Source organism: Helobdella robusta, assembly GCF_000326865.2.
Source record: "Helobdella robusta unplaced genomic scaffold HELROscaffold_55, whole genome shotgun sequence".
In the NCBI taxonomy this organism is placed as follows: domain Eukaryota; kingdom Metazoa; phylum Annelida; class Clitellata; order Rhynchobdellida; family Glossiphoniidae; genus Helobdella; species Helobdella robusta.
The window spans coordinates 127913-258029 of record NW_008705295.1 but is presented as its reverse complement, the minus strand read 5'-3'; the positions used below and the strand labels follow the sequence as shown (position 1 = coordinate 258029).

The window sequence follows — 130117 nt, the reverse complement described above, 5'->3', positions numbered from 1 at the left end:
AAAACAGTATTAATAACGTTATCACTACAGAAAAGCTCTTTTCGGCCATCAACTGTGTAGTTATATAGTATTGTTCTACACTTTTACATTTTATTTAACTTTTATAAACTTCATTAAGATGATAAAAGTCTCGTTAGAAAAATTGAGAAACTCAACTACAAGTTGAATAATGCCGAAAACGCAGTGATCTTTATAAATAATTGTGTTTATGATAGTCTAAACCCAAAATAAATAAATTTATATAAATATACATTCAGTAGTAAAAACACAAAATTAAAAATCGAATTGATCATTGTGAGATATTTGAAGCTATGAAGCAATAACTGCCACTAGAAATTTTTCTCATTTCTCTAAACAAACTCTTTTACTGAAATTCTATAACGACGACTCAATTTTTGGGCATGTTGAAATTTTTTTAATTTTTTGTATCGTTATGTTTCGCGATTAGCTAACGTAACTACGTAGCACCTTATTTCCTAATTAACCTAGTGTTTGTAAATATACTTCGCTTTGCTTGTTGTACAGTTTTTTTTATTTGAAAAAATATTGTTTAAAAGATGAATTGCATGTTTTTGAGATGTTTTGTTTTCATTGCTCACTTCGTTGCCACAACATTTCAATTATTGAATTTGTTAAGCTTAAATCAAAGTGTGACAAATATCTTTAAAAAAAAATCAAATTTCGAATCAAAAACAGCCGTGCACATTGTAGAAATCATTCCTATGTTGTTTTTCAGTTGAAACGTTTAAAACTATTTTTTATTATGACGATTTTCATAGTTTTACACATCTTTAAACATTTTTAATAATCCTTTTGTGTAGAAGAAGTGATATTGAGTGAAGAGAAGACAACAGATGAAGAGAGGCTAAAAATTATACAAGGTTTTTAGTTCAACATAGTCTTAAAATTTTGTATATAATATGTTGATAAATTTTGCTCTAATAAATTATTATAATTTGGTAGCCCGCCAAAAAATAGCAGCCACAAAGATGAAACAGATGCAGCAGTTGGGTAGTAAGGACGAGACTGACCTTGACGACAACCTGGAGCTCTTCACAGCAATGGGTCGGTAACATCCATTAATAAACCGCGAATATTTTCAATCATTCTTTTAAAAAAAATATACTCAAACAGTTTTATCACGTAATTGCAAGTGAAAAATATTGTACAAAACAGATTAAAACAAATTTTGTAAAAATTAAAGTGATTCAATTATTATTTTTGTAATGGATTCTTCTTACTGACTCTATCAAAAACTTGACTGTTTGATTTTTTAAAGGAGTAAAATAACTCACAAAGATCATTAATTATATGAATTAAATTAAATTGAACATAGAAAAAATAACATTATTTTTTACATGTTAATTTTTTCTTATCAAAACAAGACATTTAATTTTCTTTGCAGGATTCCTTAAAAATCAGAAAAAGCCATCTTACAGCCGGTTTTCAGGCTTGTGGAGAATAGAAAAACAAATCAAGTATTTCTTTCCACTTAATAAAATAGATATATTTAAAAGTACACTGGTAAAGTTTGAGGGTATTCATGTTGCGTTTTTACGCTTCATGAAATAAACTTGTTAAAAAAAATAGGTGTAACTTTTTGATATGAAGCACGAAATATATCGCTACCTAACTATACAACTAGATAAATATGTTAATAAAATAATAAAAATAATATTTAAATTTTGCGTTGTCAGGTTCAAAGTTCGCCACATAGTCAAATCTCAGGGATTTTATTGGTTGATAATTGTCCTCGTCTTCCTCAACACAGTCTTCGTGGCAGTTGAGCACTACGATCAGGCTGCTTTTCTTACTGACTTTTTATGCAAGTTCTTTTGAAGGGTTTAATTAGTTTGTTTAGCACTTCAGATGTTATCTTGTTCAATCACTGTAGCCGTTTAATGGAAAATTTAAAAAAAACCGGAAAGTATTTTAAATTTGCTCTTTTGTAGATTGACAAAAACATTCACATTTTTAAGAGTTGTATCAACTTTTTCATCACTGAACAAATTACTAACAATGTAACCTAAATGTAGAAAAAATATTTCAACGCTCAGACTATGCAGAATTTGTATTCCTTGGTTTGTTCATGTTTGAAATGCTCTTCAAGATGTACGGTCTGGGCATACAAATTTACTTCCAGTCTTCATTCAACATATTCGACTGCGTGGTCAGTCTTCTCTTTTATTCAATTTCCCAATAGATACATCGTTTCAATATTACATTACTATTTTTTACATATTTTTGCCGTAAATAATTTCTTAAAAAGTTGGCATTCAAATATCAGACATTGATTTTCAAACTTTTTCACGTTAACTTTTGGTTCTTTAATTGATGTATGTGCCTTTTCCGTGCAACTAAATCTTTCAGAATGATAGAAGCAGCTAAACGAAAGAAACAACAAACAGGAAATTTATTTTGATACAATAATCTCAGATTTAATCGCCTGCTGGTACATTTACCAGCAATATGTGTGTTATTAAAATGACGGTTCTATCATTTTCATTCATTGATAATAAGATTACTACAATTTTGCCTTTTTAAACTCTTGATGTTCTTTCTATAAATTGGATTGTGCATTTAATTTGCAGCAACATTATTCTGTTGAAAAAATGTTTGGCAAACGATCGAACAAATAACTACTGAAGAAGTAACGATGGAGAATTTATCAAGTTTGTTAGAATTAATCTTGTGTGAAAAAAGGGCAGAGTTTAGTCGCCAGTGAGAGAGGGCTTAAAGAGTCTGTGTGATTGAAAACCAAATAATGTTTACTGCTAGTGTAAGAAGATGTTGAAACGATGGAACGACTTAAAAAGATGTTTGAAAGTTGGAACAGCTTTAGAAGATGTTGGAAAAAGAACACAAGAAGGTGTTGGAAAATGTAGAACATCATAAAAAATGTTGGGAGGGGGATAATGAATAATCGTAGCAAAAAAAGTCATGAAAAATTGAGTCCGGCAAGTTTTAAAGAACAAAAGGGCTTGGACAAAACATGGTTGGAAAAGTGCAAAACGGTTAGGGTTAGGGTTATATTTTATTATTTACAGTTGGAAAACTGATTAGGAAAATAGGAAAATCGAAGAATGAGTAAAATTTTGTAATACATTTTTTTAAATTCTAATTTTATTAGGCAAATAATTGCATAGCATAAGTTTTGTACAGCCCATCAACACAGTTATATTTTTTTAAATTTCATAATTTTACCGTTCTTTACTTGTTAAATGATACATTTTTGTCATTTTTGAATTTTACATAAAAAAAATTCGCATTTGCCAAAATGTTATTATTTAGAATTATTTTAAAATCTGCTGTTGGTTTATATTACAATAAGCCAAGTCAAAGCCTCGAACAATTCAGAGCTCAACATTATTATTAATATGCATTCATTGGTTACATTTAATCGAATTTATCTTTTACTGAACAGTAAAATGAAAAAAAAACATTTTATTTAAGGTGATAGCGGGAAGTTTGTTTGAGGTTGTCTGGGCTGAATTCTACAAAGATAGTTCATTCGGTATCAGCATATTGAGAGCTATGAGATTGTTGAGGATTTTCAAAGTCACCAGGTTTGGACATATAAATCATCTATTGATAACATTTGAAAGATAACATTTTTTAAATTCATTTGTTTTTCTTTAATTGTTTTGATGCATTTGTTACGTACCAACATTTGAATTGATCTCCAGCATTTCTTTATATTCAGTAGCCAACTCAATAAGATGGACTTAATAAAATCATATCAGTTAATTGCCATCCTCATCGTTCAAAACGCTTGATTGTAACTAACGAATGATGATAGCATCACCCCACAATTAATAAGAGACATGACCAACAGCAATCGCTTGATTGTTTAATTAAATTGTGAATCACCCATACACCCACCTTAGAGTTACGTTATGAAGTTGTTGGTGTAATTTTCACATTGAAAGTTTTGAATGAATTTCCAATTCGATTCGATTGCCCAACAAATTTTGAAGAACTTATTTAGAGTACTTGCAACTTAGCGAGTACATGTACAAATGTAGCACTACATTGAAGAGCAAATGTGAGTACAAATACTTAAGTACCTAGTACATGTGCGAGTACCATTTGTTTTCGATTTGCCTCCAAGTACAAATAGCAATTACTACACGATTGAAAAATTTTGTACGTCTATTTCAAGTTAGGTATTTTGAAACAAACAGGTACTGGTCATCCCTGAGGAACTTGGTGATATCGTTGCTAAACAGCATGAGATCGATCATCTCTCTGTTGTTTCTGCTCTTCCTTTTCATACTCATATTTGCTCTGCTTGGAATGCAACTATTCGGAGGAGAGTTAGTTGCTTTCCGTCACCTAAAAGTCATTTCAATCAATTTCTTACGTAAAAGTATTTTATTGTAAAAATACTAGTTTCAAATTTAAAAATCCCTGAACTCATCGCACACGTTGCGTGCGGATATCTCTGCATTTGAACCATTTACTGCCACTATTCATCGCCCATACTGCCCAGTTGCAGCTGATGAGTTCATTAAAAAGTTCACTTCTATTCTTAAATTTTTTTTCGTTAATTTGAAGGGTTAAAAGTGTCATTGTCAAACTTGGCCAGAGTTTTGATGATATATCTATATATATATATATATATATATATATATATATATATATATATATATACATATGCAAAAAACTTTAGTAGTAATTATAATAAAAATATTGAACGCAAGATTCAACTTCTCCACCGGACGACCGCCGTGCCACTTCGACACATTCACTCAAGCCTTATTAACCGTGTTTCAAGTTAGATCAATATTTGGTTTATTATTGGAGAAATTAAACAAAATCATATCAAACAAATTTGAAATAAATCTTTAGTAAAAGAACACAAAGTTTTAATAATTAAATCTGAAAACTATGACGCAATTGTTAAGAGTGTTCCAAGAATTGTTGAAAGTTTTAGAACGAAATTGCTATAAAGTTAGCAAAAAAACACAGTTTAAAATTATTGCAAAATATTTGACAATAAAAAAATTAAAAATCATTCAACTGTGTTTTCCAGAAAGTAATTTTGTTCATTTTAAAATTTTCCAGATCCTAACAGGGGAGGATTGGAATGAGGTGATGTTTTTCGCCATACAGTCACGCGGAGGCATTCAAAAAGGCGGCATGTTGTACTCCGTATACTTTATCATTCTAGTGCTCTTTGGCAATTGTTAGTTTTGTTTTTGAAATAAGATTCAATTAACTTTAAACGAACAAGCAATGTCGAATTATCGAAATGTGTAAAAATTGATCTTTTTTTTCAAGCAATGAAAATAATTTCGCGGCATACAAACAAATATAACTTATTTTTTATAGTGAAATTTTTAAAAATTGATAGTTCCTTGGCTCCTTAATTTCATTTTTTGGAGATATTTGAAAAAAATTTTGGCATTTTTCTATCTAAATAAAAATCTCGCAGATACGTTGCTGAATGTCTTTCTTGCTATCGCCGTCGACAACCTTGCCAACGCTCAAGAACTGACTGCCGCTGAGGAGGAACAGGACGAACAAGTACCTACCAAATTGAAGTTCTTCAAAATAATTCCATCACTGAGTTACCTAATGGCAGTTTTTTAATGATCGGTTGAAGACAGAACCATTTTACCATAAACCATTAGCTTAATTTTTTTTGTATTCGTGTTTAGTGATGCGCTGAATCGAATATACACGCAGCAAATATTGTCTTCTAAAAAGTAAAGTTAACAGCAATTGTTTTAATATTTTAAAAAATAATTATTGATTTATTCAACTGCAATACTCAGATTGTAATTTTTCCAGCAATATATGACGTAACGTTAGTGAATACGCACAAATCAACTCAGCGTTGTACACTTTAACGTGTGGTAGGTTAGGTAGAAATCTCTTTGCATTCCTAAATCAGTGCTAACGCCAACCCACGTTGATTGAACCATTTGTAAGCCTTGAATGTAAAAAAAAATCTACTAGATGATTTCGTGTTGGGTTTAATGTGAAATTTTTAAAAATTGATAGTTCCTTGGCTCCTTAGTTTCCTTGGCTAATATTCGATGAAATTTGACCTCAGAAACGTCTGAAAGAACTGGAGAAAGATGGCCTCTGTCTGGCCAACATACCTGACACCTTGCCAGGAAGCATTGATCCGCCCCACGTTAACATCTGCCCACCGAGTCCGCAGAACAATGTCGATCCAAAAACTATCAACTTCAACGTGTTAGCAGTCGAAATGTTTTTGTTATTGAGTTATGCCGCAGAATAATGGGCTACGGAGAAAATGTAACTTCTTTACTACTTTGTTAGAGTTATAAAATGGAAATTATTATATAATTCCTGTAACCGTTTTGTGGCTTACGATTTTGTCATTCTTTTAAATTTTTTAAAAATTTAACATGTTTTTGAGCTAGTGTTATCATAAAGTAAAAAAATAGAAGAATTAAAGCAGACATAATTTCAGACAAAAGAGTCAATCTTTATTTTTTAATGTGTTTCAGATTTTTTTTTAGGAAAATTACTCTTAAAAAGAGGGCTTGGCTCATCTTATTAAAGTGGTGGCCAATTTAGTTGACAGTTTTACTCAACAATCAATTCTTAAAACGTTCAATTTTTGCGAAATATGCATTCCATTTTATAATTCAGGATACAGTTTGGCAGTTCGTACAACAAAAACAACATAGAGGCCTCCTTAAGACGTCTGGATGCACTGAGAATCATCAACAACAACGACGTGGGTGCAAGTCAACAAAGTTTCGACTCCCATTCGGCGAGCTCGGAAGGTAGGGAGTGAAAAAAATTAATTATGAAAAAATATGATTGATATATTGTTCTTTGAAAAAATCAGAATTTGACAGACTGCTATAACATGTAGACAATATTATACAACTTCATTCACATTTACACGTACCTATTTTTCGAGTGTTTTTGTTTCAAAATTTTATAAACTAATCCATGTGATGTAATGAAGTTATAGTGATGTAAAAGACAGCTTTCAATGCTCTCATTACACTTTAATATTTACTTTTCACAAAATGTACACATTAGTTAACGTACTTATTTCATCTTTCTTGGGTTTAAATTGTTTAATTTTCAAAATTTAGTCTGGAACGAAATTTGATCCGTCATGAACTTTAAAAATAATTTCAGTTTTTAAAAGACCAGTTTCAACTTTCAATGATTACTTATAGAAAAAACAATACAAATGATTAGAATGGAATATTGAAACGCAGGAGAGAGTGATGATGATCAGAGTGCGTTTGACGGGCCCAAACCCATGTTACCATACAGCTCCATGTTCATTCTAGGCTCAACTAACCCGTTTGTACATTGAAACTTTGAAAATATTTCGCTACTGAATAAAGAAATAATTCAACTAAATAAACTACATAAATGCCGCCTGTTTAAAACTTAAAAACTATCGTACAGTTTGTGACTTATGTTTTCGATATTTCTAATTTCATATGATTTATAAGATATACGCGATTTATAATTATAAAATATTCATTAATATGTTTACTAGATTTATATGTAACCTGAAACCGCAATTGATATTCCGAAAAAATCTTAAATTTTTTAAATTAGAAAAATAACTGATTATTTAGAATTCGACGATTCTGTCACTTTGTGGTCAACTTGCGATATTTTGACCTGTTCATAATGATCGTCATATGCGCGTCAAGTATTGCACTGGCGGCAGAGGACCCAGTTCACGAACATTCAACCAGGAATGAGATCCTCAACTATTTTGATTTTGTTTTCACAGGCGTGTTTACCGTGGAGATGACGTTGAAAGTATGCGCTATAAAAATTGAAATTTTTATAAAGTAGAAAAATATATGTAACTCATCCTCCAGGTAATCAACCAAGGAATTATTTTCCATCCCGGATCGTACTGTAGAGATCTGTGGAATATTCTAGATGCAACGGTTGTCATCTGCGCTTTGGTTGCATTTGCTTTTTCGTTAGTGGCTTACTTTATGAAATAATTTATGGAGATAAGAGTATGAAAAATTAAATTTTAATTGAATATTTCAGTGGTGATACAAATTCCGCCAGCAAGAATTTAAATACAATCAAATCTCTGAGAGTATTGAGGGTTCTAAGGCCACTCAAAACTATAAATCGTGTCCCAAAGTTGAAAGTATTTCTTAGTAAACTTTATTGACATCGTCTTTGCTATTTACAAACCAACTTTTAAATTAAAAGGCAGTATTTGAATGTGTGGTGAATTCGTTGAAGAACGTGTTCAATATAATGATCGTCTACATGCTCTTTCAGTTTATTTTTGCTGTAATAGCCGTTCAACTCTTTAAAGGAAAATTTTTCTATTGTACGGACGAATCAAAAACTATCAAAGCGGAATGCAGGTTAAGATTGTGTTTATATTTTCAGTTAAAACAAATTTGAAGAATTATTTTCAACTCATGCCAATTTCAGAGGTGATTATTTTGAATACCAATTGGTGCGAGGGGCATACGTGCCTGAGGTCAAAGTCAGAAAGTGGGATAAAAGAGAGTTCAATTACGACAATGTCCCGAAAGCCATGTTGACGCTCTTTGCCGTGCAGACTGGCGAAGGCTGGCCACTGTGAGATGAGAACTTTCTTTTTCTTTTAAATATTTGAATGCGTATGTTTGTTTTGTCTCATGAGGCAAACATGAATCAGTTTTTGTTGTGATAATAAATTCAAAGTAAATGTAGATTCAAAAGTTAGAATGTAAATGCAGAGTTGCGATTTTTTTTAATCCTTCATTATACAGCTCTTATTTAAAGCTTGTTTGTTCTTATTTACCTAGGATCATGCTTTTTTTGTGGCGCAAAAACCGCATGCAGTTCGGCGCTGTTCGTTGTTGCTCAGCGACACTCAGTTTGAAACTTTATCGTCTGAGTTAACTTGCCAATCAGAATGGACTATCTATCTTGTCCATTTTTTTTATTAAATATTGACTTGCAGAAATGAAATTATTCATTGCGAAACGAATAGTTTTTAATCTTCGTAACTGAACCAGAGTCTATGCGACTCAGCTGTTCATCTTTTCAAATGAAAATCTCTTCATGATATATGCTATTTCCTTGTGTTAAACATATGATGTCGTGTACCACCGTGGCAGCTTGCAATATGTCTAGAGAAAAAAGATTTAATGCAATATTGTAACTCTAGACATTTCTAAAGATCTATCAATTTAGCCTGCTATGTGTACCTTTTTGTAAAGATATGGGGACTGTTGATGAGCAGTTATTGATGAACACATTTAATTTTAAACTTTAAATTTTTACTAATTTATTTTCTGTCAGCTACACAACAAATTGTGACATTTTAGTTTTTACTGCACAATAAATTAACTATGTTGATAGTATAAATAAGTCACAAAAGCTATCGAATTCAAATGAATATTTTACATGCAAATAAAAAATATTTTGGAAATTAGTAATTTTTGAAACGGTACTTGCAGTGTCCTGAGAAATTCAATAGATGCAACGCATAAAGACGAGGGGCCACAACCAGGTTGAAATTATTTTTTAAATCTTTTTTTTTGAATCACCTGATAACAGCGGGAGACCAAAATATTAATATTATTAATTATACAAAAATGCTTAGGTGTTGCACTGCAACAGAACTTTGAGCTTAAATTAAATGGATTTTAATTCAGTTTTTCAAAATAATACAATTTGTTAATTAGAGCTTTACCATATAAAAAGTTAAATTTTGACGGCAACTACGTAAGTAAGAGAACTAAAAACCGAAAACTAGTAGCGAAAATGATGACGGATGACCCGAAAACATGTTTAATTGTTTCATTCTTATCAGGTGCACTTATAACTTTAGAATTTAAAATGTTGGAAAAAACTTAATTCAATTTATAATCATTGAAAATATGCTTCATGTATCTTTGATAAATAAAAGTTATGGTTCAAAGAAAGCAGAAAAATAGAGAATTAGCAATCTAAACATTAAAATAAAAAAAGTTACAGAAAATGAGAGATTTTATGCTAAAAAGAATGAGAAAACTATTTTTAAATCGCCGCTCGATCCTCAGGTAGCATATAACATTGAATGGATCTCATTTTTTTCACACAAGGTCCTAGCCAATACGCTATTTGGGTCATGTCATATTGGCTCAATATTTAAAAGTTACCAACAATTTGTAACTGCTAATCTGTGGGATATGCTGACAAAACTCTGTTAATCTATTTAAAATTAATTTAACTGCAACAATGGGCTGTGTATTTAGACGTTTGATATTTAAAAAAACTAGACAGAAACCTCGTCAGAAATTTTGGATAAAATAATTAAAAAATTCTTGTATTTATTGCTCGTTAGTTGCTAATAGTTTAAAAAACACCTCAAACTTTTAGACGTCAATTATATGTACGTATATAGAAAATTTTTTTAATTGAGTCAAGGTATTGATTGTGATTTATAATTTTGTTAGCCCAAATAATTTTGGGCTCCCTAACTTATAAACTTATAGGATCAATTCATTCACTAAAATGTACGTCGTTGATGAACGTGAAAATTATTCGAAGGTTACCGCATGCAGATGGCCATATTTTACATAATCTATTTCATCGTTTTCCCGTTTTTCTTCATCAACATTTTCGTTGCCCTCATCATCATCACGTTCCAAGAGCAAGGAGAACATGAGTTGGAAGACCAAGAAATGGACAAGAATCAGGTTGGGTCTTACTAATGAATCAATACAATCATTTCGTGATCGATGGTTAATTACCTTCATGCGGAAACATTACGTGTAGGCTCTTCGTTTTATGAAACATGATTAAAATTTCAAATTATTAAATTAAATTTTTTTAATTTAAGTATTTTTAACTGACCAACGTTTTTTGTTCAATAACGTTTCCCGACCGATTAACCGACCAATTGACCGGTTTAACTCATCGTCTGACTAACCGTAGATTGACTTGAGTATTGTTTTTAAATATATTAAACCCTGTGGTTGCCGCGCCCACACCTATAGGCACACACACACGCACACACATAGGCACACACACACACGCACACACATAGGCATACACACACGCACACACATAGGCACACACACGCACACACATAGGCACACATAACTTATATGTATATTATACGACGTTCATTTTAGATGAGATCATCTGCAGCTAAATGTGCTTATACGAAACACTACGTAAAGACATTATTGTTTAAAATCTGTGTGTAAATTTTAATATTGTCTTTAATTTCATTAAGTTTACTTTGAATTTTTTTATTCAGAAACAGTGTATTGATTTTGTGATAAACGCACGGCCTATGTGCCGTTTTGTTCCAAAAAATAAAAACTCTCTGAGGTATTATATATGGAAAGTCATCGTGTCTCCGATTTTTGAATACACTGTCATGGCGATGATCGTCTGTAACACTCTCCTACTCATGATGAAGGTTTCGTGTTTTACTATTTTTCTTTTTTGTTCATAAATGAAATTGAATTAAAAACATCCAATTTTGTCTATGCTTGAAATGTTTTTTTTTATCTGAACAGTTTTACCAATATCCGAAAGTGCTGAAACCCGATTCAGACAACCAATACTCAAATTATCTCTCAGTCCTGGGGTATCTCAACATGTTTTTTACGTTTGCCTTCTTGTTTGAAGCTATTCTTAAAATTGCAGCCCTTGGTCCCAAAGTAAGTTGTAAAATATTTTAGCAGCACTGACATTAACATCATCATCATCATCATTATTATATTATCATTATTATTATTTTTTAGATATTCCTCAGAGGTTATTACAACAAAGACACGGTGCATATAAATACACGTAAATCAACGCATCACACACTTTTGTATGTGATAGGCGTGAATAATTTTGCATTAGAACCCGGACACTGCGTCAACAATGCCAGGCACCTTAACCATTACGCCATTGTTTTTGTATGACGGATGAACTTTTTATAAGATGATTTAACTTAAATTTTCCAGCTGTACGCGAAGGATAACTGGAACAAATTTGATTTCGTAACGGTGATGGGCAGCTGTGCTGAAGTTCTCATATCTCACTTCTTCAAGGATGTTCAAGAAGTTCGTTTTTGCGAATGCACCGGTTTTCAATGCATATCAATGACTGTTTGTGTATAGTATACCGAAACTTTGCCATTATTGGTCACTAATTAAAACTAACCCATTCGACTATCCATTTTGGACGTTTGCATATAAAGACATGGTTTAAAATGTGTATATTAAAAATCGTTTAAAAATAATATTTTCAGTCGATGATAAACATCGGGTTTTTAAGACTGTTTCGGGCAGCTCGCCTGATCAAACTGTTAAGACAGGGCTACACAATAAGGATACTTCTATGGACATTCGTTCAATCATTTAAAGTTATTTCGATTCGTTATTCTTCATTTATTTATATTAATTTCATTTAACTTTTTTTATATAAACTAATTTTATTTTTGAATATTTTTTCATGAAGGCTTTGCCCTATGTCATCCTTCTCATAGCTATGCTCTTCTTTATATACGCCATCATTGGAATGCAAGTTAGGGTTCATTCATAATTTATTCTCTAAATTAAACGGCTCATTTCTTTTTTAATTTTAAACTCTGCACAAATCGTTTGAAAAAATGTGGCAATAATTCAAAAGGCATTTTTGATTTTGACAAATGAACTTTAAAACGTATGGTCCAAGGTTCTAATAACTTTTTTATATATTTTTCTTATTGCAATTTGGCGTAACTTTTGAAAGTACAAAATGCTTCATTCTTATGGTTATTTTATATTTAAATTTTGTTTCGTGCTTCCTACACGTTCTATAAAACAACGTCCTTCGTGTTCGATGTTCCAAGCCTGATTTTCTACCACTTTTTAAGAAACTTTCACAGATTAACATTAACATATTGTTCTTTTGATTAATCAATTGGTCAGAAAATAATAAGACAGCAATGTCACAAAATAACGAGATTAAAATTCAAATGAATAATTCTACAATTTAATCTGAAAAAAATTGTTTGAAATTTTTCGCAGATATTTGGCAACATAGCATTAAAATCAAGCAGCGATATAAACAGACACAACAACTTTCGAACGTTTTTTAACGGAGTATTGTTGTTATTCAGGTTCGTAGCAGATATATAACTCAAGAATAATATTTATGACGGTTGATGCTATTACATCGAACATTTTTAAACAGATAACCTTTCAAGAAAACACACATAAAAATCAAAAATACACTTCAATTTTTTCTAAAATTGAAAATCCCAAATTTGAATGACGAAATTGTTAGGTGTGCAACAGGCGAAAGCTGGCAGCAGATAATGTTGTCCTGCATGGCTGGCAAACCTTGCGACCCTGAGGCTTCTGTCACTAAGCAGAACTCGTGCGGGTTGGACATCGCCGTTCCATATTTTGTCTCCTTCATATTTTTCTGCTCTTTTCTTGTAAGTTAATTAAATTTCTTTCAGTATTCATTTTTCTCAATTTTGTTAGAGATGAATTAATAAAAGAATGGATAACTTACACTTTAACATTTTAAAGATATTTTTTGGCAGTGGAAAATTAAAAAGAATATAAAAAGGACTCAAAGATTAAACAAAATTTTGAACAAATGCTGCTATTTACTTGAAAATTTTTTCAAAAATTGTTTTTCGTTGTAATGAATTTAAAAAATTGAATTCATGTCAGATGCTGAATCTGTTCGTCGCCGTCATTATGGATAACTTTGACTATCTTACGAGGTTTTTTGATACTTTAACCTTTTCAGAAACAAATTTTATTACTCAATAAAGTTGCGTTGATTCATTTTATAACTTGTGCTTTCTTTAATTCAACACATACAAAATTTATTCATGTTTTATAATTTTGAAAACAAAATTTATTTTGAGATGAAACCAAGAAACTCTTATATTGATAGTTTCGCCATTGAAATGATTTTTAAAAAATAAGTTTAGTTTACGAGTTTACGGTTGTTTATGTTTTATATTGCCGATAGAATCTTACAGCTTGCAAAAAATAAAAAAATTAAACACAGAGACTCGTCGATTTTACGAGTTTACGGTTTACTCGTCGATTTTAGTTTACGAGTTTACGGTTGCTTATGTTTTATATTGCCGATAGAATCTTACAGCTTGCAAAAAATAAAAAAATTAAACACAGAGACTCGTCGATTCTCGGTCCTCACCATTTAGACGAATTCATCAGAGTCTGGGCTGACTATGACCCTGGAGCGACGTTAGTGAACTTGGTGACGTGCATTCATTACTGCGACATTAATTAGTCAATTCAGCATTTTATTATAGAATAATAGTTTAGTAAAAGTCTTCATGTGAACAAATTTGATTTGAAGAATGTTCATTCAAATTTTCAAAGTACGAAACGCGCTCTTTTTTAATTATATTTCTTTGTAAAGTTAAATTTCCTTTATAGGCGTGACCAGGAAGGAGTCTTGAGTCCACAGCCTCCACGATAATTTATATTAATTTATGTAAATTTACGGAAATGTATGCAAATTTAGACCCTACATGGATAAACGTTACAAATTTATTAATAAAAACTTTTAGGATAGATTTCCAAACTTCTCGCCGAACAATTTTCTTGACGATTGCGTCATTGGTTTCATCTGAAATCGGATAAATTTAATTAATAACTAACAAACTTTGCCTTTTCCATCTTTGTGTGAGGCAATAACTGTAAAAAACTAACTATTTATGAAATCCTTGTTCCATCTGACCAAATTTTACAATGTGCAGAACAAATTTACATCTTCGTTTCTTTATAACGCCACTTTGACAAAAATTTTGCGTAGTAGCTTCAGTTTTGTTTCTATGTTGATATTACTAACTAAAGGGCAAATCCTCGCATACATACAGCAATCGCATCTCCGTCACAAACATGTACGAGATGATGAGGACCATGGAGCCGCCAGTGGGTTTCGGGAAAAAATGTCCTTACAGGCTTGCTTACAGAGTTAGATTCAGTTTTATTTATTGCTTTTTAAAATTACTTATTTAAAGTCAAACGTCTTGCAATGCATTAAAGTTTAATGAAGCTAAACCACGGCTGATTTTTCTGTAACACTATAACACTGAGCCTGCTCATTATTTATTCAACGAACAACATCTAGCCAACCCCCTAATCAATCAGTCAATCAATCATTCAAATAATCAATCAATCTATCTATCAATAAATTTATCAATCTATCAACTAATTAATCAACTAATCAATCAACAAATCAATCGATTGATCGCTCAATCAATTAATCACTTTAATTAGTGAGTTTGTGCGAAATTACGCATCATAAATAAACTTAAGTGTTTCTTGTGTGCGAAACTCCAAATTATAAATACTTTAAGTACTGTTTAACTTACAGTTATAAATTTTTGAAACATACATAGAGGACGAAATTTTTAAACTCACAACATATTGTACAAGTTCACGTTTAAATAAGCGGCACTATCATTTTTGAAAAGTTAATAAGTATAAATTTTAAAATATTTTTTTCAAAGAAACTCATCCGGATGAACATGCCAGTGGACGAAAATGGGACGGTCCACTTCTCGACGACGTTGTTTGCGCTGATCCGGGAGTCACTGGGTATCAGAATGGGTCCTGGTCAGTTTTTTGCGAAATAATAATTATATTGTTATCTAATTAATAAGATAATTAAACTAATTTAAATACTTTCGTTTAGTTTTTTATTTTCTGATTTGTTTTTACTGTGTGTTTATAAGTTTATTAGTTTTTTTTAACAAATTAATTTCATGTAACGCATTAAAAAAACGAAACATGAAAAAGGGCCCTAAAAAAGATATAAAAGTTTCATTTTTTAACAAACAGCTTTTACAATGTTTGCACGTTGTTATAAACATTGCCAAGCCAATTTTTTCTAAAAATAATATACCGTTTATTAAAGAACAAATTCGTTTAACAGATTTTTAAATTTCACCATTCAACACTAAAATTATTATTTTTAGCTTCACTGTTACTAATTTATCTCAAAAATTGTTTTAGCTGATGAGATGAATAAAAACGACGACTCGTTAAATATGAAGTGCAATTTATAAGAGCGTGATTTTTATACAGACAAATTTCAACAAAAATGTTTTCAAATTTCTTTTTCAATTAATATGTGGAGTTTTGACAAATTAAAAAATTTTCATCTTGCTTTTCTTTGTCGCAAAGTGAGGCAATTTGAAAAAAAACCTTCATTGAAAAAAAATTTTTTCAATAACAAAGTTGACGCAACATAGCAATAAGTTATTTTTTACACAATCCAAGGAATAAAATTTTCGATTTATTTATTGTTGGCAGTTCAAAATACTTGTTATGAAGTAATTCGATCAAAATATTTTATATTAGTTATTCAAAAGTTTTTTTTAGCGTCTGTTCAGTAACGTGCAATAGAATTTAGAATTTGGATAAATGTCCTGTAAAAATATTTAACACTATTGCTAGTCAAATGCATGCATTTACGCAGTTTTGTATTGCTGAATAAACACACTTCAAAGGAAGTGTTCCAGCTTAAAGAATGCCTGTTTTTGTGTGTATTTATATGCCTGATATATAAATAAATTTTCAATTATATGCTTAGTGTAATAGGGCAAGATTTTTCGTGAAAATTTTGTTTTGTGAAAAATGTTAAAAATTCAGTGAACGTGTTTAAAATATCTTTTTTTTCAAAAATCGTTTTAGCTGATGAGATGAATAAAAACGACGACGCGCTGCGAGAAACGATAAAGAAACTCTGGCCCATTGAATCGAAGAAGATCTTGAACTTTCTAGTTCCAACCAACGAAGGTTTCCTCAAATTATTTGTTTCTCATCTGATGTAAGCATTCGATTTCATCTGTTCTAAGATTTGTTTTAGTTATATTTCACTTAAGCTTGATGCTTTTTGATTGCAGTCTTAACTTGAATCATAATCAAAGTGATGTTTTGAAATTTTGAAGCAGCAAGCAAGCTAAATTAAGCTTAATAAATCGCCATCAACAACTGCAATAAATTTTGAAATTAGTCCAATATATAGTTTATAGATTTTCCTTGAAACGTGAATTTTTCTTGCAGTATGGTTTTCCGTTTTTGCTTTAAAATATAATAAATTTGCTTATAATATATTGAAATTTTTTTTGACAATTTAAGAGCTTGGCAATCATAAAATGACAGTCGGCAAAATATATGCAGGCCTCTTGATTGCAGAAAACTGGAAAGCATTCAAGTCCAACAAAACTGAGGTATTATATTATGATTGCTATGAATCGATGTTTTTTATTAAAAATTATTATCGTACAACCGATGGTTTCATAGTCCCATTTCTTTACAATTGATCTTAAAATTAAATTATTTTACAATAAATTTACATACCTTACCGACTTAATTACAGAATATTTACGGCAAAAAATGTGATTCACTGGAGGTTTGTTTATCATTTTGTCATTTACATCTTAAAAACTGTCTCTTATTTGAGCAAATATCAAATGCTTCCTCTTTGTTGTGTAATGCCAACAAATTAACAAATTAATTTCAACTTTTTAACTTTTCATTTATAATTTTTTCAAAAAAAAATATTTTTTATGTGCATTCATATGTAATCAGAAATTTCAGTATATGTGCGGTACCCTACATATATAAGAACACTACATCGGCAATAAAAAAATTAACTGAATGAAAAACCCTCAAAAACCAATGAACAAGAAACACTAACAGACACATTCACTTGCAAGCAAACAAACAAACAGACGGACAAACAAACAAATGAACACCACACACACTAATGAGAGACATGACACGTGGAGTGCGAGATATGATATGATATAAATAGATAATTTACTGGTTTACAGTAAAAATTATAACAAAACCTCGGCCTCAGCTTTGATTTTTGTCTATGCGGTGTTTACACCGTGTTATCTTTTCGGATAATTATACAATCCAAGATTGACTCCATCAAAGAAGAGCTTCACTCTAAAAAGTAATCCTCGTGATCTCTGGCGATCGCTCAACAACCTCCTTCTTTCTCGTCCGCCACAACACTATTTTGATGATGAGTGCCAAATCTTTGTCAACTCTTTCGCAAATCATTTCTTATCAAAAATAAATAATATACATCAGTCAATTAAAAACAATGTTGAAACAGATAACATAACACCTTCCAAACACAGACCACAATCAACAAATATATTCGACGCCTTTCCTGCTGTTTCGGTTTCGGAGGTGTTAAAACTCATCTACTCTCTTGCTAATAACACATCTCCACTTGACGTTTTCGCATACTGTTCTTTTCACAAAATTTTCCCAACTCCACGCTCCTGTGATCTCAAAGCTTGCTAATCTTTCTTTTAGCAAAGGTGTTTTTTCTACCATCTTCAAAACTGCCCAAGTTCTTCCATAACTTTCCAAAACCTCACTTCTTAGTTTTGACTCAATTTGGTATGGCTCTCGTTACTGTTAGTTATTCTCGAAGAATTTTTGCAGATTATATATTTCTTCAATTTAAATTATTTATAGGTGAATTGGTAAATTTTTAATAAGCTATGCAATCTGAATAAACCGGTTTAGTGCTTATTTGTTCATAATCAACACTTAATTCGTTTGTCCACATTCATTCATTTACATTTTGGGAACTTCTTTTGAAAGTTCCGGACTAAATAGTAAAATGATTTTAGACATTTATCAAAAGCTATTTAGGTTTTTAATAATTTTTAAATTTTATTAAAAGCAGAAGCCAAATTTGCTGCAAAAAATATTTGACTTGAAAGCGTACAATTCATCGGATTGTCTGAACGTTTTTGAAAACTTTGATCCACTTAAAAAGTCTTCCAACTACAAGTACGTGGTTTTATAAGGTCTTATTATTTTCATATCATCAAAGGAACTTTTTTTTATCAGCATCAGCAATTTGTACAACCAAACAACTTCTTTGGAGAACAGCGATAATGAGAAGAACAACAGCAAGTGTTTCAAGAATAACGAGCAGGTTAATCTCGTCTCTTCGTTAAATTATCCGGTAACACATTAGTCATAATTTTGTCCTAAGATATTTTCAGAACTTCAAGAAATTAATTATAATAATAATTAATAAATTAGACATTACTGTTTTACCATACTTACTAATCCAAATACATTTACGCCTAATTTGATTAATTTAATTGGTTTACGTGTAATTATATGACGTAAAACATTAGTGGCATGATGCAAAACAGATCAAACATCCACATGAAGCATGTAAGTTCGAATCTTCCACTCACATGATAATTTTTGGAGTTTTTTTATTTATGTGAAAATTATTTTTAATTAAACGAAATAAAATTTCACGGTGGTGTCTGAAGAAAAATAAAATTTATTTGCAATAAATTTCGTTTTAAAATTCCAGAATTCCTTTGGAGACGATTGCATGAATAAAGCAAACGAAGAGCATTACCTCAACTTTGACAGCCAGGCACGCGAAAATTTCAACGCTTACAATACTCACCAACAACAACTTTCCCATCAACTTTATCAACAAAATATGAGTGATAAACAACAATCCTTGTACAATCCTCTGAATGATCTTCAAGGCCATCAAATGTTCTTCAATAAAGACATCAATCGACTCCAACAATCAGATAAAAATACTTTGGAAACAATTAAAGTTGCTGATTTAGCATCATCGACAGTGTTTGCCAAATCAATAAGTACTATTTTTTCGTCGTTCAACAAATCGGTAGCAAGTGCCTTCAGCAATTTTCTATCAACAACTGCTCCCATCAAAGTGAACAGCGTTTCATCGTCGTTCACAGAAACAAATCTAAATAATTGCGCGGTAACAGCAACTCTGTCTCAGACGAACAGCTCAAATATGCAACACATGCAACAAATTCCGATTCAGCAACAATATTGTCAGCCCAGCCAGAGCAATCAGGAATATCTTGATTATTTGCAACAAAACATGCCGTGCAGTCTGATTGATAATAACAATTTCATGCTACAATCACTGAAACCTATGCTACAGCCGCAGGAGTTTCAACAGACAATTCAAAATCCGACAAATTTATTCAACAATTCTGTTTATAATGCAAACACTTTTTTTGATGAACAGTTCAACATACAAAATCAGAATAAAGAAATTGAAAACTATCAAAACTGGATTATGCAGCAGCATCAATTTCAGCAACCCTCCCAGCAACCTGATATCCAGGCAATGCAGTACCAAAACCACAGGCTGCAACATGGCCCGGATATTATGTCAACTTTTGAACAACAAGAAGGTAAATAAGTTTATTACATTCATTTTTACAAATTTAAAATAAACGAGCTGATTTTCAAATCTTTCTGAACAAAAATTTTGAAGCAATAACAAATTTAGAAGCGTCCTTACATAAACAGATTAAGATTTTTGCCAGATCTTTGTGTAAATTGTTTATTAATGTTAGTGCATAATATGAAGAAATAATTTACAATTTGAAACTAAAATAAGTTTTTCATTTGATTAAAAATTGATTTGTTCAATGATTTCAATACAGATAGCCACCAGCAAACCTTCTATACTCCACCGACAAAACCACTCCAACAAAATTTTTTTTTCAAAAACCGGCGTCTTAAACTTAACAACAAATCTATTGCAACTAATAACTCCGATGGTTTTGACAAACGAGAAAAAATATTCTCCATACCTTCAGATGACATGAACTTCAGGGACAGACAGTCGAACACTGTTTTGCACCAGCCTATGAATGATTCTTGTCAAAGGCAGTACGACAAATACGACTTCAGCAACATTCCAATGAGTCAAAACCCAAGATACACGCAAAACAAACTTAACCAAAGTACAACTGCATTCGGTTACTCACCACATCGCGCTCCAAATAATTCACCAACAAAGTTACCCTTAAACGAAGACAGACGAAAATGTTTTCAGCGCTTACGACATCGTTCCTATTGTGATAAACTACCAAAGATCCTACCCTCTCCGACCGATCTCAATAACTGCATGATGCTATCAAACTCCTCCATCAACTTCCCCAGGCTGAACAAGTCACCATCCAGGTTTGCAAACAACGAGGAAGATGATCAGTGGCAGGAAGCAGAAGATTCCTTCGACTGTTCGTTGCGCTCTTCATTTTGAATTTCATCATTTATTTATTTAGAAAATTTGCAATTGATCATTTTGCCATTAATTGTAAGTCACAATTCAAATTCACGCAAATTCATACGTAGATACTGTCATTGATATATTGAAACATTCACCTGGTTGAAAATAAAAAGGATGAGCGTACTTAAAATAATCGAATAAGCGTATCAAGTTTTTTATATTTACAAAGTTTCAAATAAAATTTCCAGCCACCTACCCACCATCCTCCTCCACCACGGTCACGATACACCCACAACAGCAGCAGCAGCAACAGCAGCAGCAACAACATTATTTTGATAAAGTGAAGACGTTGCAATCGCAGAAATTAAATGAGTTCAAGCCAGACAGCAGAAGACAACAATTCGAGAAGGGAGACGAAAGTGCAAATTTTCCTCGCCAGCAGCAGAAGTATCCATCGCGAAGTAAAAATGATTTCGAAGAAACCGACTGGTGTTAGTATTTCAAAGGATGATTCACATTTTTCATTTCATTTTTTTCTTCTCATTTGTCTTCTTCAATTTTTCCTCGTTTTCTTATCAATTATGATTAACTAAAATGATGGCAAACTTTGTATGAGGATCTTAGCGTATAAATTGTCGTTTTAATTTCAATCATGAATTTTATAAAAACTATCGACCCTAGTGTAATGAGATCAAGTGGAATAGAATAATTTGAGCAGACTTAACTTGATAAATTATCGCTCGAGTTTTGAAGTCACTCACTCCTCATGGTCATGTTTGGTTTTTAACTTCAATATCAAAACGAACTCATAAAAATAGGTAGCTACTGATCAACTTTTTTTTATGTAACAAAATGTTTGTTTTTGTTAAAGTTATAATCATTGCATCATGTGTGTTTGTGTGCATGCATATGTAATTACTAATGTTTATCATTTCATTTTCATCGCTATTAAGTTTGCAATTGAGCTTTTCTATTTTACGCATTGTAATTTCATCTTCAATATTTAACCAATCAACGTTGAGCGGGCTTAGGCATGTTAAGTAAGAGGTGGGATTATTAGCGTGGAAGTAGGAGCGTTAAGAACGCAATTTGTTGGATGGTTTTAGCAGCTTTATTTTTAAAATGTCGTGTGATTGTGAATGAAAATGAGGTCAAGAGCTGCAGGGTCGGTCTGTCCTGATGTTGCACTGACTGACTTTCAATACAAATAATTCTCACTCGCCTGTCGCAGCGTACCCAGTTGACATGCTGTGTGGTTTTGTTGTTCATACCTTTGAAAATTAATAACAATAATAATGATAATAATGTGGGCAGAATTTTAGGATAGTTGTTTCAATTTTTTAATATTTGAGTTTGGAGATTGTGCGAATCATGGTGGTGCATTTGAATGTGGAAATCATCTATTAACCGTTAATAGAAAAATTGATAAAGTGTCAAATATTTTTTTGAAGGTGTCTGAAGTAAAATTTCATGTAGATGGCAGGAGGAGTACTGCATATAAGTAGTAAGAGTTCAATAGTGTTTAGTCAGTTTGTGAATCTGAAGACTTGATTGTTGAAACCGCCGAGTTAACTATACTATGAGCTACTGCATATTTTTAAGATGGTGCTTGGAAAACAAATGGTCCTAGTACATTATAGACAAAAAATTTAAGATAATTAAGATAAAATTTAAACTTTGCCATTTTTAGCAGTGTTTTTAAGTTTTGTTTGATATTCCTTAAAATTTTTAAGTTTTTGTATACATATTGTAAACTATCTCTAATGTTAATAAAAAAATTGTAACTCTTATTAAATTTTCTATATCAACATGAATTGAGTGTTATTAATTATTACTTAATCCATCTATTTAAAGTAAATTTACTCTGAATTTACAAAAAAATGTAAATGTAAATAAACAAGTAAGTGCGTATGTGTGCGTGTGTGGTGTGTGTGTGTGGTGCTTGTGTTTGGGTGTGGTGCGTGTTTGTGTGCATTGCGAGTACTTGTGTGTGTTGATTTTTTGTAGTTGATTCAAGTCAAAGTAGAAATGTTTTGTAAATGAATGTAGCATTTGGATATCTCTTCTTTATATCTTATGTATTTAATTTTACCAAAAACTAGAAAGCGCTGCCTATATAACTTTTTTCCCCTGTCTACCAGCAAGATGATCGTTTCTTAAATAAATTGCTATATTACACGAATTTTTAAATCTAAAATGTTCACGGTAATTCTGTACTGTTATAACGCGTCGTATCATTTTTTCATTCAATAATATATATATATATATATATATATATATATATATATATATATATATCTGTGTATGTTTGTCTGTTTGTCTGTGTGTGTGTGTGCGTGCGTGTGTTTCTGAGTGTGGTCATGCAGTTATGCAGGGATGACATTATGAATTTCTAGGAAACTGTCCCATAAGGTCAACTGACTTGTAGGAAGGTTTTCTTTCTTTTAACATTGAATACACATCGTTGCCATTTTTTAATTTCATAAAATGAAAAAGATGTACAGTTATTTGGCATGAGATGTAGCATTATTTAGATTCAAAACTTTATACATGATTGTAAAAACTAACAAAATAGAAGCTATAAAATACTCTTATGATGAAATATAAGTTGAAAAAATCTTTTTAATTCGTTCAGACCGTTATTGACCATTTTTAAGACGGGTATCTTCTGCAGGATCATTCACTGTGTTGTGGTGTTTTTGCCGTTTTTAACCGGATTAACCTCCTTTGGCGCTGCACAAATGTCATTATTATTAATATTAATATTATTATTGTTGTTGTTGTTGTTGCAATTTGATAGTTTCAATTTCAACGATCCAACGGATGTCTTTCTACTAAAAAATTGGCCACATTTTTAACTTGGCAACTTGTTTTACGTTCAGATAAACCGTATTCTTTAGAGTTTTTCATTTCTGCCTTAGCAGATTGACAGAAATTGTTATAATTTTGATTTTAAACTTCATCGGTTTTTAGGTAAATTTTGTTTTTGTTATAGTTTCGGAAAAACTGCATAACTCATAATCAAAAATTTTATGAGAGAACTGTTTTTTAAATCCTTTTTTCTACGTTTCAATGATCTGAATTCTCAAATTTAACCAGTTCGACGGCTTGTTTTTCTATCTAGAGTATTATTACTTGAAGTTCTATTGATGGAACCTCACATCGGATAAGGTGGCATTGACAATATTTTGTGGAGAATAATACCTCGACAGAGATTACGGCCTGGTTTCACTATTAAACGGCTCACAAGTTATGCTGTTACCTTATTACTGAATTAGGTTAGGCCATAGTACTCCATTTTCTTTTATCAAACATTCCTCTTAAAATTTTATAGTTTTAATAAACGTTCGGGTGAACGAGCAGCAACATGGCAAACGGTTGAACGCTTCGTGTGAACCAGCAGGATGTCATCATTGGCTTGTGAATTTTCTTTTCTTATTGTCTTTTTGATTAAATTTTTAAAACATGACAATTTCAAAGTAAATAAATTCATCAGACTAGATGTAACACTTTTCAAATTGTTATATTTCATATCATTATTTATTTCACGAAACAATGAACTTATTTTTCATTTACATATAATAAGCGTTTAAGCGTTGCGTTTCACACACCACACACACACACACACACACACACACACACACACACACACACACACATAAACACGAGTTTTATAATTCAACGTTCAGAATGGGCGCGTTTACATTATTCCATATCGTAAAATGACCACGTTCCTCTCTCTTTCTAATCAGTATAACAACTATTAACTATCCCAATTTTTCATTACTTCCTAGTATCAAGTTTATATTTTTCACCAATTTTCTTTGTGACATAAACTTGTGTATTATTAATTCAACAATCAACAGAGACGAATTTAATTGTACATTTTTAAAAAATTATTTCTACTGTTTAAATAATAACATAAGTATATGCTTGGTTATTAGATTTAGGAGGTTTGTCTGTCTGTTTTAGAGGCTGTGCCTTCAACACAATTTCTTCATAACAATCTTTTTATTAATATTATTTGTGATTCATTTATTTAATGTTCCTGTTGTGGCTGCAATATTTTCCACAACTATACATTTTGATGCATACGTAAAGAATGTCATTGTTATAAAGCATTCTCCAGAATAATTTATTTAGTTGGTCGGCTTTTGAACACTCACTTCTTATCTCACAGCATGTAGTATGTAAAAAATATCAAAAGTTTATTGTATTTCTTAGTTTAAATTTTTCAAAATGGATATAAAAACTATTTCAATACAATGCACCTTAATGTAGTTTTAAATAAAATCACGACAAATGTTTAAAAGAAATGTAATAATAAAAAAATAACTTTTAAAAATACGCTCAAAATTTTTTGTATGGTACCTGAGATGGTTGTTATTGATACAAATTTTAATAAAATGCTTTTGTAATTATTTTCAAACTACTTCATTTCTGTTGAACTACAGCTGTATCACGTCCAGTTTCGTATAAACATTTTTCCATTCATTTGAAGTTTTTTCAGACAATCATTCCATGTATATCTTACCTGCATTGTTGGCTATTTATAAAAAGCAGTCTGTTCTCAGTCCGTTCTATTTAAATGGATGAAATAATTTCATAAACGTAGCATGCAAATGGATGTCCTATTTTAGAGTACCTATTATGCAAAGGCGTGTGAGAAACATTTGAACATTTTTCGATTGACGTAATTTAAATGTTTTTTGATTTGTTTGTTTAACTTTATGATTTCCCTGTTACAGCCTATTTCTTGGCCTGCTACTCATTTTTCTTTTTTGGATATGCTTTTTTTCATTTTGAAGTTTCAGACATTTTCAATTTTAATCATTTTTAACATTTATTTTTTTTCTATTTTTAACTTCATGCCAACCTATTGAAATTTTCCACCATCATTTAGCTAACGAAATACTTATTAGCTTGAGAAAAATTTTAGTTTGTACAACAAATTTTAATGACTCTTTGAAATTCTACAAATTTCGTTCAATAATCTCTGTTCATTTGATTATTTTAAAAAAATTTTGAATTTTGCTATTACTTGAAGAGAAGACTTTTTATATAATACAAACCGCCTTGCCCGCAAAAGTAAACGAGAAAAAAACTTATTAGGATCAGTTGTCAGCATCTGATCTGATCTGGATGAAACGTTATGAAGTTGAGGCCGTTTATGGAAAGACAGTTTTCATATTTATATCGGTAGGCTGTGAAATGTGAGTAAAATATCACATCACATCGAAACAACTACATGTTTTTTTTATTTGTTTATATATTTAATCGGCCAATAAGATTTTAGACATTGGATGTAAACAAAACGTCACAAAAACAAATGCAAATAAACATTTCTTTCATTTTCTCAAACTCCACAAACACGGAACAAGAATCTGAAAATTTATTACCGGTGATATACCATTTAAAAGTCTATCGGCAGTAAGAAATCATTTCATTAATAGAGTATCAGATACCATTCCGACAAGAACGTTCTCGAAGTCGATTTTGAACGAGGACTTGGAACAAATATAAACTTTTTGGAAATAAAAAAAAGTGGATTGGTATCTGAGCATTTCCGTCACAAAGTAAACGAGACGTCACAGAAAAAAAAACAAAATGTAAACAAAACAAACTAAATTGATCGTCCCCTACACTAACACTCTCCTCGTCTTCATTCTATTTTTTATTTACCCTTAACTATGCAAATTGATTTTTTTTTCATAACGAGTTTTTAGGATATTTTTCTGAAATGATAGCAACGCGTGGCAAGTAGCGAACATGATATATTCAATTGTAGTATATGTAATAGTTATTGTATTAAAAGACATTTGTGTTTATCGTAAAGTCCGACACAACCTATGGACAGGACATATTTGAATACCAAGTTCAACTGGTCACTTGGATGGGATACTTGAATAGTTAATGGAGAATTGCTTTAAATTTACATGTGAATTTGAATGGTGATATGTAGAATTTTTTGTGAAGTAATCAACCACCAACTAGTTGTTTATTATTGATAGTGTCATTAAGACATCTTTCATATAAAAATTATGTAAAGAATGTAAAGATAAATATGAATTTGTTGTTGAGAACACAGAGATTTTGCATCAAAAACAAATGCGTTAATTCATTCTGGACCATTGATATGGCGCTCAATATTCTGTGTACAGTTACACTTACGCGTTCCATAAAACAACATCCATGGATCGCGAGAAGGTAATGAAATATTTTGATTTTCAAACTGGTTTAGGGGTAATTAATTATTTCATCAGTCCTTTAATGTTAAAGCAACTAGTTGCCATTTTTGGCAGCTAGCTAGAGTGTTTAATTAAAATTTATTATTTGAAAGTATAAAAAAATGTTGCTTTAAGGTTTAAAACTTATAATTATCATCAGATAAGACAAAATTAAATTTTTTTAATCACAAACGCAATAATTTAAATCATTATAAAATTTTACTAAATTAATGCTGTATTATAGAAAAGCTGTTCTAACCAATAAATTTTATAAAATAATCAGATATTGAAAATGTTGAAGTTGACGTTTGTAGATGTCGACATGTCCAATGACACATGGAACACCGGGATCAGTTGTGAACATCTTACAAATACAACATAATCACCGGTCTTCCAAATGTAAAAGGATCTTCTCTCAATCAAATTTTTTTATTCTCTTCTTTTTTCGGTAAAAGCTGACTGGCCAACCTCCTGCCAAATTTTATAATTATGCATACGTAATTACATACACACTTCATACATGCATTCATATTGATACATACATAGTGATGGCAAATGAACTAAAATTGAACATAAAAACCCCAATGCATGTTATTAAAAACTCCTCACACACCGTCAGGCAGATGACTTCAGAAACCTGGAGACAAATTTCGCCATTGTGTCGGATTCAGGCCTCTCGGTGAAAGGAAATTTCAGATTAATACTTTTTGTAGACAATACTTTTTTCAACAACACAAACTGAGAACAATCAGACTAACAACAGCTTAGTCAGTCAAAGCTTTTATCTCCAATTCCCAATTTAATACAATACAATGTACGTACATACAAATAAGCATACATCAAGCATTTCTTGCATTTAATACGTTTCTGATGAAATTATTCAATAAGTTTACTACGATTGTTAATGTATATAATGCAGACAAGCATTTGAACGTAGAGCTAACTAAAAAATTCGATACACTTCATCCAGAAGCAAAAATGTTTCGTTGGACAACGACGTCAGATAATATTCATATAAACTTCGATGGAGCAACATAAATTTTATTCTCTCACTATTCATAAAACATCTCAATAGAGCCTTTTATATGACCATAATGTTTAAAGCATCAGGGATCAAACAGAAATATATAAGATTATGAAATGTTTTACTAACCTCAGAGCCACAAGCTATGTCCTCAAAGTTGTCGTACAACCGAAGCTTGTTCATTTTCAAATGCAGCGTTAGTTTGTTAAGTAATTATTATACTTACTGGAATAAACGTTTTCAAACTTTTTCTTGAATACATAACGTAAGGGTTAAACAAGAAATCTATATATTTTTAATATTACCAGTGTACCTTCTTAGAGTATCAGTAATTTAGAAATCGGTATAATATTCAAACAATGTATATATAAAATTTATCACCCTAAAAATCACACAAAAAATAAAAACTTAGAGTAATTTGGTGAAAAAGTAAAAAACAACTAAGCAAAAAACTTAAAAAAAGAAAATTTAAAATAGCGAAACAGGGGAATAAATAAGAAAGCATGTAGTTTACTTATTTTCAATTTTTCCAAAACTAAAATCTAATTATTTTGTCATATGAATAGTTACACTTGAGGTTTCAGCTTAAATTGAATTTTAATTAAATAAAACTAATAGTGTAATCAAATTTGCAATCATGTTTCAGCCAAAATCTATGGTTCTACAGCTCAAATATTTTGTCTTTTTTGGTATTGCATAATTTTGACAAAAATTATAAATCTTTGAGATGTTAAATAAACAATGTACACTTAACATAGCTTAATAATATTTTGGTCGTAAACTTTTTAAATTCATCGTCTTCATGGGACCGATCCTAGCGAAGGATAAAATTAAGTGGCCAAATTCAAAGGGCTCCACACACGATCCGGCTGACGTCCATGCTTGCCTGCGCAGGTCTGGCTTGTGCAGAAATGCCGGCAGAGCGCGTGTGTGCCGTTCTGTCATTCGGAAGGCCAGCGCAGTCAATCGGACCGCTGCACAGCCAAACCGCGCAGTTTTTAACAAATTTTATCGGCATATTCCTGTTGCTATTTAAGCTGTCGGCTGTACAACAAACTTACATTTTACAAATATTTTTGCAAATGTAATAAAGTGTGAAGAGAGAGCACTTTTAGCTGATTTCATTAAGCTTTAGAGTTTGAACAAAATGCGAAACTAAATAAAAAACTGAACAAAAGTTTGTAACATGTCTAAGCAAAAGTTACGTTTAGAGAAACCTGCGCGTCCTTGCTTGTGATTCCTTAAGGACGGTCAAATGATCACCATCGATAAAAATTTCCACAGCGAGTAACGTTTAACGATTTCATGGATAGACTTGCAGCTGAAAAAATTATATAAAATATAAAAAAGATTTCAAATTTTCTAATAGCTCATTGTTATAATCTGATATATCAAAAACTTCGGAATTTCCATTACCAAATTATACATTTTCTTGCTCAGGAGGTTGAGCATACATGAATCTAATAAAAAAAAACTACTTAATCAACTCTATCAGTGCCGCATCCCAAAAAATCGAAATAATTGAATTGTGGTGCGTAGTTCATAATGATAACCATTCGTGTCTAAAAAGTGAATCATACTAACTTAATAACAACACTTTTCACAATGGGGGAGAGTATAGCCCCTTCGGCACCTCCTAGATCGTCCACTGTTGGTGCCACATGCAAAATGGTGTTTTAATCATAAAAAGAAGCTTAAAATATTTATAAATAAACTACTTTGTTACGACGATGACCAAATTGATCTACAAAATGGAGTCGTGAAGTTGGTTAAAATTTAAATATAGTGGTGACGTTGTTTTAGATAAGCAAGGGGTTTATTGGCTGCAAAACGTTTTTGTTGTAGCTGAGGCAACTTTTGGCACTAGCCTTAGTCCATCGCAATAGAGAAAACAATTAAATATTTGACTAAATGATGAAAAACTTACTGCCTACAACCAAAATAAATTGTTTTTAATGCTTTCCCTATTTTGACATGATCGTTTTATTGAAACCACATTTTCAAAAAGTTAACAAAAAATGTTTGAAAAAAACAATAAATTATTATTGACGGAAAATATTAGATAGAAAAGAGAAGTCATTTGCTTTCATTAAATATTTATTTTGCAATTGAAATTTCGTAGAGTTATGTTATAATAAAAAATTTTGAATTAAAACAGATTTGAACCTAACTTGTGCTAATCATCTTTTACTATTCACTATAAATTTTAATCTACCATAAAAACTCCAGCTATATCTACAATAAATACTTTAAAGAGTCATATTAACAACAAACTTAATTCTTTTTTTTAAATAATCATTAATTTAGTCGATAGCCGATGACGTATTAACCAGTAAGCAATGAAACATTGGCCGCAGTGACCGGGTTCAAATGCGAAGAGATCTTCGACCATCACATGCGATGTGTTTATGTGATGCGTTCAGTCACGCGATTCTTAAGCGCTCGTGTCGTGTTGGTGTCTTTGAGAATTATTATTATTAGTAGTAGTAATAGTAATTAATAGTACTAGCAGTAGTAGTTGTTTTAATAGTAGTAGTAATAGTAGTAGTAGTAGTAGTTGTTGTTGTTGTAGTAGTACTTGTTGTTGTAATAGGTTGGAAGTAGTAATACTAAGAACTACTAAGTAGAAGTAGTAGTAGGAGTAGTAATAATAATATTATTAATTCGAAAAATGCATTTTTTTCTGTGACAGGAAAATTTTTTGCTTTGATAGTGCTTTTAATGAGGTATTTTGCTAAATTTAAAAAATAAATTGGTTACTATAGACAAAAATTTACCTTCCGTGCAACAGTTGTTTTGATCCATTTGTATAATGTGGCGCTATTTAAATATATGTAAGCATCAAGACAGTAATAAAAAATTATGTCATCTATTTAATGAAAATATTTAACTGCTTGTTTTGTTAACATGCCAAAATATAATTAGTTTACATTTTAATAACAAACACCACTTAACTCGTTGATAATTGATTTGAAATAATTTAAAATGAAATTTCAAATAGATGGCACGACACTCCAACGCAGCCTCTTCAGGTCTAAGCTTCAACAGTTACCATCTTTTATAGACGTGCACACCCTTCAATCAGCTATCCTCCTCAAGAACATATATTTATACAGACATTCTACACCTCACACGTGCAACATATATTTGTATGAATACACAGGTTATATGTGTGTGTGAATTGTGTATACAATTAGACCTCACCTTACGTACAAGACATATTCAGCATAATGCATACCTACATATCTGTCAACAAAAATGTGCAACCTAAATATTGACATAAACGGACGTATTTCTTTTTTTTAAAAAAATGAACTCACGAAAATTTTTTAATTTTTGCTTTATTCATGAATTTATTTTCGCCAAACTGATGTTTAGCAATAACGTTTAAAAATGAAAATAGTTTCAGACTACAATGTCTACTTCATAGTCTGGTTGGGTGAAATTTGATGAACAATAATCTTCTGGTTCCAGTTGCTTGCACGCTTGCATGTACAATTGAACGAACATACTCCTCTGAGTGTTGGATGCATTTTGTGACGATGACGACGTGCAGTTCGACCGTTGAATTTGTACGTAAAATATGTCATCGCCATCTTCGTGCCTGCGTGTCTCACAGAAAACCAGCAATGGAAACTGAGGAAGAATTTTTTGACTGATGCAGTTGGAAATGTTTAAAAATTTGTGTTTTTTATCATTTTTTTGATAATTTTATATTGATCTTACTAGAAGAATAAATAATTAGCATCATTTATTTGATTTCTTCAGATGGAATTATTTTAACAAATTGTTACTTTTTTGAGAAAGTATATTTAATGATATACTATGCTGATTTCAAATGAAAAAGCGCCATGTTAATGAACTGAATGCATCTTGAAAATAAAAACACTAAAGCATCCACTATAATATAATTTCACATATTTGCATCGGAAGGCAATGTTGGAATGAACGAGAGAGAAGTTTGATATGTCGACCAATGATTTGTCTGACTGGACACGTTGAGTATATCCGAAAATGCCGTCTTATTATTGAAGAAAGGCTCTCCAGAAAGCACGGAATGAAGTGAAAAGATAGAAACAACATGTTAGAGAATTACTAACAAAATCGTTGACCTTCTTTGTCCGAAATCAAATAGTGGTGACGAATGGTTATATATGCATAAATTATATGCAATGTAAAGTGTTTTTATATAATACTCTTACTCACACATTCACACACACACACGCAGACACAATAACTTATATTTTCATCAATTTATTTTTTTTTTAAAAACCTAAACAATACATTTTTAACATGGAATTAATTTACGCCCGTACTAATAGATCTTCTCGCATTGTACGTACAGTACACGCAACAGTGTGTGGTGCATTGATTTAAGCGTACACTCGCTCAAGTGTTTGTTGTACGTACGTTTGTCACTGTCAACCTGAATAAATCGTTTGAGAATATATAAACAGTACAATTAAAACCATAACATAAACATCTATTTCACCGTGAGCAGTAAAAATCTCTAACTGTGATAACCATAACGCCACATTAATTGCATTCATCATAGCATTAACAACAAAAATCCGTAACAACATTAGGTTGTGCATAACATTAACAATTACTAATCTAAATGAGTTATTTCACAAATAATGATTTTCCGTTGTTTTTAAATTTTTAAATTTCAGTTTAAAACAAAAAAGAAAAACAAGGCAAAATGATGGTGAAAGAAACGTTGGAACGAACACGCGCTTAACTGACTGCATCAAGGTAGCATAATATTGATCGTAAAATTTAAGCTCCGGCGCAAAAATTGGTCGCATGAAAATGCTAATGTCAGGAGAAAGATGATTTATGAATCTTAGAAAATGTTATTCATTAGGGCTTTATTTATTTGCGATCTCTTTGCAAGTGCAAGTCAAAAATTACACGAAACCGTCCTAGAATTTAAGTTTCCATTTGATTTTGGAATTTAAATTATTTTTGAAACCTGATTTCAACTTTTTTTTCTTCCTCAAGAGATCCACCACATATTTCAATCAAAACAAAGTAAATCAACGACAATAAATGCGTGTAGCAAAGCACATTGGCTCATTTTTTTAAAAACGAATCAATTGAAAATTAAACTCAAAATTGCATGAGTGAATTATTTTTATTATAATTAATTAAAAATTGATTTTGTAAAATAAAAAAATAAAATGAGATGAAATTAAATTTAAAACAAATAATAACACTAAGAATGCATTTATAATAAAATAGCATTATTTCTGTACTCAACTCTTTTTCAACTATATATATATATATATATATATATATATACTATTAATATAATAAGATACTATGTAGATACAATGCTTGTATATGTGCCAGCTAATGGACCAATCTTTGCTGGCCGAATTAAATTGAAAATAAGCAAAGAATTAAAAATGTTCCATCAACCGACATTTCATTCACAAGCATTTTAACATTCTGCCGTGTTTTGAATGTAGGTAGGGAAGATTAGAAAACAACATAACTTTTATTTGTCAACAACGTATACATTAGCAAATTAATTAATTATGTATAAACCTATGGTCAACAAGCATTGCCAGTTCACTGCTGGCAGAGGCAGTGTAGCATTAACGGTTATAACGTTCATTTCCGTATTTGACAGATTCAGATGTAAGTCCGTATTTTTTACAAATCAAAAAATGGCAAATAAAAAAGTTGAAAGTAATTAAAGAAATGTTTGACATTCACGAAATAAAGAACTTTCTTGTCAGACAACCAACGTGGGGAGTGAACAGCAGATCAAACAACTTCAAAAAGACTTTGCACTAAAGAAAAATTGGAGATATACTCCCTCCGTCGTGAGATACAAAAATGTACACAAACAGATTACAACTTAGTTTAAATTCTTACACACATTGTCTATGATTCAAAAGTTTTACCTGACGAACTTAAATTTTAAAATGTTATAGTTCAATTTCTAAACAAAATACCCCGATGTTGTGTTATTGCGTGAGAAGATTTTTTTTTGCTTGAGACAAGCAAGCAGATTTAATGTGAATGATAAATTGAAACATGTGTTGTGGAAACATATGAGCTGCAAAAAATAACAATGGTTTAAATTGCTGAAAAAAATGACGCTTCATGTCTAGGGTTAAAATTGCCACAATGAACACGTCACAAAATTTAAATAATCTATATCAGATTTACGTGCCTTAGGTTATTCGTAAAATAGTTTTTTTTTATTTATAAATAAAAATACTTTTAACTAATAGCAAATAAAATAAAATAAATAAATTTAATAATAAAAAAATTTCATGTTTTCTTCATTTAAAGTTTTCAAAAAATGTAAGCGTGGGTAGAGCTGCATAACTTTAAATAATAATTATACATGCCTGAAAGTGATAAAAATATGTGAGCCGTGTGTTATTCTTTTCAATTTACATGAATTTAGTAGATTATTAACATAATTAAACAAAATTTTATAATCATGAGTAATCAAAAATTTTGTTTTCAGATAGAAGAATGCCTTTCTGTTTCATGTCAATGCTGAATTATAAAGAAATTAAGAATTTCAAAATTTTACGTGTGGTTGATTCATTTTAGAATAAGCTTCGAATGGGGTAACGTTTCAAGTTATCAATAGTTAGCTTTACCTTCGTTTTGTTTTAAAAACTATAATAATTTGGAATATTAAAATGAAGGTTTAATTTTTATTAATTGTTAGTTAAATTTAATAAAAAAATTAATTAATAATCCCTTTACGTAAGTTTGAGATTTTTTTAAAATTAGTTTTATTTAAAAGATACTTTAGAAAAAAAGATAATTTTTTCAAAGTTTCGAATCTTTGCCGAGGTGCTGCAATGTTAGTTGGTGGGCAGAGACGTCCTGGCCCAACAGTCAAAAAATTTTATAACTTTTATATTTCTTTTATATTTCTTATTATAGTTATTTAATTGTTGAAATGAATGTTATAAAACTTCTCGAAATAAAAATCAACGGTTGGTCTGACACAGATAACATTAGCTTAACATACTTGAACCAGACTTAATCACATGTAGAAGAGTCCGACTAAAATATTTTCTTCGTCTATGTTACAAAATCTAACGATCAAAACTATCTCGAATGAGAAAAAAATAATTTGTATTTGTAACATTTTTTAAAAATATTTTATTCAAATTGATTATAGTATTTAAAAACATTCAACAAATTAATTTGCATTTTCAACTCAAACATTCTCAGAACTGCTCAAATCGCAAGAAAAAATTAAATAGCGAGTGTCTGAATTTTTGAAAGATTGTATAATAAAACATGTTATAAGTAAAACCTTCTCCTACAAATTTCCAAATTAAAAAAGAAATTTAAGGTCCCATTTTGAAACAATTTGACGGAACCGTTAACCATTAAGGATTGTATGAAGCAGGTAATCACTTAATTTTTATTTAAAAACTAAGATTTAAACTGTAAATGAACGAAAATTTGTATCATTATTTTTTTCAGTTAATTAATTTTTAAAATATCGAAAGTTTAAAATGACTAATTTAAGTGAACCGAAAATAAGCGATATTACTTCCTCATTGATTGTGTAACAATAACAGCTGTCGCAAGTTTGCTGGCGTGCCTGTTCTGCTAGTCAAATAACGTTGTATTTCATCAAATTCAACATTCAACAAATTCAACACATTTTGAAATTTATTCTAATTTTCATACGTCAGGAAGAATTCAAATCGAAGCAACATTAATATTATACAATAAATGTAGTTTGTATAATCAATTGAAAACATGATTGTTTATTTATCATTAACTGAAAACTAAAAATTGTTCACGTGTTTAAAGCTTAAAATTGTACGAAGATACGTTATTAGACAGGATTACAACATTTGAATGCGTCTCTGTTACATTGGTTATCGTGCTGTATGATGAATTATACTTGTTATATTTCATAAAGCTAGATTACCAATGTTAATATTGACGCACAAACAACATAATTTCTATCTGAAGACATGCGAAGAGGGGTTTTCAGCGCTTAAACATCGCCATGAATTTTTGAGACTGATCGGATTTCCCCTGCCAGCCAGTTGTGTAACTGTGTTGTTAGAACTACTGTTAACTAATCTGGCCTCCTGCTGGGGAGCCCTATTAACGTTCAGTCAACGTCCATTATGAGATATTATATTTTTAATATATTAAATATTTATATTGCCGCTCATGTACATTTCCCATGCAAGCTTCACAACGGTATTATTACTGAATTATCCAATTGCCCAACTCGCTCACGGCTGGGGTTTTGAATGATTTATAGATTTTATCTTGAAATAGGTTAAAATTCTAATGTATTTAAATCAACTTACATTCCTATTTTATACTGAGAACTTGAATTTAAATACTAATGAAATTTTTAAATTTTAAAATCAAATTTTTTTCACAGGGTTTTAAAAAATAAAAGCTAAAACGAACGAGTTTCAAAATGTTTTTCACAATCGAACTTTGTAGCATTTTCTAGCAAAGATGATAAAATTTACTAATCCCACGCAGTCGTGAAGTTTAATGATTTTCATAAACAAATGTGTTCTTATCGCTCAAACATCGCTTCGTTAGAATGATTGCATTCAGAAGATTCTCTTCAACGTCCTGCATTTTGTAGCTATGTTTACATATGAACGGTGTCTCACTATTTTCTAAGAAACCTTTCACCACAAACTCAATATTGTAATCAATCGTTCCTTTATTCAAAATATTTCTTCTTAATTTCCATAGAGGACTTTTTTTATTGACGTGATGGTACAAGATTGTTGGCCAGGGTAGGAAATAAAATTTGCGACAGTGTGCACCAAACGGGTCGCACGATAGATTGAGATTGCATTCAACTTTTTCGTCATCAAAACTCTTCTTATTAATGCAAACTTTCAAATCTGATTCTTCGTCAAACAGACTGACCCGACGAAGAAAACTGTTTTTCCTTCTATTGATATTATCCTCGATAACTTTTAATCGAGCCTCTATTGACACAGATGTTACTTTGCAGTGCTTAACTTTAGAACATTGAAACGTAAGAACTAATTCATTCTTTATTTTTCCGTCGCTAATATTCTTGACATTGACAGATTTACAAAATTTAATAACTTGATTTTTGAACGAGTTGTCGAGAAGCTTATGAACGAACAAACCTACAACCAGTGTCTCCACGATACATCCCACCAGCAACTGCAACATCAGAACGACCAACGTTTCGTAGCACTGGTAGTTCATAACTCTCGTCCCGTAACCAATCGTCGTTTGAGTTTCCACTGAAAATATCAAAGAATTAATGAAATTTGGAACGTTGTCGAGACATTGGGACTTATCACGTCGTGACTGATGCAACGAGTGTTGTTGACTTCTATCTTCGAATGGGAACGTCGGCTGCTTCGTGGCACTGGACTGATTATTCCTACCGTGTGATCCAAAACTTATTTTTTGCTCAGTTTCAACAGAATTACCGTGCAATTGTTTTAAAAAATTTTTATCAAGAAACTTGCTAGATGTATTGCCGTTAGAAACGGTAAATGTCCACCATAAAACAGCAAAAAATAACCATGATAAAGTTACGATGACTCCACAAGTTAGTAATTTCGCTAATGTTAATAATTTCTGTTGCTTATCGTTCCAATTTTTACAAAATAACTTTGATAAAATCATTTTTATCCGATAGGTAAATCACCAAATTTTATTTGATTTAACTAGTAAAGGTTTATAAGAAAAACTTTTTACATTATTAACACGTAGTGATCACACGACAAAATCATTTAAAGATACCCTGATCGTGTCCAATTGACAACATTTAACTAGACTCAGTATTGAAGAAAATTATACAACGGAATAATTAACATTAGAAACGCTCTGCTGTGTTCACTCCTGTATTAATGCGTCACTCCCATTAATTATGATAATCAGCTACAACACCATGCATTATCTAGCAATTGTTATTTATTAATGCAATACACACATGTGTATCATAATGGGCCACCATCCAGCAACAACTCACTTTATTAGGGAAACTGGGAAAATCAAAAAGAAAAAACCACTTGAATTCATTAAATCAAAAGATTAAGAGACATTGTTTTCGTCCAAGTTTGCTTTTCATAGTGATGCAACTTTAGTGTCATGTTGCCCAAAAATGGAATGGTTGTAACCTTGGTTAGCAATATTCATAGCCACGCTGGGGTAGACAAATAAGCCACTCATGATTTTAGACTATAATTCAATAACAGAAATAAGCTGGCAGAAAGCTTTACAACACTTAAGTTTATATTACGATGTTAGCGTTCAACTTAATACTTGCTTATGTTCACGTCAAACAGCTAGTGTTTATTTTAATACTCTCATTTCATACAATTTAATTCTTACGTTAATCAACTTGTCTTTAATTAAAACTAATTTATTACTTCTATCGCCTCGTATTATTTCTGATTCAATATACTAAAAAACATGTCCCTGACAACGGCTCAGTTATTTCTTGCATCGTTTCGTAGCAATCATACGGCTGCATTAAATTTATTCGATATGCCCTATGTTTTTATATTTATAAATTTAATATTATAAAAATAATTACAAATTATTAAAATGATCACCCCACATTAAGATCGTTTGTGTTTGCAACAAAAAAGTAATTTGTATGAATAAGTTGAAATGTTTTTTAATTGAAATCGTCTCAAACTAGAATGCGACATCAAACTAAGCTTTAAGTTTAGTAATTTTAACTAGTTTAAACTTTACGTTTAGTTAGGTTAATAAGTGAAAAAATGTTAATTTGTGGAAAAAATAACTATCAAACTAAAAGGAAATGACTGCCACGTTGGGCGTTCCGTTTGGCGTTAGACGGGACTCGGCGATCGATCGTTGCCTTGGTTGCCTGTCACCGCGTGTAAACATTTGCTGACGTGTTGCCTTCTCAAGAATTTTAAATACGATAGACTGCTTGATAATTCCGTTTTATTTTCGGGAATGCAGTTGAAATGGGTTTTCTCGAAATAAAATTTAACAAAATGAAACTGTTTATAATTTTTGTTTTGCATTTGCCGTTTATTAGCACAGGTATAATTTTGCTTTTTAAAAAAATCAAATTTAAAATTAATATTTGAAATTTTTCTGAATAATAATTCCAACCTACCAATCCAGCCTCCAGCTCGACCAACATTTGCCCGGTTGAGAACTGCCAAGGAGACCAATGTCCCGGGTTGGAATCGTTGTTTCATTAATTACATAATTGCATTTCCTCAACGAAACAGATTTGATTTCTTTGCATGTTTTGATATCTTTTAAAGGTTTATTGAAAAAAATTTCAGTAATAATTGTGTTTATTTTCCAATTTTTAACTAGTGCCTTCGCTATCGTTTTCGCCATTCCAACCTGAATTAAAATTTATTAGCTAACAAATGCAGGAAGGGTGAACAACTTTTTCAAAACGCCAGCATTTTATGTTTTGTCTCTCAGGTTCAAAACTATATAACACTTAAATGTCATGTGCTAGATTTGATAACCATAATAAGTGCTCAGCATTATAAATAAGATATATAATTCTTTCTAACACTAGACCAGGAATTTGTGATTATCTATTAAAAAACACTTTTATTTACAATTATTTTTTCAGTATTTGTTGGAGTCATCAACAAAAAGCACACAGTGTATGTAAATGCACTAGAATCAAGGCATCACCACATGAAGTGCCTGTTATAAACGTGGATCTTCTCGCATCATTCGATCCCGGCCAACGCAGCAGCACCTCAACCATTACACCATTGCGCCCTCCTTTTTTAATTAACGAAAATAAACGAAAGATGAAAGACATGTTATGTTATTCAAAAGAGTTTGAAAACAGAATTTAGTAAATGTTTGTACAAAACTAAATTGATTTAATCAACAGAATTAACTGTGGCAATGGAATATGTGCTGAAAATGGAACGTGCAAATGTATGCCGTGTTGGACTGGAACCAATTGCAACGTGTACAGTGAGTCGTCCGTCTGTTAATTGATAGATGAATAAGATTTCAATAACCTAATACTAACACAATTGGATCCAAAATTTTATTTTTTAAGCAATATTTACAATACTTTACGAAAGTTAAAATGCCATGTAACAATATTTTTATTTGGTATTCTCGAGCCGTCTGTGACACCACTGCTGACCTAGTAGGCATTTGATCGAGTTGCTTCCAACTCCAGCTCCACACACCGAACATGGCCAATGACCAGAGACCACAGGCTCAGCGGTACCACCGGTGATCATAGTTTTTGTTTTGTCAAGGTTTAACTTTAGCCCGTGTTCGGCGAGCTGGTTATTCCAGACCTCAAACTTTCTGGCTGCGTCTTGTTTCGAGGCCGCCGTCAGGACGATATCATATGCATATATCACATTCCATATGTTATCTGAGCGTATCGGTTTGGTTATTTCTTCCATCATAGTGATGAAAAGCTGGGACTGAGTATTGATCCCTGATGGACGCCGACGTTAACATCAAATTTATTCGTGTTACCGGTTGCTGTGCTGGCCAGAGTTTTCGTGTTAAAGAACGTTGCCTTAACCAGCCGAACCAGATATTTGGTAACAAGCTGTCTACATAGACTCCACCTGATTGCCTCACAAGGCACTTTGTTAAAAGCCTTTTCCAAGTCTACAAAGACATGGAACAGTCGGTTTTGCTTTGCCACGTATTATTTCTGTAGTTGACAAATGATATAGATAGCATCAATGTTGTATCTTCTTGCCATGAAGCCGTACTGGTAATCACCTATTGAAACGCACGACAACAGTCTTCTTTTAATGACTTTTTCAATTCAAATGTTTGACTGGACATTATAAACTGTTCTGAATATGAAAAAATTAACGATTTGAGTTGCAACAAAATTTTTAATTTTTTTTCATCAAAGATATGAGTGAGATATGAGAAGACAAGTTTTACGTTGATAAAAATATGAGCTTTTAGCAGCAGTATTAGTCTGAGAAAAAAAAAGACATTCTAGAATAAACCAAAATATTGACTCCGAAACTTAAAATAACCGGTAAAAAATTTCGGTAAAAATAGAAGAGGGCCAAGGATAGATCTTTGAGGCGCTCCAAAATTAAGAGCAGAAAAATTAGGAATAGAAATTTGAGGAACAACAGAAGAAAAACATTACGATGAGAAGAAATAGTCCAAAATCAGACACAATAAAAGAATAATTTACAACATTTTGAACGTTAAATAATTTTGATGCGACTATTAACTTTTCTATTATGAAAATATCTGTTAATTTATTACAATAAAATTACATTTTAGCTAATGAAAACCAACCGAAGTTACTGAACAAGTATGTGGCTGTTGAAGTTAAAAATGATGCCTTGGTTGGTACGAACGTGCATTCGGTTCAAGCAAAGGATGACGACAACATGTACACCTGCCAATCCAAGCAATGCGACTGTTCGAAGATCATCTATAAAATTGAAGATGGCAATGAAGATGATTTGTTTGATATCGATGCTGGTTTGTTTAAATTTGTTTTATTCTCAGTTCATTATATCGTGACCACTATTAATGCCGTTTACAAGCTTTAGCTCTACAAGCAAAAACTCGACAAAAAATATTTTCATTGCCGAAAACAGAATACTGCTTTAAACGATGTATATATATATTTATATAGTAATGTACGAATGTAAATGTTAATTAACTTTACTGTTTAACATTATATTATTGGAGAGTGCAATCAATTCTATGTAACTCGCAACTGCTAACATATCTTTGTGGTGTTTTGCGATACTAAACTCGCGATCGTATTTTAGTTCACATAGTTTTTTTTAGCTTCAATTTATTTTAAATTTCATTACTAGTATTAATAGACTTGTTTTAACGTTTCGAGCTAGTTTATCTGGTTACGTTTTTTACCGCTTTTTGGTTTTGAAATGATTTGCAAGATTACAATATTTTGATATCTGCGGCAATAGTCGAAATGCTGTGTTGCAAATTATGCTATATAATTAATTTCAATTAATTACTATTATTATGATTCAATAATTTTTTGTTTCCGCTACTAATTAATTTTTAGAATCAGATATCTTTGTAACGAGGGATTGTATAGTTGCCGTATATAAGCACAGCGCGATATGTAATAAAGGAGGTTGAAGTTGTTACATTATGAAGTTGCACCGTGAATTATTGGCGATCGTGCTACATCGAGCGTATTTCTGGGATTAGCGACTGATTCAGTGTCTCTGTTACTGTTGGCATTCAAGTAAACGTTCAAACATGTTTGTCCTAGAAGCAGTTGTGTTTATATCTATCAGAAATCAGTAAACCTACAGAGGACCGGATAACTTGACAATTGTGCAATATAACAACATCATTCATTCGCTGAGATGTTTTAAACGTGTTATTTTACATTTTTGGTGTAAACTTTGTTTTAAGGTTCTGCTGTTAAGTAAAGAAAGTCCTGAATATAATCGTCAGCCTAATTTAAATTTAGCTATTATTCTACTTTAAAACATATAATAATACCAATGGAGGGTAGTTTTGTGTTTGATATTAATTAAATCTTTGGGCACCTCATTCTACATTACATTAGTGGTGTTTGGTGGTTTTAAAGAGTATGCTTTGGTATTTCTGAGATGCTGATCTCTGCAAGTAAAGGTTGTGCTTCGATTTATTTCCTGAGTTCTTATTGTTTACAAAGCAAAGTTTTCCTCCAATTTACACAAATTTCATATAGAAGTCATAAAAATAGTTTATGGTTTGATGAAGATATTAAATTTGCAAGAAAACGTGTCAGAAAAGATTTACCACGTTATGGAAATTATTACTCTCAAGTTTTGAAAGATTATATTAGGGTTTTATGTTATAAAATGACAACGTTCTAACTCAATTATCTTCTAAAAATCTTAGACAAGTTGACTTTTGATTCGTTCGTGACAAATAGCAGGCTGTTGAATTTTTCCCAAATAAGATGAAAGCTATAAAACTGGCATTTCGACACGCTCCGCATTGGCATTCGTGTTGGATGTTGTAAATCTTTCAGTATTTACTAAGGCAGGCCCAAAATATAGTCAAGACCGTTTTCTGAGCGGCAATAAAATAATACGCTCGCTTGATGTTGTTCCAATCCATACTTTTGTGCAGCTTTTTTAAAATTTTCATAAAATATTGAAATATTATTTTATAAAAAATGTTTCATTTTTTAGCAGAGAACTATAAGCCGTCATCGTCCAGCCATAAAATGTGTATATGTAGATGCATATAGGCCAAAAGATAAATCGAAAAAAATGTACATAATTTTGAATGTATACAAATGTCGAAATTGTAAAAAGTTAAGTAGCAAATTTAAAAATTATTTAAATATCTTAACAATTATTCGTGTTAGAAAATACAATCTAAATAAGTAAAAAAATTTCTCTTCTCGGTTGCTCTGATGAAATGTGCGTATATTACCAAGAATAGAGTTTAGTATATTTAAACCAAATTATCACAGACACCGGTAATATAATGTTGAAAAAATCTTTGGCGCATTTGGTTAACGGAAAAGTCTACGATTTGAAAATATCAGTTGCCAATTTGAATCCTTTGAACAGCGATGGCAATATTACCATGGCTAATCCAAAAGATCTAGGATTTGTTCAAATAACCATCGCCAACGGAGTAAAGAAAAATGATTACAATTACGATCTAAGTGAAGCTGTCTTGAATAGACAAAAAAGGGTAATAATTAAAATATAAACAAAAACAAAATATTAACTTGTTGATTAATTTCCAGCAAGTTAGTGTGCCTGCTACTGTCGATAACATAACATTCACTCTGTCAAAAACTGGCGCCTATAACAACACAACGACCATGTTTGTGGGCAGCAAAGTTCACTTCCAGCTGGTGATCCAAATACCACCCAGCCAAAGTATAGATCTTTCTGTTGAGCTGTTTTCCCCAGAAAATGGAACAACAATCATGGTTCTGTGCAACCCGGTTATTACGGCCAGCGGATCAAACCTTCAGTATAATAAAACCGCCGCTGCACCCGTTCAAGACGCTAACGATGGATCAATTAATGTTATTATATTTTAACAATATCTTTTTTTAATAGATTTAAATTTTCTAAAATTTCAAACTATTTAAAAATTTTGTTTTGGTAGCAATGTTGAAATTAAGTTTTTTAGACGTGAAAAACATTTCCATAGTATGACCGGGCTGTCTTTAGCTTTGGTACGGTGGTCAACAACGCAGTGGCAACAGGACTGGCGAGTGTCATTGTAATAGAATGGGATGTCGTAATGATCGATAGTCCAAGCACCGTCAATGGCTCGTATTATTGGGTGAGTGCCGGAGCGGAGTATAATCAACAAAACGAAATCTGGATTGGACAAGCTGGTTTTGTAGCCATTATAGATAATTTTGTAAGTATTTAAATAATTTTTTTCTTAAACGCGCGGACACATATTTCAAACACACAATATTAGTCACATTTTTTCACAAAAATTTTCAAAATACATTTTTTTTCAATCGAAAAAATTCTTTACCATACCTGTTCCGTATCTTATTGTGTTGTAGCAAGAAATGAAAACATTTGGGTATCTGATTTTTGAAAGAAATTCATTAATTTTTTATTTTTTGTTAATAATTTATTAATTTAAAACATTTCCCATGCTGTTTTAAATATTTGATAATTTTTAAACAGAACGTAAGTGACTCGACGCCTCAATTCAACATGTCAGGACCATCGGAAATCCCGACAGGATCATCAGCTATCTTCCACGTCGACGCATACATTCCCTATCCGTCGATTGAAATGAACTTCGATGCATTTGCTCCGTTCAACTACACTGACGCAGCTTCAGTCTGCAGTGTGCTAATAGTGGGAGTTGGTGTTAATTATGAATGTTACCAGTACAAAAACAGGCCCGTGACTTTGTACCCCAGTGACACAGGAATCACTAACGACAGAGGAACACTTGCATTAGGCAGCGTTACTAATAAAGGTAATTACACGTATGTATTTTATGTTACTTTTTTATGAAACACATTTACAAAACATTATATAAAAAGGGTCAAGAGAGCCAAATAATAACTACACCGATAATCGAATTTCTTTGGAATTCGTCATTTCAATCCCTTACAATGAGTCCTACATAGACAATATTTTGTGGGTTGGCTGCACGTTAGAATTGGGTCAGAACCAAATTTGGGCTAGTCAAATGTCGTTCAAAGTTGTTGGGGCTGTGCCACCTACACCTGTTAATTCATTATTTAATTTTTTTTCATTCTACGTCATGAATTAAAAATTTTGTACATTATAAATTATTACAAACATTATTTTTTTTATCTTCAAAACAGTTGGCAAGTTCACCCACTACAGTTTTATATCCCAACGATACTACACTATCAACATATTTGTTTTACCCAAAAAATTTAGTTCTCAACATAACGATAGCTCCTGGAACTGCAGCAAATTACAGCGTTGAAATTAAAACAGATGGCGTAAAATACAAAATTTGTTCAGTTTTTTATAAAGCAAGAGGTGCTAATATTCCGTGTTTTAATCCTGGTGATCCTGTCTACTCGTCTGATCCAAGCGACCTTGAAATCAATAAAGCCACTTGGTTGCTGGGTACTTTAGAGAATAAAAATCAAATTCAAGATTTCGATGCCAATATATTTCAATTGTATATTTACCTCCAACCTCTGGATCACAGTGGATTAGTTCTGCAGGAGACCTCTACAGTGACAGCAACAGTTACTGTAAATTCATTCACCAGCACTTCCAGCCAAACTTTAACGTTAACAAACACTACAGCAATCGGAAATGCTGTTGTAAGTGTTTTCAATTTAATTTATGTGCAAATATATTAAAGGCAATTTGAATTTGATAACATTATAGCAATTGATTTATTGTTAGAACTATACCTCTCCAAAAGCCAACTTGACCATCGCCTTTGGACAATCATCTGTCACTGTCAACCAAATTCTCGACATAAGACTCAATGTTTCATTTTACCCCAAAGTTATTAATTTACCTTTCACAATCAACTTAACTGCCCCAACGGTGTCTGGAGTTAGCCAGTTCTCCATCGTAAGGGCTGAGTTGATGTCCGTTGGGAAAAATCTACCTTGCGCTGATAGGATAAAACTGAATAACAGCATCACTTATCTGACTCAGTAAGTTACTATGATAATTCAAAGAGTTGGATGTTGGTGTTACCTTGGTGTTTTCAATATTGTCTTATTTAATTGAGTGTAGTAAATACTTTTTCTAAACTAAATGATAAAGGAAATTATCTATTGACTTGCAAATCAAAAAATAGTTTTTAAATTATTCAATTTTTGTAATTTTAGTTGCAAATATATTTTCATTCAAATAATTTTACATAATATTGACAGCTTGTTCTGAATTTATTACCAATTTCCAAAAAGTCAATTATAAAATAATTTGAAACTTGTGCAGGCCTTCTGAATCGTTGAGTTATCAAGCCACTTTAACGGTTGGCAGTGTTTGTAACGTTCGACCAACGGCATCAACTACATTAACAGCTGACGACAGTCTTGAAATTAGAGCTGTAATTTTAATCAACAATCTTTCTTCTCTTCTAACTTCTGGCACGTTCATAACCTCATTCGTTTATTCGTCTGATCCTATCAAAAACAATTCCGTTGTTTTGAGCGTTGGTGCAGCCACTTACACAAACTATCCCGTGAACTCCACTGTATGTGACTTTATAATTCAAAAATGTCATTTTTAACACACAAATTTATTAACAAAATTCAATCAATTTCCAGCCGGTAGTGATATTTGACTACAACAGCATGAATGGTTTGGCTATTCCAGCTGGCTATCAATTGACATCTGAAATTTTAATTAAAACTCCTCCGTGGAGTGCTGCTGATTGGGTGATCCGTGCCGATGTATCCCATGATCCTGAATTGAGTCTTTGTGCTATTATAGTGAAAGAATATGGATACGATATACCATACATTAATACTTCAAAACCTTCCAACACTACCAAGGGTAGCAGTTCGTTGGTCAATAAAGAAGCATGGTTGGAGTTGAATAAAGTGACAAATCTTGGTTGGTATAAAAATGTTTTTCAACACTTCTTTATATTTTACAATTTTTATGACAAAATTGGCACTTATGTAGTTGATTATTTTTATTTTGCACCACTTTGTACCACCATTTAAATAATACAAAAACAGGAACAAAAAGTTTGAATAATACGCCCATTTTTGACGATGGTTCATTTGTAGTTCAAGTTGTAGTTCAGATATCTAAAGCAGCTACGGTTTCAGTAAACCTGAAATATGTGAACGTATCGGTGGATTATGGTGTGAATGGTATAGATAGATCTAGTTACATAAACTTCACCGTCATTGCTCCTGGAAGTATAACTTACAACTCCGTAAGTAGATAAACTTTACAATTTCTATCATTTGTCAATCATAAAACGATAATTTCAGGCTGCTGCCCTACCCAACGTTACATTCTTCCAATCTCCTGTTAACGAAAACTCAACAACTGTACCCAGTACGAACTGCTATCAAGGACAGGTTTTAATTTTAACGACCGAACTGAGCTACCCGATTTTTAACGGGGGCCACACTCTATCTACAAAAATAAGTGGTCCTTCAGACTCGACCATCAACATTGTGGACTATAGTGTTGTCTTCATTGGGACAAATTTCCCCTGCTTATCAAAACAAATGTATACAAAATCCTTCACTGCAACGTTAGAACAAAATTTTTTTATTAAATATAAAACAATATTAGAGTAATACAACAAAATAATATTAAACAATATTAGAGAAATACAAACAAAAATAATAAAAAACAATATTAGAGTAACACAAACAATTTTTTTTACTTGCAGTGCAAATAATTTATATAATTATACTGGGAACATTGATCTTGGAATGATTTGTACTTTCCCGATATTTAGAACAGGATCTAATAACAAAGTAATTTTTATCGCGTTTTGGCTACTTGCTTTTAACTTAATTCTACGTTTAGGTCATGTTTGCAACTAAATTATTAACTACACTCATGTAAATTTTATTCGAGAGAATGGTTTTAATTTTTATATACTTATAGATCAACATTTTAGCAAGAGTAAATACTATTAACGTGATTATTTAAAAATTGACTTTTTGAGTTTAGTTCAGTGATTTGCTCAAAGAAACCTACGTTAACCAACAAAAATTAAAATATGTTAGATCAATCTAATTTAATTAAATTTTGTTACCGTAATGCACGGAGTATTTTTTCCTATGATTCAAATAACTGAGTCAAAGTAAATAATTATTATAACTACCTAATCATCTCTCGTTTTTATTTATCAAAAGTTTTCAGAGTAAATGTTTATGGGTGGTCAAATGCCATCTTAAATAAACAAAAGGCTAAGGTTAGCATAAGGAAATGGAATATTATTTAATACTTTTTAAATATATTTGTTTCAAAAAAATATTTTTAATTAATTGCTTATTGATATATTTCACAGATTAGAATTGAAGCCATTGTTACCGTGAATAGAAAAAATCCTTTGACAGCCGGCAGCACCCTCGCTTTCAGCAGCGTTGTAACAATAAATGGTTCAGATACTACTTACCCACTGACTCTCACTGTTATAAATTCTCCGTTAAATCAAGATTTTAATTTAGTGGTTTGTTCTTTAAAATAAATAAAACATTAAAATTTTTAATAAAAAATTATTAATTAATTTATTTAAGGCCGGCTTCGTTCCAGTCGTAATAAATGCGAGTAACCTTGCATCATCGATGGCTTGTCACTCATCATATGCGTTTCAAGCAACCTTCACAATATTGGCCAACACTTCTGATGTAGCCATCTTAACCGTGACCACGCCTCTGACTTCTTCCTCTGCTGTGCTGACTGTTACAGATTTCCAAATTGTAAGTTTAGAATAAATTTGTTGCATGCCTATTGACAAAAATTGATTCAAATAATTTTTTATACTAAGGTCAGTTTCGGTAAAAACTTGGGCAGCGTTGAAATTCCCTTTCCAACAAGTACCACATTCTCATCTACTAAGCTAACCTCTCAAAACGATATCGCAACTATAAATCTCGGAAGAATAACTAACACTGGTACCATTCACAGTTTTTTGTTATTCTAAACATTTGAATTAGTTGCCTCTATAATTTCGTTGAATTCTGCAGGCCACACCTATAGAGCGGAAACATATATGGCGGGAGACAATGATATAACGGTTGTTGCAAACATTCAAATGGCTGACGCGATTTCAGTTTTGGATCAATCTCCTTGGTCAGTTACGTTTTCAAGCACTTACCTTTCTTCCACAGCTACGGGGTTGGGTAATGTTACCGCCGTAAAATCAGACGCAGATCCAGTTGTTTTGGTGATAAGCGACTTTGAAATCACAAACGGGCCGTACAACGCCGGGTAACAACTTTCATGCCTGTCTCACTTTTAACTTTGTATCTGTTTATTTTTTGCAAATTTCAACAATGAAAAAAAATTAATAAAAATTCAAAAAGTGTGAATTATTAAAATGATTGCAGAGATAAGGCAACAGTTACGATAAACATTAGACATGACGATCTATCGAAAACCGAACTTGATAATGTCTTTTTGCATTTTTATATTCCTAAATTCATGGATTATGCGGGCAACTTCCAAAGCGATTTTAAAAATACACTGACACCTGTGGTTAATTCAGCAGCTGGAAACAAATATTTTTCTATCAACGTAAGTATTGTACTTCAAAATTATGAATTTTATTTTTTAGCGTTAGTGGGTATATGACTGCGATATGTAATAGTTATAACTTGTATAATGTATTTATAATATATACAGAACGATTTTTTCATCACGTAATATTATTATTATTGTCGGAGAATTTATGATAGTCAAAGGCGCTTCTTGAGCAGTGTGGAGTAGTTTTAAGTTGCTTTTGAAACTTTTAAAGTGACAATCCGGGCTGGTAATGGTGAGTTTTCCTGGTAAGTTTTTTTCTATTAACGATAAGTAGTTGCAGCTGTTGGGCTGATTACGGCAAATTTGTTGGTTCCTATAGCCCATCGTGAATATTAATAATACAGAACGCTGTTTGTTCACCGTGTCGGGAACATTTTTAATAAACTTCTTATGAGCTAATATTAATTACTATGAGCCAACTTTCAAACAGTTAAACACATTAACTAATTTGTCGTGATGTTTAACCCTACAAAAACCCTACCTGACCAATGTGTAATTCAATGTATGATAATTCAATGCTTATAACATAACCGGTCGTAACATAAAGCTGTTGTAAGATCGAATGGTATGAAGACTTCAACCGGTTAAATGAGGTGCCTGACATCAAATAATGTAATAATTTTAATAACTGAAAACAACTAGGATGATTTTTAATAAAATCAATTTAAATTTAATAAGTTCTAGTAAGTAACTGTTTATTTTAATCACAAAGAAAATACTACATTAACGTTGATATATTTTAAAAAGAGTATATTATTTTATTTCTTCATATTTTTTTCTTTTTACTGCCTTTTAAACAGTTTGCTCACTTATATTTCACGGACAACGTGACATCAAGTTTTGATTTGTCGTTCCTTGCTGGCATCATGACAAGCACAGCAGCTTCAGAGACAGTCAGAATAGCCTACGAACTTGAATACGACATCAAGAGCAAACCAACGGTCAAAACGCAGCAGGCCTACCCAATTAAATTCATTAACTTCACGATGGTTGCTTCACCATTCAAATGTTAATCAATTTTGAAACAATAGCTCAAACATTTTTTCATAAATTTATTTCAATGAATGGGCGAATGAATGAGCAAAAGATTTACTGTAACAGGATATAAATTGCGTAGATTGCTTTCAATTTAGTTATTTTTATCTCGCAGCAGACAAGCGAATATCTTATTGAAAGGCGTGAATATAAAATTTAGTTCAATCACAGTAATGAAAGAATACTATAAAATTATGAATATAAATTTATCCAGCAATACAAAGTTATGAAAATTCATCGCTAATTTTTACATTTGAATAGTAATTGACTGGCAAAATAAAATTTTCCAGTTTGTCCAACTGAAGCTTCTCTAGGTATGGGCAGTAGCGTAATTACAGATTGCCAAATAACAGGCTCTCCAGGCAGCAATGATTACGTTGAAAGCAGACCAGGCAAAGCAGGTTACTGCAAAACTATTGTAGTTTGGCCGAAATAATTCAAAAATCTGATTCTAATTTTTTTTATTTTACAGGATGGTCGCCTTTGTTGAGGAAAGGAAAACATAAAAGATACCTGCAAGTGAATTTAGCAAACATAGTCAAAATTACAAAAGTACAAATAACTCAAAAGTCCACCGATAAAATAAATTCCTTTATGTTACGTTACAGTAACGATGGATTGATCTGGAAGAACGGTGATTTGGTGAGCCGTGTATATTTCTCACAATCAGTTTATTTTTTTACAAACAGTTCAAAAACATCATTACATATAATTCAAACAGTTGACTGCTCCAAACGACAACAGTGTTAATGATGTGACTGTTACAAATCCAGTCGATTCGTCATTTGTTAGATTCCAAATAGAAAGCACCTACACTGCTGACACAATTCCGACATTTACCATAGAATTTTACGGATGCATCACGACGTCTTTGGTCTTGACAGCAACAGGTTTGACTAATCATTAGAGCTCTAACTTAGCTAATCTTTATAGTGCTATTTCTAAAACTTTTATACGCGAACCACTAGTGTTAAACATTTATTTTCGACGAATTAAAACACATACCTCAATAAAAAAAAATTATAAATTATTCAAATGGCTTCTATTAAATCGGGCTGTTTTTCAAGTTTTTGTAATTATTAATCTAAAATTTCATCTCTTATACTTAAATCAAACTCTCAGAAATTTGCGATGTCAGGAAAGGATGGCAACCTACTCCTGCAATACCAAGTAAATATTATTAAACGTTTGAATAATAAAATTAGCATTGCTTTGTGTCTCGTTTAATTCTTACATTTTATTGTCGTGTGTGTTTGTGTGTATGTGTATTGTTAAGGTTGGAAATGATTATTTGCATATAAGCGTGTGTAAGCTCTTTTCGCAATATTTAACTTCCAATTAAGTTTTCCAATCTTTTGTTATTATGCTTATTGTCATTTTCATTTAACAAAATTACTTAGATAGTCGATAAACCTCTTGATTGTTTTGTTCTGATTACTTTTTTTGGTGACAACCATCATCCTTAGTTTAAGGATTTATATTAAAGTTTTGTGAATTTGTTCAATCTAGTTGTGCGACATCAACTGAAAACCTTTTCAGTCTTTGTCCCTGTTGATAGCTCATGTCAGTGATGCTCATATTTATGTCGGTGGTCCTAGAAATGCACTTGATGATTCTAATGTTTTTGACTGGAAGATGCTAAAATTTTGTTGACTGATTAAAACTGAACAGATCCAAAGCCCAGATTTGGCCTTATGGTACCTGGTAATACTTCTATGAATAAAATAAACTCTATCTTTATTTATAGTAGTTATTACATTCTTGTCTTCATTGATACCTGCTTGTATCTTCAAAATTATGTACAGTCTATTTAAAACACTGCGGCAAGAATAATTGCTGGTGTCACAAAATATGGATTTATTTCAAAATATGAGATTTGGTCCTCGGTATTTGCAGCAACTGATCGTGGCTGTTTTTACCGTTGCTGATAAACGAAAGCTCAGATCTTTTGCCAAAAAGAAATTTGTTTTTCCAAAAGTCAGAAAAGAAAACTATGGACGACGTCGTTTCTCTGTGGCTGCAGCTATGGTCTGGAATGGACGACGATGTGGTGAATGTTAAAGAGGAAAGAGACACGTTCAGAAAGAAGCTAAAACATCAATATTTTGTTCGCCCGCTTTTGTAAATCTGTTCATAATATTGGAATCATTACCATTTATTTTTGGAAAACTAGAGCCAGATTATGCCTAACCTTTTAAATCATTTGTTCTTATTGACAGTTGACACAAGTCGTTTTCAGTCTGGACGTTCAAATGTAAAAATATCAATAGTTTGACTGTTTAATTCATGATTGACAGTAAAGTCGCAAAAGCTGGCAGTTATGGGCCATATTCTACAAAACATGATAAACCCTCCCACAAAACCGGGCACTTACATTTGGAACTTTTCAGCTCTTGGACGGTCATAAAAAATGATTTATCCCAAAGGAAAAGACATTCAAACAAATTTTGTATATTATTAGGATTTTATATTTATGTATACGTATTTGTATATATAAATAAATATTTTGTTGCAAATCAATGTTTCAAGTGCTGAAAAACAGAGAAATGGGGATGGTAGAGGCCAATAATATTCTATGTGACACAATGCCCGAGTAAGAACCCTTAATTTTAATTTATTATTCCGACATTTATTTTAAATAATTTTTAAATAATATTTGGTCAAGTTTGGAAAATATGAAATGCTTTTCAAGCCGTGATGGGCTTACTTGGCAAGGTAAATATAGTAATATAATTACCTCAAAAAATTTAGTTCAAAAAAACATTATACCAATATAATACACAAACTCGACTTTGTAACGTAGCGTTAGACAATTCCGTAATTAACATACTGGGATACGTTACGACTACGAAGCGTTTGTACGGAGTGGACAAAAACAAGAAAGCCATAGTCATAAGTGAGGATCTTGGCTTGACGTGGGCATCGGTATCAAATTCCACTTTTGCGGATGCTTCCGGTCTACCGGACTATCAGCCGAGTCTGGACATTCCGTGGAACAAAGATATCGATACAACTTCTGTCATCAGTCAGCCATTCGTAGGTTTGGAATGTCGATGATACGTTTTCATTTTTAGAAATTTTGAGACAAATTTTAATTTAAAAACATTTTTGTTTTATTTATAGTTCTGTCAATTTAATTACATTTTATCTAAATTTCCTTCTTAGTAGAAATAGCAACGAGTTAGCTATTTTTAGTTTGTAAAACATGCTTTTCGCAAAATGAAGTATACAATTTTTTTAATCAATCAGGGTTTATAAGACTTACTCATTAAAAAAATCGGCATTATCTTATATTGAATATGGTGTCAAAATTGACAGTAAAAGTAATTGCTTACCTTTTTGTCAAGTTTTCACATCGCTTATCATAAAAATTGAGTGTGATAACAATTATAAGTACGAAACTAATTTATTCGGACTAAAATGAACAAATATAATTACATACAGTGTGGTTCAAAAATAGGTTTTCATTTATCAAGTAGACTATTTCCTTATTAAGCAAGTAACTGATTAACGGTTAACATTTTTGGGCCACTCAATAAATTCGATAACAATCTTGAGAGCAGTTGTTTTACTGATATATTGGCAATTAACTGAAACCTTCACTTTTAGTTAAAAATCAAATTGGGTGAAGGAACGATCGTAAAACTGCTAATTTTTTGAATGTTCTTTTAACTTGCAGTATCTTCAAATTAATCAAATTTGATCAAATCAAATCAAGTTTTCAGGCATATATATACATTTACCGTTTTGTGATCATTCCCACACGTACGCGTTTTTAGATAATGTTGCTTCATTCACGATAATGAAACCTAATTGAACCGTGCAACGAATGGTTGATTGTTAAGCTTTTCAATAATATAAGTATCACAAAGTACACTAGTTTAGTTAGATTTATTATTAGTAAGCAATAGAAGGATTACATAAATCGCGTATTATTTAAATGAAGTTTAGTTTTTTTTTAGAAAGCATAATAGTAAAAAATTTTAAGCAAAAAAATAAAAAGGTGCATGTAATTTATGTTTAAAACGACAAAAAATGTAAGCGATGTGTTGATGTTCTTTTGTGATTAAAAATAAACAAGTCAAGTAGAAACAAACTTTGAGATCGAATTTTGTATTAAAATTATTTGATGTGAGATGGAGTTTGGAAAGATATCATTGAACATCAATCTCTTTTTGATATGCACATGCATATATTCGTTAAAATTTTCGAAGATGTTCATCCAACGTTGTTCGTCTATGACCATCAAAAATTCACCAACTTTATCAAGCCTGTAAAAGATATTTTAAACCAACTTTATTCCAAATAAATTCTTATCCTAACACAAAAAATGAACGATTATGTTAAGGATTTATGTTTCAAAACATTAAATTTGCTTACAAACCGTAAATTCAATATTTCGTGAAAAGCTATAAGGCTTTGCTCCAATACGGAACTTAAAATTTTGGAATTGCTAGACTGATGATTGCACGCGGTTAATGCACAATATATTTTTTACAGCTCCGTGGGTTAGCAAGCTTGTTCGCTTTTAGTTAATTTTTTACAAACAACGTGAAGTAATCTATATTAAATAAGTTAGGGTTTTTTTTGCTCAGACATAAATGAAACATGAGTGTTGAAGAATGAATTATAATAACTTACTCGTGTAGTATTAAATTTAAGGTAAAACATATTGCAGCCAAGTACGATGGGCTTTACTACAACGTTGGAAAGGTGGCAGACTGGATGGAGTGCTGCTCGTAGAGGATTTTGTGCAATCCCACTGAAGCAGCTGCGGAAATCTTGAGGCATAGAACGCATTTTTTAATTTTATTGTTTCCATGTGATAAACTGACAACTATACTTTCGTAATTTTACATTGCTCACTGATTACACATTTGAACTATATTTCTTTTTTATATATTAATGTTGTACTTTCGAAGTATATTTTTATTGTTTAGATGTTTTGAAAACTTTTTAATTTCATCTCATGTTTGTCAATAAATAACTTTTAATTTTAATAAAGTGTTAGTCAAGCATTTCTGCCAGTTTTGATATTATGAAATACAACAGTCCGACGACATAATAAATTAAAACAAATTCCACCAGTAAATCGACATCAACCGGTTTGGAAACAACGCTGTCAAACATTTGTCTCGCTAGTTTTTTTTTGTTTTTAACGAATATATATGATGGATGTGTTTCACCTGAAATTTTGTTTCTTAAAAACAACGTCACTCTTGAAACAAATTGGCATGCGCCTCATTCTCTTATTTGTCGCGGTTTATCAAAGCTGCCTTATCTCCTTTAGAGTCGAGGATTCGTTGTCGTAGTTCATTTCATCAGACTAATTGTATTGAGGTCTTCCAATACTGGCATTCATTCATGAAAATTCAATCTATCAAAATTTTACTTCTGGCATGTTGTAGCACTTTAAGGCTCGTAACCACCAACACTTGTGCTACAACTTCAAAGATGAACACAACTGCTTCGAATGCAAACTTGGTTGAACGTGTTCGAATGCCAACAGTAATATAAACACTTAACTAATTCAAGTAACTACATAAATCACATTTACGACTTCGTTTGACATTTACGACTCCGCTACTCCTGCCCTTTATATAGCTTCTATGGTATGAAAAGATTCTACGGTTTACAATCGATTGACAAATAACAAAGATAACAAATGTAAAAAGATAACAACTAATTATATAGAGTAATTCAACCATTCCAGTGGTTATGACAAGTCAAATACACGAAAACAGAAAAAACTTAAAATTCATATATGAAGTCAGTGTCAACGGACCAAAACTACGCGAAATAATGCCACACTCATCGGAAAATTGATATTTTTGAATGCAACTTAGAAAACATGATATATATATATATATATATATATATATATATATATATATATATATATATATATATATATATATGTTGGTAATAGACTATAATTTTTACAATATTCTATAAATTCTACCGAATGTTTGGCGTTAATATGTTTGTAGTTCGTTTTTTCGATTTTTCTCACTAAAGTTTTCTGGTGAACGTTTAGTTTATTAAAATTCAAAATAAACTTATTTTTCGAATTCATGCTGCAAATAAGGCCATATTTAGATTCCGAATGAATCATCATCAGTGCTCCTTGCTGTATATATATATACATGCTTAGAAATTGATACTATTGATATTGGACGATAATTTGAAACCTGATCTGTCTGACCACTTTTATGAATTGGAATAACTTTTGTCATTTTAAGACATTTGAGAAATATATCAGCAGTGAATGATAAATATAATCATAATAAACAGCAAGCTTACAACATTTAAAATGTAAACACATTTCTTAATTATAAAAATATATAAAAACATTTAAAAAATAATTACATTACAATATCTGGAAGAAAAATTAAAAATCTATAAACATTTTTTGTAAATCTGACTTTTTTAAGTTACTGATTAACATTTAACATTAACTTTAGTTATTGGATAATCACAACATAATCAAAAATGTTTAAAAAAAACATTGTCAAAATGAATTCTTCTCATTCCATTTATAATTACTAAAATGATTTTTATTTTCTTTCAATTTTTGATTTTTAATTGTCTTTACATGAATGAATCTTTTTAATTTTTTATTCGACAAAGTATTTTCATACAAGTTTTTAGTTGCTATAATTTTGCATATAATTTCCGCAGTAGCAGAATTTTTAAAAGAATTTGTGGTAGTACAAGTAATTAATTTGCCAAACAATGACATATTCGTGTTGCAACTATTAGAATTTTTCAACAAATCACCACCATCCAAATGAACCTTTTTCCTATCAGGGATACAATTAGCATTAGCAGTTGTGCTGTTTTTCGTTTCTTTAAATAATTTTAATTTTTCCAATCCCAAAGCTGTATCACAATTTATTTCTGTGTTGAACGGGCAATCAGTAGATTTGTCGTCATCGTTACGCGTTTCTCTATTTAAGTTTAAACTATTATTTATCGTTGTTTGAAATTTTCCCGGACATTTAAAATTTTTAGCATAATCAAGCAACGAAACCTCCGATGATAAGGAATGTGTATGAGTCATTGTTTCTCGTAAAACCTGGATGGCTGATGAAACAAAATGGAAAATGTATATATATAGATATATATATAGGAAGGACGTTTAAAAAAATTAGTTACATCAAACTCCTAGAAAGTAAAACAATAGATAGAAAAGTGAAATCCATTAAAAGGATTTAAAAGTTAATTACCATATAGAACGTTCCGAAAATAAAAGTATTAATTATTCTGATTATATGATTATGGTTATTCTTATATAATTTCATGAATATATATATATATATATTAAATATGTATAATTCGAATAAAAGGGTCATTTTATATATAGGGTATATATTTATTTTATTTTTTCTGGAAAAAAAGATGCATTACAAAATTCATAATTTAAAGTAGATCGGTGTTAAAGTAGGTCAAAAGTCTTTTTTATAGTCCAGAGGAATTAACAACACACAAACAGCTTTTGTAAATACGTACTAAACTACATGTGATAAATGAGTTCTTTTTGTCATTTTCAAACCTGGTCACTGAATATATGTTGAATCAAGATATATGGGTTATTGCTTAACAGAAATAAACAATTTCAACCTATCGTATGCTTTTGATTTCTATAACAATAAGAAAATTTTTTTGAATTTAGATTGAAAAAATTACTTTCGGCTGTCCATAATAATTTTAATGTGAAAAGTAAACACTTTTTTACAAAAATCCACGAAACCTTACTTACGTTACAGGCGTCTACTGCTTCATCTTCAGTTTTGTAAAATCTTTTGCATAGACTTAATATTCTAGGAGTAAACATGGCTCACCAGTTAAAGTTTTTCAAGTTCTGTTCTTCATTGCTGAAACAAAATATCTCGGCTAGGTGTACACAAACGGTAATAAAGTTTTTTTGGTACTTTTTTATTTTCTCTTGTTTAATTATTTTATTTTTTTCTATTTTAATTATAATATAAAGAATATATAATTATTATAATTGTATAAAAATAACAGATAACTCTACTAGTTATAATTTTTATTTATAAAAAATTAAATTATTATATATATTATTATATATATATATATATATAGTACTTATAATATTATGATTATTAAATAACTTATGAATGAGTGAGTTAAATTAAATTATTACTTTTTTTCTTTTGGGCTCTTATTTTTTATTAATTAATGTTATAAATTTAATAATCATAAATATAATTATTATAATTATTACACTATTTACTTTCCTACACTTATTTAAGTTGTTACTACTACAATTTGTTTGTAAAGTACACTATAGTTTACTATAGACATTGCTTATTTATTTTTATTAAGGAGCATAAAACATGATTGACATTTTGATTATTATACTTCATTTGGGTTAGGTGTAGGTGGGGTTTGTCACTTATATTGTTATCAATTATTAAATCATAATGTCTATTCTATTATAATTATATTCAGTTTCAACATAAATTTATACATAAGCCCTCCCCAACTAACCCATCCTTTACTTAATTATTCTGCCCCTCTTTACACTCATCTTATATGACATCATTTGTTTTAACATATATTTATTACAATATAATAAAATATTAATGGGAATTTGTTACATAAGCCATTTTTTAGTTGATTCTGTACTGGATTTCTTTATTTTTTCAACTAAATTAAACCTATTTTGTTTTCCATATTCTAAATGAGGTTGTAAAAGGGTGATGGTGGGCTGAAATTCAACAATCTGAGTACATTTAGCATATCATATCATATGTCTTTTTAGGCTTGAAAGGGCATATTTAGTTGAACACCTGGAACAATACCAGATAACTTATTATTCAGCTTTTGAACAAATGCCTCTATATAAACATATGATGAGAACAAATATTTATATTAACTTTTAATATAATGATTAATCAATTTTAAAGTTTGTTAAAAAATGTTCTCATGATGTGAGCAAAACTGCCATGTTGACAAAAAATGATAAACGGGTTGGAAGATGGCTTCTAGCATGTTCTGGGATGTGTTTTGGTGCCATTGTAATTGGTGGCATAACCAGGTTACTTTTATCTTCTTAACTTTGATAGAACTTTTACGTCTAATAAAATTGTTCTTATGTATATAGAATGAACCATTATGTAGCATACCAAGACTATTTGAGTAATTATATTCTGATTATTATCAATCTGATGAAATCTTTCACTAATTGACTGAAGAGTAGTTTCGCAAAATTGTTGTAAATGGGAATTTTTTCTGATCCTTTCTGGATGGTGAACTCCACTGACAATGCAAATATTAAAAAAAAATTTACTTTGTCGTAATTGGAAATAATTTAATCATAAAATTTGCTCCAATTCTAACTGAAATGGAAATATTTTATTCTTAAAATTTGATCCAATTCTAACTGAATGGAGTATAGCTTAACATAATATAGCTTGAATCTTTGTTATTTGCAGACAATCATTTCCCCTTATATCAATAATTCTTTTATAAAGAAATTGTTGTCAGCTATTGCTTACTCTCAGAATCTCTTCAATGAATTGTACTTACATTGTTTCTTGAGAACTGTTAATCACCAAACTTTTTTATTAGCATCGATATCATTGTTTTTACTGGATCAATCGCTAATTATTTTTGCACTTTGTACCAAAACCATCATCTTCTACATCTTCAATATTTGTTATAGCAATGCTAACTGTACACTAGATTTCTGACCAATTTTTTTATTAACTAACTTGGTTGTGTGTGCCTAAACCTAAATGATAGTGGGCAAATTATATATCATCAGTTTTTTTCAGTTATCATTATTATGTGTACATGCACCCATATTTATAAAATAAAATATTTAAATTATTATATATATATATATATATATTATAGGTTAGTTTTTGTTTGTATGTGTAAGTGTTTATTTACAAATTTTCATTAAATGCAGACTCACTGAATCTGGTTTATCAATAACCCAGTGGAATGTAATAAAAGGCATGAGACCACCAAGAACAGAAGATGAATGGGAAAAAGAGTTCACAGAGTATAAAAAATATCCTGAGTACAAATAGTTAGTGATGATTTTTTTTAACAGTCGTTTTCTTTTGTCTTTTGCTTTCTTTAGATCTGCAAAAGAATTATACAACGACATCCTGTTATAATAATAATTTTATATAACGTTTATAGAGCATGATATGCAACCTACATATGCATTTTGAAGAAATGTGTTTTAAACATTTTTATTAATTGACAAGGAAGCACTGTCATAGCTCAGAAGACAATTCATTCTGAACATCCAGAGCAATCTGCTAGATGGGTTTAGAATAGTTAGAAGACTTTTTGAGAACCTATCGCAAAACTGGATAACTACAAAAACCAGCAAAGGCTTATCCACCAGATTTAAATTACACTGATGATAGTAGTTTATACCAAAAACATTGAAAAAATTTTTCAATTTGAATGAACTTAATAATGTTTGCGTGCAATAACAATCTTTGTAGTCCAAGAGCTATATTGTAGCCAAGTAAATAGGGAATTGTAACTAAGTTGCTCTTGCCAGAGTTGCATAATAAAGAAAAACTCAGGTCAGCTCTATTACCTTTAGGAGCTATTATTTTAAATGAATTTGTTAACTTGTTGAAATATGTTTTAATGCAGTTTAGAACGTGAACTAACTTTGGAAGGATTCAAAAAAATATTTTTCTGGGAATATATCCATCGCATGTGGGGTCGAAGTATTGGTCTCGTGTTTTTACTGCCTGCTGTTTTCTTCTGGAAGAAGGGTTACTTCAACAAGGGAATGAAGATCAGGACGCTTATATATGGTTCTCTCATCGGCGCACAGGTAATTATTTGATCTGGAATTATTGCAAATGTCAGTCAATTATTTATCCACTTGTTTTCTGGGAAGGGTGTCCTTGGCTGGTACATGGTGAAAAGTGGACTGGAAGAACATAACGAATCAACAATCACACCGAGAGTTAGTCAATATAGGTTAAACACTTTTGCTTTTTGTATATATATATATATTACCACGCTTTCAGCTTTAAGTTTGAAACTTAATATCTCAGTTTTACAGACAATTATTTTATTGTTATTATTCAATTTGTTAAAATTACATGCAGAGCTTTTACAACTCCATGTTTCACTATAGAAATCAAGTACTCCTGTGCGTGACAGTGAATTTTTTCATAATTTTTTAAAAGCCAAAACTCTGTTTAACCGTGTCGAAAGCTTTTGTCAAAGCGATTAATGTCATGAAAAGATCGTTTTGCTGCCTTTGAAATTTTTTTCGGCTGACAAACAGCAAATATGTCAGCAGTATAACGTTTTGGGCGGAAACCACACTGAATTTTTAGAACAGCTGTTTAGATAAAATGAAGAAAAGATTAGTTCAATAATCGGCACCCTACTTAGCACATGCATACAATGGATTGATGTGTTCAGTGGCTAACTAGAAATTTGTAATTGAGCAAAAATTATTTTAAAAATGCAATGAAATTGTTAATGAAATTTTGACAAATTGTTAATGAAATTTTGACATTCGAAAATGGACTTTCAGATTGGCTGCCCACTTGACTTCAGCACTAGTACTTTATTCACTGTTTTTCTATCAAGGACTGAACCATTTACTTGAGCCACAACAAGTAAGTGATTAATTAATTAAAACTTTTGCTGTTAACCAGAAGTGTATAAAAGTAAATTTAAATTGAAAGTTTGCCATGACCTCCGCTGTGAAGAGGCTGAAAATGATGAACCACACTATTAAAGCTTTGGTCGTTTTGACTGCTATTTCTGGTAATTTGATTTAATTTTCAGTTCAAGTTTAATTTATTGCGGTTTTGAAGTTTATTGAAATCGTTCGAAATAGAGTTAATTTGCCAATTAATGATCTTTTTGCATGCTTCTCTTCGTGATTCCGAACTAGATAATATCATAAATTTGCACAGGCTGTCATCATCACCGGTTCACTAGTGACATTATATAAATCGCTAAATGGCCAAAGTTGTTAATTTGTTAATTTAATTAATCACAATCTCAAGGCGCTTTTGTGGCAGGACTAGATGGTGGTCTCGTTTATAACACGTGGCCAAAAATGGCGGACAAATGGATTCCCGATGACTTAATGGCTATTACTCCTAAATGGAAGAATGCTTTTGAAAATGTGGCTACTGTTCAGTTTATTCATCGACATTTAGTACGTTTTAACCGCGAAAGGTTTTTTTCAGTTGTTTCAACTGGTACTGCTTTTTTTAATTTCAAACGGTTATTTCGTTTTTGTCACACACATTTTAAATAAAAAATTTCTATTTATTTTCAATAAATGTTTTTTGAAAAGGCAGAAAAATTTTATTTAGGGTGAACTAACGGGAGGCTTAATATTCATCACTTGGCTCTACAGCCGAAAGGTTAAACTTCCACCAAGAGCAAAATTCATTATAAACTGCCTGGCTGCTGCCGGTCTTTTGCAGGTATTATCCGTTTAATTAACTGGCAAATTATATGATTTAATTTATCTTCTTCGTTAAAAAAATCATCGTTCCTTTAATCAACACGAAATTGCAAATAAATTAATGTCGATAAATAAATATATGTTTTGTTAACATCTGGTTTAAGCTTGGGAAAAAGAGTGAGCAGAGATGGTTTGCGCCAAAATTGCCCGATTTCTATAAATTATCATGGTAATCATAAGACGCGTTGCTAAAATCAACATTTCTGACATGCTGTGTTGACTGCTCTGTAGAATAGTCGTTGCGGGAAGCATGCGGACTTCGACAAGCTGCTTTGATAAATTAATCTGTACATCAAACTGTTGTACAACTCTTGCACGTTTATTGACCCGCAACTAAATGTAATATTTAAATCTTCGATAGTTCAAGACAGTTCTAATTTTTCTTTTTTTTTAATCATCGTAATTTATTGTTTTCCATTTCCATTGACAATGCAGGGTTTGCTGGGAATAGCCACATTGTTATCATTTGTTCCCGTCCATCTGGCAAGTGCTCATCAAGGTGGTGCTGTAACAGTACTTAGTTTTGCTCTCTGGGTTACACATGAGCTTAGAAGAATGCCAAAATAATTAATTTCATTCATAGTGAACCCAATATTAATGTTTTATTATTTCGATGTTACAAAATATCATGAACGAAAATGTAACATTTAATTATTTTTATGAAGAAATATTACAATCAGAGATGCTAAATTAAAAAAAAATCATTTCAAAAAGATTGATGAAATAAAGAAAACAAGCTCGAAACTTTTTTTGATTAATTTGTAATTAGAGTTCTTAGTAATTAGATTAATTAGAGTTCTCGCTGCTTTTTACTTCATAACCAGTTTTATCTAAAAACAGTTATTGTAAAAAAATCGCAAGTAGCTTGAGCGTCTAGTTCGGCATCATTAGCGATGATGTCAGAAAAGAACCGGCGTTATTTAAGTATTGCTAATTTTGATTAATTATTATTTATATCATCCCGACCAGAAATTCGCACATTCAAGTAAACGGCTAAGCCCGGATAATAAGAAATAAAATTGGAAAGTTTTTGATGAAGTATAGATACATCACATTGGATTGCATTTAGCAAAATGACATGGTGGTGTATCAAATCCTTGAGCTTTCTAACAATTTATTTTAATTAATTCATAACATGTAAAAAATGCGAAGCGGCTTAGTAACGTACGAATAAACGCGCTTTAAAAAAATCTATGGAAGATACGTATTTCAAAACAACATTAAATCTTAGTCTAAAAATCAAATATTGTTCAAAGGCCAAATTTTAAATAATTTAATTGATAAATTATAAACAATTAATAAATAAATTGTTTTGTACCGTGAAATGTTATGCAAAATGTTTCTAACTATTTTTGTGCTAACATTTGGTTTTTACAAATTTAGCTTTCAAACCGAAGAGAGGAGATATCATAGGTGATTTGTGTATTATAATAATAATACTATTTCGCCATCGACAACGTCTACAGCGTTTGAATTTTTGATCTTGCGCGGGTTGCTTCAAGGCCGCAGTCAGGATTTTGGAGTGTTCGGAATTTTTGGAACACAAGACAACGGAAACTCAATAATTATAAATGAAAATTTTAAAAAATAAATTGATTGCTTCCTGCAAATTATAAAAAATATAATTTATAAACATAAATTTAAACGACGCGATTTGTGATCTCAATTGATTGAAAACTTTATAATAGTCTACTTATAAATCGCAAAGTTGAAGCATTAAAATTATTGACTTATAATAAGTAAAACATAATGATAAAATAGAGGATGAAATGTTAGGAATAAAACGTAATAAATGTTCAAAAAGGCTCCACTGGCACCCATCATAGCTCCAACCATGTAGATTGTTGATTTTTTTGAGTCAATTAAGATCGCAAGTTTTACGCTCGCTTGATTTTATGTTCAAAGATGTTATTAAACAATGTAAAAACACTAAAATTAAGCTTTAACTATGTTAATTTTCTCCAGGTGGCTCCACTTGTTACCAGAGATGCCTCATCATCCTATACCATCCTGTCATACAGATGGCCACTGGCTATGTTATGTCATGTGCAAGTGAGAATCATCAAATCGCTTGTAAACCGCTTATTTTTTTATAACAGTAAATTTCTGTACTTAGTCTTAGTTAGAAAATCTATATATTTCAAATTAAAAATATATTCTGCGAAAGTCCATTTAGCCCCACCTACACTCGCTATTCATATACTATTTTGAGGTTTCCCTTTTCATCAACATGTCACGCTCATTGTTTTATGCTAAACAACTTTTTAAGCTCAGTTAGAATGGATCTATGTAATCGGTGTACATTTTGTGGTTGTAGGCGAGGAATACACTCCCGTACTTGCTACTTGAAACGCAAAACTTAGCAAAAAATGTTTACCTATCTATTAACACTTTTAATATACCTAACCAATTTTTTCATAAACTTTTTATTAATGATTTTTGTTTGCATTCTTCAGAAAATGTTTTCCAGAAACGAAAAATGTTTTAGGAATTTGTAGGGAGAAATATTGTCAGTGCGAAGTGGATTTGGATGCTAACTTAAACACGAATTTGAAAAGTTGTGCAGAAGTAAAACACCCGATAGATTATATTATACTCCCTTATTAAAAAAACTTCAAAAAATTTAAAAAACCCTTTTTTAATTTTTTTAATTATTAACAATTATCTATTAATTATTAATTGAGTTAAATCTGCCGATTAGATTTTTCAATTTCAATTGGAAGGAAAAACAGAGGGAATTAGTTAAGTCAAATAATGAAAAATTATCATTTTATGAAAAGAATATAAAAATTTGTTATCTGGATTCGTATTTGAGTAAATTGACTGGATTTCAAGATCAAAATTAAAAAAGTGGCTTGAAAAAGTAATTGCTGTGATTGCGAAAAGTTTCATCCATCTTCGATTGTAGTAGTTTCAACTTTGGACTTAAAAATTCAACCACCCACAGTCATCTTTGTAATTATGCCAAGATTTAATAAATGTTAATTATTAATATATTAGCGTATATGTGATCTGCCGAACCGTACACCCTAACTACCACAATATGTATGACTAATGTGCTGGTTCTCAACCTTTTTAGAGCCGTGACCTCTGGAAAATTATTATTTGACCCCCAACGGAGTCGCTTTTCACAAGAAGAGACCCTCTGCTCTAACATTTTCTATCATGGCTAATTTAATTTACTAATTCACTACTCTAAATTTTATTTGTATAATAAGAAAAATGAACAAATTTTTGTGATAATACATTTTTCAGAAGGAATTTTTTATAATTTAAGTTTGTGAAAGCAAAATTACACAATTTTGATTTAAAAGTACGGTTAAAAATTAAAAATAACAAAAAACTGAAATAAATTGTTAAAAACTAAGCAGATTAATTAATTTGTAGCAAATCCTAGTAACTTTTCGTCAGATTACAATATGGATTGGGGAATAGAATATTGTAATTCACTTATTACCACAAATGTTGAAGGCAATCCTCCTCGTTATGTCGTTTATTTCATTCAATCGATTATTTTTATGCAAAACAAATCGGTACGAATCAATGGGTGAACTAGCCAACGAGTCGATTTCCTCTTTGTTTATGCCATCAAAATCTTCAACGGCAACGACTGTCATCTTAGCTCCGTACATCTTCAACTTCCCTGCTTCCATGGTTGTTTGTGGAACGTTGATATTCGAATTTCCGTCTGTCACAATAACCACGTGATCCGTTGCATCTTGCCTATTGGCCGAAGAATGCAGCACGTCATCCAAAGTCATTTTGAATACTGAAGCCGTGTTGGTTCGTCCGTTAATATGATGGAGATTGAGAGCGTTTAGAACGCTCGGTTTATCATTGTACTGGTCGAAATTAAAAACAAGATAGGATTTATCACTGTATGTCAGTAGAGCCAATTTGGTGCCTTCATTTCTGCTTGGATAGAATACTAAATTATTGACTAAAGTTCTTGAAAATAGAAGAATATCATTAAAAGATTCAGCTAATGAGCCAGATAAGTCTAGAGCCAACACAACGTCCGCTTTATTTAGGCATGCTGAAGAAATATGTAAAAATAAAAGTTTTAAGTTCTTATCATAAACGATGGAGTATTTTGAAAACTTACATTCGTTACAAAAAGGGCCAGTTTTTCCAGGTGGACATATGCAGTCGTACGATTTACCGTGAGAAACGCAGGTTGACCCTGAATCGCACCTGTTGCTCAAGCATGGATCAAACTCTGTCGAAATTCATAGAAAAATGTGGTATACATTTATTCATTCATAAATTTAAATGGAAACCTGGACAAATGATATTTGTCATTATTCTGTCAGCTAATTCAGCGTTCAGTGATCGGAATGAAGTTGAAAGAAAAATATGTTCATCGGGCGGATAATTCACAATGTTTGAAAATTCTAGTGGAACTTGTCCTTCACCTTTTAAAGAAAAGTTAAATTTTAAACCATTTTAATTTAACTTAACAAAATATTATTATTTTGCAAGAGAGCTACGTAACAAAAATAATTTTAGTTTTGAAATCATTATTTGATCATCACCTATTTTTACTGCCAACAAACGAGTGCCCATGTTTTTCAGCTGGACAGCATAGCTATAAATTGACTCGTCATTTGTGTCCACCGATCCAGTTGTCATAATTACAACAAAATTAGCTGCATTCGGTCTATCACCTTTTTCTGGTAAAAAAATGTTTTGTCTAATTTCCCTTAGAGCTTGTGCTAGGTTGGCCTTTCCGTATGTATATTTTGGAAAGTATAACGCCTGTAAGGATTATATACAATATTTTTTCAATTTTTAAAATTATGAAATATTTTTTAAAATGTTTTTTTTTCATCAAGAAAATCATAAACATGTAATATTCCCGGTAGTATTTATAGTATTTAGAAGAACAATCAACTTTGAAAACAATTTTATAAAATTTTAGTTTCTAATTACTCTGTCGTTCTTTTTTTATTGAAAGCATGTGTAGTTTGCCTCACAGATATAAACAAATTAATAAATTTTAAAATTTGAACAGAGAACATGCAAATCATTTGAATAATGCTTTCTAGTGATTCGTGAGAGATAAAAATTGAATATAACGAAGCAAATGCTTCCTGGTTAACGTTCTCATTTAATTTCTAGAGCTCAACTCATTTCTCAATTCAATTCACCGTAACTCTGTAACCCACATATATATCAAACACACAATTGTATTCAATTATATGATGTACTATATCTAAAGACTGATTAGAACAAAGAAAATTCAAATTGAGAGAAATTTGAAAATTAGAAATATTTTCAGTCAAAAAATTTGAAATAAATTTCAACTATTTTTGGAACATACCTTTACAACATCTTCTCGAGACATATAACCATTAAAGTCAAATTCAACAATTGCAGTATCCGAAAACGTTACAAGAGCGATTTTGGATCCATTGTCACCCACGTTCAAATAACTTATCAGCGTTTTCATGAAGTCGAGGCTTGCTGCAAAACGCTCCGGTCGCATGTCGTTTGATTTGTCAATCACAAAAACAATGTCGTATTTGACTGCACATTCTTGAAATGTAATTTTTGTTAGTAAAATGTTAAAATTTTGTTTAAATAAAAGCTTTTCATACTTTTATCGCAAAATTCTCCACTTTGGGTTGGAGCGCAGATACATTCGAAACCATTAATTTTGTCAACACATGTACTTCCATCTCGACATCTGCTTGACGAGCAGTCATTTTGCGCTAAATTTGAAAACTTGAATAAATCAAAGTTGAGTCATTAATATGAATGACTAACAATTGCAAAGAGATTCAATGACTTTTGGTAAAACTTCTTCATTCAATGCATCAAACGTTTTAGCGACAAATGTATTTCTTCCATTCAAATTTGATGACAGAAGATTCATTTGTTCTAAATTCTCTGAATACTAATGAATGTAACGTTTTAAAATCTGCCAATAAAAATATATTTAAAAAATGTAAACTCGTTACTTCTGAAAGCTGGACTGTAACATAGAGAATGGTAATCCCCATTTTTCGGACAGTAGCTGAATATTTGAAATCTTCATACAAATTTTTTAATTGCCCAAACGATATGATAACAAAAAATTTATTTCTTTGTTTGGTGCCATATTTTTCAAAGAATGATATTCCATTTGCAAACATATTGGAAAGACTATTTTTTTCATAAAACGATCTGACGATTTAAAAATTAAGTTGATTGAAAGATAGTCTGTATTGAAGTAATTTAAGAAACGTACAACATCTTAAGAAGTTGAATTGAATCCCAAGCGTTGCTGATGTCAAAGCTAGTAAGCACGTTTTGATTTCCATTGGTCTCCTGGACCATCATGTTGAGGACATTAGACAAAGTCTGACCGTGGTGCATCAACAACCTTATAAATTTCATGACATGTTGGGAGTATAACTCAGGATTCAACGATTTTGACGTCTCAACACCAATTATCACGTCTCCCAGCTGACACCCTGCATCAACAAATTTTAATTGAAAGCAAAAATTGTTTACACAAAAATTTAATTTTAATTATTATTTACTTGATCTACAATCAAAAGAACCAAAGCCACCGGTGCAGCCGCAATAATAAGTCAGGTAATCGTAACCACAGTATCCATTGTTCATACAAACTTTATTTTGGCAGAACGTTTTTCCTGTTTCAGAGTTTGTGTTTTAGGTTTAGAAATTTTTTTTATGTTTGTCTTTGTCAATTGTATCAAACACTCAAGTATTAGATAATTTAGTTAAAACTCATTATAATTACTAACTTATCCATATAACAGTTTTTTTAAACACTTCATAATTCAGAACAAATTTTCAAAAATTGACTTCATCAAAAATTTTAAAACTTTCATTTCAGTAACTTAAATAATGACCAGTCTTAATATTAATAGTGCAACATAAAAATACATAATAGCAATAATCCGTTACGTCTACTAATAGACACCAACGCATCTCACTATCTCATTATTCAACAAACAATTAATCTCCTAACCCTTAAACAAATTAAAAACCGCCATGCAAAGTTTGAAAAAAAAGAAAGCAGGTAAAACAATGAACACCCAAACAAAAAAATTATTTTAACAGAATTGTCAAAAAATTTCAACGAATAATCATTATAAAATCCGGTTGAAATTTTACACCCAAACTTTCAACTCTAGTACATTTCATTTCGTTATGCTAACAAGACCATACACAATTCTTAAATAGTCAGATGCCGACGGGAACCTTAAAAAGTGACTCGTTGATAAGGGCACTTTGTTCCATCTAGCCTGAAGCACATTCATTAAACACGTCGACGCTAATTTTTAAAGGTGGTGTGGAAGTTTATTTAAAAATAATTACATTTTGTTTTATTGAGCTTACGTTGCATAGTCAAATTTCAAAATGTATGATTGCTTAAAATTATGAATTTGAATCAAAATTTGTTACGACTTGTAAGCGGTTGAAACATTTTTTGTTTAAATAACGATTTTGTATCAATTTGTACATACGTTATCATAAATGATGTGTTACAAATAATTAATTTTATTGACGTTTTTAAGAATTAATTTTCAATAAATAAATTATATTATTAAAATTTCTTAAAATATTTGTTAGCCTGAATTGTGTCCTTAACATAATATTTTAATAAATTTTTGCTTTAAAACGGCAAGTTAACTTTGAAAAAGAGTTAACATCGGTTTACTGGAACAGCTACATAATCAGACCACACTGACTAGTCATGTTGATGTAGTACAATTACCCGGTTTCTCTTCATTGTACCATACGTACATGTGATGCACATAACTGCACCATTCGCTTCTTTATAACAATGTACACTTTAACTGGCTTGGAGAGTTTCTAGTGAAATTGCGTGGCCACCAAAAAATTATGTGACAATTAGTCGATACTCTTAAAAAGAACATGAAAAATATAAAATAATGCAACAAAAAAAGAAAAATTGTTTCGTCTAACGATATTTTTATGCTGCAACAAAATGTAGGAACAACAGTGCGGTTGGTAACACAATCATCTGCGGAAGAAGTTTTCAAAATTCTTTTGATTAGATGAGCAATCTATAAAATGTTGCAATTCAAGCCGGCTCACACTCACAGCTCACACTCACCGAGCAAGGTAGCTTAATTTTTATTGATCATAGGATTAAATTGTCAGACAGGTTCACTACGACATGTTACAATTGTTTGCGTTAAATGAAAATGTAAATGTTCATGATTATTTAGTTTGTTATTCAATTATATTTTTCAAATTCAAAACCAAAATCTTTTTACTTTTACTGGAAAAAGCCTCTTTTAAAAAATTAAAAAAATTCCTGGGAACGCTTAAGTAAGGGCGTTATTTAAATAAATAAATTACAGTGTTGGCTAATTAAGCTTTCGTAATTAGTCTATAAACTAAAAATATAAGTAATTAATAAGCAAATGAAACCTCTGCAAAATGATTGTTGAAGAGCCGGAATTCTAGAAACCAATTCGTCGTAACTATTTAGAAAATAAAGTGATTGGTCGGTCGGGTAGCTAGCCACTTGATATAACTCGTATTTACTTATCCATTTGCCAATTACCATTATTTCAACAAGAATGTACATGTTGGTTCGCAAAAATCTGAAACAAATTTATACAAACTTTAATTAATTTCAATTTAGACACGATTCATCAATTGATCACCAACACTGCATTTTCAATCGCAGCCTTCTCCTCACTCGAACCTCTGTTAGTGATAATTATTACAATCCTCTGTCGATAGTCCAAATTTAAAATCTTCCCGGCAGTTTTTAAAGCTTCAGCTAAATCTGCCCTCTGGTTGTTCTGCACGGTTATTGTGTCCACCATGTCAGAGAAAGTTGTTGAAGAGTTGAAAATGTTCAGAGGAATTTTGTACTCAACGACATTTGAGTAAACAATCACTCCAATGCGTGAGCTTTTGAGACTGACACCTAACGAAAAACTTTTTAAAAACAATTTGACTTTCAACACGTCTTGGTAGCTTATTATGGAACCATCGATTAAAAATAAGATATCTTTATTTTCTTCACAAAATGACTCTTAAAAAAAATTTTTAAATAATTTTTAATGGTTTGTTATAAATTAAATTAAAATGAAACGTCAACAACAAGAATGATAAACTAAAAACTACTTTTTCATATGATTTATATCAGTGACGTTTATTAACCTGTGCAGAAAAATGTTAAGTTGTTTTTTTCCACTTGTTACTTTTATTAACGACAAGCACCAAATGCTTAACATAAATTAAATACATAATGATAAATATCTTATCCTAGCATTTTGGACTACAATTGCCTTGGCATATTCTTTCCGATAAAAACTTCGAATTTAGGAAACACATTCAGTATATTTTATACGGGGAACCATCAGGTTGCAAATAAATGTTGGCTGTCTCTGGGTGACTGATTATGTATGAACGACGCAAACGCTTCCAGCGGTTTGGTCAATATTTTTATTGCGCTAACAAGTATCGTCTTGCTAGAGTTTCAAAATCTGACAGTATTTCACATTACATAATTACATAAAAAATGACTTGTATTGGATATCTGCCGAGACCGAACTACATTTAAAATGGTGCTAAAAACGGAAAATTGTTTGATTGAAAGCTCATCAGTTTATTTGAAAGAGTTTTTGATGTCCCAAGCCTTTTCGATTGAAATTAAGCAAAGCAAAATCTTGTGTACCCTCAATTCAATACTTTTTATTTTGGGGCGAAAATGTTTTTTGCTGCTTCCGCCAAGATTAAAAACTCATGGCCAATTGATTTAAATTGATTCATTTACCAGCCTTAAAGTTTGCAAAAAAAGTTTAAAACATAATTTCTTCATAATACGAAGCATAGTTAGAACTTTTGATGACATAACTAAACAGAAGTGCAATAAAAATCTACAATACATAAAAAGTTAACTTCACCGTTCAAAATTAAGTTTCTAGTTATTTAATGAAAATTGTTACTTGGTGTTGAGTCTTCAGTAGCTTGGCACGTGTCTGCCACTATTTCTTCCAGTTGCGAGTTTAATTCAGAGTAAGTTGTTATATTATGTAAAAGTTGCTTATGTTTGTGTTCACTTGCGATTAATTTCAATTCGTCCAGTTGCAGCCAGAGACCTGTTATCGCGATAACGATGATTGTTATCTTGTCTTCCCTGGCCTCTCTTGCATACTGGGCTACATATTGACCATCAATTCTAAAAAAATTTATCATTTTAAATTTATATCAATTTAATTGTATAATGATGTATTTCAAAAAAAGCTACTTTGATTCTCCGTCAGATATAAATATTCCCACTTTAGTAACTCCTTTCCGCGCTTTCCTTGTAAACATGTCGTGCATTTTCCAAATTGCTCCAGAAATGTTAGTATCTCTGTCGTATGGATAGTCGATTTTGTGGATAGCGTTTAAAGTGGCCGCTGTATTGTTATTGTAAGTGTCCAGTGAGAACATCTCTTCAGCGATCGATTCAAACCTTATAAAGCCGTACCTCATATCTGATGTCTGGCTTGACAGGTTGGAAACGACAGATTGGACAAACTGCAGCGCCTAAATTTCATAAAACTTTATTGAGCTTCTTTTATCAAATTACAAAAACAATATTCATTATTATTTATTTGCCAAAAATATTTATTGGTTATTAACAAAGCTAAATTTAGGAAATTCGCCAAAGTGATCCACCAACCAAGAGCCAGTTAGCATACTTGACGCTACCAGATGCATCCACCACAAACACCACATCAGCCTTCCTACATATTTTCGCTACGTCTGTTTGGCCTCCAGCAAAATAAAATAAAATAATGCAAACCAGTAAATTCCATTTCATTATTATAATTTTGATTCGAAGACACAATGATGAAACTCCAAAATTTTCAATAAAGTTTTTAATTATTTATATTACATTTGATCTTTAAAAATTGCTAGCTTTAAAACATTTTCATAAAATTAGTAGGCAAATTTTACTGGTGAATAAAAATTTTAGCAAATATTGATCTATTTTAAGACAGCAAACATTAAGTACTAAGGAGATCTTGTTTGTTTGAAGTATTTGAATTGCACTAATGCAGCGTCAACATTGAAATGTCGGCAAGTTAGGTCGGATGGCACTCTGAAGGTTGTGCATGAACACAGACATACTGGGTTCGAATACGCATTGAAACTTGTAAATCCTAAGTTGTTTAATGTTCCTAAGCCGGTAAGATGGTTCTTTAAAATGGCGTTTAAATGGGTGCTTTGTTATTTTAATTGTCAAATGTAAAAAAGGGCAGTATTGCTTTTAAATAGCTCAGTTTTTTTCCTTATTTTTTTCTTCTGTCATTTTTTTCTTCCGTCATTTTGCGTATCTATTTTACTTTCATTTTTATTTAATTTTTACTTTTTGCTATTTTTCTATTTTTAATCTGTATCTTATCTATTTATTTTTCTCTCTCCTCTTTTTCTCTCGACCTCTTCATTTTCTTTTTTTATTTCCTTCTTTCTTTGTTTCTCTTTTAATCTTTATATTTCTTTCTTAAACCCATTGTGCATTATTTCTTGGTTTTCGTCACTTTTTCTTTTTATCTCTCTTTTTCTCCTTTTCCCTCTCTTTTTTTCCCTTTTCCTCTTTCTCTCTTTCTGGTGTGAGAAATGAAGATTTAAGCATACAAAATCATTCCTTCGAAAAATGATTTAGAGTTGGTCAAATTTTTTAAAGTCAGGGTGAGTAATGAGAAAGTTGGACACAGAACAACGAAGCACAAACTTATCACTAACGAGTGAAATAAGTCAGTAGAAGAAGTACAGTTCAACTTTATTGACGAGAACTTCATCCGTCAATAAACATCAATAGAAACGTTTAAAAAGCGATTGAAGCAGCTTCTGTTTGAACAGACCTTTGGTGGCCGTGCTGACATTTGAAAAGTGTGAAAAGCATTGGTCCTAATACAGAGCCCTGAGGAAATCCGGTAGATAAGCAAAAAACAGAAGATACCTGTGTGCCAAATATAATAAATTGGGGGCGGTTGGGACATTTGTTTATCCGGGCACCTCTGACGCTATGCCTAAGGGCGCTCATAAATGACATTATTATTATTATTATTTTGCTGAGTGTGTGTGCTTGCTATTCTTTTATGTTATTTGTGACTGCCTGTCGATTTGAATAATAATTTCTTTCGGTTTAAATTATTTCCTTTTCAATTTGTGCACTGAAATTCCGTTTTTATGTTTTGACAGATATTTTTTTAATTTAAATGTACATCAACAATATTTTCATAGCCGCTCAGAAAACGTTCCTCACTTGAACGTTATAAATTAATCATTTGTGCCACAAATGCTTCAATATCCATATAACGTGAATACACATTTATATATACACACACAGACGATGCAAGCGTTCGAGCCAGGTTAGAGTGTGATAAGTCCAAACAACTGAAGACATGGCACTCCTACCGTCTGAGCTAACTCGTAGACGACTCCGACAAATATATTTATAGTATGAACGTGCGCCGTGTCATGTGTTTGTTTGTGTGTTTGTGTGTGTGTGTGTGTGTGGTGGTACATGTGGACGAAGCATGCTGTTCAAACTGATGTTTGCTTAATTACTCTTTTATGTTTTCTTGTAATAATAGGCATAAATTAGCGTTCCGATCGCAAACAAGTCATTAAAAATTTTCGCAAATATACTCAATGTTAATTTTAAAAATTTTGATTGCGGTATGAAAAATAAACCAAAAATGTTTGCGTCCAATCCTTTGTGCGTTCAAGTAAACATAGCCTTCAAATGAATAGAAAAAAGTTTCGCGTGTTTTCTCAGACTATATTTTGATTGAATGAATTGAAAACTTTAAGAGTAGACTTCAAAAAAATCTAGGACTCTTGGTTTCTGTGCGCAAGATTTAGCAGGGATGGTGGTGGTAATAATAATAACAGTTAATAAAATTACAACGATATTAATATGAATACCGAACTTTAGATGGTCGAACCAAAACAACAATTTGACTCGTTTATGGAGTTCTTGAATATGAATACCATTTAGTTAGTTAACGCAATGTAATGTGTGTCGATGGCAAATAAAATCTTTCTCGTGAGACTAATGGTAGAAAGAAAAAATTTAGGATGAAATGAAAGTCGTGTTGGTATTTAAATAGTTGATTTACTTACGTGAATCTTGTACACATAGTACATATATGTGCATCATATCATATATCCTTTCGTGTATATATATGTGTGTGTGTGTGGGCGTGTGTGTGTGTGTGTGTGTTTTTGTGTGTTTATGTATGAGTATATTTACATAAATTACATTTTTTGTCATCCATAGTGTTGCAAGAGGCCATAATTTTCTGTTGGAAGAAATTGAATTTTGATGAATTTTTATCTATGACATAATTTTATCAATGAATAAGGATTCATATATTGTTGTTGCTAAAATTTCTTTTGTTTTAGAAATGTTTTAATGTTCTATCAAATAGCCATTTATAGTTTTTTTTGCTTCATGGTTTTGCAGTGTGACTTCTTATTTTGGTACATTCAGAGTTTCGAAGCACGAACTCACGGAGTCCAGTATAATCTATGCGTCTGACTATGTGTATATTATTATTATTGGCATTTAATTATGATTAATTATAATGAAAAATTTTTACTGGCGCTCAATAACCATTAAGATGCTTTGCGAAAATGTTCAAATGGCAGTAGCATCCTAAATTTTTCCTGAGACAATTCGTGTTTTTGTAGATCATTAGGAGAGCTGTTCTAAAGTATCAGCCCCGCAATTGTAAAGTTTCATGCCAACTGTTTTTTAATTGGTTTATCAACCTGTGGTAGCACATATGGTAACACGTCACGTGTACAACTGTTGACGTCAGATCAGGCCATCCTGATAACGAAGTGGCGATGAAAATTTAATAAATTTGTTAGACAAGTAGTCTAAAGCAAAATTAACCAGACTTATAAAAACTAATAGTTATATATATATAACAATAAGTGTATACATATAAATATATTATATATGTTAATAATTATATATATATATATATATATATATATATATGTAGTTAGGTAGGAGTAAGACCTTCTGATATGCAGCTAACGAATTCTAAAGCATTGCTTGCTTTGTTAATCTTGTAACATATCTCCTCGAGATTGCGAATAATAATCCTTTTAAAGATTCGTTTAATTTGTTGATATTAAAAAGAAACCAACGTTTCAGATATCTAACTAGATTAACAACGCTGTGGAATTCAGTAATAACTGCGTGTATATACATACATACATATATATATATATATATATATATATATATAATCGATCAATTTCCTCAATTTTAACAATATTCTCGTCATAATTATTTTTATTATCATTCTCAAAAAAATCAACACCATTATGGTCGTAACTGCCCCAAAAAATTAAAAATTGATCAAATTATTTTAAACGAAGAACGTTCATTACATTGTGAAGTGTAAGTTGTAGTTGTAAAAAACCTCTTGTAGGTCTAGGGAAGTTAACAAAAAGACACAGAAAACTTGATGTTGTTGATAAATGATCCTTGACATAAAATACTATTTGAATCCTAAATTTGACGCATGTCCAATTACAAAAAATGAAAAAAAACAATGTGCTTGGTATGATTAGTAAAACTTATTTTCAAAAGTCGCGCCGAAAATATGAAGTTAAAGTTGTCAAAAGCCGTCAAAGTTGTCAAAAAGTGTATCGTAATTTTCAGTGTTTGCTGTCAATAAATCAATATATAAATAGACTCATTTTGAAATCATTTGCCCCGATGTGCATCTTAATGATTAAATAACATTTTTTCGGATTTCATTTGATGTAAAACAATGAATATAAACACGTCGTTCTAATATGACAATGATAATTATAATTCTCAGTTGTAAACTATTTATACATGTATATAATATTCAAAGTTGCATATATAGAGTTGAAGAAATAGTTTTTACATCGTAATTTATAAGCAATTTGTATCACAAACAAATCTTAAAGACTTCCCTGCTCTCAAAATCGCTCCGTTGACGATAAATTTAGTCATTTTTGAAAATTTTGTTGTTGCAACATTTTAATTATTTTAGACATGTCAGAGTTTAACTTTCTTTCAAGGTCTTTCAGTTGCCTGTAACGAGCAAATATAGGTTTTATGTTTTTATTAGATATCAATTTTGTTCTTAAATCGACAAAATATAAAGAAAGCTATTGTCAACTCACAATGATAGCAATGATAATCTGTTTTCCAGACCCTTCGATGGAGCAGTTTGATAAAAGTTTGTGCTATCATTAACATAAACTTGTCCAACAGAATTGATTTGATGAGAAATAGTTGGTTTGCCATCAAAACTGGAAGAGGACAAGCCGATTGAAAAATAATTGTTAGACCGCCCTTGCTTTGGAATGGTAAAAAATAACAAAAATAGCAAAATAACTTCTATATATAATGTTCAAATAAACGAAATTATATCGTGCCATTTACTTGGCAGATCTACATCTACTTAAACATGAGAAATTATTTTCATTTTATTTTTCAATTCATTCTAAACCTCCATTCCAAAAATTTATGTCAGACACGGAGAGGTATAAAAAGGTTTGAATAATTTATCAAATTTATGTTTTTCCCATTTTAAAAATTTATTTTATAGGCTGACTTTATAAGGTGTGATGTCCATAGAAGCGTATTTCGTAGCGGATTCATTTTTAGATCTTCTCGCTTTATTTACAATGCTGTTCAAGGCGATCAATTTTTCTGTAAATTTCAATTAATATTATTAAAATAAATAATTACAAAATTTTAATAAAATTACCATCTATCTTGCGATATTTAATGTATAATTTAATTTATAATTTATTTTGTATAATGTTCTAAACATTGGAAAATGAAATAGAATAATCTTTAAATAAACTTGCTTGCGATGTTTTTCTTCCCTTTACTGTCAAATGAATGTGAAATATTTTTTATTTCAAATTCCGGATAATTTTCAGCCTTTTCCGGAGAAATTTCTAGGATACCATTCCCAATTCCTAATAGACTTACGTTTTCTTCGCTACTGTTCATGGCGTCCGCCTCATCAAAAAACGAATTGTTTGCTAATCTCTGAAAATATCGTATATTTAATGGGTAATTAATGTTTGAACTCTTTAGGGTTGCGTCTTGCTCCTGGGAAAATTCTTGCTTATTTGAAGTTGAATCTCTTTTATTTGATCTAGAGGTATCTAATAATATTGGTTAATATAAAATAATAAAGTTTTATCAAACCATATTTTGAAGAGTATTAAACAAAGAAACAGCATATCAGGAATATATTACTTATTTTAGTTTAACATTTGACAAAAAATTATTAAATGACATTTCTATAACTGATAACAAACCAAAATTTTTATGTTCCCTATTAAAATTTACAGGATGCCTGGAGATTCTTCGATTTTTTAAAAATGTGTAATTATGACCGACTGGTACATTTTCAAATAAGTGGTCCGAACATATCTCTTCCTAAAGAAAAATATTTAGTAGAGTAAAATAGAGAAATATTATATCGATTCTGAGTTTTGACAAAGAAACTACTTACATCTCGTAGATCAAAGGTAATTTCTATATTTTTTACAAAACGTTCTGCAAACTCGGAATACATTTCTAACACGTCCAGCAGGTCATCTCTGTGTATCTTGTGAAGATCGCAGTAGGTTAACGATCGAACATTGCAACTCGATTTTCCAACTGTCTCATGCTTGCAGACATTCTCTCCAAAGACATCATCCTTTCCTGAAACAAATGCAACTAGGAAACTCAAAATAACTCTATTGACAGCTAAGCCAACCTAATATTGCAACAACGACATCATCCTTCAAGACTTCAATAGACCCCCTGGACACAAAATACAATGCATCAAGGATGTCCCCTCTGTGCACCAAGGTGTCGCCGGGAGGGGCATGGGTTGTTTTGAATTTCATCGAGAAGGCTCTCAGACACCCTGGACTTGCTCCTTAAGTCGTTGGGGAATAATTTTCAAATAACAAATTAAAATATAAGGCAACGCAAAATTTTAAAAAATTACAATTTTCATTTATTTAAAAATATTCAACCTCTTATAAAAAATGGAAAGCTGGAAAAAGACTAGCCTATAAATTTAGAAACATTCAAACACGTATTGAAAGGTATAAGGCGGATGACATAGCAGGTGCCCATAGAGGAAGATTTAAGCAAGTAAATTTAAGATTTAATAATTTAATACTGAAAAAGCTGCTGAAACGTGCTCGCACATCAATCGAACTATTTTAGTTTTCACGACTTATAAATTAAATTCAGTTAAAATAAAACACTGTCTATGAAAACTAAATGTAGAAAGCTGAAAAACAAATTAGCAGTTTTTTTTATAAGGGCGCCAAAATGTATAAATTTCAGTCAAGGGACTCAAGTGAGGGGTTCGACACGGACGCTTTTTAAAATAACTACGCCACTATTTGTAACTATGCGATTGCAGACTGGAGACCACCGAAATGAATAATTAAGAAACGAAGACACAATCAACTGAAACTATAACTAAGATCAGTTGAAGACTATAGAGGAGCAGAGTCAATGAGATTAGGATTTTTATCTCCTTCCATTGAACAAAACATACACATAGATCGAACGCAAATTGCTAAGAGCAAAATTTCATAGTGGTTTGCATGGGAAGAGATCTACCTGACAAACATACATTTAGAACGCATTGACGCAATTGAAAGCATGGAAATAAAGTCAAAACAAAATAGCATAAAAATAATAAATCTCAAAATTAATGTTTACCTTTAAACGCCGGGGAGTTCTGCAGTAAAACTCTGTTCAAGTGCAAGCATATGTCGGCCTGCAAGCAGTCTGGAAAGCCTTTGAGAACCTGTCAAATTAAATGTTTCATGCGTTTAATATCTTTAATTTTTATATTTAATATTGTGTTTAATGTGTTTAGTTGTACGTACAACACACTAGAAATATTTCTTAATAACTCTTTTGAATACATAATAATGCTGTAACGTCATTGGCTCTTGATGGATCGAACGAGCGTAAATATTAAATTTGCGCCGATTCCTTCATTCAGATTGCTTATTTAATTACAAAAAATCGTTCATCCACATTATTGAGTTGAACGTCTCGTCTCAGACTCGCTTATTTAATTATCATCGGCCGTAAAGCGCTAATTACGTTAATTTCATTAACGGTGGCTGGGCTGAGGTGGGGCGAGCGTTCACCATGCCCGTTTGTTAGCAGATGTTTTTAGAAGATCATTTTTAAATATTTGGCTCCACGAATGCTTGCATCGAAACTTTGGAAACATAAGTATGTATTTGTGGGCGTCTATTTCAATAAAAGTTTTAGCAAACCATAAAAATCAGGCGCTATGCTAGAATTTCTAAAATCAATTAACAAGTCTTACATTGCTGTCCATATGGACTGAAATTTAAACTTAAAACTAAAATTATTCATGATTAGATAAGTATTCATTTAAAAAATCATAATAATTAAATGATATAACATTTAAATAACACACACACACACGCACGCACGCACACAAGAGTGCAACAGGTGGTTTGGTTCATTACAATGGAAAAAACATTCATACATATCTGCCAAAATGTTTCTAATTAGACAGCCATTAACCGAATAGCCTAACTTATGAAAGATGAAACGTTATTTTTAGAAAAATAGCTCAGTTGGAGGAAATAAAAATATGAGGAAAGCAAACGGAAAATTAAAAAAAACTTTGAAAGTCGATTTCAAATATACTGAAAATGCACTGCTGGAACGCTGCTAAGAATTATATATATGAATAGTATACATATACATATATATATATATATTATATATATATATATTATATATATATAATATATATATATATACATATATATATAATATATACATATATATATATATATATATATATATATATATATATATATATATATAATCTTACCATATTCATATCGATGCCGTTGGTATAAGACCAAGCATGCTGGAAATACTCCTCCAATCTCTGTCTCAGAGGATTTGGTATCTGATGGAACCTTTGAAAAACATTACGTTGCTGCTTGAGACATGCGTCATTATAATAATAACAATAATAAATAATAATAACAATAATAATAAAAAAAGAAGAATGCAATTTATGAAGGGCAGCGCTTTTGAAGTAACTGATTTTTAGAGTTGCACAAATTTTTTTGAATTTTTATCTTGAGTATGTGATATTCTAAATTGGAGCATTCTTTGCATGATTCCCGTTTACATTTTGTGGCAGACGGATGTATCGCGTATTTTTTAACTTCCTAAATCGTTATTCTCTAGTGCAGTTATTATCATAATTGAAATCGCAATCGATGAAAATTCTTATTCATTTATTTGGTTCTACTTATAGTTAACATCAGTGACGGATCTAGACAACTTTGACGAGGGAGAAGACCAAAATTTTGAAAATGTTCAAGTTTTTACGACGGAGGCCAAAATTTTCACGGGGGCAAAAATTTTCATGGGATGGTGAGGCCAAAATATTCACGGGATGGTGAGGCCGAAATTTGTGGTAGTGAGACTGACGGACTTTTTTTTATTTATCACGTCCAATTTTTGGTCGATTCTCTACCTAAAATTGTTTCCTGACTTTCATTAAAATACTCCTCACTGCTCAACTCTAGATCCGCAACTGGTTAACACATGATTTCCAAAATCTTCTTTGCAATTTTAATCGGTAACAAGTCGATACAGTGCTGACATTTTATATTTGTAATTCAAAACATATAACTGAATAACAACAACACACGTTTAGACGACATTTTCCCCGAGATCGGGGGTTGCCGTTTGGCTACCTATGATGAAACCGAAATACCCCTCGACGCCATCCACATTTGTCACTCGCCTCAGTATCACGCAGTCCTTCTCCACCTGCTCTCTCCATCCCAATCGCGGACGACCCCTTCCTACCACTCCTTCAACCTCGAACTCCAACGCTCGCCTAATCCCGACCCTTTCATCCCTTCTCAACACATGCCCATACCACCGCAATCTCGATCTCCTTATCAATGTCACAATGTCCTCATTCAGTCCCATCATCGACATCAGCTCTGTACTACTCCTCCTATCCTTCACTTTAACCCCACACATCATCCTCACCATAGCTCTTTCAGCCCTCTGCAGTACACTTTCCTCCTCTCTCCTCAACACCCAAGTTTCACCACCATATACCATCGCTGCTCTCACACATGCTTTATATACCCTCCCTTTCATCTTCACTGATCATTTCTTTCCACACAATACCCCACCCAGTTCCCTAAATTTCATCCATCCCACACGAACTCTAGCCGTAACTGCGCTCAAACATCCTTCATCCGCGTTGAGCTTATCTCCTAAGTAAACAAAGCTTTCCACTCTTTCAATACCACCACTCAACCCCGTCCTTGCGTCCGTCCTATTAATCACACCATGAACACACTTCTTACATTTGAACGTGCCTTCCACCTTTTTCAGTGCCCCCCTCACACCACTACATCTCTTATGCACCCATTTCTGACATCCTATACACAATACCGAGTTAGCCTTCACTCTCCTGTCACATACCCCACAGGGGTCTATTTTACTTATCACTCGCTCCCCACCTTCCCCACTCACCATTACCTTCGTCTTACCAATATTAACTTTTAACCCTTTCTTTTCAATAACACTTTTCCATCTGTCAAATTTTAACTGCAATTCTTCCATGCTATCAGCCATCAAGACTAAATCATCTGCATACAAAATCTCAAATAACAACCCCTCCATTATGTTTCCACACACAACATCCATCACAATTGCAAACAGAAACGGTGATAACACTGATCCTTGATGCACTCCTACCTTAACACTAAAAGCGTCCGACATCCCCCTTCCAACCCTCACCTTTGTCTTTGCCCCTTCATACAGCTGCATCACAGCTTTAACAAGTCTCTCATTCACTCCTTTCTTCCTCAACGCCCATTCAATGACCTTCCTCGGTACTCGATCAAAAGCCTTTTCTAGATCCACAAAACACATGTACAATCTTCGTTTCTTCTTTCTATAATTCTCCTGCAACATTCTCAACGCATCCACCGCTCCCCTACCAGGCATATAACTGAATAAAATATATTTAACTACAACTTTTTATTTAGTTATTTAGTTTTATAATATCATTTAATAATAAAAAATCTTAGGCTTTGAAGACGGCTTGAGGGCGAATAGTGCGAGTCTTGCAAAAATTCACGAGCTAAAACTAACGTGTGGAGTCTTGTGTGTGTGTCTGTGTATGTCTGTGTGTGTGTGTGTGTATGTGTGTGTGTGTGTGTGTGTTGATGTACATAATAAATAAAAAGAGCTTGTAGCTTAAAAATCTAAAAAAATTACTCTAAAATAGGAGAGGCATGATGATTTTAAAGTTATTGCATTGCATTGTTATAAACACACTTACGTGTACCTACATCAGAACGAAAATGAAAACTACATGAAAGTAAAAAAATTGCAATCAAATCCATAATAAAAGGGAAAAAATAATAAAAACACGAGTTATAGAGTTATTCTCATGAATTGACAATCAACAGTTATTTATTCATATTAGTAAATTAACGTCAAAATTATGAAGAAAAAAATTTATATGCCATTTAAAAGAACCTGATGAATTCTTTGACCTTCTGCATTTGCGTATGGTACCTGGCCGTGCCAGAGTAGAGACGTTGGATTATGGCGCTTACATTTCCAAATATGCTTGCATACATCAAAGCTGAAAAGCATTATTTTATTTTTAAAATCGGCAGCATGCACCCGACTACTATGTTCTGTTCTGTTTTGAGATGCATATTTTCAAAAAAAATTTGGTTTATAATATCAAATTCATTTTTTAATAAATAGTTCTTTAGCTTATAATCGATATTGGTGGCTAATTTAAAACAATTAAGTAACATAAATTCATTTCACGAATTAAACTTTATCATGAGTTTGTTTTATTTGGTTTGTTTGTATCAAATCAATACAAACGGGGGAAAATAACATGTTCAAACTGGCAGCACAGCTCTCTAAAATGAGCGAAAGATAACTACGGCGTTTGTGCGTGCGTGCGTGCGTGCGCGAGTGCGTGTGTGTCTGCATGGGTGTGAATTTTCTTTTATGACTATTTATATCTATATACTCATTTTCAAACTCAAATATTGAATTCGTTGGAAACAATCAATTTGAAAAAAAAGTTGAAAAAGTATTGCACTTCTTTTCTATATCTATTTTTTCTACTTTGCAGATACACAACCAAATACAACTTAACCCAAATAGACTAGCGGAGTACATTTTGTACCTTTTCAAAGTGGGCATTCTCATTGGAGTAACTCAGACAGTGGTAGGCAGGTGCAGACGTGAATAACAGAAATAGAAAACCAATTCGCGCCTTTATATTATTTGTTCAAGTTAGTCATTAACGTCGGATCGAAAATAAATAACGTTAATAATAATCGTTCTGTCTGATAGTTGCATGTGCAACTTAATTAACCTTTTACATCAGCGTGTTTGTTTGGCTGATCATCCAGCGAATGAGCAGGTGCAAAAATGAAATAGTGCTGTACATTTCTAGGTACCAACAAATCAACCTTTGCATTTAAAATTACATAAAAATATTTGATTTGCAATAACAACAAATATAATGCAATTTAATTATATATTATATAAACTGGTCTACAGAAATTTTTTTAACTTTAAGGCAGCCATCATTTTAAGATAGGCCCAGAACAATATTTTTTCTAGATCTAACTAAAAACGGTTAATTAATAAACAAAAATTAATTAATTAACTGCGTCTAGTAAAAATTTTAATTATAAAAAATTTTAAATCTGTACAAACATCCAATGAGCATGACGCAGATACTAAAAACTTTTTCTGAATTTGTGTTTGGTGACACATTTCCGAAACCAACACTCGTCAAACTGCTGAACGTAAAATACAAAGCCGTTATGTATTTCGATTGGAGGCTTGGACCACTTAGCGTTTCATTACTGTAAGGCTGATTTGTTGTTTTAGCCAACTCATCCAACCAACCAATCCTAGGACCCTAAGATTAATATCATTATATTGTTCTTTACTGTGTGCAAGCAAGACAAAACATTGTTTTTTGTAAACTTACGTTGGAATCTGATCTTTCTATATTTCCTATGGCATACCAAATGCACGCCAACCAATGCGCAATTAGAGCAAATGTTGCCATCAACAAAACTAGCACAGCAGCTCCATATTCGGAATATCTATCCAGTTTGCGAGCTACTCTGACTAGTCGTAAGAGTCTCGCTGTTTTTAATAAACCAATAAGGGTTGTTGTCTGAAACATTTGTAAATTAATGCATTTCACCAATCAAAAAATATATATATATAAATATATATATATATATATATATATATATATATATATATTGAAATAGTTGTAAAACATCATTTAAATCAAATACTTATAGCTAGTCAGATCTTAACTAAAGTTACGAGACTGACAACTTAGGCTTACTTCGTCTGTATTCGATCCAAAAAGCAAAAGATCAAAGGGAATGGCTGCCACCATGTCAATTATAAACCAACCTTTGAAATAATGAATTGCTATTTTGCCTGCGTTTGTAATGACTTCTTCGTTCTTATTAACATAGGTCGTCCTGAAGTTGATGAAAATGTCAATTATAAACATGATGTCCACGATCAGGTCGATTATTGTCAGCGGATCCTTTTGCTGAAACGTGCATTTGCATTTATTGATTTTAATTTATTCATTGCAAACAATGACGAAAAAATGTAGCTGGCCAACCTTATATCGCTCAAGAGCGCTTCCGCTTAATTTTCTTTTCTCGTTGTCACTCAGTAGGAAAGCTGCAACGTAGGGTGTGCATATTGCTGTGTACAAGACGAGAATGAGAATGATCCAATCCCACATGGCTTTGAATGGGGAATAATGTAGGATGGTTAAATGTTGGGCTCTCGGAATTTGTAGTTTGTATTCTGGCAAAACGTCGTCTCCAAGGGATAAAACCTACATCAGCAATAATGAAATTATTTTTTGATTTGAATGTTTTATTATTTGTAAGTTTGTATCTACAAATAATTTGTTATTAGTAATTAAAATTTTGGTTTGCATAGCAAAAAAGAAAACTTTACACTCAAAAACGACTTGCAAAAGTTGAAGTATTTCTCCGGCACGTCATTCGGTTACATGAATAATTGAAAAATTTTTGCAAATTGCAAAGTTATGCACATTTTGAAACCAGGCACTTGTAGGAGCTAACCTGGGAGGGGCAAAGCATTTTTTGCCTTCAATTATTTGGAATGAGGCAACCGTCTATTTTGGTCGTCCATTGTTTGGAGAAATATTTTAATTCTCAATTTTCTATAATTATATATTGAATTCTTTGCCGCAAAAGTGAATTCTGGCAATACCTACGCAGCGATGTGTTTTAAATGTTATAAGCTGGCGCATAAAAAATAACGATAAAAATGGTGAACGATTTTATTGCCCAATAGAAACTTGGCTAGCTTTTATAATAAAATAGACTCACTTGGGCCACTTTTTCTGTCACGTTATGCTTGAACGGCGGGACGGGATAGATGTAGTTGTGCTTATCCGAAGAGACAAACAGCGAGTGGAAATTATTACTACTATCATTGGTTTTACTTGGATTTGGATTGTGTTGCTGAAACGAGCGGGTTTGTTGATAGTTTTGAAAAGATATAGCAGGGTTTAAAGGATAATCAAAACTCAGTCTGGAAGTGTCTATCGAAGCTCCAGTTAAAGGCGATTCCGATTTCAAAGATGTGCTAATCGATTCACTCGGCAGTTGGTTGCTTGGAAAGGAATTTGTTCTTTGAGAATTTTCACCTAACGGAAAATAGTTGTATTTAATTAATTACAAAATTAATCATAGAAATATGAATGCACAAAATAGATAACGCTGAACCGTTAAACTTTGATGCGCTGATATTATGGCTAAGTTGTTGATAATAATAATTTATTGCTAAGTAGTTGGTAATAATAATAATAATAATATCATTTATAAAGCGCCACGTTTTTGAATTAACTGAATTTTGGAGTTATCCAACTTTTTATTTAATGTTTTGTTCTGTAATTTAATTAGGTTTACTGCAGGATGGTGAGTAACCTATTCAGTTGCCCAGGTTCGAATACACCCACATGTCATTTACTTACAAAAGTTTATGAATCAGATTCACATGTATTTTTCTTTAATATATGCTTATTCTCTCTCAGAATTGCCAACAAATAAACCACTATTGTATTATAAAGCAAATAAACATCGTCATAATTAGTCGTTAATGCGGGTTCTCTTTATTACAACTTAACATATGCAAAAGTTCTTATTAGATTTTTTTATTTTTGATATTTTTCTCTTCTCCAACTTTTATTTCATCATTTAAAAAAAATTGAGCTTTATAGAACCGAAATATATGGCCAACCAAATTTTTCGTTAATGCGAAACACAAAACTTTTTTTAATTTGATATCACCATTCATTAAATTACAATACCATGCTAATTATAACGGAGAGGATAGGGAAAATTGATGTGCCTATTAAACATACATACAATGCATAAGATATACAGAAGAGAAAGTTAGCGCTAAGTCAGAAAATCTCGTGAGTAATCCTAGGTAATTAGCTTTTATGATATTTTAATGCATCAAGAAGTACTTGAATGCAGCAACTGCTGGTGCACAGCAATGTATTCGTAAGTTATAATTATGATAATTGGTTCTCATAACTGCTGTGATGTTTGTGTTTTCCATGAAATTTTCGTTACTTTTTGTATAATGTCTAGCTAATTTGTTAAACTTTTTTGTTCATGTATATGTTTAATAATTATTTATTTTACTATTTTTAATTATTGAACGTGAAGCTGTTGCATGGAGAAGTGACGTTTTTAAAATCTTCGCAACCGATCAGTGAATTCACTATCTAAAAATTTAGAGTGCTTAGGCAAATTGTTTTATAACTTTTTTCATAGATCAACCAAATACAATTGATAAGAATTAAAAACTTTTAACCTATACTCCAGCCGGACCTTAGTCAAACACAGAAAAATTCGAATGAACACAAAGATCATTCACGTAAAACAGATAAGTTTTAAAGATTTTAGTGAAAATTTTAAAGTTGAAACATTTTATAAAAAATTTCGATTAATAAATAAAATTGTACAATTTTTTTTAGTTACATGACGTTGTTTTTTTTCAATAGTTAGAAAATGTCATCGATTAGTTTCATTATAGTAAACGCAATTAATTTGAATTGAATGCTTAAATGTAGTTGTGCTGATGAGAAATATTAATAGTTGTCTGTTGAATTTGAAAGATTGCGTTTAATATTCTTACTTGGAAATCCCGACAAAGTATAAACTTCGTCCGAATGTTTATTTTCAATTGTTTTATCTTCAGATTCTTCAGTTACACCATCCTCCAGATCTTTGTATCTTTTTGATTTATTTTCTTCCAACGAAGTAACGTCTAAGAAAGCGATTTTTTCCTGAGTTGGATTTGAGGTCTGAGGTCGTTTCATTTCACTGTAAATTTTGCTGCTTGGCATTGAAAGAAAGCTCTTTATGTTTCTACCCGCTTCACCGCGCCTCTTTCTCGTGAAGACACTTGAGAAGCATTGCATAAAACGACTGTTGTCGTCTAATGAAAAATATGAATATTATTTGAATATTAATATAGATACACCACATGTTTAAACGTTAGAGAAAAGTGAAAAATATTTTTGAAAATTTAAACATATGATTATAAGTTTCGATGAAGCAAGTCTGTCGACGAAGGGGTTGGCGTGATGTTTTTCCCTTCTATTCCGCGGTGGTAAATTGTTAACTTCTTTCATGTCAGATTGGATATTTTTCCAACTGAATGTTTTATTATAAATAACGTTGTTAACAATGAAAACACCCCCACGGCAGTTTTGTGTTGGAGTTATTTTAAGTCAGTATCGGACGCCCCAAATAAATGTTTTTCATTAAAAGAAATTAAGATTTTTTTTCTCATAGAGAAAAATGGATTTTTAAAACAATTTATCCTAACAATAAGTATCTTTTTAAACAACATGTGTCTAACAAAATGTCCAAGCCACTCACTTGGGTATGGGATGTTCAAAAACACAGACTTAGGTGTCAAAGCACTAGCACATATTGCAATCAAATAATTCAGAGTGAGGCAGAGCATTTGATTTGTACAATTTTTCGAAAGCAAATTACAGTTTCAACATAAAATAGCAAAAAACGTGGAGATGATTGAAAAATTTCCATAAATTTAACATGAAGGTTTCAGTCTATGTTTGCTAATATTGCTTGGACAACTTAATACCACGAAAAACCTGTCTAAATTGCACTATATGGGTGAGAGATATATTTTTCTCTTTGAGTAAGTCAATTTTCACTCTATGACATATTTTGCAGACAGTTTTTGTAGCAATATAAACCAGATATTTCAATTATTAAGTGTATAAGACGTGTACATACCGTTTTTATAAAAATTCGATGCCAAATTCGTTTTGATGGGAGCATCAGTTATGTCTTCCAGATTTACAATCAACAAAATAACTTCGTTTGCTTCATTTTTCACCGGAGCAACCAAGACACTACACAAAAATTTGGATCCTTCAATGAAAGTTTGCAACAAATATAACCTAAAGTTATTATATTAAATGCATGTGAAATTTTACGATCAAAATAGTTGCTGGTTTCACGACATAAATATATAAAACACGCTTATTCAATTTTACGTTAAACAAATACCAGATTTCCTAACCATTCTTTCTATAAAGAAAAACTTCGATTTGTCTTTCATCTGTGCCCGCCAGAGCTTCCAACATCTTTTTTATTGAGTTGACAGCAGTCAGGGGACCGTAAAGAAAGTCGCAAGTACACGATTTCTGCATAACTTCAGCCCTACTGTAGCCAGACAATTCACAGAATCCATCGTTACAGTATATAATTGGTTTCCCATCCACTTGGGCGTTGGCTATTAAAAAATTCCGATCTGAAAGAAAATTCAAATTTCGGTCGCAACTTTCTTTGGCATTGGCTATCGCCAAGTTTCAATTTAAAAAAAATTACGTTATGGCGCGAAGAAATTGGGTTTGAAGGAAACATGCTTGAAGATGAAAATATGATTAATAGTAGTTATATTAGGCCACCATATGAAAAAATGTTACAACCGTTATAAATTTTAAAAATTTACAAACAAATGTCATCGATAAAATATCTAAAAAATAATTTGTTTGTAAACTGAAACAACAAACTTTGCCCGTCAAATTTTTTGATGATGGTGTCGATGAATGTATTCTGGGGAGCTATGTGGCCACGCCTCACTGGCATTTAAATTGATTGAACTGATGAAGTACAGTGGAACATTTTAAAATGATTTTAAACAAGATTATAAACAATTATTTATAAGAATATTTCACTTAAATAAAACAGGTTGTAAGATATTGGAACCTTTTTTAAAAAAGCAAATTGCTACATGAAAATATGAGGTCTTGTAAAAGACTGATTTATAATTTGAATACATTGTTAAGACACATCACATATTCGCGCCATTAAAACAGTGAAAACTTCAGCAAAAACTATGCGCAGCTGAAAAATAGAAACATGCATTTGCTCTAAGATCTTGATCAATAAGGCTACGATAAGCAAACAATTGCGATGAAATGGTTTTGAATTGAATTTTGTTCACGTTGAAATGGGTTCAGAGACAGAACAGCTCCAATAGAAGTAGTGAAGACAAAAGTTTTGGTTGATTCAACGTAGAGTAGATGAAAGTAAGAACTTCTGGCAACACTATTAATCTGAGAAGAAAGAGACATGCTGGAATCAATGATAAACGATTAACATCAACTTGAGCAAACATCGTGAGTGAATATGACTACATGCCCGGATGACATCGTAATATTGCAGATTGTAACTGTAATTTGTTATTTATATATCGCTAATTATAATTGCTTCTCATCAGATGATATATAATTAAAATGTTTATTGTTTTTGGTAACATATGTAAGTGAAATTTGTTATTTACCCCAAACTTATTTCGGGAAAACGGTCGATAATCCAATCGATATCCCAACTCTATTGCTTTTAAATTAACTCAGCATGAAATAATATGTGCATTATGGCCTTTCGCCATTATTTATACCTATATGGCCGCTTTATAGAATGTCTTTCATTTTTTTGAGACATTTAAACATTCAGGTACATGTGCGCTTAACACCTGTATTGCTTTTAATTATAATGTTCAATGAAAGTTTTATTGATGTGTTCTTATAACATCTGAGTGAGAACCAGGCTACTTACTAACAGTGCATGCGTTGTGTTGTGTTGTTAGTAGCACGAATACAAATCAATGTGTTTTTTGCCACCCATTCGAGCTTATCTACGAATTAATATTTGTCAGCTAAAAATTTTATTATTACAAAAAAGAATAATAATTAATTTTATATTGGAACATATATATATATTTTTATAGGTTTATATAAATGTTTATAGATATTATTAATCATCAGCGTTACTTTATTCGCGTTTACGCTTCTCGTTTTACAAGCAACGAGTTTCAACTCGTCACTTGGTTCATTAAGTTCGTTGACGATTTTTTCTTATTTTTTTACGTTATTGAATTATTTGATTTTCAATAACAAACATGAAAATTATTTTTCGGCTATTGTTTGTCACCGTTTGTCATAGAAAAATGTTTTTGTTCTTACATGAAGTTGTTGGTTAATTAAATTAATAAGTGTGTGTGTTTGTGTTAAGAACTCCGGCAGCTAGCATGTTGTTGAATATTCATTGCCAAGCATCGTCGTGAAATGTGAACTGAAGTCGAAATTTGCCGGTCATACTGGTTGAAGTATAATAACCTGCTATTCCAACTTAATTTTGACAATCTGTCTGATAAGTCCATAGTTTGTTAATAATTTAAACAGCATCGAAGGAGTAAATCTTTTGATTTATTAGTTGTATTTCGACCAAAAAATGACCATAAAGACTGAATGAGAAATGTGCCAACAAAGTCTTCAGAGTTCTTGAAACGATCAACCAAATAAATTTGTTGTGCCTAGCCAACATTATGCCCCGTTACTATTTACAACGTTTCTGTATTTTTAGAACTGTTTATGCGCCCGTTATTTCGTTTGAGCGACACATTTTACAGAAATAGTCAATAAATTCTCTATTTAAATTTTTGATCTTGGATGCAAATGTTTTTACGTGTTTATGTTGACTAAAAACTAAAACAGTCTTAATTTTTAAGGTTTTCGCATCGGACATCTGTCCATTATTATTCATTTACCATCTCGAACGTAATATTTTGACAATTTTCAAAGTAAAGGCAAGATCAACTAAAGTTAAAAATAATATTTCAAGGATTTAAAGCAGAATAAACTGCAAATCAGCATCAGAATGAGTTACTTTACTATAAGGTAATATTCAATTCGCAATGAAACTGATAAGGTAAAAAAAATAAGATAAACTGCATAAATAATATTTCATTTTAAGAATTTCAACATCGAAATGTTGCAATTGTACCTAACAAACTTTATATAACATAAAGAAAACGATGTTGCATGTTAATCTAAATATAAAAAAGATTACAATATTAGCAAGATGCAATGATTAATAGTTTTGTTTGATTATACATGTCTAATGTATATATGAAATAAAACTTAATTTTTAAAATTTTTTTTCAATGATAACCATTCTTTATAAAACAGTTTAGTTTCAAAAAATTTATGAAATCTAAACTTCTAAAGACAAATTACATCATCAAATAGAAAAATGTTTAAATACCTGAAAGATTTGTAATAATCCGTCAAATTTTAACCGCACAAAAATTTTTTAATGTGTAATATCAACGCTTGTTTGTTTTTGAAAAAACTTTCAATGCATATAATCATTGAAAGAGATGCAAATTGAACTTTTCATCGTAAAAGATCCGACGATGCTCAGCATACAAAGCATGCAAACTTATACCTACCTGCATACAACTCTATCCCTATGCTCTCATTTATCGTCACTATTTCTCCAATTGGCTCCAAATCTAATCAATTTAAATATTTGGAATTTTAATATTAATTTTAGAATATATATTAATATGAATATAAATTTATGTATATATTTGTTTTTATTCGTTTATTGAGTATTCTAATTTGTTTGTGTATGTATGTAATGTAATACTATATTTGTAACACAATTTTTATAAAAATTAATTTATATATATATAACACGGTCTACGTACATCATTCCTGTAAGAAAATATTGATGAACATCATGAAAATGCAAAAAGTTATAAACTTTTACTCTATAAGTTTTACTATGTGACTCATTGGAAGGCGATGCTGTGCGTATATACTGCAACCTACAATGGTTATTACCATTCTAACTCTTCATAAATAACAAACGTCTCCATCACGAATGGGAAGAGTTTATAAGTAATTAAAATGTAATACTCTTAGAACCAACCACATATTACAATTATTTTCAAGTTATTATTAAACTCACAGAATCTTTTGGAGACACATTAAATTAAATTAAATGTATCACACGCTTGCATTTTTTTTGCAGATTAAAAGCCTTTAGTTGTTCAATTTAATATGAAAATTACGGAAAGTTTTTCAAGTTAAACCATTCTATACTTGTTCTTGTGTGAATGAGCTCCAATGCAAAGAGTTAGTTAGAAACATCAATATCGTTTAATCTCCACAAGCAAACAATGGTTTCGATATTGTACCTATAAAAGCCTTCCATGAAAACAATTGAACACAACCCCATAGTAAATAAATGATATCACAACAACAACAACAATAAGCCTAAACGAAATCATGGATATCAAACTTTTTGATATACGCCACCCCATATACATTTACTTTTTTATTTAGTCAAGACATGAAGTCAACGTTTACCCTGGAAGCATCTGGATCATTATAATCACCTGCAATCATGGTAGTATAGGCTGCGGTGGTGTATCTAGAAATGTGGGTGGGGGGTTTAGGCTAGATTTTTAGACAGGAAAACACAATTTTTTAGTAAAAAATGCCCAAAAATTTGTTTGCATGATAAGTCAAAAAAGGTCGCTAGTCTAATTTAAGCCACACTAGCAAACATTTGGTAAATTTCTTGACCCCCCACCGTCAAATTTAAAAAAATGTCAATTTTTTCAAATTTTGGCCTCCCGTCCTCCCATCAACGTTGTCCAGATCCGACACTAATAGGCCGGTTTGCTTTATCGTGTTCTCCCAAATATAATATAAATTCAACCGTTGGCAAAGCAGCACTGCCTAAAGTTAGTAATCAGTGACAGCTAAAATGAGAAAATGATAACGCAAACAACGTTCATGTCAGGTGCTTTATTTTAATTCATTGCCAGCAGCAAGTAAGCGATTCCTTTCGTAAAATGCAAAGCATGTGCTTGCGTTTTTAATGCCGCTCTTGTTGAAAACTTATAATGGGAAGAATAAGATCGGGCAACTGAATTTTAATCTGAAATTTCATGGATTGATCTTGTTCTGCTTTTCTTAACATATGGTCGTGAGATCGTCATCAAGCGCTTGATGCTTACATTTATACTTCTTTTCCTCCATCTAATCTCAATAGTGTTCTTCATAATCTATCTGTATGTCTTTCTTCAATTATCGCCTGGTCTGACTCTTAAACTTAATCCTTCTAAGTTTGAATTAATTTGTTTTAATAAATCTAAACACTATTCCTCCAATTATCTTAGCTGATTTTAAAACTCTTGATGTCTCTCATAAGTTTCGTAGTCTAGGTTTTATCTTTGATTCTACTATGTCTCTCTTTTCTCAGATTAATAGTGTTGCTAGAAGCTCTTACTTTCATCTACGTAGAATAAAAAAACTTTTGCCATTTCTTGATGATCCTACTCTTCTCCTTGATCCTACTCTTCTCCTTCTTGTTACTTCGTTAGTCTTATCTAGGATTGATTATTGTAACTCGCTCTACTATGGTCTTCCTGACTCTATACATCCTTTAAGTAAAGCTTTTAACTCTGCTGCTCGTCTTGTTGCTCGTGCCCCTTTCTTTTTTCATATATCTCCATATCTTTTTCTCTTGCACTGGCTACCTATAAAATATAGAATAATTTTTAAAATTTGCACGTTCATGTATAAGTCGCAATCTAAATTATTTCCCAAGTATTTATCAGATATATTAATTGAACCTAAACGCCCCGGTTTACGATCGTCTTCTTCTTCTCGCTTTTTCTTAACTCGTGTTAAATACTCTTTTGCCAAATCTGCTTTTGCTTTTCCTGGTCCTTTTTTCTGGAACTCTCTACCTACTTCTCTGACTACTTCTGCATCACTTGCGAAGTTCAGAGCGGATCTCAAGACCCATCTGTTTTCAAAATTCATTGAAGAGCGCTGTTGAACATCGCGGAAATAGCGCTTTATAAGCTAATTGATTGATTGATTGATTGATTGATTGACGCAATAAAAGTTAAATTCACTTTTTTCTACTAACTTGAACGATTATAACTAAACGAACGTTTCTCGCAACCAAATTTCCTAACTGGGGTTTGTGTAAGTCGACAATTAATTTAAGAAGATATATCAGCACAATCACAGGTTTGTGTGTTAGGGTTAGGGTTACATGTAACATGTGTGTGTGTAACATGCTACCGCTACATGTAACATGTGTGTGTGTATGACTGTATGAGGATTTGCTTTTTGAGTTTTCTTCAATTTTATCTTGAATTTGGTTTGCACACTACACTAAAAATTAAAAATTTTAATTTAAGTGTGCCAACCAAATAAATTTTAATTTAAAATTTATATATAATTTTTAAATTTAATTTACTAATAATTTAAAAATTTATTATTTTAAATTAAGTTAAATAATATTAATTAATTAGTAAATTATTTATTAGTAAAAAAATAACATATTTTTTGCATCACCGCGTAAGGGTAAGCATAAAAATAAAATAAATAAGCCTAATTTTCTAATCAGTATTCATTCTGTTTTTTTTTACATTTTGATTTTATTGTTCATGTTTTTGTGTATGAATGGTCTCTTGTCTGATCTGAGGTTCACTGAATGTATGTGGATGTTTATTACATTCAAAATACAAATTGAAGATCAAAAATTAAAAATAAATAGATGATAGGGCATTTTGGGTTAGGAGGTTATGGTATTCCATTCCATTAAATTAAAAACTAAAGATATTATCATTATTATGATGAACAATAATGAATGATAATAAATATTTTCATTACAATATAATGATTTTAATTATATTATATATTATAATTAGTATTAGATTAACAGATATTATTAGCTTTTTTGTGTAAGTGTAAGATTTAAGAAAGATAGCCATAGCATGAATGATTACAATATGTTTATTAAATAAACTTATCAGCACTGATTAATTATAATTAATTATTCATCAACTGGCAAATGCTTAAAAAATTAATTTAAAATTAATGAATCTCTTTTTTAATCAGTGTCACACATCATTATGTGTGTGCATGCATGTGTGTGTTTGTGTTTTTGTCAATTATGTCGTCAACTATATTTCATTAAACATTGGCAGGGTTTTCATGTTTACTGGCCAGTTAAGAAGAATTTGATTATTTCATTACAAGAACTATTGGGAAAATGAGAAATATAAAGCACAAACTTCTGGTTATGTCAGGGAAAGGTGGAGTTGGCAAAAGTACTGTTGCTCTTCAAATAGCTCTTGGATTGAAGCAACTCAATTTCAAGGTTTAATTTCCTACATTTTTGCTGAAAAGTTTTAACCTATAATTATATTTCTTCATTGTTTACTTTGTTATTATTTATTGATACACAAGGCTTTTCCTGATCATTTATATTAATTTTTTTGTTAAAATCTTTTTGTGAACTGGCCTACTTGGATTTTGATTCAGCTTATATCTTTTCATTTTTTACAAGCTGGTCATCTTTTTCAGTTTCACATGTCTTTGCCCAATTCTTTTTTATTCTTTTCTAAATATTTTTGACTAACCCAACCTCAAAACATCATTTAATTTTCAAAATGGTAAAGTTTTTTCTAAACTTTTTAACTTTTCATGATTTTGTTTTGCTAAGAATGAGGCATCTATTTTTCTTCATAAATCAATGTTCTTTTTACCTTTGAAAGATTTTCCTTATTATTTTTATTCTCCATGCTAACTACAATCTAGCATTTTCCCATTTTTCTTGTAATTTAGAGGAATAATATCTTCTCATTGTTTTAAGAATTATTCTTTTTTTAGTTATTGCATCTAAATTTTGTCATTCACTTAATTTTATTATCTGCCTTAGATTTTAATCATCCTAATTTCACTATTTACAATTTTTCACTAGAGCTAGCATTGTGTTGACATCAAAATATTTTAAACTGACCAATGATATTTAAAATTTCTCAAAAGGTTGGGCTTCTTGATATTGACTTGTGCGGTCCCAGTATTCCTACAATGTTGCAAATTGAAGATAAACATGTCTACCAATGTCAGGAAGGGTTAATATTTCTTTACTTTGACCTAATTATTTTTTCAATTGTTGGTTTCATTTTCACAATTTGTCGACATCTATCACGTTTATGATCTTCTAGAGTATTAGGAAATCAACACCAGGTTCCAAAACATTATAAATGACCGAGTTTACAGTGTAGCCACAATGCTTGATCCAAGGTTTAAGACCCGCTTCTTGAATGATACAGCTTGTACCGAAGCGAAGGCAGGAGTTGTGCTTGCTGCTACTAAATTGTTACCTCAAAATAACAAAGAATTAGAGTCTACATCAGAGGATGTGCAATCCCAAAAGCCAACAAAAAAAAGACGTGTTGATGAATCATCTTCAAAATTGTGGGACTGAAAATGAAGTAACGATTATTTCTAACAACAGATCACTTCAAGATAGCATCAGTGATGAACTCTCAACTTTCTTTTCTTGGGAGAACCATTGTTACAGCGACAGCAAGACCCAGCTACATGGTGGAAGTTTAACACTAGAAAGTATCCAACCATATCATAGGTTGCACAAGTTTACCTAGCACCTCCACCAACAAGTGTACCATCCGAAAGATTGTTTGGCACGGCTGGAGACAACATCACTGAGCATTGCACAAGACTGCTCCCTGACAACGCTGAGAAGCTAATATTCTTAAAATACAATGCTTCTCTTATTTAACTATTTACATGTGAAATAATAAACTTTTTTTGTACACTGGAATTTTTTCAATAAAAAACAATCAACACTTTATGCTTTGTGTTATTTTTTGGTGTTCAACAGTAGATAACCGTAAATGTGAGTATTTTTTCTAACGTATGTAAAATAGTAACTAAAATCCGGCCCCGGCCGGTTTTTGAATTTTAAATCCGGCCAAGTCCGGCCCCGGCCGGATTTGAAAAACCTAAATCCGGTGCATCCCTATTAGGAATACAAATGTTATTGTACATTTAATTTTACTGTGATTAATTTGCTTAAAATGTAAAAAGCTTACTTTGATTTAAATTTAAATTAGCTGTAAGTTGTGTAACTTGAGACAATGGAATGTACATTTGGTTACATAGTATAGAGGTATGGCTTTTTTGTTGCTGTGACCAAACAATGAACTAAATTGCATTTTTCATTGTGCAGAATATAGTGTATGTAAGTTATATCACTGTACAAATACTATACAATTAAATATATTGGTTTAAAGTTAAAGCTAATATAATTTTTCAAATATATGTCAACAAAAATTAGGTTGCAACATTTAAACGTGTTCTTGGAATTCTTCCATAGTCAATTCTATAAATAACTTCATTCCCTCAACCTTTTGGTCATTGAACTGACCTGAACTAGCTTCACCAATTTTGGCTAAATGAATCAAGTTTCATTTTTAAAATTATGATTGATATGTTTTCTCTTTTACTTAACAATTTGTGTCTAAATATTGGTGTCCATTTTTTAATTTGTTAGCCTGGCTTAATATTCACATGACGAATTAAATCTGTTTCTTTTGTAAATGGTTAACATGTTGATATTTACAGTTGGATGCCAGTGTATCCGGATGAGGATGATCAGCGGTTTGCTGTTATGTCTGTTGGCTTTTTCTTAAAAAGTCGGAATGACCCTGTAATCTGGCGCGGCCCAAAAAAAACTGGTATTTATCACGTTATACTATTTAACTTTCAACATTTAATTTCTATTATGCATGTCAGGTAAATTTTTGACATATAGTGTTTTCAAGTATCTTTTCTAGTTTTTAAATCATGCATGGTCTAGTGGTTATGGTTAAGGTCGCCTGGGCACTGCGTACAGTAACTGGTTTGAATATGACAAAAGGCCTACCACATGCTTCTTGTGTGATGCATCATTTAGCACGTATTCATGTGAATATACGATGTTTGTGTTGCTGATTCCTCTGAATCTATGAAGAGTGTCATAGACCTTTAAACTTGAGTCTTTTATTAGTCCAAAAAACGTAGAAGCATAACCAGGTAAAATAATAATTGTAAAATCTAAACATGGCTGAATTATTAAACATCCTCATTTTCCAAAATTATTCACTAAAATTATTTTATCATTTATAATTTAATTAAAATAAACAAACAGCAATGATCAAGCAACTCTTGAATGATGTTCGTTGGGGTGATTTAGATTATCTTATTATTGACACGCCCCCCGGCACTTCTGATGAACATTTGGCTATTGTTCAGTCACTCAAAGATTTTGGACCTTGTGAAGCAGTGCTTGTTACTTCACCACAAGTCAGCATCTTTTTTAGTCAATAAGGAAAATTAGTTTCTATAACTTTGTTCTGGTGTAAAATGCCATTTTGTCTTGCTTTTTTAATTTCATTGTTATTGATAATGTGATAATTAAAAACTAATTTCAGATTATTTCGGTCGGAGAAGTTAGAAGAGAAATAACATTTTGCAAAAAAACTCAAGTTGAAATAATTGGAATAATTGAAAACATGAGCGGGTACACTTGTCCGCATTGTTCAGTGAGTTTTTTTTTATTTGTTTTTTAGTTTTAGTCCTTATAAGTCGCTATTTTTTTATCATTATATTCGGTTGATATAAGGTTGTATTTATGTTTAGAAATTATTTGGTAAATTCAAATTTGTAACATAGCGTTTTTTATTAAATAGGAATGCACCAACTTGTTCTCAAAAGAAGGAGGCGAAAGACTGGCCAATTACTTTAACATTCTATTTTTGGGTAACGTTAACAACTTTGAATTTTTCTTATGTTTGTTGTTTTTTTAAATGATCCATGTTTTAATTTTTTTAAGTATTTTACAAATTTTATAAATTCACATGACTTCATGTTATTACATTACCGTAACATGTTTTCTATAGGAAATATTCCAATGAATATTGAAATATCAAAGATTTTGGATGGCATCGTTGAAAGCGATTCGATAAAAAAGATTTCAAATTTATTTCTTCCTCAATTATTTGATGATATAATCAAAAAAATTGTAAACGTTTGTGATGACAGCATAAAAGAAACAACTCTGGAAGTGTAATTTTGCATCAATTTGATTTTAGAAAAAGATATTTTTGTTCAGTAAATTTACTTACAAAATGTTTTTTTTGTGTTTTTTTTAAATTCAAATTAACTGTTGATACGAAAATAAGCTTCTGATGCATTTGTTTTACTGCATGGTAGTTAATCAGCCGGTATAAAGGTTATATTCAATTCCTATCAAATAAATTTGACAAAATATCATACACAGGCAGAACTAAATAAAGAAATAGATAGATATATACACGTAGTTATAATACATTCATAATGTTGTATTTACACATTCAAATTGTACAATTGTGTTATGGTGTAGTCTCAAATTATTTTGAATTCTCTCAGAAAATTTTAAACGTTTTACTACACTATATATACTAGTTATTTTTATCAACAATTTAAAAATTTTATCAATAATTAAAAAAAAATTTCAAATTGATTTCATTGCGATATCGATAATGATTTTTGTGACCTGACTGATTAAAAAGCATCAAAGAAAGTTAAAATAGGATGGAGAATTTGTTATATTGGGATATTCGTTTAAAAAGCGAGCAAAATTTTAATATAAAAGCGCTTATAAATCTATGAATATTGGCTCAGCTTGGCTTGGCTCGGCTTGGAATCGGATGTTAAGCAAAGTGTGGTCTTAAACTATTTTGAATTCTCCCAGAAAAATTTGAACTGCGTGCGTACATATATAGCAATGATTACTGTTGTTTTTATAATGAATTTATAAAATATATAAATATAGCGAGCAAAATTTTAACATAAAAGCGCTTATAAATCTTATAAATCTATGCATATTGGCTCAGCTTGGCTTGGCTCGTCTTGGAATCGGATGTTAAGCAAGGTGTGGTCTCAAACTATTTTGAATTTTCCCCGAAAAATTTGAACTGCGTGCGTACATATATAGTAATGGCTACTGTTGTTTTTTATAATGAATTTATAAAATATATAAATATAGCGAGCAAAATATTAACATAAAAGCGCTTTTAAATCTATGCATATTGGCTCAGCTTGGCTTGGCTCGGCTTGGAATCGGATGTTAAGCAAGGTGTGGTTTCAAACTATTTTGAATTCTCCCCGAAAAATTTGAACTGCGTGCGTACATATATAACACTGATTACTGTTGCTTTTATAATGAATTTTTATTATATATATATAAAGTAACTGGAATCCATGTATACAAATAATTAAATTATATTATATTAGATTATATGTTTATATGAAAAGCAATATAGCAGATTCAACCAGCCAACAAGAAAGTTTCGAAGGCGTTCGTTCGATGACTTCAATTTAGTACGGTTAGCATTGTGGTTAAGACTGTATAATAGTGCAGTATATACATTAAACAAGTTTTTTACTGATGCGAATGATTGAAATGATGAGAATGTATGGTTAAAACGAGTATAAATAGAAGAGCTGAGACAACATGAAAATCAGATCAGCATTCTGCCTCGCTTGAAGCAGTCTGTCTGATCACATTTATTTTATTTATAAATTTTTTTATTTTTATTTATTTTATTATATAGAGTTATATAGAGTTATATAGGGTTTGCATGTTTGTAGGTGGTTTGAATGTTTGTAGGTGGTATTTTTTTAATTTTAAGTGGGTTTTTTAACGGTTGCTCATACATACATACATACATCATGTTTGTTTGTGTGGTAGTATTTTATGTTCTGTTTTACTCCTTTTTCTTTTTTTTCATGAGTCTTGAGTTAAGTTAATGAAGCATAGGTAGGTGAGGTAAAAATTAATTTATTATATAGGTAGGCTAGGGCATAAGGTAATTTAGTTACATAGGTAGGTTAGTGACTATTCTTTTACTCTACTTGGTGGTGTGATTTTTGTTTTGTGTTTTTTTTTGTTTCACATCATACATTCAGCAGGTACGCGGTGGTTCCTGGTTTTAGTGGGATTTTTATTGATTGAATGTGGTAGTATGCATGGTTATATAGAGTTATATAGAGTTATATAGAGTTATATAGAGTTATATAGAGTTATATAGAGTTATATAGAGTTATATAGAGTTATATAGAGTTATATAGAGTTATATAGAGTTATATAGAGTTATATAGAGTTATATAGAGTTATATAGAGTTATATAGAGTTATATAGAGTTATATAGAGTTATATAGAGTTATATAGAGTTATATAGAGTTATATAGAGTTATATAGAGTTATATAGAGTTATATAGAGTTATATAGAGTTATATAGAGTTATATAGAGTTATATAGAGTTATATAGAGTTATATAGAGTTATATAGAGTTATATAGAGCATAAATCCTATATAGATACCTTTCTTTGCTCTTCTTTTCTCTTTTTTTTGCCGACCGGTCGGTTTCTTTGCGGTTATTTTCATTTAAATTGAATAAATAAGATTTTTCCATTCATTTAGGTTTTTCAGGTTCATTTATCCAGGTTGAAGCTTCCAGAGGAGTTCATCGTGGACGATCAGAATGGTTGTGATGTCACGCTACGTTCGTTCATTCGGTGGCAAAGAATGCATGCCCTGCTGGGGTACGTTTTACGGTTTCTTTGCGGTTCTTTTTTTGCCAGTTGGCTGGCTTTTCCGGCGGGTTTCACCGCGGCTCGTTTTTTTTTCATTTAAGTTAGTCAAATAAGATTTTTCCATTTCATCCATTTTATTCAGGTTGAAGCTTCCAAAGGAATTCATCGTGGAAGATGTCAGGCTACGTTCGTTCATTCAGTGGCAAAGAAGATACGCCTGGCTGGGATACGTTTTATTCTTTTTTCTCTGTTTTTCTCTGTAATTTAACATTAAGTAAGAATGATCACACGCACACGCACATACACACAATTACATTAAGTAGCTATATAGGTAGGTTAGATAGGCATAATTTTAATTGTAGGTAGGATAGATAGGAAGCATCCAACACTAATGTAGTTGTATAGGTAGGCAGCGTAAGTTTATCTCTTCTATTTTTTCTCGTACCCACATTACACGCATCAGCGTATTATACACACACACAAATACATATATAAACACATATTAGTATTTGAGCGTTATTTTATTTTCATTACACATTCTAATTTATTATTACTAAGGTTGAGAGTAATTTAATTTCATAGGTAGTTAAAAGCAATAATTTAATTCTAGGAACAATCTTGTAATTTAAATTAAATAAACGCTGTAAGTGTATCTAGAGGTAAGTTAGTTATTAAGTTTTACATTATTATTATTAGGTTGGAGCCCAAGGCATTACGTAGGTGGTGGGGTGGGTGCCGAAAGGCCAACGAATTGGGCTCTTGAGTTTTGTAATTTTAGGTAAGCTAGGGCCATAATGTAATGAATAGGTAAGTTAAGGCTACGTTGTAACATACACTCATTAATAGATTTAGGGTTTAAGTTTTATATTATTACTAAGTTGGAGCCCAAGGCATTACGTAAGTGGTGGGGTGGGTGCCGATTGGCAAATGAATTGGGCTCTTGAGTTTTTTTGTAATTTTAGGTAAGCTAGGGCTTAATTGTAATGAATAGGTAAGTTGAGGGCACGATAGCCGATAGACTCTGAATTTCAAAATTTGTTGTCAGAGGTAAGCCTTGGTGGCCAGTGGTGTACCGGCAATGGTTTACTATCCGGACGGCAATGGTTTACTATCTGCACGGTAATGATTTACCATGCGGCACGGCCATAGTCTACTACCCGCACGGCTTTCGGACGGCAAATGGTTTACTATCCGCACGGCAATAGTCTACTATCCGCATGGCAATGGTTTTCTATCCGGTGCCCTGGCTGTCGGTGAACCTCTGTGCAAGGAGGAAGAATGAAGGGGGACTTTCGACTATCGTACCATTAACAATTTAATATAGATTAGTTAAGGTAATTGAATAGGTAGATAGGATTATTTTTATTAAACAATTTGAGATGCAGGCACCGCTAAGCTTTCTGATGAGAATCTACTCTTTCCCTATCTTTCTCCAACACGGGCTGTGTTTCAACAACAATCTCGAGGAGGACTGGCACCAGTTTTGGAGGACAACGTAGGAACCGGACCGCATTCAACATTCTGCTTTTGTCGAATGGACGACGGTAAGTTTTTTTTACATTTTACTTACTTTATTATTTTCAAATTTTATTTATTTGACATTATTTTCATTTTATAATTTAATTTTTTTTGCTTCTAAGATTCTAACATTCATTTACTACTACGCAAATAAAAAAATTTTGTTTACAGAATGATGAAAGGTGGGCAGTGGTGAGAGTCAGCACGTTTTAGATGGTGGTCTCATGATGATTTACATATGATGATGGTGGTGTAGGAAGAATCAGCTCGTTGGCTGTTCGACTGACACTCTGAAGTTCGGATGGTATTTTGTGTGCCGGCCAGATGGTGGTCGGTACAATGGAAAGTACAGAAACGACGATTTTTGAAGTAAGGTTTAGTTTCGTTTTTTATTTTTCTCATTCGTTCATTTTATCACTCAACCTTTTAAATTATTCTTCTATTAATTGATTCGCTAATTCATTCTATTCACTAATTGAATCATTGATTTATTAATTAATTCATTCATTCACTCATTCATTCAACCAATTATTCAATCATTCAGTTAATCATTTATTCGATCGTTCCTTTGTTCCTTGATTTACTAATACGCTATTTAAAAAATGTCTACAGAATGATGAGAGGTGGGATGTGGTGGGCATCAGCACGTTTCAGATGGAGGTCTCATGATGATCGTTCCGATGACAATTCGAAGATAACAACAACGACGGTTTTTGAAGTATGATTTAGTTTCTTTTTTTTATTTTTCTCATTCATTCATTCATTTTATCACTATCTTTCAAATTATTCCTCAGTTAATTTATTCCTTGATTCATTCTATTCATTCATTAAATCATTGGTTGATTAATTAGTTAATTTATTCATTCAACCAATCGTTCAAACATTCAGTTAATCATTTATTCGTTCGTTCCTTTGTTTCTTGATTTACTACTTCGCTAATTAATAAAAACTTGTCTACAGAATGATGAGAGGTGGGCTGTGGTGGGCGTCAGCACGTTTCAGATGGTGGTCTCATGATGATCGTTCCGATGACAAATCGAAGAAAAAGTTAAAGGTAAATTTGTTTTTCTCTCATTGTACCTTTGAAAGTACTCGAGTTTGAACAAAGATTGAGTGTTATCTCAAAAAGATAAGTTGTCTATTTTTTCCAATTGCTTGTTTTTATTTTAGTAAATTAATTTTTTTTTCAATTTATTTTTCAGTATCCGGTCAAATTCATTCCATCGATGCGTGTCAGATGATGGTCGGTGCAATGGAGGTTCGTCGGTAGTGAGTGAAGTTTCTGGAGAGTGCGCGCCCGCACATTTACTTACACACACATCAATACAACACATACATACACAACATCCATTCATTTGGTGTCATTGTTGCTATGTTTCTCTTCAACTTTCTATTTTCTTTACCGTGAACCGGGCTTTAATTTAATTCATAAATAAGTTAGGGACTGAGATGAGTTAAACAATTGTAGGTAGGCTAGGGCTTAACATTAGTTAAAAAGCTTCAAGTAAAATAAAAACGCTAAAATATGTTAAATAAAATACTTGAAACATCTAAAACGAGAAATACAAATTTGTAGGTAAGTGAGTTGAGTCAATGTTTATAAGTAAGCTAGGGCCCTGAGAGTAATTTTATTATAGGTAGGTGACTGACTATTATTCTTACGACTTCTTACTAGTTTTGTGTGATGTGTTTGTTTTCGCTTCACAACACCACACCAACAAAACAAACTACATTTCATTCTCGTCGCCTTTTTGAACAATCTTTTAGATAATGTCTTTTTATTTATTATTAAATGTTGACTGGTTTCTAGTTTTTTTTAAATTGGTTATATAATTTTTGGATATTTCTTGATTTACTTTGTATATATGCATGTATAAATTATTTCTGTTTAGTCTACTGATTTAGTCATTATGATATGTTGTGAACTGTTCTTACTATATGTTCATGTTACGTGGTTTATTATCCTTCGAGAACTTCTAAGGAGTGTGTATGATAATAATAATAATGGATAATTATTTTTATCGGTCGATATTATGTTATATTTTTTTATTTAAAATACGAACTTAAAAAAATTGACATTTTAAAATTTTAATTAACCGTCACTTTTCATTTTTGAGTGAATTCAAATAAAAGCAACTACTGTGTTTTTCTTTCTTTACTAAAATCTCGAAATTGTTTGTAGATCTGTACGGTTAACTGTTTGTTCGAGTTTGAACAGGCCTTGCAAATTTTTTTATTTATTTTTGTTTTTATTTTTGTTTATTTGGTTCATTCAATTTAGTTGATTGATTGATCGGTTGATTGATCGGTTGGTTGATTGATTAACTGACATACTGACTGACTGGCTGGCTGGCTGGCTGGCTAGCTGGCTGGCTGACCGACCGACCGACTGACTGATTGTTTGATTGATTTTTATCTCGTATTATATACATGAGAAAAAATCCGATTAAGCCAACCTACGGCTTCAGTAAGCCACTGTTTTTCACCTGACAAAAGCAATTTCTATATTTATACTGACAAAAATAGTGATATGAATATATTGATTTATTTAATGCACAAAAAAGTGCTATCGTAAGAGTTCTATGAAACCCTGTAAGCCACTGCTGTAAGCCAACGTATGATTTCAGCAGCCAGTTTCTTATGAGCACCAGCAGAATGTAAAATATTCATTGAATATAATGAAGATAGTTGTTCAAATAACAATTTTGATTTATTTAGGCCGTTTATTTCATAAGCAAACCAATTTTTAACATGATCGTGTAGTGTAAAAAAAAAGGGTGACTATAGTTCAATCCTACTAAGCCAACCTTCGGCTTCAGTAAGCCACCAGATTTCACCGGACCAAAAGCAATTTTTATATTCAAATTAACAAAAATAATTTAATAATATATAATTCTATTAATCATTATTAAAATTAAATAGAATTACTACAATGTTTTTAGCATATTAAATCAAGTAAATATTTCATTTAGCTTGCTCGTTAAAATCCATGCAATTTCGTAAGCCAACAATCCAAGCACGACAAATAGCCCGGCTAATAGATCGAATTGATCGATTAGTCCTATTATTCTAGTTATGTTGTTTGGAGCAAGGAGAGACATTACTGAAAATAATTGAAAGTTGAAAAAATTGAGGTTATTTGCATATCCCTGCTTCAACCCATAAGAAGGTGTTGTATGCTGGTAAATAGGCCTCCCCTTGGGTACATATGTATCATGTATAGTTGATACTCGTTTATCTCTCCATGTACATCAAATTGAGAGAGGCGAGCGAAGCGACGCGCCCGTGTTTATGATCCATGAAGCGTTGCGGCGCATCCTTCTTTCTCTTGTTTTATAATTATTATATATAATGGAAATGGAAGGCAGTCAGAGGAGGCGAATGCTGGCTTCTGTTTGAATAATTGTCGTCGTTTATTTGTCGTCGTTCAACTTTTTGATAGGTCGAGTCTTTTCGACATTTATAAAATTATTTGTATTTAAATTATTAAGCAGATAAAATAAACATAAAGAACAACAAGTTATTTCCTTCTTATCTTCCTGTTAAAAAAATGATTTCAAGTTTCTCAGTAATTTTTAATAAAAGTTAATTTAATAATAGTTAAAAAAGTGAAAATACTAATGAATTGTTTATTAATAAAATTAATAGCAAAGATCAAAAAATTTAGGATTATTATAACTTTCTAATTTAAATTTAAAATAGATAATTGTTTCTATTGTTATTTTTTCTTGATTACTTTGTTTTTTATTTATTTTATACTTTATGCAGAACTATACTGTTTGTTTTTCTTTTTAATAACACCATTTAAAAATTAAATGTGATCTTGTGATGTGCTCTACTTTAATTATACTCCTGTTGTTATAAAAATTTGTAATATTTCACTTTCAATATTTTTGACAATTCATATTCACAACTTTTTCAGCATTTGTTGATGAGTTTGTTTATTAATCAAATAATAAAATAAAATTGGCAACATCTAGTCCTACATCCAATCTTATTTAACTGGGTTCTAGTCTTCATTTTTTAGTTCTTAGCAAAACGTTTTTCTTTTTATAAAAAGCTTCTCCATTAATTTTTTTGTCATCGTTTAAAAGTATGTTTGCTTTCATTGAAAATGCTGAGACCAGCAGATGTGATAGCAGTCTGCAAGCCTTATCCTGGATGGGTAAGACTCCTGATAGATTACCTGACAATGGATCTTGGAAGTTGACAGAGGCCAGTTATTACCATCATGGCTGGTTGGCCACAGGTAATGCAAAAGGGATCATTGGTATAACATTCACTTCTATTCATTCTTACGTTTTGGATCAACCGATTAGGACCACATTTTATTTGAGAGGACATAGAAGTGAAGTTAGTAGCATCTTTTCACTTCATGTTTAATTATTTATGATTAAATTTGAAATATCCAGTAAAGATTAAAATGTCAATCTGTAAAGCTCTTGAAAACAATAAATTTAAGTTTAATTCTTAGAATGTGTTACAAGCATAAGTGAAATTACAACGTTACAGCTATAGTCACTGTGAGCATATGTTATAAATTATAAACTTGTACAATATTTGGAGCCCTTGGACTTGATGTGATTATTATGATATGAGGGTAATGTTGGGTGTTAATTTAAATGTAAAGCATGGTTTTTTTGTAAGTGATGTTCTGCAGAGTGTGAACTTTTAAAGTTTAAGAAGTTTCAACTTAGCTCCCGGGTGTTTTCTTTTGAAATGAGTAGACTTAAATCATGTTGAGTTATTTTTGTGACCAAATGTAAAATGCACCACAACAATTAAATTAGGGATTTTTAATATTTTCAGTTAAGTTTTGTTGGGAATAATTTATTTTATGCTAAACCATGGTAGTGTTAAAATGATGAATTTTAAATAATCTTACAGGTAATGCTTGTGAAGTGGAATGAACCGTTTCAGAAGTTGGCGACATGTGATGTGTCAGGAATCATATTCGTATGGATCAAACATGATGGACGATGGTCTATTGAGCTTATTAATGATAGGAATAGTCAGGTTACTTTTATGTCTTTATAAAATCTACTCACTATCATTCAATAGTTGTCAGGTTTTTTTTGTTTTGAAGAACAATTTTTAATACTTTTCTAATGGGTTTCAAACTATAAATTTCTTAAATATGTTTAGTTGTAAATTCCTACGCAGGTTACTGATTTTACTTGGTCGCATGATGGACAAATGGCTCTCATATGCTACAAAGATAGTTTTGTTTTGGTTGGATCTGTTGGAGGTCAGAGGTATTGGTCAACTGTTTTAAACTTGGAAGGGTGCAGTGTTTCATGCGGTATATGGACCCCGGATGATCAAAAGGTAGGTGAATTTACAAATTCATAAGGGTCAACTGTGTTTGAAAAACAATTAGAGCTATTCTCTCTTACACTTTGGTTCAAAAACATTTAAAGTTGAGTTTGTAAATCCTGAATACATCTCTTTTTAGTGGATGGATATAATATCAATTGAAAGCTCGGTAACTTCAAAAAAAAATATGATTTTTTTAGAGATTTGTATTTGTACTTGTCTTATTGTTTTCATTTTTATCGGTTTCATAATTTTTTTACTTCTTGTTTTATTGTGATATTTTATTTTCACATGTTGTTGTGAGCGTATAGATTTTTGCTAACCTAAAATTGTTTATGTTTCTTTTTGATCAATATTCATATAATATAACAGTAAATACTCAATTCAGCGCTGAAAATTACATTTATAGAGCGTTAGAATATAATGACATCTTTAAAATCTTATGGCAACAACTCTCTTACGTTCCAATTATTACTTGAAACAAATTTACATAAAAAATAGACTGCTTAACTTTCAACACTCGTGCTCGTCATAAAATATCAGTTATTATCCGCGTTGTTTGAATGCTGAAATGTTAACGGGTACAGTTGTTGTTTGTGGTTGTCAGGTATTATCATAAAAGTAAAAAACATAATCTGTACAAAAACTTAAAAAGGTTATGTTTGGTACGACAGCCGGTAAAGTCATTGTTATGAGTGCCACTGGCACAATTATTGCTGAAGTTGTTATACGAGCCGATCTAGAAATTACACATCTTGGCTGGTCCACTGAGAAATTCTACATGTTTGAGAATAACTATAAAACTGATTCGTCCAACAACTCGAACTACAATAACGAGAACATTTCTGTAAACAATGGCAATGATTCTAACAACATCTATACGATTGATGAAAACTTTGTAAACATCACTGACGATACATTAGGTTTGTTTCATCAAGTTTTTTGAGCTGTTCATATTTATTGCGATTAAATAAAGTATTTTTATAGTTTTTTATTTTCTTTGTTCAAATTCATCGTCCAGCGTTTCACTAATTTTTTTTTAGCATTTTCAAACGTTTGGTTAAAACGTAAATCGAACGTTATTGATTAAGCTGCGAAATATACTAAATAGGTACATATGCTTGTTCATACATGTAGATATGTTTAAATCATATGATGTTTGTGAAACAGTGTAATTATGTAGTCAGTTATTACATGCCATGCCAGAAATGCTAAGCAAAAAAATATAGCAAAGCACGTACTAAATTTTTGATTAAACTTGTCTTAGAAAATTCTGGAAATGTTCAGAGTAACGATATAATTTTAGTACGGGGCGTTATCACGATGATGCTGACTGAATATCATAACGGTTTGCAGAACGTTTATATGAAAAAATATAAGATGATATGAGGTTAGAGAATCAATTGACGTACCTAAAAGTATAAGATTGAGATATTTTATACGGACAAACAAAAAAGGTGATGACCAGCAGTTGAAAAATTTGGTACACTTGAAACGTAGTCCCACTATTAGAAAATATTGTTAAAAGGTGGAAAGTCTGTATATAATCGGATTGGGCATCAACAGAACGAAATAAAAAAGGTTTATCAAGGTATTAAAATAAACAACAAACGAATCTTAATGCTTTCACTACACTTATGAATCCATCTTGTTAATAAAATTTTGTTTCACAACTTTCGCCAATAAACTTTGATGACAATGTTGAAAATATAATATATCTTGCCTCATAAGTCGCCAATAATATAAAATAATTCAATAACATGTACACGGCAGAATTTGGAAAGCCATATATTTTGAGTGTAGTCCTGTCGGTTGGAGATATATTGTTAATGACGGGATACGATGACCTCTGTCCAAAGGTTATTCACACGGGACTCAAAGGTTAAATTTCTTTGCTTAGAAAAAATAGTTTTTTTATTGCTACACTGTCATTGCCATCTTGTTTAAACCCACTTTAAATATTGAAGTGCTGACATTTTTTTTGCAACGGTAAATATGATGGCATTTTGTAATGTACACGCATGCAAGTGGAGCCTGATGACAGTTACTTTTTGTTTTCGGTGCAAGACTATTATTCAATTTTCGCAACAATTGTTTATATTAGCAGTTATATGGACACGTATTTTGGGTTGAAACTATCCTATATACAATTTTTTGGAAAAATCACGATGTCTTTAATGTTATTTAATTTTTAGTTTAGTTTTTCTGTTTTTTGAACGAACATTTTATTTTCGTCATTTAACAAAAATATTAATCAAAAGATTTTTTGATAGTATCGGTTAACATTTTTTCAACTGCACATTGTTAATTATTTGTTGTATTAAATTTGTAGACATAATTTTCATAATTTTGCAGCATTTTTTTAATTTTACTATTTTTGAAAAATAGATTCAAAGATTTTGAAAAACGTAAAAGAAAACAATTATGCGGGACAGTAGCGTTAATATATTGAATAATATCAGAGTTATGTAAACAAAAATGAGTCAACTCATTAATTACAAATTAATATGATCTAAAATTTGAAAATGTCTATTTTATTTCACCACTCTCTTTCTTTCCAATCAAATTCTAATATTAATTCACAAGTTTTTGAATCTTATGTCTTGTAGCTTTCAATGCAACTGCTTATTATTAAATCTATATTTGTTATATTATAATTTTATTTTGAAAATCTGAATACTTTGTAGTTGAATCAGTAAACTGAAAACTTTTCTATCTAAGGCGTGAAGGTGGAGTGGTCTAACGATGGGGAAGTTTTGGCAGTGGTTGGTCACACTAAAGCGCCAGACAAAAGTGATGAAGTTGTTAATGAGCTGAGGTTTTACAAGCAGTCAATGAAATGTCAACTTTCAATGATTTTGCCCGCTGTTCAGGTATTTCATGACAGTTTTAATCAACTTTCATCGTAAATAGTTTTTTTTACATAATTACTTTTAAATTCCCGACAAAATTCATGATGAGTATATACATTTATGCATACATATTTACAGTGGCGGATCTAGGGGGGCTGGTGAAACCAGTGCTCCACTTCCGTTGTAAGCTGTATTTTATTAAAATCAGTAACACAAAAAGCACCGTTTTTTTGAAAAGGTCGTCATTGTCTCTCGTCAATATTTAAACCATTTGAAAAAAATTGTCCGGATCCGCCATTGCATATATATCGATGCTATGCATACATTATATATATTGCTCACACCCTCACTAGGCTATGAGTTTAAACTATCCCTGTTAACATATTCGAAGAACAATGATCACACAATGATGATTTTGATTTGTAAATATTTATTTTTTTAAATCATTAAAAAAATTGTGTTTTTTTTCTGACAGACAAAGCAAATAGTTACTGCTATTACATGGGCACATAATGATCAAAGACTTTTTGTCGCTATTGGTAATGAATTATTTACAATTTGGGTGTACAAGCATGTCGCTAATTTGCAGTTGCTGTGCAAAACTAAAATTCGTCAGATGGTTTCAGATGAGTCTCTCGTTCAAACTTTACCTTTACCTTATAAAATTCTGTCCAATGTATTTGACATGTACTCTTCAACTATAAAGGTTTTATGAACATTATTTTCATGCAATCTCGATTTTGACCATATATATATGTTGGAAAAATTGTTTAGGGTTACATTCCTCGCCCTGGAAATTTGAGAGAATTCGTATGCACGTGCCCGCACTTCCGAGACAGACTACACTGCACAATAATTAGAAATGGCGATGAATCAACAGGCATTTATTACGTTTTGTATCTAGAACATCTTGGAGGACTCATTCCTCTTCTGAAAGGTAAAAGAGCTAGTAAGCTGCATCCAGACTTTGTAATCTTTGATCCTCAGGCTGAAGCAAATATTAACGGCAAAAGTAACGGCAATAGTAAAGGTGAAAACTTATTTCAAGTTAACTCGAACTTTTACCTGTTTTTATATTTGTTTTTTGCGTTCTTATGTGAGCTGTAGTTTTTATTAATACTATTTAATGCTTGGGCGTGATAATTAGCATCTGATGAAATAAATTGAATGGAGTAAAAGACTTTGAGACAATAATTTTATTTCGAAAGTCATTTTATTCAATAATTTTATTATGATGTTGGTTAACCTGTGTCGCATAGAAGTTATAATGAATGCAAACGACTCATTTCATTGAAGTTTCTAGGGGTTTTTGACGGTACCTACGACAGATTTGGCGTTTGAATGTTTTGAACCGTGAAATAATTTGTTTATCACGCAACATAGTTATTGCTCTTTTCTGTATTTGCTGTATATTCATCAGCCTTTTATCGAATAATATCTTTGTACTAAGGGTTAATTTTCAAGTATGAAGAACTAAGTCAACGCAAGCCAACACAAGATTCTAATGATTTATGTCAGTGCTCACCTTTTTAGAAATTGAATGAAATAAAAAACATAATCAGTACACTTCACATATCAAAAAATCAACCACGATATAACTTTTATACAGCTTTTTAAAATAAGTTGACAGGAAAGAGAGTGTGCATTTGCGGTTTGATTCAATTAAGAGGTTTTTTGACTACTGTTTGGTCCAGTTAAGGAAACTAAATTAGGCCTGCCTAACATAGTGTTTTATTTCTTTCCCAAAGATTAATAATAAGTGCCTGATTTGGCATTGACCTATTATTGAGCAAACCATAATTCAGCACTATTGGATGACTATTTTTTAAAACTTTCTATTTTTATCGCCGTTGCCAAACTTTTTAAATTTAACTTATCTTGACGTGTATGTGTATATATGCTATCGAATACAATATTTCTATTTTCAAAATGATCTTTTAATAGATGATGACATGGTAGCCAGTTACCATTCTGCATCTTCCAATTTGCCACTTGAATATACAAACGAAGATTCAGATTCAGATGTTAATGGAAAAGATGGTTCTCCTGGAATGAATAAGAAAGTCATTTGAAGCTTTCATTTACTACTTATTTTTAATAATTTCCCTTCTATTTTGTTTTCAATGTATTCAACACTTAAGGTAAATGTAGTTGTGCAATAATATTCAGTGTTGATAATATGTTCGAATCATTATTTTATTCTACTTTTCTAAAATTATCAATTTAGCTGTTCTAAATTTTTATTCTCACATAAGGTTTTATGGATGGGTTGGTAGATAAAATTGAAGGTTGATTATTTTTTTCTAACCTAAGTAGTTAGCCGATTAAACCATTTTTACTTTTGTAAAAACTTTGTGGATTTGCTTCGAAGGTGGGACTGATGTTTACTGCTGGTTGACAAGCTCAATAAGCTTAATCAATAATTTTTTTTATACTCTTAAAGAACCATTTATGATCAGTTATGAGTATGGCTATCTTTTACGTTCTAAAAAATTTATGAATGCTTTTTTTTAATTTTAGATAATTCTGCAAAATTTAAAAAATGTCTACCTCATTTTAACAAATTGAAAATATTTTAGAATATTCATCAATATTGTAGAATTTTCAAAAATCGAGAATTATTTTGGAAAATATATATAAATTTCGTGGTCTGAATCACAAAGGCTGAGTTTTGTGAAACAACAATTTTTTTCTGTTAAACAATAGTTTAGGAAATCACACATTTTGCTAATAAACCAAAAAAATTCGCCTGTTACATAGTAGAATCTCTCGATAATTTCAATAATTTAATACCTGAAATAAACAATCAACAAGAGTTATACTTCTTTCTTCTTCCAAGGACAGACGTTCAACAAATTAATTAATGTATTTAGCGTGAATATTTAAAACTTCAATATTTTCACTGATTTTGAACTTTTCAATTTGATAGCATTGTTTGTTAATATTGATTGTAATTGTGGTATTGAATGATTTTTTTAAAATTTATTTTCTTTGGTCGATCACTTATTATCTTTAACTCCAGAATAAGTTTTCGAAATTGAGAGAAAGTTTGAAATGCAGAGATTCGGCCACGTCACTGTCATCCGATGTCAACATTTTCAATGAAGTCTGCTGTGACGATGGTCTGCCTGAGGTAAAAAATTGTCTAGTAGTATTTAAGTGGATTTGTGTTGAAGGCGGAACTGATTTTTATAGCGATACGTATATCCGGTTTACATAGACATTTTGTCTATCAGACAAACCAGTATGTAAATGAAGATGCCATTAAACTTTCTACGAACAATTAACTTTCAAACTTAAACTTCAATTGCCTATCATCCTTAATAATTATAAAATTATAACCAGTATAATCAAATTTTTAACATGATTATGCCATCTTGATTTGATATTTTTTACTAGACAAAGCATTTGGTTTCCATAGTCTCCAACATATGGGGCACCAAATTCAAATTCATTGGTCTCGTTCCATTCTTACCCGAAGAGTTAGGTTATAAAAAGTTTTTTTCATTCACTTCATAAAAGAATTGCAGACTAATTTTGTAACATTGTTTTCAAGTTTAAACTGTCTGCTCACATAAACTCAGGGTTTTCAAGTTTTTTCAATCACGACTGATAATTTTACACATCAGATACGCCGCTCCATCATGGTCAGAATTTGCCAGTTAACAATTTCATCAACTACCGTCACTTACACAAACTGACTAAACTAAATAATTTGCCTTTTTCGTAATTTGCTCGTTCAAATTTTCAAAACTTCAGACACTCCCTTTTTAAGAAAATAGAATTAAGCCGTAATCAAGCCATCTATTTGATTATCAATCAATCAATGAAATTTTGCTAGAGTTGTTTTTGTTACGTTACTTGTCATAATTTCTAGAAATCACATATATTCAATTCTAGTAGCTTCTGAAACTTTCAGTTTTTGTTTGCTTGCAATTCCAAAAGCGAAAGGCCGTTAGTTGCACCAAATACAAGTATAATCCGATGCGTTATTCCCGCCATTATGCTTCTTTACTATCAGAACTGCGCCCCTGCCTACAGAATCATCGTAACTTAAAAAATGTTAAATTTATTCCTAAAACTTTGTTGAATTATTTTAATAATTAATTAATTAAGGTCAAGTGACGTACAAGACCAGTCTCTTGCACTTGCAACCTCGACAGATGACTGTTGAAATTGTTGAACTGCCGAAATGTCGTTTCTACAAAAGCAATTATTTTAATTCTAAAAATAATGGTAATCATCACATTCTCTTTTTGCATTCAAAAATATTTACGCCATAAAATCTTTTAGATTTTACTAGCCAGCAAGAAGATTATGTGTGCCGGTCAACGAAATTAGCTCATTTTGACGCCGATGATGATTTTTACACGAGTAAGCGTTTTACTTATTAATCAAGTCATAATTAATATGACTTCTTATTTAAATGATTGAGAAATGGTTACTTCAATATTTCTTTGTTTCGCCTTATAGATTACTTTTTTGACATCATTGAAAATATTGACGCCACGAACACACTTCTCATGAGCACTGAATCTTCAGTCACTTGTGAACGTGACTCGAAGTTTGCTAAAGGTTTATATGGTAAGTCGTACATCCGTTATTTATTTAAGTTTTTGTTGGAAACGCTCTCCATTTCAGTATAAATTTATTTATTTAAATTAATACATTTATTTTCGTTGGAAACGTTCTTCATTTCAGTATGAATTTTACTTTAAAATTTAGGCTTGCTAGTAATTCAAATTACTATTTTTCTCGTGAATAGAACTCACAAGTTTTTGATTTTTTGTTTGAAGTTAGGCTCAACAGAAATAGCAATGTAGAGTTTATTCTTTGTTTAAAATGAAAACCTTTCATTGAAAAGTGTTGTTTATATTTTTATAATAGTGTTTTAGCATAGTGATTTTTATTTTCTGTCAAATGTACATATTTCCCATTGGCGATTGCACAATAAAAATTATTAGAGTCACCTGTGAAGCATCCTTCAACGGACAGCAGCGATCAGCGAGTGAAAATGGACAACGTAAATGACAGCAACAATTCCTTTCGCGATGGCTGCAGCAGCTGTACAATTATTAATGCAGCTGAAAGATACCATCGTCAGTGTAATAAGTCAAGTTACAATTTAATAAATGATGATGTTCCAAATTCTGTATCACAAAAAATTGATGATGACTCAATCAATCAGACTTACGTTGACAGAAATGTTGATAGTCTGAATCTTAATGTTCTAAACAGCAACAACAAAAAAGTAAAAGTTATGCGGAGATACATACTTCCAAAAAACTTGAGCATCAAACTACCTGATAAAAGCTACAATATTCAAACTTTGCAGGCTCAACTGAACGATAGATTTGCGAGAATTTCGCCAACTGAGGTCGATCCTTTTCTCGATTGTTTTTTCAAACGGCGCTGTAATACAATAAACAATAACGACCGTAAAAGCAAACTGGATTGTGACATCAATGAGAACTCTCTGCATAATGATGGCTTTCTGCTCGTCAATGGAAATTCAAATTTTTTCAACATTATGAAAGGGGAGATAAATAAATTAAGTCTGAATGATCATGGCAATGATTGTAGTGACGACGTCGATGTTAACGCTAGTGAAAACAAAAGTCATGACCAAATCATAAAAAAAGTTCCTTGCTCTATTTATGCTGAGAACACGTTGCCTTTTTCAACACCCACCAAACGCATTGTCTCGTCGTTGTCTCGTGTTACCGTTATTTCTACAGAAACAGATTTGCAGAGCGATGTCGACAATTTTGCTAAAATATGTGAGAATAGTGATTGTGACCATTGTGGACAACCTGATGAAAATTCTTCTCCAAAAAGTAAAATTGAAATTTGTCAAAAAGATTTTCTTTCCTTCCTCAATGAGAATAAAATAACAAATGAAATGTCAACAGTGCAGCCGGATGTATCGGCTAAGGAAACTGCTAAGATTTCTGATGAACTGACTTGTTTTGTTGAAGTATCCTCGTCCAAATCATCTTTAAAAGTGTCTGATGCATTGCAGTTCATAGATGATGATAGCTTAGATATATACGAACGCAGACATTCCAATAGGAAAGACGGCACAGATGATATCAGCGCTAGAGATATTATGATGCAATCAACTAATGAAAGTGTTCCTAGAATCATGAAGAGCAATAACGATAAATTTTTTACTAATTTGTGTTCAAAAAACATCAAGGAAACTCACGAAGAGGATTTTATAACGAACAACATAACATATTCTCCCTCCAAACTCATAAAAGTTTGCGGAAAAGCCGTAGTTGGGACGTCTGACTTTGATTCCATCCAGTCTGTGTGCTCCTCGTTCGAGCCATGTTGTAAGACCAAAATTATTATCAACACGCCCTCCTTTCCAAACCATTTCATGCGTGAACACACCTTAAAAACTGGTTAGTTCAATGTTTCCTTTAAAAATCTTATGTTAATGTCGCTGACTATTAAAATTACTATAAAACAATTCAGGAATTTAATTAGAACACACACACACACAGATATATATATATATATATATATATATATATATATATATGTGTGTGTGTGTGTGTGTGTGTGTGTGTGTGTGTGTGTGTGTGTGTGTATATAATATATGTATATATATATATTTCGAATGTATATATATATATACACAGTAATATATTTTTGTATATATTTATTTATTTGTGTGTATATTTTTTTTTCTTTTTCCCTAGGAAAACTGTTTCTGTCTAAATCAAGAATCAAAGAATTGGCAAAGAATGCTCTGTGTAGAGGCAGTTCAAATAGTAACAATTCAGTTCACCATGGTTTCACTAATAATGATGGCAATGTCAAAAGTACGGATACCATAAAATGCATTCCACGGGTTAATCATTCCAAAAAAAAGATTTTTAATGGTTTATGCGGCTTATCTGAACAAAAAAACGGAAGCAAAACTGATGATGAAAATTCGTCATCTAAATTTGGTGATGATCTAACAAAGTCGAGCGATTCTTCTAGTCCTGCCTCACCTACATCAGTTAATCAATGTCCGACAGTGTCCTCACCCCACTGTCAGTTGAAGTTAGGATCATCGGATGTTAGAAGAACTTCTCTTGTTTCTTCTTATTCATCATCTCCTTATAATTACAGCGCATTGCAAACGAACAACTCCAATGGCAAACCCCTTTTTTCTTATTCTAATGGAAAGCATCAACATCTCAGCAACTCTCTGCCATCGTCCCCTGTGCATAAACAAAATCAGCAAACACAATGTAATGTAAGCTATAAGCTGCTGAGTAGCACTATTAGCAAAAATTTGCAACAGAAGTTAACTCATGTAACATCGCAGAGGTTAGTTTAAAACCCTTTGTTACGTAACTTATTATTTTTTCTAAAAATAACGCTGTGATTGGTATGTTATTAATAGAGTGTCCAAAATTTTTTGCATCTAGTTTAATCTTTTTCGTTATAATAATTAATGAGGGGCATGGCACGAAATAACTGATATGTTATTGTTAAAGATGCGATAGCAACCAGTTTAAAAATGAAATTCGTAGGTCTAAAAAACAGATAAAAGTTTTATATGAGTTTTACACCTTGTAGTAACATATATATAGTTCAGAGATGTTACAACGCATTACCATAAGTCAGTACTACCATAATGTGTAATGAATGCAACATAAATGACGTTTAAAAAGGCACTTTGATTATGTTTCTGAAACGGTAAATAGAATTGGAAAAATTTAAGGTGCATATTTAAGAATAATGAGTGGGATTACTTTGAAGGGTTTGAAAATGTTTTCATTATTAATCGATTTGATTTCTTTTATAAACAGATTCAAAGGTAGATCTCAGTTGCAATCACCATTGTTGGTGAAAAGACACATTAAGTCAATGTTGTCCCCACCCACACCCGTGCTTACATCTGATCAAATCGTTGAAAGTTCTGATGAAGAAAATTTGGCCGGCAACACTATGATGACAAGTGAAAATTATCAAAATCTAGAAACGTTTCAAAAAGCTCGTTTACATAAAAAGGTTAAAATATTTGTCTTTGTTTTTTGATTCCTACATTCAAATTATGTGTTATCGCTGTTTTTTTGTTGTATTTGAACTAACACTTTTTGAAATTAGCTGAAGAAAGCTCGTAACAAAAACACTGCGACAGTTTTGGATCAGCCTATGGACATTAATTTGAACTTTCCGCCACAATCTTCTCAAATCCAGTTTTCAAACCAACACCAACCCAAATTCGACAATACCAATAGCTGCACAAATGCCAGCTATTGCTATGCTAACAATGGCTCAACTCATGAAGCTAAACAACAACATTTTGTTATGCATAACAAAACACCCATGTGGAATGACAACAGTCAAGTCTATCAGTTGGATTTTGGAGGACGAGTAACTCAAGAATCTGCTAAAAACTTCCAGATAGAGTTTGGAGGAAAACAGGTTAATAGATGTTTTATTTTTAGTCTTGAGTGTTTTAGTTGCATTAAAGATTTACTATTTATCATTGACTGAACGACCATATTATTTTATTTTGATTATTAATTAGCCTAAATTATAATCAACGAAATCCTTCTCTCAATTTGCTGCATATCTGCTCCTATGGTGCCGCAAAGAATACTGATCAATTTTGTCCAACACTGTTGCTTTCACACAGGTTATGCAGTTTGGAAGGATTGATAATAATGCATACACACTGGACTTCCAATACCCTTACAGCGCTATTCAAGCGTTTGCAGTGGCACTTGCTAACGTAACACAAAGATTGAAGTAGACAGAAAACGATTGGTGTTTTAATTATATATATATATATATATATATATATATATATATATATATATATATATATATATATATTGGTAACTCTGTTGTTAACGCAACATTTCAAAAATTCAACACTACTTTCAACATTGTTCAAACATTGAACAATGTTGAAAGTAGTGTTGAATTTTTGAAATATATATATATATATTTATATATATACGTATATATATATATATACATATATATATATATATATATATATATATATATATATATATACATACGTATATATATATATACGTATACGTAGTATACGTGAGTGTTTAAACAAATGTTAACTCAACTGTATATTTAATTTTTTTTAAAGATATTCAGGAACACGATGTTTTATAAAACCGTGTTTTTGAAAACCTTTCAATCAAAATGAATTTATGAAATCTACAGAATTTGTAGCGTTGCACTCAAGAATGAATTAGAAAACTGTATATTATTCGAACTTTAATAAAATAAATTATGACGACAAGAATTTGGTTAGAAATATTGAGAAATATAATGAAAAAAACTATCCAACGCTAGAAATCCGGTAGATTTCATAAATTAATGCATTAATTATGGTCTTTTACCAGCACATATATATATGGTATGAGACGTAATCGGTATATACGAAGCTTATTATTAGTAAACACGTTGATGTATAAATTTTGTATCGCTGATACGTGGTTTTTTTTTAATTTTTGACTTTGTTAAGGAAGTCATGTTATGATTGCACGTCGTCAATACATTTTCAACATCATGAAAATGTTTCAAAGCGCTCAATAAGTATCATTCCATTTGTTTTGGTTTTCATTTTAATTAAATGAATGCTCATTCAAACAATTTTTTGAAAAAATGTATCTTTTAGATTTTATAATTTTTTTTGTGTTTTTATACATTCTGTTTTTTATCTCTTTTAAATGTGTCATCAATTGTAGAAAAAATTTTGTCCATATATTTGATGTTTATATGTTGTTGATTTGCTTTTGCTGTAAATTTTCTTTACTTTTTCATATCGGCCATCTAACTTTATGTTTATTATCTATGACAATTTTATTCTCAACTGGTTTGGATGCTGCATATGCAGCGAGTCTACGTTTTGAATATTTGTATTTTTTCGTAACATTCAAGTGATTTAAGGACTACGATCTTACTAAGCGGTTATATAGTCAACACTTCTAATGATCTTTGTGGATGATTTCATCCGCCTATTCAAACATATTCTTACATAATGCATTGTTCACATATAAGTTTTTAATGGCATGAATTTTGTACCGTCAGTTTCTAGGTATGATTTTTTAATTTTTTTCACCTAAGATCTTTTTTTTATAACTTCATGGAGATGTTTTGAAGCGCTCAATATAACGTTTGTTTTTTTTAATAATATGCGTCTAAATTTTTTAGGAAGTTTTACCAACTGCACGTTATTTTATCTTAAATAAGAGTTAGAGTCCATAAAAAATAATTTCCAAAACGTTAAAGGGAGATTAAAATTTATTTATCCTTCAAAAATGTGATTTGTTTTGAGAGCCGTTCAGTTAGCGATCATTTAGAGATTGGAATTTTCAGCCTAATTATGTTTTATAATAATGATAACATAAGTTTTATAATTTAGAATAGTAATATTTTATTAATGAAGCTGAGGATTAATTCACCTTCTTAATGATTCTATGTTGGCGTCTAGTAGTCTCTTTGTCAAGTTGTAATCTTATATTTTTCAAACCTTTATCGTGAATTCTGTTGAATGTGCCTGTCTAAGTCGCCCTTTTCATGAATTCTTTTGAATATTCCCACCCATGCCACGTCTTTATTTTTTAAGGTCTTTATTTAATGTCTTCCTAACCCACGCTCATGGTCATGTTTTTCCTTCAATTGAAATTTTTGCCCTGATTCGCTTTTTGGCACTATTTTGTAAGCAATACAAACAAAGCCATTTATTTGTCCTAGTGAGAAATCATTAGTCGTTGATTCCAGTTGTAATTTATTTGTCTCAAAGGCTTTACATTAACGCCCCCTGATATAAATTACCATTTTTTACATTATGGCTCTGCGAGCCGAATGATAATCTTTGAGGTGCGAACCAGTTCAGTCCTCATAAAAGACAAGGAACATGGTACTCCTATATCTTGATCTAACTCGCTTTTTGAATATCTATCTTTTGCTTTGTTAACTCTTTATCCTGGTTTTTCAATTTATTTATCAAGTAGTTAATTCTAAAAACCGGTTCGAGCTCTGTCGTTAAATGTTTGTTTCTTTGTCTCTGTTTTTTGCTGGGTCATCACACCATGCTACTCCAACCGTCACGTTCTATCGTCCATTACTAATTTTTTTGGGAACCACATCTTTGCTACATACATTGCCAAAACTTCATTTAAGAACTATTACAATGAATAAGCTGCGAAACTTTTCTGATGAAACAAGTATCAATAAAAATCACTCAACATTTTCAAAATCTTGTACATATCTTAGACATTTGACCTTTGGTTTCATCGTAAAAAAATTTTATTCAAAACAACGGCAAGGTACGTTTGAAAATAACCAATGACTGATTTAAAGATTAGGATTCTATATAAAAAAATCAGATTTTTTTATAAATGTCTTTTGGAGTGGGTTGCAAGGATGCAAACTGCACTCAGACATTCAAATTTAATACAGATGCCATATTATGTTTAATATCGTAGCGATAGCGTTTAAATGTATAATTAAGAAACGCAATTTTACTTTGTATGAAAATTTTGGCATGAATCACAAGATAATTAATAATATTACCAATTAATTCAGTTACCTGATATGTTAACGAGAACATGAAGTTGTAGTTTTCTATTGTGGCCTATACTTACATATATGCATTACGTTGTGACGTAAAGTTGTGAGTGATTTTTGGCTTACAATATACTAAAAGTATATTAGTTTTCGTTTCATAAACTTTTGTGTTAAGTCCCAATTTTTTGTTCAGCTTGTAAGTTCAGAGTTAATATAAAATAGTGAGCATTTAACGTTTTTCATTTCAAAATCAGTTTCTGTGATATTTATTTGTTCAATTCTATCTGTTCTAATTATGTAACGTTATATTTGACAATTTTCAATTTTTTGTTTTGAGATATCTTTTAATAAATGTTATGTGTCTTTGTATTTCTCAGTGCAGTTGATTGTATTAATAATACTTTATGCGGTCACAAGCACCTAACGCAAGTTTTTTTTTCATTTGTAATAATTATTTTTTTTTATTTTAATTTTATTTGGCTTGTTGATGTTATAATTTTTTATATTCTGATTAATATTATTTATTGAATTTTCATAATTAACGGAAATACTCATATATTAAACAACATTTCCTTCCATTTTTTGATTACATATTCACTAAATATATCAAATTATATTCCATGTATTCGTGTAGAAAAAGTTGTAGGGACGTATGTTAATTTTTGAATTCTACGTGGTTTTTCTATCATAATTTTCAATGTCGTTTTATGCGTGTCTACAGTTGATGTTACACTGATAATAAATATAACTTTGTTCGCAGACAATAAAGTGTGTGAAAGTGTGCGTGTGTGTATGTATGTGTGCGTGTTTGTATGTTTGTTTGTGTCTGTGTGTACGTACGCACGCTTGTGCGCTTTTTCACTAGCTTATAAAACCGAAATTTTTTATTTGAAGTTGATGAAATGCAACTCACTAATAAATTGACTACCGTCCAGCCATCATAATTGCAATTTTCGTATTAGATAGTCGTATTATACCTAAACATATATTTTTAAATTTTTCAAGTTGCATAATCTATTTTAAATTTTTTATTCATTTTGTTAATTTTTTTAAATTAGTAAAAAGAAAAATTGTGATTGCGTTGTAAATTGATGCAATGAAATATTTTGCCTCCTGAATGAAGGAAATTAATTGCACTAACTTATGTGTTAAATTCATGTTCATTAACAAAAGTTTCAAAATCTGTTCCAACTTTTCAAACAATTAAGAATACAAACAATACAAAACGGATGTTTATTATGTTTTAGTGACGTACATTTTTCATTGCAAGAAAATTTAATTTGATAACTTTTTGACGAACGGATTCTAACTCCATCGAGTAGGAAAGAAAAGTTAAAACTGAAAATATTAATTGGAGAAAATTTTTTATTAAAATAAATCCAAAAATGTACTTATTGTTTTGTGAAATAGAAGGAATGTAACAACCTAAATGAATTTGGATAATAATTTAAGGGAATGTCAGCCTAAACCCATGAAAACGGATAAAGTTTAGATCACTTTAGATATGAAAACAAACTGTGGTGATAAACGTAGACATAAAATCAAATGACGGAATGATAAAAATGTGTAAAAAAAATGATGCTAAACATTCTTTTTGCCGAATCTCATCCAGCGAGCCGCGTCAATCCGCTCCGAAAATTTGGAATAAAACGAAACTGTGTTCCTTACTGTGTCTTCAGAAAATTCTAGTCGTCTTTTCAATTGGTGAACTGGGCTCTGATTGCCTCTAACTAAGACAAAAATGGTGGCGGTTTTAAGATAAATGATTGTGACCTTCGTTCTTGGAAATATCTGCGCTTCACTCTACGTAGGTCCAACTTAGGGGAGGTTGCAGCAAGGAAGGAATGACGACCTCGTTGTTGTCTATTTTGTTTTTTGTATCTTCCGGCCTCAGACACTCGTTCATACAAACAAACGGCTATGTCTGAAAGGTTCAAGAAATTTTAAGATAACTTTGCATATTTCTGTTTAACTGTATAATGATAACCATACGCCAAAATGCCACATATCCAATGCCTTATGTGTAAAGCAAGAGGCGCTCAGCAGTCATGTTGAGTTACCATAGAAATTATATAGAATAAATTTGTTGAATGATATTGCAAACGCTTGCGTTTGATATTCTTATATTGTAGTGTACCACACAATCAGTTTGATTTCTACAAACTGGTAAGTCATATTTATTGATTTCTTAAAATCTGTTACCGTGATCGTACAATACGTTCGCTTCAAGTTCATATCAATTGGAATACGAGTGTGTATTTTTTGTATTTACGTGAAAACATGTTTTTTATTAAAAAATAAATTTATTTCCAAAGGTTAGATGTTTTTAAATTGGTTAATTTAAAACACTTCTAATTTTATTTCGTGTTATTAGTTTAATAATATTTTAGCAGCTATGGCATATTTGATAATTTTTTCATTTATTTGCGTCTATTTCAAACAATCACGAAAACTAAAAAACGCTTCTATGATTTAAGAAGCTTATTTATTTAATTAAACTTGAGTTAGCATTAGTTATATTAAGTTAAATTATGTTTGGTTAGTACTCAGCCTTCATTTCCTTGCTTCCTGCATTAACCGTTGAATCAAAAAAGATATTATAACACAACAATAATCTTTGCTATAGTACAAATTTGTTGAATTATATTTCTATTTTTATAAATTGAACCGTTAAAAATCTTAGCAGCCAAAGATTTACTTTTAGAAATTATATTGTCTTTGTAAACACATCACTTGTAATTTTTAACTTGTTTAGTACGAGCGCGGCATTGGTTGTGTGTTGCCGGCGTCGGATCGTCTAGTAAATTCTGCTATATCATTTTTCTGAAAAATTAAATTAAGATGCATTCATTTGATAAACTTAAATCACTTTTTTCAGATCGCTCATTTTCAAGTTAAATAGAATGACTGTTTTTCTAAATGACACAATCATAATGCTAGAAATTTACTAACTAATACTAATTAATTACTAAAACTAAACTAAAGCCTAGCTTGCATATTTTCATTTACCACACAATCTAATACTGAGCTAAATGTTTTTGCTTGATATCCCTTTTTGGAAGCCTTATCGCTCACTCCTGACAGGTTGCAGAATTTTTTCCAAATTGCACAAGGGAACGCTATTCTTTGTAAGATGTTTTTATTCGTTATTTAATGTTGATTTGCCAAATTAAATTTTCTGTTCTGAAGATTTGTAGTTTTTATTAAGTTAATTAAAGTTTAAACAGTTCTAAAAAAAATGAGCGCATGTAGTAGCAAATAGTCAGAAGCACAGGCACTACCTGCTTTTCTCAAGCTAGTGCATTAAAAAATGAAACGTTTTTTCTGATTGAATATCGTATATTGAGTTTTCTAGGCTACTCTAACATTTAAGGCAGTTATAAGCTTGGATCAACAAGGTCAAGATTACAGCAGATACCCACTTTTTACATATTTTATCAATATTTGTAATATGAATAAAGACAAAATGTGAAAATACGAATTATTCAAAAACAATGGAATGTGCACTCAAATGGATTTTTCTAATCTTCGTCAGCCAAAATAACGCTTCCCTAATGTTTGCCATTGATAAATTTAATGCTGATAACTTAAGCAGTTAACTTTGTTTAACGTCCAAAAGTTAATCTTGGGGTTTATATTTTTTTGGAGTTTTATTAAGTACAATCTTCGACAGTAGATAGCTGAATTTGAAGTTTTGTTATCGTAGGAGGTGCGCGATAGTATTCGTTTGTTAATAATTTCCCACCGTCCTTAGAAGGGTAGAAATTTGGTTTTTTTTCTCAGTAGGGCCTACCTAATATGTTTCATTTAAGCAAAGTTTTTTTAGATTAACAATTTTATTGCAAAATATTCAATAATCACATGTGAGCGTTATTGTGACACCGCATTATATAGCAAACATGCGGTTAATATCGTTGTAATAATAAATTGGTTATATTGTTTTTATTCATTTTATTTGCTGATTGCATGTTTTGAATAAACTTGTTGACAAAGCGAGTAGTTTGGATGGTTTTTCAAAACGACATTCATTGATATACATTATAGATATACACCATGTATGGAGTGTTACGATTTCATATTTTTCCAAGTGCCAAATTGTTGACACATTCTCAAGTAAAGTGTAGTCTCCCTATTGCCAGAGATGGCATCCTACTATGTCTTGCATCAGTTCTTTGTTTTTTAAATTTATAAAGTTATAAAAGAACTGTTTATTAAAAACAACTGAATTAGTCCGATTTCAGTTTTTGTTCAGTTTTTAATGTTGCGTCATGCTCTGCTGTGTTGCAATTTTGGAGCGCAAATTAACTGAAAAAACTTATAAACGTAAAAAAGAAATTTAGTATATTGGTGTTGCAGAAAATCAAAGATAGACGAGTCTTTGGGAAAATTCAACGGTAACATTGGGGAAAT

General features: G+C 31.2%; 11 protein-coding genes across 11 annotated transcripts in view; 6 read left to right on the top strand and 5 right to left on the bottom strand.

Moving 5' to 3' along the window:
* HELRODRAFT_128993 (hypothetical protein) overlaps positions 1 to 17176 on the top strand; it is a gene marked incomplete at both ends in the record, with an annotated part of 25601 nt that extends 8425 nt beyond the window's left edge. Inside the window, 34 exons of the mRNA XM_009028381.1 lie at positions 822 to 881; positions 964 to 1065; positions 1406 to 1478; positions 1698 to 1829; positions 1982 to 1983; positions 2058 to 2170; positions 3454 to 3566; positions 4185 to 4316; positions 4704 to 4776; positions 5068 to 5188; positions 5438 to 5529; positions 6062 to 6228; positions 6631 to 6767; positions 7218 to 7305; positions 7590 to 7779; positions 7842 to 7948; positions 8023 to 8128; positions 8194 to 8354; positions 8425 to 8574; positions 9441 to 9493; positions 10516 to 10664; positions 11231 to 11402; positions 11533 to 11639; positions 11934 to 12023; positions 12221 to 12334; positions 12430 to 12495; positions 12981 to 13072; positions 13240 to 13393; positions 13638 to 13690; positions 14109 to 14183; positions 14822 to 14918; positions 15458 to 15563; positions 16644 to 16748; positions 17091 to 17176. Of these exons, the coding sequence (XP_009026629.1) occupies positions 822 to 881; positions 964 to 1065; positions 1406 to 1478; positions 1698 to 1829; positions 1982 to 1983; positions 2058 to 2170; positions 3454 to 3566; positions 4185 to 4316; positions 4704 to 4776; positions 5068 to 5188; positions 5438 to 5529; positions 6062 to 6228; positions 6631 to 6767; positions 7218 to 7305; positions 7590 to 7779; positions 7842 to 7948; positions 8023 to 8128; positions 8194 to 8354; positions 8425 to 8574; positions 9441 to 9493; positions 10516 to 10664; positions 11231 to 11402; positions 11533 to 11639; positions 11934 to 12023; positions 12221 to 12334; positions 12430 to 12495; positions 12981 to 13072; positions 13240 to 13393; positions 13638 to 13690; positions 14109 to 14183; positions 14822 to 14918; positions 15458 to 15563; positions 16644 to 16748; positions 17091 to 17176 (3638 nt within the window). The remainder of the gene's footprint in view (positions 1 to 821; positions 882 to 963; positions 1066 to 1405; positions 1479 to 1697; positions 1830 to 1981; positions 1984 to 2057; positions 2171 to 3453; positions 3567 to 4184; positions 4317 to 4703; positions 4777 to 5067; positions 5189 to 5437; positions 5530 to 6061; positions 6229 to 6630; positions 6768 to 7217; positions 7306 to 7589; positions 7780 to 7841; positions 7949 to 8022; positions 8129 to 8193; positions 8355 to 8424; positions 8575 to 9440; positions 9494 to 10515; positions 10665 to 11230; positions 11403 to 11532; positions 11640 to 11933; positions 12024 to 12220; positions 12335 to 12429; positions 12496 to 12980; positions 13073 to 13239; positions 13394 to 13637; positions 13691 to 14108; positions 14184 to 14821; positions 14919 to 15457; positions 15564 to 16643; positions 16749 to 17090) is intronic.
* Positions 17177 to 36783: 19607 nt separating this feature from the next.
* Positions 36784 to 37917, bottom strand: HELRODRAFT_179553 (hypothetical protein; the record flags this gene model as incomplete). Its single annotated transcript, XM_009028380.1, has 1 exon — positions 36784 to 37917. One exon carries the CDS (start codon positions 37915 to 37917, stop codon positions 36784 to 36786), a length of 1134 nt encoding a protein of 377 aa, XP_009026628.1.
* Positions 37918 to 39061: 1144 nt separating this feature from the next.
* On the top strand, positions 39062 to 52177 carry HELRODRAFT_179552 (hypothetical protein; the record flags this gene model as incomplete). The annotated part of the gene is made up of 26 exons (XM_009028379.1): positions 39062 to 39091; positions 39397 to 39454; positions 40142 to 40227; positions 41556 to 41739; positions 43715 to 43941; positions 43997 to 44284; positions 44413 to 44547; positions 44910 to 45210; positions 45278 to 45438; positions 45566 to 46042; positions 46128 to 46387; positions 46674 to 46932; positions 47006 to 47294; positions 47423 to 47625; positions 47684 to 47952; positions 48094 to 48181; positions 48721 to 48882; positions 48950 to 49132; positions 49201 to 49327; positions 49400 to 49643; positions 49763 to 49949; positions 50759 to 50966; positions 51284 to 51394; positions 51466 to 51635; positions 51715 to 51883; positions 52116 to 52177. 26 exons carry the CDS (start codon positions 39062 to 39064, stop codon positions 52175 to 52177), a joined length of 4938 nt encoding a protein of 1645 aa, XP_009026627.1.
* Positions 52178 to 59965: 7788 nt separating this feature from the next.
* Positions 59966 to 64065, top strand: HELRODRAFT_87016 (hypothetical protein; the record flags this gene model as incomplete). The annotated part of the gene is made up of 9 exons (XM_009028357.1): positions 59966 to 60057; positions 60934 to 61056; positions 61644 to 61830; positions 61897 to 61979; positions 62548 to 62632; positions 62702 to 62783; positions 63029 to 63183; positions 63344 to 63457; positions 63934 to 64065. 9 exons carry the CDS (start codon positions 59966 to 59968, stop codon positions 64063 to 64065), a joined length of 1053 nt encoding a protein of 350 aa, XP_009026605.1.
* Positions 64066 to 67610: 3545 nt separating this feature from the next.
* On the bottom strand, positions 67611 to 70146 carry HELRODRAFT_86982 (hypothetical protein; the record flags this gene model as incomplete). Its single annotated transcript, XM_009028353.1, has 3 exons — positions 67611 to 67717; positions 69099 to 69212; positions 70026 to 70146. Coding segments are annotated over 3 exons (342 nt in total), but the record flags the coding sequence as incomplete, so codon positions are not given.
* A 1994-nt stretch (positions 70147 to 72140) lies between these two features.
* HELRODRAFT_179547 (hypothetical protein) lies at positions 72141 to 76644 on the bottom strand (the record flags this gene model as incomplete). Its single annotated transcript, XM_009028378.1, has 6 exons — positions 72141 to 72529; positions 73446 to 73678; positions 73748 to 74031; positions 74620 to 74713; positions 75354 to 75451; positions 76621 to 76644. The coding sequence occupies 6 exons, from the start codon at positions 76642 to 76644 to the stop codon at positions 72141 to 72143; spliced, it is 1122 nt and encodes a 373-aa protein (XP_009026626.1).
* A 3275-nt stretch (positions 76645 to 79919) lies between these two features.
* Positions 79920 to 88074, bottom strand: HELRODRAFT_86941 (hypothetical protein; the record flags this gene model as incomplete). Its single annotated transcript, XM_009028346.1, has 10 exons — positions 79920 to 80218; positions 80274 to 80438; positions 81242 to 81329; positions 82407 to 82497; positions 85103 to 85211; positions 86315 to 86522; positions 86595 to 86786; positions 86967 to 87182; positions 87258 to 87479; positions 88003 to 88074. Coding segments are annotated over 10 exons (1662 nt in total), but the record flags the coding sequence as incomplete, so codon positions are not given.
* Positions 88075 to 91241: 3167 nt separating this feature from the next.
* HELRODRAFT_87006 (hypothetical protein) lies at positions 91242 to 91815 on the bottom strand (the record flags this gene model as incomplete). Its single annotated transcript, XM_009028356.1, has 2 exons — positions 91242 to 91477; positions 91740 to 91815. The coding sequence occupies 2 exons, from the start codon at positions 91813 to 91815 to the stop codon at positions 91242 to 91244; spliced, it is 312 nt and encodes a 103-aa protein (XP_009026604.1).
* Positions 91816 to 98097: 6282 nt separating this feature from the next.
* Positions 98098 to 101756, top strand: HELRODRAFT_157680 (hypothetical protein; the record flags this gene model as incomplete). The annotated part of the gene is made up of 7 exons (XM_009028377.1): positions 98098 to 98205; positions 98874 to 98962; positions 100479 to 100591; positions 101044 to 101198; positions 101327 to 101437; positions 101585 to 101654; positions 101728 to 101756. 7 exons carry the CDS (start codon positions 98098 to 98100, stop codon positions 101754 to 101756), a joined length of 675 nt encoding a protein of 224 aa, XP_009026625.1.
* Positions 101757 to 110078: 8322 nt separating this feature from the next.
* HELRODRAFT_86986 (hypothetical protein) lies at positions 110079 to 115264 on the top strand (the record flags this gene model as incomplete). The annotated part of the gene is made up of 8 exons (XM_009028354.1): positions 110079 to 110342; positions 110877 to 111005; positions 111153 to 111317; positions 111961 to 112203; positions 113090 to 113186; positions 114027 to 114178; positions 114639 to 114863; positions 114932 to 115264. Coding segments are annotated over 8 exons (1608 nt in total), but the record flags the coding sequence as incomplete, so codon positions are not given.
* Positions 115265 to 122470: 7206 nt separating this feature from the next.
* Positions 122471 to 122915, top strand: HELRODRAFT_152902 (hypothetical protein; the record flags this gene model as incomplete). Its single annotated transcript, XM_009028376.1, has 2 exons — positions 122471 to 122590; positions 122805 to 122915. Coding segments are annotated over 2 exons (231 nt in total), but the record flags the coding sequence as incomplete, so codon positions are not given.
* Between the last annotated feature and the right edge of the window lie 7202 nt (positions 122916 to 130117).